Genomic DNA, 138,360 nt, shown 5'->3' on the forward strand with positions numbered 1-138,360 from the left:
AGCTGCCTCAGTTCACCTCTCTACTTAGCAGTTTTCCAGATGAGACCACCAGTTCCACCTGCCTACAGCAAACTCTCCCATACCACTCTGGGGACATGGTTTGGTTCTGCAAGAGTCTGTGCAACATGCTGAGAATATGGGGAAGGTAATGTTGATTTGTGTGATAGTGGGAGAAGGCTGTGTTCAGTGTTTTGTAAGAGAATTGTATACATGTAGACAACAACTCAGACCGATAGAGAGACACGAGGAGAGAGAAAATGTGTGAGATGTTTTGCTTCTCGTTTGAGAACAACCCCACATGCACGCATGGCAAGCACACACGCACACACTGTCAACTTAACACTCCCCACACTGTCAACTGAACACTCCCCTCACTGTCAGCTGAACACTCCCCACACTGTCAACTGAACACTCCCCACACTGTCAGCTGAACACTCCCCACACTGTCAACTGAACACTCCCCTCACTGTCAGCTGAACACTCCCCACACTGTCAGCTGAACACTCCCCTCACTGTCAGCTGAACACTCCCCACACTGTCAACTGAACACTCCCCTCACTGTCAGCTGAACACTCCCCACACTGTCAGCTGAACACTCCCCACACTGTCAACTGAACACTCCCCACACTGTCAACTGAACACTCCCCACACTGTCAGCTGAACACTCCCCACACTGTCAGCTGAACACTCCCCTCACTGTCAGCTGAACACTCCCCTCACTGTCAGCTGAACACTCCCCACACTGTCAACTGAACACTCCCCTCACTGTCAGCTGAACACTCCCCACACTGTCAACTGAACACTCCCCTCACTGTCAGCTGAACACTCCCCTCACTGTCAGCTGAACACTCCCCACACTGTCAGCTGAACACTCCCCACACTGTCAGCTGAACACTCCCCACACTGTCAACTGAACACTCCCCTCACTGTCAGCTGAACACTCCCCACACTGTCAACTGAACACTCCCCACACTGTCAACTGAACACTCCCCACACTGTCAACTGAACACTCCCCACACTGTCAACTGAACACTCCCCTCACTGTCAGCTGAACACTCCCCACACTGTCAGCTGAACACTCCCCTCACTGTCAGCTGAACACTCCCCACACTGTCAGCTGAACACTCCCCTCACTGTCAGCTGAACACTCCCCTCACTGTCAGCTGAACACTCCCCACACTGGCAGCTGAACACTCCCCTCACTGTCAGCTGAACACTCCCCTCACTGGCAGCTGAACACTTCCTCAGAGAGACCAAAAAAAAGAGAGAGAAAGCCGCTCCCTGTTCATCTCCAGAAGGAGAATGAGCTCTAGCTCCAAAACATCTCTCCTGATCCTGCATGTACAGTCTGGGATTCTAACTGAAGATTGCTTTGTTTTGCTAAAGAATCTTAGCCAATTTATTTATTTATGGCCAATTAAATAATTTGAACAAGGAAGGCATATTTCTACACACAGCTATACAAACCTGGTTCTTGAATCCTGGTTCTCATGTTGGCCATGTGTCTTCATGGTTTCCCTATATGTGGCTCTATCATACTAGTGTTCAGGGTTTTAGTCTATGGAGAGTTGCAAAGCACTGGGGAAAAAAATAATCAAAATTCTACAATCACACTGACAAATGGCAATATGAGATGCTAATTGGATGGCTGTTGTCCTGGTAACCATGGAACATGGAGTAAAGGCGTGCCTGCTCTGCCAGACTCAAAGGAGACATTAGATTGGTGTATGGCACGTGATGGAATGGTAGTGAAATGACAAAGGACAAGGAACTTCAGCCAAAGTAAAAGAGAACATGGCTGGTATTGACATGCAACAACAACAAAAAACATTTGGGAATAAAATCTGATCAATGTTCACTAGAGTTGGGGAGTAGCCTTCCAGCTCATCAAGGGAAATGTGCATCTGTGTGGTGCTGTTGGGTCACACGTGAATGTGAGCTTTAGAACGAGGGCCCACTTGAGGAGGGCCTCAGGTCACATCTAGTTATTGTAGCAGCAACGTCTTCTCAAGAAACACTCGCCGTCACTTCCATGTTCTTACCTTTACAAGTTCTGCACAGCTGGGACTAAAACACTCCATAACCGTGACCATATAGGGACAAGGTTTACTAACAGCAGACTCGAGACTATCGCAGGCTCTCCTCCCAAATGTAAAGCACCCAGTCGTATAACACTGAGTTGTTCTGTGGAGCTGCTGACTTGCCAGGGGCCAGGGTGGGAGTAAATAAGGCCGCTGGGAGCTCTGGGCAACAGATGTAGCCCTTCCCCCCCCCCTACCCCCCTTCCATGGGGACACTGAACAAACAGCAGTGGCCTCACTAAGGATAAACTCACGCACATAGGGAAATGAACGCCACTTAAGCAAGCCTATACAGAAGGGTGTGTGTTGAGGTGGGTGGGGTTCTTGAATTTAGGTCATCCCCCCCCACCACCACACACACACCAAAAAAGGGTTTGAAGTACCGAGATGTTACATGTTTTCTGTAGTCTTCATGTCTTTTATCTGGCGGACTCTTAACAGAAGTTTGCAGTCAAAAAGTGGTTTCAAGTGTGTGAAGTCAAATAAAATCATCTCATTTTACTTCTAATGTGCTGAACCTCATCAAGTCAACACTCAGCAGTGAGCTCGTCTCTCCCCCTCGTACCCCTTTCATCCTTGCCCAGCTCCGGCAGTGTTCCACCACACACACACACATATACACACACACACACATATACACACGCACACAGTTAGGGGAGATGGATCTGGACAGAAACTTCACAAGGCTTCGCTAATTCACATGTGGATGAATGTGGCCCACAGCCACGAGCTGAAGGTGACAGAGTTTGTCCCAAACTGCTGACACTACAGAAGGCTTACAGCTCCTTATAAGTGGTAACATACTTGCTGCTTTCTGGCTTATCATATATTGTACTGTATATTGTACATTTTTAGTCGTTCAGGAGGACTGTAACTGTGTTTTGAAAAGAAACAGAACAGGACAGGTTTGACCTTAAGGTGATAAGTCATGTTTTCGAGCAGTGGGGTTTGGGATACCTATTGAACAAAGCCAATGTGTAGGCCCAGATGGGTCTTCAAGCACAAAAGGGCATCTGAAAAGAATTTATATGGTTTATTCTCAAAATACACAATTTTTAAACAAACCCTTCCTGTATTCTTTTACTTCCTTACCACATTTACTCCGACAAAAAAGATTCACATTCACAGCAAGATAGGCATTTCTCGTATTTATGCAGAATCACAGAGATTCTGGACACAAGTAGAAAAATGTAGCTGCTATTGTCCAGTTATGCACATATAAATACATATCAATTCATATATTAGCCTTTAGTTTACATGATTGGTAAACTTGCAAACCCACACACCAAATTACACAAGCAAAATGAAACACCAATACATTTTCACCTAAAACACAAGGTGAAATTGCCTGCATGAAAATAATTATACACGATACAACACATATTACCATGTGTATATGCATTCATACATACACACACAATGTTTAACACGTCGGAAGTCTTCAATCACGGAATACTTTCATATGAACACTAATGTCCCAAATGTTCTGTCAAATGGTTGGTGTGAACAGTCCAAATGTTGCATTGCCGATGAACACCAGTCAAATTAACCTGAAATGTCTATTTTTTGTTTTTGTCCAAGAGGTAGCACATCCAAGGGCATTGTGTATGACAGGCAGCCGTCAAGAACATATAATTGTCTTTGAAGAGGTCCTGTACAGTTGTGTAAACAGATGACTAATCTTGTTCTGAGGGCCCTTGGAAAGACCCCTTGAGTTTAACCTCCATAGGGCCCATGCTGCCTAGATCCACAACCCCGGACTGAGGTCAAATCTCAGTCAGAGTCAGCAGAACCTGCCCCCCCACCTCCTCCATGTGGATCTGGAAGGCATCCTCATTGGAGTAATGCTTGATTATGTTGTCGTCCATGTGAACCAGGATCCTAGTTAGGAGATAGATAGATAGAAGGGGTCCAATCAGGGAAACGTCTAAGATTTCCATTATAATGGAGGCCCAGGAATGTTCTCTACTGTAAGAGTACAAAAGCCTTACCCTTTTTTGCACCTCTTGTATACCTTTCCCATTTTCTCAATAGGAAGCTCATATTTTTCTGTTACCTGAAGGTACAAGGACAACAATGGGGATTCTCTGGTTAGAATGATAGGTGCAGTACAACTGCAGGGTCAATACAACACATTCCACCCTGTATCACTATTGATGGCTGTGGTCATTGTGATGAATGACCACGTCCTGTCAGGCACAAACAGGAAACAACTCCTTTTCCTGTGACACAAGGTGGCACAGGATGCTGGACTGAACTGCCTGTCATTTTAAAAGGCCCAAGCAAAGTGAAGAAGACAAGCCTTCAAATGAACTCACTGCCTCCAGAAGTCCTGCTAGAGTGGGCGTCCGCAGCATCAGAGCATCAAACACCTCCTCTGCTTCCTTCCGGACGTAAAGAAGGACTGCAGAGACGGAGAGAGAGAACGATAGACAGTTACAGGGCTGTGGGCGGAAGAGAAAAGAGGAAATGAGATGTGAGATACTACATCTACACCCACAGTATGGGCTGGGTGCCATAATACAGACCATGCTGCTACTGGTCCAAATGGAGGAATACGCACAAAGTTGTTATTCAGGACAGTTACACTACAGTGGTCGTATTTGTATGGGTCTGACAGAAAGAATACAGAGAAGTCCCTGGTTGAATGTGAGGTGAGATTTGCTCCAATTCTCCTAAGAATGGCTTGAAGTGACACATTCACAGGTGCCCATGGTTATCTCCCACTTCTCACCCATAGGACAGAAATTCAGCAAACTTGCATTCTACAAAATGGAGTCCAAATCAGTGTGTTTATGTGCTCTGCTCCTGGCGTCTAGGGAGTTAGACAAGAGCCTGTCCAAAAATAGACTGAGCCTGAGAGAGAAAGTGGCAACAGAAAACAGCAAACAAGCTTGAATCACTACATATGAGTGAAAAGCAGTCCAGAGACACGGCCAGGCTAGGAAAATGATTATGTTTCCCTGGAAACCCCAGCCAGTGTGGGTGTGTATTGTGTATCAAAGTGGGCAGTGCTTTGCAAACACGTGGCCTCTGTTGACATGCACCCAGTCAGCTGGTGTTGGTGGGCGAATGCCAGAGCAGCAGCCACAGCTGCAGTCACACCACCGCCAGTCAGAAGCCTCAGTCTACGTCTCTCTCTAAACACAACGACAGTTCTTCAAACCCTCACAGTTACTAACACAACAAAGAGCAGGTGCAGAATTAGTTTTTATCTCCTCCTCTTTCTCTCTTGTTGTATTGCTCTGCCCCACCCCTAATTCATTCTTTTACTTTCTTTCACTTTACCTTTTTCTGGCTCATCTCTCCGGGTTCTTTTGTTCTGCAAATAGTCAAAGTCTTCTACTGTGTTGTAAAGCAGTCTCTTCTGTCCCAGGCTAAAACAACACAAACAAACATACTGGGTGAATGTCCTCGAGTGTTAACAGCTGTTTTCGAGTAAGTTATCAGCATTGTCCTGTCTTTATCAGTTAATTTGCTCTTGATTTTTTCCTGTGAAATTAAAAAAAGAGAAAGATGCACACACCTCTCTTCAGTGTCTTCTGATAGGCCTGTCTGTGAGGTGACAGTAAGAGAGATCAAGAGGAGGAGAGAGAGAAGAAGATCCAGATGAGAGACACGTCAATGAAAAGGATGATTTTAATCACAATTAACGGACACTCTAAAACAGCATCATCAACAGGGCCCCATAACTGGGTTTCGTGACTTTATTTGTGTCTATGTGTGAGTATATGTACACAAGCAGATAAACAAAACCCAAAGCCACCCATCAGCCGCAGCGTCAGAGGCTTACGTGGCGCTGGCTGCTGGCGTACTGGACGTCCGGGATGAAGAGGACAGGCTCAGTCTCCATGTCGCTCATGGGTTTGAACATGGTGAAGTCCTGTGGAGGCTTCCCATGCAGCGCACAATGCAGGGCTGAGGGGGGAGACAGAAAGGTATATCATTTGTGTGCAGTTCTGAACAGCTGCCTGTATGGAGGTTTAGTACAATGTGTTTCGACTGCAGGGATTTGCATTTTGCATCATGTGAAGACGCCTGCCTTGATGCATCATGCGTCTTCACATGATGCCTACAGTCGGCACTCAGTGAACAGTATGTAACAGACGGAGTTAGTATTTCCTACACAAGGTTTTTACTTCTATATAGGGAGTTATTTTGTGACAGCTGCTTTTCATTTCATTTCAAGTTTTTCATTTGAACTTAATGAACAAATTACATGTAATAAAATGTTAATATTTAGGAATAAAACATGCTAGTGATATTGGCATAGAAACCAATTGATTTCTGACTGAATCAGGTGTCCTTACATGCTAAAGTTGGGTCAAGGGGCTTGGTTTTCCTGCGACTCTGCTTCCTGTCCTCATCCCTGATTTTGCGTTCGGCACCTTTGTCGCAGAACACCTTGATCTGGCTGTAGGCCCGGTGTACCGGCTTGTTTCTGTTGCTACCGCAGACGTACGTGTCGATCTGGAGGTTAAGAGGCAGGCCCCGCACCCCTTTCTGAGGGGAGAAGTCTGTACTCAGACAGTTCACCGACACAAAGATCTGAGGGCCAGGCAAAAAAGAAATATTTAACCGTTTGTATGTAACATGGGCATGTTTTGAGGAAGGACACTATATAACATGAATCATGTTTATAGAAAGTTAAGGACATGTGGTTAGACGTTTCAGGTAAGATGCACTTCAGACAGTGTTCCTAACTAATTCCTCTGCATTACGTGTTTTTCATTGTGTTAGGCGCCCCCTCATGGGCAATTCATGCAGCTGCTTCCTTTGTTTGACGACGCACTGTAATGTGGAACAAAGCACACAACAGGGTAGTCCTATCTCACCCGTCCTTCTCCTTTAGTGTCCCATGTGAAGGAAATGGCATTGAAGGCAATCTCTTCAATGTTAGAAATTGTGTGGAAGCTTTCTTTGTAGTCCGCTGGTTAAAGCAAACAGTGCACATAAATGATTATTTACATTCTGCTGGACAGAAGAAGCATAAGTAAACAAGTCAGTGTCTCTGTTAATGTAAATGTCTTTGCCCAGTGTATGCATGCATGTGTGTGAGTCCTTACCGATATCAATGCAGCGCTGCTTGGCAGTATGCTGTCTGCTGTGCCAGTACCGCCAGTGTTTGAGCTGGTCTTCCGTGAACTTCTCATCTCCAAACACCAGCATCACAACACTCTGAAAACCCATATAGCAAATGCTCAGACAACCATTGCTCAATAAGACACATTTGAATTCAGTGCAGGGAAGACACCTCAAGCATTTTTCACCGTATTTGTAAAAAAATATATACATATAGTATGTTTTTTTCTGTCAGTAAATTACATTTTCAAATATGAATTTCATATATCATACCCTTGCTCTGGTACTTTGATGGGGAGGCACCTTTCCACCACCTAGATCCCTGAGAGTGATGGGATAGAACTGTCCCTTGTTTAGGTAGCTCATCTGCGTGGAACCGTGCTTAGGGCGAAGCGACTGGGGGGCCTCCAGCATGTACTCAAAGTGTTGACTGAGAGAGCAAGGGAGGGAGGGGGAGAGAGGGGGAGAGAGAGGAAGACACAAAGAGGCAGAATGTCTAAGAAGCTGCATCATGATGCTACTGGTTGTGTTGACAGGGCTGTACAGTTGGAGCTTATGTATGTTTGCTTGTGTTACCTTGAGGCTGTGCCGTAGGGAGAGTAGTGCTCGGGAGAGATGGGCGCCATCCTTAGCTGCAGCTCCTCAGACTGAGGAAACACCTGGAAAGACAATGGATGGCGATTGCATAAGTGACTGTACATTCGGTATAAGTGGTAAGTCCAGTATGAAGATTAAATAACATATAGCTTCAATGTATAGGGCTATCCATTTGAATGTATAACACTGCATGGGACTTTGGGCCTTTTGAAAGGTGGCTGTGGTGCTGTCTTATAGTGACCGGAGGAGAGCCCTACCTCAATCCTACTGTCCTTGTAGGAGTCAGCGTAGGTGGAGTCAGGGTCCTGGTTCCTGGAGCTATACTGCTGGTGGTTGAGGTGGCGGCTGTAGGTCACGATGTTGGAGTGGGACCCCTGGGTCTCATGGAGACTGAGAGAGGGGTAGGACTGCAGGGTGCTCTCAGGGCTGCCCGAGTAGGAGGGGATGGAGCCCATGGCGTCTGTTTCCAGGAACTGGGTCTTCTTCCTGCGGCTGCCAGAGATGCCCTGCACCACCGTGCTCAGAGGGACGTTCCTCAGCGTGGTCATGGCCAGAGGGGACTCCTGGACGGGTAGTGACAAGTTGCTGGAATAGGACAAAATGTTAGCGTTATAAACGTTTGACTTTGTCAGAATAGCAATAATTAATTTGGCTCTTGTACAATGCAGTGATGGTACCAAAACAGATACTATTACAGACACATTTGATGACTAAATGCCACGCAATGTCACAGTAATAGCTTTTTATGGCATGTGAAAGAAAAGGTTTACATTTTGTCTGATTCGGAATCCCCTAAGAGTACTTCTACTTTGGGATGTCCAGCAGTCCTCTTGTCCTTAGGCACATGTTGTAAAATAAAAAGCAATACATTGTAATTATACAGTTTCTGAAATGTCTGTATCCCTTACTGCTAAAACAACCATTGTATCACAGAGCATTTGTCATTCAGCCGTTTAGTATCCAGCATTGAGATTGAGATGGAATGATGTGGGGTCCTGGACCCTCCGTAAGAGAGAGAGGAGGGTCAAGGTACCTTGTAGTAATCATATAGGAGACCCAGAGCATTGGCACTGTCGTCATCCCCATTCATACTCATCATGGCCTTGGAGGCAACTGTCAAAGGGTTCTCCAGAAAGGCTCTCCAGGCATTGTCTTCCTCGATGAATCCCTGGGGTTGGCCATCATATGACGGGTCACTTTGCACCACCAAGCCACCCCTCTTTCTGCACAGACAATGAGACCAGGGACAGGCACTGGTGAGACAACATCTATCCAAGAGTAGACCCCAAAAAACTGAGCTGAATGTGTATCTTCTATATAACGAGGTCGGTTGGTGTGTAACTGCAACAATAATTGGCGTTCATGTGTTGGAGCGAAAGAGCAGAGGAAAGAGGAAACATGTAAGGTAAAGAGCACTTAAAACCAAATCCTGCTCATCCAGTGAGACAGGTCTGACACGTGCTAGGGCTCGGCAACAACCTGCCTCATGACGGTCTCCTCACTTTGAAACTATTATTCCGACGACAATTTGTTGGTCTTTTTTTTTTTTTACATAATTATTGGATTTAAAACTTGACCGTTCAACGCATACCAAAAAGAATAATAACAGACAAAAGTAGTATTACATTATCAAAATTGTAAACGCTGCTTTAAAAATAGACTTTGTCCTGGCTTGACAGAGAAACATTCAAAACAGTCAAAGAAAAAAAAAATAACGTCAAAACAGAAGTACAGTACAACTTCCCAACACTGACCAACAGGTAGTTCATATTCAAACATCAGTTACTACTGGACTATAGTATTACTCACTTGGCAGACTCCTGTGTCATTTTGATCCGTCGGACTGGACTTTCGAGTTGGAACGGTAAATCCGATCCGTCCACTATGAAAACTGGCGAGATCCTAGTGGCACGACTTATGTCAGTAGTGTCAGACAGAACAAGTTTAGTCACCTTTTTTCACCCTAGTTTTAGCTGGGATCCGGTATGATTATTTCTGTGACGTAGGCCTTCAGTTTGGGGCGGGGTTTGCAGGTAGATTTCTCAAAACAGTTCAGTTCCGCGCCACATAATGCATGGGGAAAGCGCACCTGAATCCAAGTCAATACACTTGCAGGCAGACATTCATCTTTGAAATAAATGTACCTGCCTCTCAAACCTCTCAAGCCAAAGGGAAAAGTGTTGCCCACGAAGTCTCATGATATGTCACACCCTTGGAGTCAATTGTATTCAAAAGTCTCAAGTCTTTCATGCAAATGAGGAACTAAATAATTAGTGAAACAATAGCCATCTCACTGTCACAAATGTCCAAACCTTTGTCCCCCCCCTCTGCCAACAAGCAAGTTTATGAAACCACAAACAACAAGCTGAAAGTTTTGGTATGGGAAATAAAAATAATAATTTTTTTATTCAAAGATCAATTTTACAAAAGGACAAAATATATACAACAGCAAATCACACACACAAAACATGTCTATCAATTCATCTGAACTACACAGTAATTAGGTCAATAAGTCTGTTCCCTCAGTCACCAGAACGTGTTTTTCTAGTTTGTTTCCAAGGTGTTTACCTAGTGTTTTTCTGGGCGTTGCTCCTACTTTAGTTTGGGACTTTTTGGGAGGAAACGTCTCTCTACTTTCAGGACTTCCTCAAACACACAGCTTGGTTGGACATTCAGGATGAAGGAGAACAGCTGCAGCAACCAAACAAACATTTTGGGTAGAGTGGCTTCCACTTCATCATAGTGACTCCTACATCCCCTGCGGTGGAACAGAGAAACATTATTGTAATAATTTTATACTTTCATTCTCATCACTTGTTTGGTAAGTTCTTCCACAATACCTATGATATGTGTCTGTTGGCACAGCATCTGGCCCATTACTACTATTATAGTTTTCCTTTAATTGGTGAGAAATGGACCATACCATCACCAGAAAGTGAAAGAATTCATGTGAAGCAAGTTAGGAGGGAGTGGTCACTGCATCTCAAAGACATAACAATGAGAGTAAAACTGACCATGCAGGAGTGAACACACAATACAAACCCCACATTAAACGAATGATTGTAGCAATGATCACAACATAAGGTCTACCACGACCGGTTGAATCCACACAACTAACAAATAGAAGCAGAAACTACCTGAGCTGAATTACATGATATGTATACTGGCAGTGCAACTATGTCAGCAGTAAACCCTGAGATGACAATACAGGTTATCCTTGCTTAACCCCTGTGTGGCCAGGGAGGGAGGCCTCACCTGTCCTGGCAGAGCCTCAAGGAGGGGTGCCAGTATGTCGGGTTGGAAGGCTGGAGTTCTCCATCTCGCAATACTACCAGGCTGCCCAGGTTCTGCTGGTTCAAGCTGGGCCCGTCCACAGCCCCGTCCTCCCCCCCCCAGCGGAAGCAGAAGCTGGAGGGAGAGGAGGGTGGGAGGTTGGTAGACAAGCCAGACAGCTTCTGGAAGGTCATCTGCAGCTGCTCCGCAACACCTGGACACACACATGGAGAACGTGTGGTGAGACATTTAATGGGAAATTGAGACTACTGTTAGAAAATGAACGAAGGAAGAGATAACGGGAGACACAGGGACAGAGTGTTAGTGCGGTCATTCCGGCTCATTTCACAGCCTGGTAACCATGTAAATAGCGGTGTCTAAGGTCACATGTAGGGTTGTTGAAGGGATTTGGAGCACCACCTACGTCTTCTCTTGAGAACAACAGCCTTGTACTTTTTCGACGTGTACAGAACTTTCTGGGACTTCCAATGTTTTCTGAAGAGAAACCATAACAGAAAAAAACATCAGTTTGAGTTGAAAAATAGTGTTGCTAGGTGTAGTATATCAAATAAGGGTTGATGTTGATTTATCTTTCTGCTACCTAGCAATGTTCTCCTCTTGTCTCTGTCTAGCTCTGGTCAGGGCAGACTCCACCATCTTGTACCATTTCCTTATGTTGAAGCAGTTCTCCCCTGTTGGACAAGTGAAAAGGGAGAAATCGTCGGATTAACACTTGATAGAATTGTGCACACCTGAGACTTGCATTTCTACATTTATGTTTAGCCAAAATCTCACCACCCTCACAACTTCTGAGCAAAAAACTTTTTTTTAATGACATTTTTGACTTTGAGAACAAACATGACTTAAACTTTTTCCAAATCTTTGTCTGAGAATGCAAGGGATGGAGAGGGTTCTAAATCATTCCCCGGGAGGATGGGGCAGTCAGAGCTGGGGAATGCAGTCAAACAGTGCATGCAACATTCCATCAAACCTTTCAAAGTGTCACACCCTCCGCTGGATGTCAGTTGAGAAAATATATGATATTTGACATGTTTTGTCAATAATCTAGATCCATTTTCATTCAGTGGTTTTTCAAATGTACACCGATGAGTCATGTTGAGGTTTGCAATGACGTGACCACATCCAGCAGAGTATTATCGTATATTATGCATCAGTAATCTAGGAACAAAATAAGACCAAATATTTACCTGGAGTTTCCTTATTCATGTCACTGGCAGTGTTTGCCAGGTCCCTAAAGATTAAGATGCAGGTGATTGAAAAGGGTCAGTTAAACAGTTACATTACATGCAGGAAAACCTCCCCTTTAGCAGATACACATACCACCATTCTCCACTTACCATTCTCTTCTGTCGTCCAATTTGAAGAGGAGTTTCATGGTGACGATGATCAGGGCCGCAGCCTGGACGTCGTAGAGAGGGAGAAGACATGTGGACTTCATGGGTCTGAAGCTGTGAAGGGCCTCGTCCTCCATCCCAGCCTGTTCCATCACCCGGCACACAAAGTCCTGTAGTTCATCTGAGGACCAAAAGAGCAGACATGTAGACGATAGTGACCAACGCGTCCGCGTGCACCTCGGAATGAGCCGGAAGTGTTGAGAAAGGAATGCCTGGCTGTGGAAGGAAGTGACCGTGCAGAACGAATACTTCGATGCAATGCCACAATTATTCAGCATCACAGCAGTGGTAACCCCAACCACAGGATGAGCCGAATGTGTTTTGTGGACAGACGTACCTGGCAGGTTGACTTCAATGAGGTAGCGGATGGTGAGGAGGGAGGGGTGCAACAGGCAGTCCTGGGTGATGGGGGGGAACGGGGGCAGGTCCAGGAACACAGCCAGGGTGTAGGCCTCCTTATGCAAGGCCCTGTGAGAGGGGATGGACTTCAGAACACAAACACGTCCCGTCAGCCATCCCCTACTACAATGACACTGTTACGCTGTGTTGGTACACTTTACATTTAACTGTTCTGTCACAGTTGTTCCAAATTAACTGCTATGTAACAACCCAGTGTTACTCATGGGATACTGTACATGTGATATGGAGATGAGGACCGGGCTGAGAGACATTTAAAACGTACAGGAGACTGAGCAGGTGAACGGGCGTGTGGCAACTTGTTCTAGTTTCGGTTGGCCCTGAGCCAAACACCTGTTTCGGTAAGCACATGGATTCAAATGACTGTGCTCGGATCAACAGTGCGCTGTAGCTCCGCGGCCGCTGAGTTTGAGTGGCGACGGGAGCTCACCTCCACTCTGAAGATGAGCGCATCTCGGCCATAGAGCCTCATCTCCTCTGGGAAGCCCTCGTGGGCGTTCACGTAGGGGATGCAGCCCTCGCTCACCAGCCTGCACAACACAGACAAGCAGGAATGTGGGAAAGAAGTTCACTCCTAAACTGGTGGAATAGTATTGGTATAACTGTTATTAAATCTGACCACCTACTAATCGTGCTGTGAAGTATGGTGAACTGGTGATTTTCTAGACACGATTCTGGTGACGTTATGATTATGAAGTGAAGTATAGGGATTCTGATGATGCTGTTAAGTAGGATGATTGTGATGGTGTTTAGTATGATGACGTGGGATTCCCAGTAGGGGTTTTGTGGTTGTGACCTGAGCAGGTCTGCCAGTGTGATAGCCTCCCGGGCCCACAGCAGGGCCAGGTAGCACAGAGCCAGGGTCTTGGGCATGCTCATCATCCTCTGACTCTTGCGCTGGCGTGGGGTGAGGTAGAAGGAGGCGTCCGCAGAGCCTGAGGTCACTGAGAGACCATCGTTTGAGTTCTCTGAGATATTCAAATCACAGGACATACAGACACAAAGTGCCCACAGGTCAAGTGGATGATGGACAAAAACACACACGCACACATGGACAAACATTTACATTTAGTCATTTAGCAGACGCTCTTATCCAGAGCGACTTACAGTAAGTACAGGGACATTCCCCCCGAGGCAAGTAGGGTGAAGTGCCTTGCCCAAGGACACAACGTCATTTGGCACGGCGGGGAATCGATCCGGCAAACCTTCAGATTACTAGCCCGATTCCCTCACTGTTCAGCCACCTGACTAACATATCAAACAGTACCTGCTGCAGAGCCTGCTCCGCTGGTCCAACCCTCCTCCTCTGTCTCACTGGCAGACCAGGCAGAGGATTCTGGAGCGCTGTCTGACTCTGAGTCCTGGGTGCGCTGGGGAGAGAGAACAGGGGTTTTCAAGACTAGTCTAGATCCTAGATGTCCTTGTGCTGGGTAGCTGAGATGTGGCTAGTAAATACAGACCATTCCTAGACACTGACCACTGAAATACTGTACAACTATGCACTTCAGATCCTTGACCTTCTCCTGTACTTTCTATATGCACTGTCTGTAAGTTGCTTTGGATAAAAGTGCCTAATAAATGAATAAAATGTCATAAGTAATGTCACTGTGTAAATATCACTTCTACCCTTACTTGCCAGGTTTGATTTTGTTGCTGACTCACTTACAACAGGCCAACTCTCATCAACACTGCTTCAGACAGCAATGCCACCAAATCAGCAAGCTCTTTCATTAAGCAACTGACTGTCAGTAAACTGCTGAGTTTTTTTTTTTAACCAATTCAACAGGATTATACCTATCAGATATGACCACAAGAGGGCAAAATAACCATTGGCACTCTATACTTTTGCCATTTCTTATCGCTACATTTTATTTTTCTCTCTCTGATATAGTTTTACTATTTGCTGCTGTTTTCCCACTAACTGGTCTCACTGCTTGTTATGACATTCTTTCTGCATTTGTTAACTTGTACTGTTTCTACTGCCATTATTGCATTTTAATAATTCTTTAATTAGCATTTATTTTATTGCCCCTTTGTAGCTGTTGCTTGTCATGTCACAATAATGTAATGATCCAGAATGACTTTGTGTAATACTGTGCACATGATCATACATCTCTGACTTTGGCTTGACCCTAACTCACCACTTTAAATTTGGAAGTATTGACAGGGTTGTTGGTGTAGGCTTGTCTGCTTTTCTGAAGGTACATCCTCCAAAACTTACACAGAACATCGTCCTACAAAACAGAACATGCATGACAGACATTTAGCCAAATCAAATGTACAATGTTTTCTATTGTTGGTTCATACTGGACGATGCTGTGTGAGTTCAAGTTAGCTGGCCGTCCTAACCCTGACAGGCGTGTGCATACCTTAAAGTAGGAACAGACTCCCAAGTCCAGGAGGGCTTCAGCCTGGTGTTTGAGGATGAACTGAAAACCCTCACAAACCATCCATTCCCACCCATGTTCTGAAACAGACATACCATAGATTGTTGCTTGTGCCTGACTAAACAGGAAAACTTGATTTGTTGAACAATAAAGTTCATACAACACACCTAGTTTTTTGGTTTTAGAGGACTTTGATATAGAGGATATCCTACTGGAACCCATCATTAACGTGTTGGTATCCACCACTTCTCTCGTCCTCTGTGTAAATGGAATATGAATGGTTATAGCAAATTTATATTAATCTTGCCATCCTTGACCACTAATATAGAACCAAGCTTGGCTTACCTCAATCACATTGTGGCACGATTTGCAATAGAACCTGCCCTCGTCGGATATGCCCCACTCCACGGCGGCACAAATGCTACAAGGCTCTCTGTATCCTCCCTGTGGAGACGTAACTAGCATAAGAAGCATAATACAGACATGCACACAGTGACTGACTGTCACAATGACTGGCTAGCTAGTTGTAAGCCATACTTGCGTACGTCTCGAGCATAGTTGGGATTTATATCGATATACTACATAGCTTAACGGTTTGCAAAATTATCTCACCGTTTGTTCTTCGTCCATTTCCGCAAGTGACAGTTAAATAAGATGTACCTAACTAGCTAACTCCCTCACATCGAACTATTAAAAGTTAAACCAACCAGCCACATGCTGAAATGAAACTTCCTGTGTGTTACACGTAAATAAATCCGATAAGACTTTCAGAATTTCCCCCAAGTTGCAACGGCAACATCTAACCATAGGGGGCAAAATTGACTAAATTATCCGTAGGTCTCTTCTACAGTGTGATAACAAAAAATTAAAATGGCATTATCATGGATCATTTCCATTGACCATTCTTTAGAACTCAATACATCACAGCCCTTTTGCTTTACTTGACGGTGGGACATTTTCTCGGTAGGATTTGACTCGGGTCTACGAAGCCTATGTGGGTGTGGGTGCGGATGATAGTGCGGGGGTGGTGACAGCATGAAAAAGCACCATGGAAACTACAACATGGGGGGAGAAGATGGCGTGGGTGGATTCAAAGAAAGTAAAGCATTTTTATGTTATACATTTGTCAAAGGTTTTAGGCTTAGTTCTATTTGATATATTGTACTGCTGCGGTCATTTTGTCAGACCCTGTTTACTTTCGCAGAACACTGTTACCATGACTCAGGGACACATATCCCAGCAATGGGAGGCTACGATAATGTGCCTGTACAGCAGTGCATATGACCTATACTTTCTGCCCTATATAAGATTCCCATTTTAAAAGCAAAATTGCCTCTGCCTTTCCAGTGAAGCTGCATAAAAAGAGACACCTTATCCTCTAAAGGACCAGTTTTTATACCTTGCTGCCTCCAAGGCTGCCTTTGAATTCTTTATGCAAAGTAAAGCCCTGTTGTCTATGGAAATCAGTAACAGTCAGTAACTGCCTTCTTCCCTGCCTACACACCACAAACACGGCACAGTCTGATATGCACAGTCGCTGCTCTCGCTGTGGACCAGCAGATTTTGTATTCCCTTTGTGTTTCACAGATGGTAAAGGAGGAGGAGGAGGAGGAGGAGGAGATGGGCGTAGGTTGTCAGGTGATGTGTGGGCTTGGTGGTACAATCTGTTGAAAAATCCACAGAAAAAAGGGGCACAGGGTCTGCCCGTGTTAGATGCCTCTATCATTAATATTTCAGTCATTTTTCATCCCCTTTCTATATCTCCCCCCCCCCCCCCCCTCTGTCTCTCTCTCTCTGTCTCTCACCACTCTTCCTCTTACACAATGAAAATGGCTCTATCATATGGGGGGATAAACACAGGGATTTCATATTTTTCTCCACGACCCAAGGCTCAACCCTAACTTTCTCAACCAAACATCTCTCATCTCCCGCAGCATTCTCGGCTGCTCTCACATATGTGAACCGTGAACAACAAATTCTTTCCAGTCCTATTTTTTTTTCTTCTCTTACATACTATTGTGGTGTGATTGGAGTCACATTCCAGGGCCCCAAGGTTGGAGCCTGGGCAGCATGTTTCCGGGGTGAGGTAATGTGGGAACGCGTATGCCTATCCCTGCCTGTACAGGAAGGAGACCCTCTCTGGGGAAACGGGTCTGTCTGAAAGACTAGCTTCACTGTACACCGAAATAGACTCTTCCAACACAACAGCCCCAAAGCAGGATTATCATTACTATCTATCATCACACTATAAATCATACTGGTCTGGCTCCAAAACCTACTAAAATACACTGGGTTCAAATCTGCACACAGTTCCAGATCTCTCGCTTCTGCTTGTGTTACGTTTTATGTTTTTTACAAAGTATGCAATACCAACAGAAGCGTGTAATGCGGAATAATCATGGAGCGACCATAGATAGGATAACCGTGCAGGAAGATGGAGTGATGAGAGAAGGCGAGGTGCATCTGTCCATCACTCCCCCCTCCTCCCTCCTCAGATCTGCACAGATGCTCCAACCCTGGGTTGCTGGCAGCTGCCCACCCCTCAGTTGTGATGGTTTCCATAGCAACAGCGGAGCTCAGCAGCCTCCTCAGTGGAGGATGTCTCATGCATAATCCAAACTGGTATTTCCAAACTGTTAATCCAAACTGCTTGCTGCCCATTGTTGTCAAGTGGCCAAACAAAGAATCACAATGATGAAGCCTTTTTTTTTTACATGCATTTTTTACAGTTTAAACTGTATACTGTGACATTCATGTTATTGGTTTATTACATTAAACAGTTAGGCAACATTATGGACAGTGTGTACTTGTACTTCTCCAGGAATTCACTTGGAGTTCTGGGAACAATATTCTTAAAGACATTTCCTAGAATCGTCCAGGTAATGCCATGTTATGTCTTAAGAGGGAGCATTCCCTCAGGACCTTTCACACAAATATTTTCCCCTTGCTTTCACCACCCAAATCTCTGTCTCAGCACCACCACCCCACCCCCTCGTCCCCATGCCAGACCTGCCAGAGAGAGACAGGAAGAGTTCCGGAACATTCCTGGGGTCAGGTCTGGACAAGATTAAGCTCCTCGATGTAGAGGCTCTGGCAGTAACAGTGTCGAAGCAGCACCTTGTGTGACCTCTCAGAGAGAACCTGGTTAAAACAGTATACAGTCTGTGCATGGGAAGAGACAACACTGACGGTTGGAGTAACCAAATGTGAAAGGAAAGCTATCATGTTCAGCACCCTCCCCCACCTGAATGGTTTTTCTCTGCCTGTATGTTTTCGCTCTTCACCACTCCTTCTCTCTTTCCATATCTTTTGCTTTATCTATCTTTACCTCTTTATGTTTCTCCCTGCCACCCTACAATCCCTGTTTGTCCACCCCACCCTCAGGCCCCCCAACCCCCTCCATTGTCTGGAGACATTCTTTGTGTTATGACGTTGTTGAGCTGAAACATTCAAACTCCCCCCTCTCTCCCCTCTCCCCTGCACCATGGTGCAATAGTCACTTTGAAGACTGGGGGAGTTTCCCCTCAGCTTCACTCCCACAGTGGAACACTACCTTATCCACAAGCACAGCCAGTCGGACTGACACACTGGAGAGCTTGTGGGATTGTGGTTATGTAGCATTAGAACAGAGTGTTTTCCTTGTGTGTGAGAATGGGGGGGGGGGGGGGGGGGCAAGGTCCAAGATCCTCTGATGAACAGTCCCCATCTTTTGTTTACTGCCCCCTCACCATGTACTGTGGGCTGTTTCAGACAGGAGAGCCTTCTCTTGTCATTCTGGAAAAGGTGACCTCACCATGGCAGTCACTGAAGCACCCCGTCAACACACCTTCTGTCTGGCCAAATGAAACTTGCTGTCTACACATAGGCTTCTGTCACCACCACCAGGAGAGCCATACATACTTCCCTGCTAACTAGCCAGACTGTAGATGGAACAGGATTAACTGCAGGAGATGCAGGTATGCAGTGTCAATCTGCAGCACCACAGAGCCCACCCAATATCCTTTCCGTGTGGGCATGTGAATAATGAAGGGCCAGCCCAAGCCTTCCTCTCTACCCAAGTGTTTGGCTTCCCATCTCTGGTAGTGAAAGCTTGAATCAGGTAGAGACCTGAATATCCCTTAGCAGCGTTTTCTTCCCTGAGGTGGCTACTGAGAGCAATGGGTAATTGAGTGATGATGGGACCTGCCAACACTATTACCATAAGCTTTAGTCAGCACAATGTGGGAAGACGAACCTTCGCTGTCCGTCCCTGGCCTACCTCGGGAGAGTGGCCAGTCACAGATGTGGAAAATACTCAGAGATGAAAACATGTTTTTGATTGTAGCAGAGGTTTTCATGCTCAGACTACCTTTTGTGTTCTTTCACATTCAGAATACCAGCAAAGACCTTTTAAGACACTCATATGCGGAACAGATCTCAATGACAAAGCCTTTTAGCTTGATTGCCTTTATGTAACAACCATGGAGTACCAGCTACACTCAACTAAGTACAATAAAATAGTCTGATCCATCATCCACAAGGTTATTGGTTAATATCACATATATATATTCCTATGCTCAGAAGATCTATGGAAGCCTGGCTCTCCTCCCCCGTACCTAATGAATCTTATTCCAGCATACCGTCAACAATAATTCACCCCTTTTCTAATGACTATTGACCCAGGGGCAGGCCTGAGAATGGGCCCACGTGATTCTGGTCTCCCTCTACCTGAGTAGAGTGGCCTGCTGTGATGATGGTGCAGGTGGAGAGAGAGGGCTGTCCACAGCTGGGTCAGCCCGCCTGCTTTCTGTGGAGGGGCATTGTCTCATTAGCCTCTCAAGAGCCAGTGCCAGCTCACCATACCCTGGGATCACTGGCCTGTTTATGCAGCACTTTATGACCCTGTTCACTGACTACTGGTGATACACTCATCAACCTTGTAACAGATAGAATGGTACGGAGCACAGAGAAGTCCATGTAAAGGTTTCCATTTGAAGTCTAAATTATCTCTCACAGCTCTGTGGCTATAGAAAACATTTTGTTTTTATATATATATTTCACGTAGCCAGGCAGAATGTTTCGGCTATCATGTTTGAAAATATTGTCACTATTGATATTTGTAGTTACATCTTTACATATGCTGACTGGTGTATTGTCATTATCTGTCTTAAGACTGATAGAAAGAAAGGAACATTGCTTTGAATTCCATATCATTACAAAGCTGTCGCCCTCGCGCACCCCCCACCATGGCTGACCCTGCAGTCCTTGCCTGGCTGGCACAACAAAGGGAGGCCTGGGGAAACAGATGGGGTCTCCATGGTAACACTGTCCAATGGCATGGCTGCAGACAGACAGAGAGGGTTGGGGGCAACATCCTCAAGGACCTGAGCAACAAAAAGAGAGATAGGTAAGAAGAGAGAGAAAGGAGGGAAAGCATTTTGTAGCATTTAGCTTCCATCATCCCCCCTGAGCACAGCATATAATCATGCTATACAGCATCAAACATCAAGTTTCACAGACTCTGTATACTTCTCTGTCATCGGGAAGCCATGGAGTGAACCGAGAGAGCTCTGAGTGACAAACGAAGGATGCATGTCAGACGAGGAGATAACGACACAAGTCAGAACCGGCTATTTCTGGAGCTCTTAATGAACAGCGTCCTCTTGGTTGTCATGCTCTCAGGAGAGATGACATGAGGGCCGTGGGGGGTGGAGGAGTGTTTATGGATGTCCCAGAGGACCAACCCCACTACGTTCTGACTGAGGGATGTCCCAAAGGACCAACCCCACTACGTTCTGACTGAGGGATGTCCCAGAAGACCAACCCCACTACGTTCTGACTGAGGGATGTCCCAAAGGACCAACCCCACTACGTTCTGACTGAGGGATGTCCCAGAAGACCAACCCCACTACGTTCTGACTGAGCGAAGCACAAGACACCCCTCCATCTCAACAACACTCCTCTGTAACAGGAAGTCTGCTTACAACCTCTCCACCGGGGCCATGATGACATCCAAAAACCCATAGTACTCCTGAAAGCAGGAGCCAGAAAGTTTTCATTTCCCCCCCACACAAACTATGCACATTGGTTTCTCCTTGTTAATACCTCTGCACACTCATAACAACCGTGTGTGGGTGGGACACTCACTAGTCACCAGCACTTTAGGCCAAATCAACAGCCATTCTGTGATCAGTTGAAAAACATACAAATTGTGGAGAGCCTGTACTGTCTAAAATGGGTTCCTTCATTCAGCTTATATGTACATTACAGAAAGGGTTTGTTTTCTGTGAGGGCCAACTTGGAAGAGAAGGCTGTTTTCGGTGGTGGCAGGAAAGCCCAGCTCCTCTGGCAAAGCCAAGGGTGCTCCTAAGCCTTACCATCTGGCTCCACACTCACACAAGATTTCTGTGAGGTTTCACAGTCACTCCATCATTTTTACATGACAAACATTGTGCTGCTTAAGGATTAAGGACAATCAGCAAACTCAAGAAGCAACTGTATTAATACTATTTATATTATGTTGTGCCGTTAGTCTTCTATAAACTCAATAACAGTACAGTATTTGCCTCTATCAGCAAACATTTACCTACAGGGTATTTTATCTTTATAGTTAGAATTCAGAAAGCGAGTTGAGGTAGATCTATTCGCCACTATGACTTCAGTCCACATGTTTACAGCTTAAATTGTATTCCATTCGCTGCAATAAGTAGCATCGTGGAGCACATGAGAATGGCAGAAGAGCAGAATAGAGAGGTAGCTGCAGTGGGTCTTTCCATTTGACAGTAATTCACTCTAATCTCAGTGGGTTTGTGTGGGACGCCACCCACCTGTTGTGTAATGGCTGCGTTCCTCTCCTCCTCCGTACGGGGACGGCGAGGGTTGTGGGTGGACGCCTTGCAGCTTGATGGTCTCACACTGCTACGTTCTCATCAAAGCTGCGTTTGAGTTTCTTTCTGGTCTCTTGGGTACTTCAGAAGCCTAACTGAGCATCTTCTTTGTCGATATTTCACTATCCGTCTTTAATCTTCAAGCAATTCAACATCTGACCGACCTGCTCAGTGCACTCATCAAATCATGTCATCCACTGATAAGTAATGTTTACATTTGATACTGGATTATTATTCAATCGTCCTTCTAAAATACACGTTCTCTGTTTCTATGCTACAAATTGGGCATTAATACTGTTGGTGTAATTAAGCACTGGTGGTTTAATTAAGATGGGTCTTCTTCCACTCTGTGCTCAATCAAACAAGTGATTAGTTTATCATCATGTGTTTGACTGTGTGTGTGTCTGTGAAGATCCAATATATTCACTTGAAGTGCTTCCTTTTCACTATTTCTATCAATCTTTCACTCTCCACCATTCCCTCTCTCCTCCTCATTCACTGAGAGGCAGTTTGAGAAAGTCCCAGAGTTCTCCAACTTAAACAGCTCTGAGGCTATTTAAAGTGGCAATGGGCATTTGCGATGGTGTGGGTGAAAAGCATGGCAGCAGGAACAGGGAAGAAGATAGAACACACAAGGCAAGTGTTTGATTGTGCAAGTCTATTCAGATACTGTGTCCCAGGCTAGACACACACACACACAACAGCTGTCTCTATCTCTTTGCCTGTCTTAAAATCTAAGGAATTTAAAATTATCCTTTTCAACTGTAAGCCTTAAAATCGGTCCAATATTTTACATTAGAATTTACAGATGAACTCTTCCCTTCCTGGGGATCCGCCCCTTCAAGTCACCCTGACCACCCAATGGCCCCCAGGCTGGTTCATCCTCACTGCTTGTTTAACTATTGTTACTATAGCAACTCACTGTTGTCTTCTCATCATGAAGCCCCGGTTACCTCCTTTGTTGCTGGGAACACATAATTAATTGACTGTTGAAGACCTAAGTGGGCAGAGTGTGCAACAAACACCGTTGTTACAACACAGGACTGGTGACATACCTTCATTTTAAACATAGTGATTCATAGTACACTCTTGCTGTTTCAGAATTTGATGAGCGATAGTCTGACACCGATTTATATTATCTCTGTCATAGTGTTTTTGTGGCTATTACATATCAATGAACCTTATTCGAATACATTACGTAACCTGTCTTTTATACTATTGAGATACCTCTAGAGGTATATCCTATTTCTGAGAATATGTGTTGCAGATACCTTAGGAACAGCAAAATATGGTTACAGTATGGTGAGCCTTTGTCTTGGGTGCAGACAGCAGGTACACTGTCCACCCAACAGTGAGAGATACCGAGCATCCATGAGAAGAGAGAACGCCTGGAAAAGAGAGAAGATAGCAGAAGGGTGGAGAGAGAAAGGGTGGGATGGGGACTGAGACAGAAGTGGAGCAGAGATGAGAAGTAGAGAGGAGGGAGAGATTAAGGGATGGTATTATTAGAAATAAAGACAGAGACAGAGAGAGAGAGAGAGAGAGAGAGAGAGAGAGAGAGAGAGAGAGAGAGAGAGAGACAGAGAGAGAGACAGAGAGAGAGACAGAGAGAGATGGATAGAGGGGGGGGGGGACCTTGGTGAAGGTCATCACACACACTCTCTGCCTGACACTCGGGGGGGGGGGGGCGTGGCTGCAGTGAATGACAAGTGAGAGCTCCTTCCAAAGTGTGAGCAAAACCTAACATGCTGTCCACTTGGAGAGCTCTGAATTATTCATGTGTTCTCCATACTACAAGCACACAGCAACAGCCTCATCTTCCAGTGTGGTCTCAGGGCAGCTCACCACACACCACCAGTACATACACACATACTACACGTGCATGCACAATGGCAAACGCTCTCACACACATGAAAATGTTGTCACTGCAGAAGAAAGAGTGAAAAGATGAACTAGAAAGATTTATGGTAATTGTTCTGGGCCGTGAAATATAAGCAGAGAATTGGAAGCCCTGTGTCAGCTCTGTGGGTGGTGCAGCCCCACAGACAAGCTAATTGGCTGTAATTAGGGCAGATGATGAGCTGAGAAGCCTAATTTCAACTTACCCATTTGATTAGGAACACTCACATTCACACATGGGTATAGTCAAGCACGACTGGAGTTAGCAGAGGAGCACAAACACACAGACACACAAACACTCACACATACATACATATATACATACATACATACATACGTACATACGTACATACATATGTACATACGTAAATACATACGTACATACATACATACATACATACATACAATAACAGGTATGGACATTTAAAATGTGTTTTCTTTGTACCTTCCGTTCCCTTTCTCCTCCTCAGATCTGTCTCGTCTTTACTGGCAGGGCAGTGTCATCGGATACTCCCCCACTCTCTTTATTTCTCTCTTTGCCTACCTCTGTCTCTCTCTTTCCCCCATATTACGCATTATGGCTTCTTCTCCTATTCCCCCCCTATTTCTATCTTTTCACATGTATTCTCCCTCTCCTCTAGCTCTTTCTCTACTCTCTCTCTCTCTCTCTCTCTCTCTCTCTCTCTCTCTCTCTCTCTCTCTCTCTCTCTCTCTCTCTTTGGGGGAGGAAACCTCCACTCAGCGTAATAGAGGAGGGCAGCTTAACCAGACATGGGAGTCAGGACATTGGATCGGAACACAGAGTATTGTATGGAGTACCGACTGAACTTGGGGTACACCGTTACAAACTGTTCAGTTGGGGGATCTCAAAGTACAGCCTTACACCCAAATGTGACATTCCTCATCATGGCCCTAGAATGGCTGCATGTTCCACAGTCTTTAATGGCTATGAAACCTTTATATTGGTGGAGAAGAAGGGACTGAATGTGTATTTTAAAAGTATGTGACTGTGGGATCTTTGTATTTGTTTCACAAGATTTGCGAGTGCTTCCGGGAAAGCCTAGTGAGGAACTCAGAGGTAAGGGAACACGGGTCACAGGTTGCTAGGTTGAAGTTTGGATTGGTCTCACAGAACAAGAGATCTGAGGAGGTAATGGTGATATAGATTCATGTAGACAGAGAGAGGGAGAGAGATGAAATCCCATTGTTTGATGGATTTCCCCCAAGCTAAAAGGAGGCCTCCTGAAGAAGACAGCTAATGATCTGCATTATTGATGTTCCTCCTTTGAGCCTCGCCTGTGGGAGCCAATCTTTAGAATCAATGTCACTCTTTCTGTGCTGAGAAAGAGGGGCTTGGACTCTCTGCATGTGACACACGAGGGATGGGAGGCCTTCTGTGAGTATCCTTTCTCACTCTCAACACTTACTCAGCCCATGTGACACACACACTCACACGAGAAGGACAACATTATGCTGTGTACATGTCAGAGTAGTTGTGTACCATCCCGTTATGGCTAGCTCCCATGCACTGAAGACAAGAAAACAAATTAGCCCATGTAACCGGTGTGAACTGGTGAAACTCACTCATCAGGTATGTAATGGGCCACCCGCGTCAATGAATAGCAAACTTTTCTTTGGCGTAGCTGGTAGTGGTGGCGCTTGGCAGTCCAGAGGTGGCAGGTTCGACTCCCGATGGCAGCGAACGACGGCCCTGGCGGAGCAAGACCACGTCCGTTGCATACCCATTACACCCACATGTAATTAGAGGAATATTAGAGAGATGGGGTGTGAGGGGGGTAGAGACAGAGGGGGGAGAGAGAGAGAGAGAGAGTGTAGGAGAGAAAAAACTGAGGTGGGAGCTTATTCCCTCTAATGGGCTTTTAATCCATGCACAGCAGATGCGTGAGAATGCAGCAGCAAAACTAATTACTGTGATGACTTTTAAAACAACAGCTCTTTCTCCAGTCACAACATGTCCGTCAAGAAGACAAAAGTCTCACTCTATCTTCGTTCTGGTTTACCGCAGGTTACTTTACTGCATGGTTCACATTTGTTAAATTCTTGTCCTGGACTTGATACTCCTAAGACAAACATAGAAAGTTACAGAGAGAAATTGTAGCAATTTACTAAGTTTTCTTTCTTAAAATGCATTTTTGTAAACAATCAAGATGACGCTTTGTTGCTTGGTCTGGTTGTGCATATTCATTTCTATCCAATTCCAGAGGCATTTTGGCCTGTGCCTGTAGATAACGGCCCTTGGAAATCGAAAATTGCCTGAGAGGTTCCACACGAATATGCATTTGTGAAGTGGTCTGGCGATACCAGACTAGAGCACAGGGTTTCTGTAATTTTCTCTTGATCAGTGCATTGTTTGGTCAAAAATGACCTTAAATATCTACAATTCTTTTTTTGGTCTCTTTTAGGTGACATCTGAGTTCCCTGGAGTGAGTTTTCATTTTCCAAAATCAAATCGAAAAGCTGTGAGACAGAGAGAGAGAGAGACAGAGAGAGAGAGGGAGAGAGAGACACAGAGAGAGAGATAGAGAGAGAGAGAGAGAGAGAGAGAGAGAGAGAGAGAGAGAGAGAGAGAGAGAGAGAGAGAGAGACACACACACACACACACACACACACACAGACAGACAGAGATGTCTATGAGATGTTTAGTTAATTTCCCATCTGCCCACTACTTCCTGTCCTATCTTCTTAAGTCCAGACTTGCAGACATAAAATGATGACACTGACATGCATAAACTACAACTTCAGGCTTTAAAACCACAGTTTCCCCAAGTGATGGTAAAAAAGCAGAGGTAAACAGAGGCCTGACTGACAAAGGGGGCCATTTTTACAGCTGGCCTCGGGGTGTCTGAAGTTCTATTTGTAACTGGTTGACAAGACCATCTCTGCACATCTATCAAACTTACCACTTGTTTCCCAGTAGGGCTTGTTTTATGAGCAGGGACACACCTGGTTCTTTTAAGTAGTTTTATGAGTTTTCTGAGGCGTTTGTAGAATTCTTACCTGAGGTTTGGTTAGTTGTGGTTATAATTTGACAGTGACATGAGTTCCATGGTGTGACTGCATAAAGGGTGTAAAATAAAACCAAGTTTATCTGCTAATGTCAGTTTTGAGGGATACGTTGTGGCCATCGCTAGTCATACGGCCCAACACTCACTCACTCACTCATTTGGCTTATCAAAGGAAGAAGAGAGTGAGGAGTTTAAAAGCTGCTGAGCATTGGTGATAAATAATTTACATGTTTGGTACAGGCCAGCCAAGTCTGTCTCAGAGCAGAAACCATGGTGTCAGTCGCTCTGCAAAGCACTCACTTGGTGTTTCATGCCATGTAAGCATTTGGCACTGCGAGAAATGGCTTTGATGCCCAGACAAATCACAATAATCTAATCTAGTACGGTGCTGAGGAAATACTCCGACAATAACTGGATGGTTTGATTTGTCTCTTTAGCAGATACCTGTTTTCAGTAACAGAAACGTATAGCTTTTGAAGAGTTTCTTTGAAACATTTCAGTATCAAAAGTAAGTGACAAAAGAACACTGGGCACCAACTGGCCGGATACAATCATTTATGATAAAGCATTGGCCTGTCAGTTTGGGATTTGATGTCATAGAAAAGAGCTCCTTGTTTTGGTTCGTGTTGACTGACATTGACAGTCAGAGGTAGAAAGACATACATTGTACCCAATTGTTCCATTTGCATGAAAACACACGCACACACACACATACACCTGGTGAGCCACAACAGGGAGACAGTATTACATGTTATGTATGTAACCTTTTAATGAGTATTATTTTAAGGTGTTGCAATGGTTAGTGGCCATGAGTAGTAATGTTTCCAGCTACTAGACAGCCCTCAGACTATGGATCGAATCACTTCAGTGTCCTCAGTTGTACATGAGCACCCACTCAATATCAGCTCAAAAAGCTCTCACCTCCCCACACTTTTATGCGGCCACACAATCTCAACACCAACCAATCACAGACTTAATAACCCACTATTTCTACAGTACATCACGCTCCTACTAACAGCTCAGCCGGAACATGCATTTATAGTGGCAAAAAAAAGAAGATAGTTATGGCATGTGGCTATTCCAGCATGCTTATCATGCCTGTTTACCATACTCTCCCTTTTTTTCCTTGGGCGCTCTTGGGTCTGCAGGGTGGGGCCTCCCAAACCCTGGGGCACCGTAAGGTAACAGCCACAGGCACGACTGGGGAGTTGGAACTGAAGTGTAGTTCGTATAAGCTGTGCTGTTGTCTAATATTTCCCGGCGTCGTGACTCAGTGTGTTCCCTTCCATTAGTCAGGCTCTTCTCATTGTTTATTCATGCTCAATCACAGGGAGGCGTTTAGGTGTGGCGCTGGGGAAAGTGTCTGCAGATCTTTGATCTCACCTCAGAGGGAATAGGGCAATATTTGACGGATAAAAGTTAAACAAATCAAGTTTCCAGGAACATAGTTCATTTTATCTGTTCATTTTGCGGTTGAGAAAGCACGAGTCTGTGGAACAAAACAGCTCATAGACCGAGATAATTTATAATCTCAATCTGTTTGCATGGTAACAGTTTTTGTTTTCTAGGAACACAAAGTCAAGATTATAAAAAATTAATATATCTAGCTATCTACAGTATCTGGATGGAGCTTCTCCACCTTGCCCTACCTCCACCCCTACTCCTCTCTATCTGTCTGCTTCCTGAGCTCCCTGCCTGCATTTCCTCTCTGTCATCTTATCTCCCTCACTCTCATTACTCTGCCTCAGTCTCATTCTGATTACAGAATTATTAGAGCCCCCTCATACATCCGTATGGCGACAGATCAATTTAATCGTGATTCTTTTCTCTTTTTTTCAAACTGTCCCCCAACTCAGTACTGTCTATCCTCACATACTCTCTACGGTTTCCTTTTCATTCTGCTCTCCAGACAATTTGAATTTTCCGTTGCTGATCCTAGAACAGTGTGACATCCATTAAGTTTTAAATACTATATTTGTAAGAATCCCAAAAGTAGAACAGAGAGTGCACATATTTATCATGTTTGCCTGTTCCCAAGCAAAGCTTTCATCAAATGTTAATGAGCCAGATGTCTCAATTGAAAAATCCATATCTAATTTTCATAAAATATTATGCCCATATTTGCACCAATAAGAACTCATTACTTGCCCGCACAACTCATTGCTGTATGGATTAAAACTTCTGGAATTTTCAAAGATTGATATGTAATAGTCACACATCTAAAATATAACATTGCAACTTTCTTTTTCTCTCTCTCTTGCTCTCTCAGTACTCTCAAGCAGGTCATCAGTTTGTACTGTGTGACACGTGAGATGAAAGATTTGAACACATGACTCTGGTTTCCTCATTCTCCTTTTTTCTCACAGTGAAACACATGAAGACAATAGACGACGGCATCTCTCATTGGGAATTAAAACATGTTCATTATCTAGCTGGGGATGGGGGTAGGGGTAGGGGCACAATGCAGTCTGCATGTTTAAAGCCTCCACATAAGTCAATACATGCCAACAATGATTGACATGGACCACCTCTCGCTGGTTTCATGTGGCCCTTCACATTATTATCTCTGTTCAACTTGACATAATTATGCCTTCAGCTGACCTGGAATCAGGTTAATCAACCCAGTAGCCTATAATCACTAGAATACATTATATTAGTATTTGGGATCCAAGCTGAAAGCCAGTTCCATGCCATTACCTCAGTGGCTGGTGAAGAGGTGGACTAGGATGCCTGACTAAGCCTGATACAGAGATGAGTGACGTGCGCCAGCAGGAAGAGGATGCGACGCATCAACGTGACTCAGCATTTTGAGCTCACAAATCAATGGTGTGAAATTGATTGAGCTATAATGACATCCAATCCCTTTAAGCTTGATTAGAATTTATTCTTTCACATGCTACTGAAAAAATAAATAAAACATTCCAATTGTTAGGAATTAGTTCCACCGCCAACAAGCTTAGCATACCAGAGAATTAAAAAGTCTAGTGTGAGGAATTGCTGTATCATTGCAAACCACAAATTGATTAGCTGTAAATGTTCTGCTGTACTGTACTGTCCAGGTACTGTTTTTAGATGTGTTGGAGAGCGAGGTGTGTGGATGTAATGGGATGCCTGTCTATAGTCTCACTCTTGTATTCAGAAGGTACCTTTTGGAGACGAACAGGAATCTGTGAGCCATGCCAGCTCCCTGGTATGGCTAACAATACAGCTCTGCTGGGTCTAACAGACACCAGACATGTCTGTGTGCATGTGCATGTGTGACTTTGTGTGTGTGTGTGCGTGTGGTAAGGTTTGGAAGGATTGGAGCACAGACTGAGACTGCCTTGTTACCAGGCAGGTTTCAGGAGGCGAGACAACGCCCAGAGGGTTTTTTTCAGTTCTTTTCAGAAAGAGTGCACATTACGTAATGCCGGCTGACAGCTCAGAGACTGTTATGCGCTTGCCAGCATGAGTGCCATATACTTTGGTGTGTGTGTGTGTTTGTGTATGGGGTGGGTGGGGTGGGGGGTTGGATGAGAGCGCAGGGTATGAGTTTGAGTTGGGGGGTCATCGTGGGGTCTGGCTGGGGGAGACACTCCCTGGCTGCCCACATGCCCACCTACAGTAGTCTGTGTCCCACATTCAGCTGGAATCCAGAGAGCAGGCTATGGCTGATGTTATCTCCTGTCTTAATACTTCATCTTTCCTCTGCTTCTAATGTTTCGACCCTCTCTTCACACTCTCAGAAGGCTATCTCTGCTCCCTTCCTCCCTTTTCCCTCCCTTCCCCCCCCTCTCTCTGTCTCCCGCTCTGCATCTCTCTCTCTCTTTCCGTCTCTCTCTCCCCTCCCCCATCTTAGACAGGCAGAGAAGGCACCGTAGATTTCGACAGACTCAGGAATAAAAACCCATCTTGACTGCAGCTGCGCTTGAGGGAGCCATGTCTCTGACAGATCTACCTGTCAGTCGTCAGAACACGTATCTGTCTAAGATTCTGTCATCAAATGGGCGAGGCTGTGACACACAATGATTCACTGATAATTAATAGAAAGGAGGGAATGGTTGCAAAGAACCACCTTGTCTTTGGTTCCCAAGCTGTCTGTTTGGCAAAAAAGCTATTGCTGAGCACATTGATGTGGGGACACTGGACCTCATCCCAACAGTCTCACTGCGTGATGATACAAATGATGAGGGAATGTATGATGAGGGAATCCATGGGCTGCCATCTGGAATGATGGTGTCCTGGCCACAGGGCAACACTCATTTAATTGGTGTGGTATATAAATGTACCACTGGCTCCCTTCAACGTTACAAACTAAATTACAATGTCTCTACTACTGTACATAGAACACCATGATGGACCTGTATTATTCCATTCATGTTTCACTACATAATCAGAACACTGAGGATATACAGTATAAACTTTTGGTGTGTGTGGGGGGAAGGGGAGGGGGGGCTTTCTGTGAGGCTCAGGGAGGAGACTCTGGATTGGTTGGACTGGAGTGGCTGCTCCTTACTGGGAGAGTCCTGACCTGACTCAGGCAGGGGAGGGTCTAGTCTGGGGTGTCTCCTTCCTGATCTTTATGCACTGCAGGGATTGTCTGTCTGCAGCTCTTGAATCAATAAAACAATGTAACAGCGATGGCCTCTCATTGTCTATCAAATCTATTACATTGATGGAAAACTGCCTTGGTTATATTTATGTATTACCATCTTAATAATAATAATATTTTACATATCAATATATATATATTATTTGGCAGAATATACTGAAATGAACATTATATTACTCACATTTATATTAGGCTATGGTCCTACACATTAGCAACATACACATTAATGATACTCCTGCACAAATCCTTCTGCCTGTCTTGTCTTCCAGCAAGCTGAGATCAATCCACATCCATGTGTTTGTTCCACCTGCTTTAAAAGTTTACAAAAAATAAATGAAATCCTACACTCACCACACCCATTACTGATTCAGGCTCCTTATGTGCACGCGCGCGCCTGTGTGTGTGTGTGTGCAAGGGTGAATATCCATGGCAATGATGACGTCATCTCCCTTGCTCTAATAAGAGGAGACCCCGTGGCTTCCAAAGTCTGCCTTCTTTCCCCGCGCTATAGCCCTACTGGTTATCATTTTGAGTGATAACGGTAGGTCCTTCACAATACCGAGGTATCATTGGGTAAACTTTCTCTTGGAAACGCCTTCTGGTCAGGGTTGGTTGAAGTCGTACGATTTTATTCCACCCAGAGCTGAGAGCTTACACGGAGGGGCGGCTCGGAAACATCTCAAGCTTGGGAGAGAAAATTCTTTATCTGGTAAAGATTAATTTGTTTGTGATTAACTTTTTATTTATTTATTTTGGAAAGAAACGTGAAGGGACGTTTGGTAATGTTAAATATCTGCGCGTTAAAGCCACGGTGTAGCTAGCTTACTAAAGTAGTCAATCCTTTGCTGACTGTCAGTGCAGCCAAATCCGTCAGGCCGGGGCGTCTCGTGGGATAGTAGCTAGCTAAGCTAGCTAGCAAACGTTGCAAGCTATTTTGTCTTAACTAGTGAAGTACTAGCGTTACTAGTCAAGTTATTTTGGTACTCCACAAGCTACCAGTACTACGTTATTAGCTAACATTGGCTTTGTAGCTTGCATTGCGTTCGTATTTGGTACAAACCAGTCAACATTATTTTCCTGAAGGCCAGTTAGTTAGCAGGGAAGGTAACTCTAAACTACTTTTACGTTAATTAACTGTATGTGATTTAGTCTGACAATGAGGGATAAGCAATGTAGTTAAACAAATGGAAGGCGCAGTAATACTGCAGGCCAGCATTATGGCTGTCAAGCATCAGCAGCAGTATCTGCAGCAGTTGGAAGTAGATTTTTGCTGGTTCGCCACATTTTTATGATTTTTCCACTACGACAGATTAGTAATAATGTGTTTGTCCCCATCTTTCCAGGTGCTCTGACAGGATTACTGATATTCTCACGATCTTCACCTTATTGCTCCAAACGGTTGTCCCTCTCCCTTCTCTTTGGACTGAACAGTTAATTGCGAGCGACAGTTTGAACACATTACATAGACATGGATAAAACGGAGCTGATTCAGAAAGCCAAGCTGGCCGAACAGGCCGAGCGTTACGACGACATGGCAGCATCTATGAAAAATGTAACGGAGCAGGGAGCGGACCTGACATGCGAGGAGAGAAACCTGCTGTCAGTTGCCTACAAGAACGTTGTCGGAGCTCGGAGGTCAGCATGGAGGGTCATCTCCGCTATCGAGCAGAAAACTGAGGGGAGCGACAAAAAGCTTCAGATGGTCAAGGAGTACCGGGAGAAGGTGGAGTCGGAGCTGCGAGAGATCTGCAACGATGTATTGGTAAGTATAGTCGAGCCGTGTAGCCATGTTTCACAATCACAAGGATTAGCATGTATCAATTGAGCCATTTTGTAATGCCTATTTGGAAAAAAGGAAAGGAACAGTGACGACGTTAGAAAGAAATCATCTGCAAGCCTGGGGGTTTAGCACAAGCAACAAATGGGGTCACTCGGGGTATAAAAAGTAGCATGGTTTAAGTGAAGTACTATTCCCTTGATGTTGACACAATTGGAATAAAAATAGCTGATTTGCTATGCTACAAATGACAATTAACTGTAATACTCACTGTCACGTTAGACAATGACAGCCATAATTGTTCATAAGGAGCTACTTTCATTCACGGACTTTGCTTTTGCAAGATAGTCATAGTGATGTTCATCTAAAACTGCTGGAAGGCTGCACCAATTTATTCTGTGTGAGCAGTGGTGCAGTGGAATGACCTACCTTCTCTACTCACTGCCCAGAATCAATATATCTGTTGCAGGCAGAAAGCTGCAACTCTCCCCCACCCCCAACCGTCTCTCTTGGAAATTGCAGCGAATACTCAATCAGGGTCTGTCTGACCTGAGTGAGAATTTACTGTCAAGATCATCTTAACACGAGTGGTCCTGGTTGGAAGGAGGACATTTAGCGTGAATCTCTTTTGCTGTCAGAAGTTGTTATGCTAAATGAAATGAGGCAGAACAGTGTGAAAATTGGGCCACCAGGAGGGTTCCACTGTACTGCAGAGAGACTAAATTAGGATTGCACCATCCTCGTCTTTATGAAGGGAGGGAGGGGGGGGGGGGGGCTAACTTGGCTTTGAACTTCCTATCTGAACTGTTTGCTGTTTCCGTCTTATCGGTTGTCTCCATGGCAAAAAGTTTATTGTTGCACCTGCGAGTGGGTGTGGTGGTCATGGTGACAAACGGCACTTGTCTTTTTGCTAAGATTACATATCGTGGCTCCCTAGCGTTGGTCCAAATATCCAGTGTCTGCCTTCTTGCGTACTATGTGGAAGTGTTGAAGGATACTGTCCCACTCTGTCATACTGTGCTTGACCTTACCATCAGCTTACTGTGTGACTCAGCCCATGTGTATGACTATCCTCTGTTGTCACCTTGTCCTGCAGCAAAGTAAACCTGAGCTGAGGAAGAGTGTGTGTTGTTGCAGTGCTAAAAATAGGGCGCAGATATTATCGCAGTTGGCGGATTAAGAAATGTTTGTGCGAAAGCTTAGCTGCATTGTTCAGCTTATCCCCCTCCGAACCATGGGGGTGTCCTGAGCATCAGGGCCCCATAGAAAAGGAGCCATTAGAACAAAACAGGCTATTGAAGCCTAATGCACTTCCTTCACACAAGTGCTGCTGGGTGAAATGGACTAACGTCATATTTTAAGCTCCGTTCTCTGCTGCTAACCTCTACGAACGTTGATGTTGGTTTGGTAGCATCACTGGTTTCCTGTCAAAAAGGGAAGTGACTCCTGTTCTCCCACACACTATAGCTAGAGGGTCCTAATGGTCTTTACAACTAGCAGTTTCTCAAGTAGCTTGTCACGTCTGCTGGGAAGACTGTTTAGAAAGGGCACAGTCATATGTAGATACAAAAATGGGGAAAGAAAATCTCAGTGGGGTATTGTATCTATGCCAGAGCATGCTGGGAGCTGGAGCACCCAATTTAAAGCCGATCCACAGTAATCCAGATTGCTCCGTTTTATATGCGCACCCTTTGATCCGGTCTGTGGCGGTACTAACTGTCCGCACCTCTGTGCAGGCTAGCAAGCAATGCAAATGGCACCTCTGTATTGCAGAGACCTTAAAGCCACCCATCTGTGGCCCCCCATCACATCCTGTCCCTACCTTCCTGCACTGACCCTGGCCCTTATCATCATCATCATCATCATCATCATCATCATCATCATCTTCTTCCACATCCAGGATGTAGTGCTGGTGGGACTCCTACCGAGCGAGCTCTGAGGACAGCTTCTGTGTGCTCCAGTTCTGCGCTGGCCATCTGGTAGACTTGCCCTTCCAGGCCCCCATCTGGGCCACGGCGTGCAGGCTCTTTTATTACATAATCCTAATACTGTTAGGCTACATTCTCCAGAGAGGTACAGGTACACGATTCAGGGGCTGAATGTGATTAGTGCTGCTGGACATTGTGGAACAACCCGGCGACTGATGTGATCTGTGTAGCCAAAATGAACTAACCTAGAAAAAGCCTGTAAGAAAAGACATGCCATGGGCTATGTCTCAACCTGATCAATAATATGGTATGCCTTGCCTTGATGTTGATGCCCAGTAAGGTGCCCTGCCCTGCCTTCTGCTCTCATCCATCTTCTCATCTCTGCATATGTCAGGTGTGCACATTCCTCCTGCTCCGTGAAGGCAGCTCCCTACAGCAAGCGCAAACGCTTGCCAGGGACAAGATGGAACAGGCAGATATGAGAATGCAGAGAAATAATCAAGTGTGTGCCAATACCATGAGCCAGAAAGCAAACTGTCTTGTGTGCGTGTATTCAGTGGGAGCTCTGTATGTCTGCATTCAGTGTAGGCTGTGTGAGGTGCCTCTCGTCAGGATGTCTGTGGTGAGGATGCCTCTGAGAGGAAACGCGGCTGGCCCTGCCCTGTTCCTGGGGCCGCCAGCTCTGCGGAAAGCTGATCGTGTGTTCGAGCAGGAGAGCATGTGTTATTCCAGGACATGCAGCTTACTCTAGTCTTGTGTTGACTCCCCCACGCTCCCAAATAGCTGACCTCGCCGGGATAGTTGTCGTAAATTAGATCTCTTTCTGGCGCTGCTAATCAGTCAGTCAGTCAGTCCAGTCTGTGTGATGGTGACTCCACCCAGGCTCCCCTTGGTGCAGGGTCACCTCGAGCTGGGTTTAACCCTCGACATGATGCTGGAACCATATTTACACCAATGATCTCATCTCTCCTACCAGTGCTGACCTAACGGGAGGCGAGGAAGCGGTTAACCATGGCAAAAGCCAAGCATGGGGTACAAGCATGTTACAGGCCTTTCCCCCGGGGGAAATTGTGAACTGTGATCACACAGGGAGACAGTAGTAGGCCTGTGCATGTCTTGCACCAGCATTCAGCAGAGCTTGTTTCTACCACAACCAGTGTGTGGCAAGTCTGAGGCCGGGGTTATGTTCCTGTGTACAGCAGCCATGACTACATAGTGGTTTCACTCAACATTTCTTAAGTCTTTTTAATTGATGTTTGACTTTTCATGCGGCTGCGACTTAAGTCTCAGTCTGTATAAATGTGCCACCAAAAGAAATATCCCACCACATCTATGGGTTGTGGGGATAACCTGACACATGCCCCTCCTCTCCCATTTTCCAAAAATGTATTTTCTGTCTTCTTGGTTTAAAGTGGTAATATCCGCTAACGACTTATTTCTAAGTCCTGCGTTTTCATCTTGGTTGTACCATTGTGGTAGATGCCTAAGCACAATGAATTGTAATAATTCTCTCCCCTCTCCATTTACAGGGACTTTTGAGCAAATACCTGATTGACAACGCCCCCAACTCAGAGAGCAAAGTCTTCTACTTGAAGATGAAGGGAGACTACTACAGATATCTGGCCGAAGTGGCTTCCGTGGATGACAAGAAGGGTAAGTCCAGCCCTCGTCTCACGCCAGGGGCCATAGTCTGCCCTGGACATACCCAGTATTTCAGTGAGAGTGAGGTGGTGCACATGGAACAGTTTAATCTGCATATGTTACTGTGGTCGAGTAAGACACACTTCATCTTATTCATTTAGCAGATGCTTTTTGGTGTTTTATATTGTTGCTGAGGACAGCTGCCAGATTGTCAATGAGGCCAGTGTAGTTAGGCAATCTGGTTTTGGACTGGAATTTTCTTTCTTTCACATGAAATGATTGTGGACCTCAAGGGTATTTACCATGTTCTTACTCAAGCATCCCTGACCCAGCAAGCTGCTGTTCTCTGGCTAGAAGGCTTGGAGTTCTGCTTAGATCTGTGTGTGTTGGAGCTGGATCCAGACGCTCGCTCAAGGGGACGACAAGCTTGTTTGTTTAGTTCAGGCTGGGTGGGTTTGGGCTCTAAACATGGGTGATGTGTTTCTGAACGTTCCCTAGCTTGCCCTCCCTCACCCGGCTGCCCCTCCCTCCCAGTGAGTCAGGCCTCTGCTGCCTTGCTGTCAGGCCCCTTTGCTCCCAAGTCCGCCCCCCACCCCCACACATCATACGAGTCAGGATTACTGCTGTCTGAGTTGCCAATCCTCTCCCCCCAACAACAGCATGACCCCTCACTTCACTCTAGAACGGAAGGAAATTCCTTGGCACTATACGACTGAGTTAGTGTTTCACTAACTTGCTTCTATGTGGGCGACATGTATCCTAGCTAATGCAGGAAGATTAGTTATGCACTAAAGATAAAAAGGTGAAGTTGCTTTATGGAAGGGATTGTTTAAAGCACAGTACTTCATGTATCACTCCCAGATATGGTTGGAGTGGTCAGTACTGACTCAGGACACTCGACAGCTAAGGAAATGACATTGGCCTAAATGGGCTCCATGTCTGTGACCCCACTCGTACCCTGAGGCGTCTTGACATTACGTTGTCTCTTTGCTACTAGTCACATTGTCTGAATTTTGGTTTCTCAACCTTTCCAAATGTCACTGTCCCTGCCATCAATCTAAATGTCGCCTTCCTTCCTGGTTTCCTCAGAGACGATATCCAACTCTCAAGACTCCTACCAGGAGGCGTTTGACATCAGCAAGAAGGACATGCAGCCCACACACCCCATCCGCCTGGGCCTGGCACTCAACTTCTCTGTCTTCTTCTATGAGATCCTCAACTCTCCAGAAAAGGCCTGTGCCCTGGCCAAGCAGGTAAGGTTCATCTGTAGACACAAACGCACACACTCATCTCCCTGTACATATGTATGTGAACAAGGGATGTTCATGATTTATCATGAATCGGTTATTTGCTGTTAAGAATTGAACCGGTTATCAACTGTATCAACTGATGACGTTTGTCTCCATTGTCAGTGTACAAATGGCAGTAATTGCACCCCAGTGTTTCCACTATATTCATCATTACCACCGCAAGCGCCGGCTTTTCCGTAAAATTGTTTGTGCATTTTGTTTTTTAGTCCTTAATGATTAATTGACGATTCATGATTAACATGTTCAACTACCGGTTAAGGAAAATGCATGAAATGTGCAACCCAAATGTGAACCACTGTACGTGCGTGTGCTTGCAGGCCTTTGATGATGCCATCGCAGAGCTCGACACCCTGAGTGAAGACTCGTACAAAGACAGCACGCTCATCATGCAGCTGCTCAGGGACAACCTCACAGTAAGATCCTCTGGCCTCCTCGCAGCACCCCCCCCCAGACACACACACACACACACACACGCACCACTGCACCTCCCTAGCATTTACACTATTGATCTGATGTATTTTCCAAACGAGGCAGTTCCTCAGTTTTTCTTAAGAACTTGCTCAGTCATGTGATAGTGATTCAGTGATATAAAGGGTGTTTTGTACACAGTAACAAAGTGCTTTATGCATGCTGTCCCCCCCCCCTACTTCCTGCAGCTATGGACGTCTGACAATGCAGCAGATGAGGCCGAGGCTGGAGAAGGAGGAGAGAACTAGAGCGCCCCCTGTCCTCGGCACAGAAAATTTAAAAAGACAAAAAAGAAACCTTTTTACACATCTTCATTCCTTGTTGTTCCACTTGAAATGATTATAGTATTGAAAGTTTGTTGTCGCCATGGAGCTGTGTATGTGTGGAAATTCAAATCATTTTAGTTTTCACCACTCTGCTTTTGGTATGAAGAGGCAAAATGAATAACGTGATATCTCCATTCTTGAGTTGGTGTTTGTCCTGGCCTCCCTGATGTACTGTTTCTGCTCTAGAAAAGGATTACTAGCTTCACCTAACGTTAACATCAACTGTCTGTTTGACATGAGACTGACAATGAAGGAGAGAGAAAAATATGTATCTAGACGGGCTTGTATTCCTAGAATGCATTTACAATACGGCTAGGTTGAGAAAGGGATGGCAACACTGTCACGCCATTCTCAAATTTGACAGGAATGTTGGGAGACCTCCATCTCCCAGTCATGGCCCTGTAAACACCTGCCTAGTGTCGTAGGTAAACTGTAACACTCCTCTGAGGCCGTTGTTCTCAAGCTAAGTAGCAAGACCACAAGCATCTCTGTAGAACAAATCCAACAGGCAACTGTCTCTTGTGATGGATGGTCTCTGGAAGGTCATGAAAATCCCCCCCTTTCCCTCTTGTTCATAATATTCACCTCAGTGTTACTTGGTAGCATGTCTGACAAGGAAAAGGTGGCACTTTAAGACCAAAAAAACACAAAAAAAAGGATTAAAAAACTAAAAGTACATGCATGCCCATTTTTGCAACGTACACTGGAATGGAAATTAATATTGCGCATACACAAGTCCCACTTGTTTAAAACCTTTTCATTGCAGGTTTGTGCACTTGTGAGAGGGTGTATGGTTTGTCCAGTGATTGTCATTAGAAATTCAGACCACTTGTGTTTTTGCTAATCATTGATTGTAGTCCCCAAAGCCTTGTGAAAATGTTTAATGCCCAATGTAACAGCTATGTAACATGAATAAAAAATTACATTTTATAAACCATACCTTTTTGAGTCTTTAAATTAGTTTCATTTGTGAGAAACATCTAACTCTGTGTCACGTACATTTACATTATGATAGGATGATCGCTGAATGTATGTGTATAGTAATTTTAAGTCAACAATGTAAAATGAGCTAAAGTGACAGTCACTTTAGCTACTTCAGGAGTACCACTTCGAAGTTCAGATACATACAAGCTCAGAAACATTATTAATAGACTGGCTGAGACTTCTGAGTATAGCAGGCTTACAGAAACCCACTTCACACCCTGCGCGAATATTTTCGTCTATCACAGTGACACTCATTACTCAGAACAGAGAGTATCTTAGACCATCTGAGAGGCTACGTTGTGTAAAAATTAGTTTTGGGGGTTTCTTACATGGTAGCCTACAGGTCTAAAAATGGGGCATTGCCTGGATACAAACACCGAATTAAATGGACATGCTGACGTTGAGATAACATATCCAAGCATTAAAAATAGATCTGCGCAGATGTCGCTCAGTTTGCAATCCCCCTGCTAAAGCTTTATTATTCTTATGTAAGAGCTGATGACTAACGCCACAATTTTTCGCATCTTTCTTCGAATTGCTTGTCTACATTTATTTGCTAGTTTCTAAAGATCCAAGTGGATGTAAACGACAGGTCGTTCATTGATGGAGAGAATGGAGTGATATCCGTCCCTTTTACAGTATATCCGTCTGTAATACCAGCATTTTTTTTAACCGAGTTTACAGTACTTCCGGGTGTACAGGCGCTCGCTCTTAACACGAAAAATTGTTACAATAGAGACACGCGAAACATATTAAGAATCGGATTCAGTTTGTTACAGTGACTGAAATTGGTTACATTTTCACCCGTTTGGTGCACAGAAAAGCAAGTTAAGAGGAGAACTCATAAGGAGCAAAGAAACTGTTCAGCCGAGTGATAGCAGCTTTTGACAATTAATTGTAATCACAAATGTCGACATGAGGCTAATATTTTTGTTTCTATTCACTCGATTTCTAACTAATTGTTGGACAAAACCGCCTGCGGATGTTGAAGACCGTGAACATGGTAATATACAAACTTGATTTTCCGTTAAACTACAGTGTATGAATGACTCATGACTTAACACAATAACACAACTGTTTTACATATACAGCTGCCGAGTTGCCTATAGATAATTTGCGAGTAGGAAAACATATTTTTGCAAAATATCGTGAAAAGTGTAATAACTTCGATCTGTTTGGATCAATACAAAATCCGTCTGGTTTATGAAACAGCTGTTTTGGATCAATAAACTAATTGAGTGTCACTCCCCGCCTTTCAGACACCCTCAGCGTAATGCTGACAGACTTTGAAGTCTTACCTATTGCTAATCTCCAGACCCACTCAGTCAGAAAGCGGGACATCCAGACACACACCCATGTTGAAAAACTGCTGAGTTTCACAGCCTTGCAGAGGTAATAATACCATCGGAAAGACCCTTCTACTGAGGCATGTTTGCATGTGGAAAGTTTGACCTGTTTCAATTACAAGTATATTAAATAGACTCTTCAAGCAACTGGTTATTGTAATCAATCATGTGTATTCTGTTCTGTTTGCCTCCTCTCTAATTGGAGTGTTGTAGTTGATCTTGGAATCAGTGTCTTTGTTGTCTTTTCAGACATTTCAAGCTGTACCTGAGGACAAACACAGAGCTGTTTACAGATGACTTCAGGGCAGTGTTTGTGAACGAGGATGGTAGAGAGGAGAGGTATGATGTCAACAGACAGAACTACTTTACCGGACACGTCATTGGTAAGACAATCAGGTCGGCCTGAATAGCAATTTCTAAAAAGCCCTAAAATGTATGAATTGGAGTGTCTGATTATATATGTCATAGTCCTACTTACCATCCTGTATCCATTTAAAGGAGAGGAGAACTCTCGAGTGCAGGCACACATTGATGATGGTGAATTCTCTGCACACATCCTCACTGACGAGACAGAGTACAACATAGAGGTACCCTCCTTCTCATCAAAGGAGAATTATAACACAAACTGTCTCCTAAGCCTAAGACTAAGAGAAGATGTTGGTGTCTCTCCCTCTCTCTCTCCCTCTCCCTCTCCCCCCTCCCCAGCCCCTGTGGCGCTTCACAGGGACGCCCCCCGATGGTCGTTTGCTGGTATACCGCTCTGAGGACATTAGGAACATCAGCCGCCTGGGCTCGCCCAACGTCTGTGGCTACGTAAACGCAAACTCCAACGACCTACTTCCTGAGAGCATTATCTCCAGCCTACCGTTGGAGGAGGAGAAAAGCCAGGGAAAGGGTGAGCTCCAGATTAGAATGGAGGGTGTGTGTGAGAGTGGGATGAAGGCACGTGGACAGGGGCGTGTACGTGTGCGTCTGTGTGTGGGTGTGTGCACCATGGTGAGATTTCTCCAGTCAGTGATTTAAGCTGATTGAATCTCCGGTTATACATCACAGCAACAGACACATGGCGTGAGTGTCCTATTGTTCTGCTTTTCCTCCAGCTTCAGTGGAGTGAGGGAAGCAGAGCTTCCTCAGTGAAAAAAAGGTTGTCACATCCTGTCCCTGTGCTGACCTGTGTACCACCTCAAAAATGTCTGTCTATATTTCTAATGGACGTTGATAATGGAGGTTTTCTTCAGGCAGTGTGTTCCAGCTCCCAGCTTACGTTCTGGCTCACACAGGCAACATATTCAACTAGAGTTAAATTAATCATCATACCCTCATTGCTCTCATTAATTATACATGGGAGGTTAATGATATGGGTGTGGTACCAGAGGGAGGTGACGATGACATAACTGTAGAGGCTGTAGGAGGGGCAGATTGAGGGAAGTTGATTGAAGTTGACAGAGTTCTACTCTGTTTCATCTCCTCTGTTCTCTGTTCTCTCCTGTCCTCAGAGTCTGCGGTCAGAGAGAAGCGCTATGTTCATGACCACAAGAAGAACACCTGCCCTTTGCTTCTGGTGGCGGACCACCGATTCTTCAAGCACATGGGCCGCAACGAGGAGAGCACTACCCTAAACTACCTGGTGGGGGCAGTGTTTAGAATGAACAGCATTAGGGACAATCTATGTTTAATACTAAAATGTGAATAGAATGCAAAAGCAAAATACAACATGTCGCCAGTGTTTGTTTCATTGATATTTTTTAATGAGTGTCAACAATTTCAGAAACGTCCTACACAAATGTTCCTATGGTCACTGAGTGTACCTGTTGCAGATTGAGCTGATCGATCGTGTGGACGACATCTACAGGAACACGTCATGGGATGACGAGTTCAAAGGTTATGGGGTCCAGATCCAACAGGTGAAGATCTATGTTATGACATCACTCAGAGATACAACCAATGCCAATCCTGTTTACTTACCCATAATATCCTCGCCAGATCATCATTGAGAAGAGCCCCACCTCTGTGCAACCTGGGGTTGCCCACTTCAATATGGTGGGCAGTCCAGTGGAGGGAGAGGATGTATGGGATGTGAAGACGCTCCTTGAGGTAGACTCAAAGTTCACCAACAAGGATGACTCTGCACAGCATGAGGACACAATGTCTTAACCTTACTCTCATTCTCATGATTTCTTTGTTCTCTCATTCCAGCAATTCAGCGTCGACATCGCTGAACATGCACCCAACGTGTGTCTGGCTCACCTGTTCACCTACCAGGACTTTGAGGGTGGGACCTTGGGCCTGGCCTACGTGGCCCCCTCCAGACCAGGCGTTCCTGGTGGGCTCTGCTCAGAGAGTAAGCCCTCTTGTCAGGTTACCCCTGGTTAACACTTTTTCTGCTGAATATCTGCTGAAATATATTGTATTTCTGGGGATCATTCAGGGTTCGTTTCTCCACCTCTAGAGTGTCCTTCATCGGCAACGGAGCCCAGATCGATCTACCTCAACACGGGGCTAACCAGCACTATGAATTATGGGAAGACGATTCTCACCAAGGTGTGTGAATGGAGCTGTACGGATGATCGTGTTTTTTTCTGAAAGAGCAGATAGCAATCAGCAGAGCTTGTACCATCTGGTCTTCTCAGGAGGCAGACCTGGTGACCACCCACGAGCTGGGTCATAACTTTGGGGCGGAGCACGACCCAGATAACATCCCCTACTGCGCCCCCAGGGAGGATCAGGGTGGCAAATATATCATGTACCCCATCGCTGTGAGTGGGGACCACTCGAACAACAAGGTAACCCTCCGTTCCATCCCAAAACAGCTTCTACAGGGCCAGATGTACACTACCTATGTGCTGTATGTGTTTAGTGTAGAATTGTAGTGTACACATGACAGTTGCATATAAGGTGACAATAACAGCTGGATGCTTCTAATATGAACTCACTGACTGACCACAAGTGGTGTCATCCCGGTGGTGTGTTTGGCGCCCCCAGCTGTTCTCTAACTGCAGTAAGAGCTCCATCGTGAAGCGTCTGAGGGCCAAGGCCCCCGTGTGTTTCCGGGAGAGGAACATTAACGTGTGTGGGAACTCTCGGGTGGAGGAGGGGGAGGAGTGTGACCCGGGGCTGCTGCACATCAGTAACGACCGCTGCTGCACATCCGAGTGTAAGCTCCTAGGCAACGCCACGTGCAGGTGGGTCAGCCGCTCCTCTGATCGCTGGCGGGGCTGAGGGGGCGGGGGCAGAGGAGTTGAGGGTGTGTGGGAGATGGATGTTCTAGAAATGTAGAGCTTCTTGGTTGCGATGCTGTCTCGGTTAACCATCTGGCTCCTCTCTCTCTCTTTTCTTTTGCCCCGCCCCCCATTGCAGTGATCGGAACGATGCGTGCTGTAAAGATTGCCAGTATGAAGTGAAGGGTAAGGTGTGCCAGCAGCCCATCAATGCCACTTGCAAGGGGAGGGCCTACTGCACAGGTGAGCCCTTTACCCACTGATGAGAGAGAAAGATGCTCATCAACACAGCACACTACTCACTATACCGCCAGATAATAAAATGATAAATTGATCACATGGAACACATGCCATTTTCTAACTAGCTCACACTCTTGTGACACAACAAACTGCCTTTAAGCAAAAACAATTGTTTACCTTTTTAAGATCAAAATGTTGGTCCCTGTGTTTTCTGAGGGAGTCAGGTGGCAGGGCGGTTAGGGAATCGGGCTAGTAATCAGAAGGTTGCTGGTTCAATTCCTGGCCGTGCAAAATGATGTTGAGTCCATGGGCAAGGCACTTCACCCTACTTGCCTCGGGGGAATGTCCCTGTACTTACTGTAAGGCGCTCTGGAAAAGAGCGTCTGCTAAATGTAAATGTCAGATGTTTTATGTTGGTTGCTTTTTGTCCCCAACAGGAAACAGTAGCGAGTGTCCGTCCCCTGAGAATGCTGCTGACAAGACAGTGTGTCTGGACAACGGCGAGTGTCTGGGCGGAGTGTGTATCCCCTTCTGTGAGGCAGTCCTGGATCTGCACTCCTGCGCCTGCAACGGTACCCAGCTCAAATGGCCCTTTAATGGCACCATAGTCACAGTGATGACCTCCCCCAAAAGTCTTGATCATAAGAGAGATGTTGCCTAAGTATTACACTTAAAATGCAGCCCAAAAATAGATGAGTCCTCTCCTCTCTCCTAGACACCAACTCCTGTAAAGTGTGTTGTCGCAGCGCCAAAGGAGTGTGCGCTCCCTACCAGGATGACAAAGAAAACTTTGTGTACCTCCGCAAGGGCAAACCCTGCTCTGTGGGGTTCTGCGACGGAGCGGTACGGCCTTTAAATACCCCTTTCAGCTCTCTGTTTTTCTTTCTCCAAGCCCTGATTTAGAAGTCCTGTTTTTCCTCTCAGGGAAAGTGTATGAAGGAGATCCAAGATGTCATCGAGAGGCTGTGGGATTTCATCGATAAGCTGGACATCAACACTTTCGGGAAGTTTCTGGCCGACAACATTGTGGGCTCAGTGGTGGTCTTCTCACTCGTCTTCTGGGTCCCCCTCAGTATCTTGGTCCACTATGTGGTAGGTGCCCAGGCTCTCCCAGTGCCGGCTCTTCCTACAGGCGACATAGGCAGCTGACTAGGGCGGCAGGAAGAGTGGGACGGCAATGTCCCCATGTACATGCAATTTTCAAACAAGTTTTTTCAAACAAGTTTCAAAAGCACTACCAGCAGAGGGTGCCAACCACAGCACATCAGCACACTGGGCTCTCCGTTTGAGTCAAATGGTTCACAGGCTGTGTTTGTCACTAACATCTTTTTTTCTGTGAATTTTAGGACAAGAAACTCGATGTGCGTTATGAACAGAACACCAAGTCCATGTTCTTCTCAAGCGTAAGTTCTGCTCGGGCAGGATCACAGAATGTGCTGTTGTCATGGAGATGCTCCTCCCCCTCCCCACTCACTGACGCCCTGTTTGTGTTTCCAGAATGCAGAGCTGTTGAGCAGCCTGGACTCATCCTCAGTGAGGATCTTCAAGCCCTCTGTTCTCTCAGCTGCCATGCGCTTCCAGGCCTCCGGCCCCCAGCAGACCAGCACACCCCCAATCTCACCCCCATTCACAGCCCCAGCCCTGGCCCCAGCCCTGGACCCAGCTGCAGGTCCTGCCACTGCCCCAGCCTCCATCCCCAGCCCAGGCTCCAACCAGCCTCCCCTGGACAGCCCCCGCATGGCCACCATCCAGGAGGACCCCAGCTTCGACTCCCACCTGGACACTGAGGTCCTGAGAGCCTTCCCCCTGCCTAAGGGCTCCACCTCACGCTCCTTTGAGGACCTGACTGCACGTCCGCTGGGACGCAGCAACAAGGCCATGTCCTTCAGACTGCAGAGGCAAGCACGCCTCAACAGCAAGGAGACCGAGTGCTGAATGAGAAGCCGAAAGAAAGCGATGGATGTGTGTGTGTGTGTGTATGCGTGTGTGCTTGTGTATGTATGTGGAGGAGGGAGTGGGTAGAGAGAGAAAAGAACTAGAGAGGAGGAAGAGAGGATGGGGAGCTGAAGAAGAGGCCCCTAACGAGAACAAGCTGGACTTGTGTATTATCTAATATGTGGGATGACAATTACGAAATGATTAATGTTGAGTTTGACATCATGCATTGTAAATTGAAAACATACCCATAGGGCTGGGTGTTCAGCTTTGGGTGTTACTTCCTTATTTGAGCGTAAACACCACCTGACCTCTGGAGACTTGGTTGAACCCAGTGGGACAAACAAGGTGTCTAACATGGTATGCTGTAACAAGTCACTAAAACCAGTATTGCTCAACATTTCCTGGTAAGTTTGGAAACCACAGCTGCAGTCAGAATGACGTTGAGTTCATGCCACATGCTTAATGTTACAAGGGTGGCCATTTTGTTTTGTAGGGACTGTTTTCAAGACAATTTACAGTGTTTGAGAATGACTTCTGACAATCAGAAACTTTGCAAATGTATCTCTACTGTTGTGACAGCCTCATGCGACTTACCACTCCTCACTGTTGATAGTGCCTTATGTTTTTGTTGTTCTATGAAATACTGATTTTTATGTACTTTTATTATGTAATTTGCCATACATTGGGATTTCCTATATGAATGCGTAGTCATTTACCACATTTTGTGATGGGTTCTCAATTGCCATACATTGTGATGTATGAGTGTTGTCATTTGCCATTGTTCATGTGTTTTCACATACCATACATGTTTATGTATACATCATTATATTTGTCTTACATTGTGATGTCATGTGACATACACTAAGCACTTCCTTGATCTGAGCTAGCTGTGTCGAGAGCAGACTAGCCCACTGATATGTCTCTGCACCTCTGCTCTGTCCTGAAGCACCTCTGCACTAAAGCACAGGGTCATTTTCAACTCCTGCCACTTCCTTACACTTGTGATGTCCTTTTTATAGTGTTAACTGTCTGTGTCAAAAATGTGTTTAATGAAACTGATGTCTTGTGACTGCACAGTTTTACCTCACTGAGAAAACTGAAATAAATAAGCACAAACATTTGGCCTCAGAAAGCTTTATTTAAAAAAAAAATACAAACATTGATCAATTATCAAAATAACTTGTAAAGATACAGCACAAATCTTGTTCAGAGTGAAAGATGAAGATTCCTTTGGAACCAACGAGTTCACAAACAAAGATTCCTTTTTTGTGAAATAAGAAAAATATAAGTACACAAGAACTACAATAAGAGATTTTTTTTCAAGCAATGGCATTCAATTCAAAATTGTAATGAGTTCATCAACAGACTACAAATGTTCATTTCATGGTACTCCTCTACCAGTGAGGGAAGTGACATGACATACATGATCTCAGCACAGCTCTGCAATCACGTAAACCCATGGGCTGACAGGATGTGATGACATGGCAGGAAGTGCTCATGAAGGCCCAGCAGAGGGTATGCAGTGGTCCATCTTCCTCCAGGGTTCCAAGCTGGCTGTGGGGAGTCATCCAGGATGGACGTGGGTGGCAGTGGGGGCAGTCCTCAGATGACGGGGTTGAGGGCGTCATAGAGGCGCTGGACGGCCAGCTCCACCATCTCTCTCAGCGTTTCGTCATCCGTGCTGCCCTCCTCATATTCCACCGTCTACACACGGGGGAGCAGGGTTGGACGCCATCACAGAAGACAGATGGATGAATGTGGACTGTGTGGTGACACGCTGAGGGGCCGTACTCACTCTGGTCTCTGGGTTGATGTAGGCGGTGTTCCCGTCCACGGTCAGGGTGGGGTTCTTGTTGTCCTTGAAGTCCACACAGTCCTCTCCAAACATGTCTCTGTGAAGGTTGTGGAAACCATGAACAAAGATCACCCATCATATTAGGAAAACTACACTCTGCCTGGGCTTAGGGACAGATGCATGGTGCCACTGGAGACTCTTGTTGTGCTACCGTCCAACATGGCAGTCTCTAGATTGGTGGCAAGCATTGGCAATGTAGTCCAATAAAACTATTTTTATCTGTTTGTGCTTACTGCAGCATGATCTCCAGTCTCTGGAGGAACAACTCCATGTCCACTCCCTCCTGCTTGGGCTCAATCACTACAGGAGAAGCAAGAAAAAAGAGATATCAATTAGGGACTAACTACTAGGAGGGGGTGTGAAGGTTCTGAAGGTTCTGCATACTGACTTTTCTGGGCCTTGGGGTTTGACTGGACCTCCAGAACCACGGTGGTGACAGCATCAGCGTACATGTCGTTCAGAGGGTTGGCAATCCACTGGAGGGACGTCGGGGGGGGATAAAACATTAGCGAACAGGCTTCCTGATATATTCTGGTACGGTTTAAAAAAGGCACACAGAAACATCCTCCTCACCTCCAACACCACCATGCCAGTCTCGTGCACCAGCGTGATGTTCTTGAAGATCTTGATGGTGATCTTGTCCGACCCCTCCATCTCCTCCACATCTCCTGCAGTCACATGACACAGCACCTCCATCACAACCTCCATCACAACCTCCCTCACCCACACACACAGCAGACCAAGGAGAACCCGGGTACATGGATCCATGCTTGGACTGTACAAGGCTGGCAATGAGGACTACATAGGGACTTTAGATGAACAGAGCGTAAATATGGAGTATAAATAGATCTTGAATATAGTAGTGTAAGAGGAAAATAAAGGTGTACATACTGTGTGTGTGTATGTATATATATATATATATATGGAGTATAGTAGTTAATTTTAATTTAATTGAGGATTTGAGGTGGGGGTGCATGAAGGTACCCACCGGCCAGGCTGCGTAGCTGGCTGACCAGCAGGGAGATGGGGCCTGAGAAGGGGATGGCCTGGGTCTGCTTCACCGTGCTCATAGCCAGTTCTGTGTAGTCTGGGGAGAGAGGTCTTATTCCAGATCAAATGATTCCAGTGAAGACACAGACAAAGCCATGGTCCTTGGCCCGGAACACTGAGGCACAACCTCAGAGACACAGACTGACTTGTATGTGTGTGTGAGGTGGTACTCACTGGACAGGTCCGATGGGGTGAGGATGTGGTAGCTGAAGTTCCTCTTCACCAGGATCCCAGAAACCCTCTGGCCTTGAGCACACCTCTTATCAGCCAGGGAGCCCATCACCTGCAGCATAGCACAACCATCACATCCTGTCCTTCATCCACAAGAGGGGAATGTGAGACTAGCTCTCCCCAGGTGTCCAGTCAGGGGGCAGGTTTTGGGGGGTCTCACCTTGGCCAGTTTCTCTCCCCTGAAGTTGAGGGTGACGGCCTCCGTGTTGCGGGGGTTGTGCACCTCGATGTGGACCTCGTCGTTGTCCTCGTACTCCCGGATCAGCGCCGCCTTCAGACGAGCCATCTCGTTCTGCTCGCCATGCACCAGGATCTGAGACGCACACACACACGTCTCACATTACACTCACACTCTGGCAATGTGTCTAACATACACAAGCAACATAACTGGAAAAACATAACAATAATAATCCCCTGAATAATAAGGATTTCTGTTTGACAGAATGTATCTGTGTTATTTCATACCACGTGAGGAGGCTTCAGAGCCCTGATGAACTCGCTGGTCTGCTGGTAGTCAGTGTGGGCGGAGAAGGAGATGTAGTCCACGGACATCTTCAGCTGCAGCTTCTGACCTGACATGGTCGTGATCTCCTCAGGCTCCGACATGATGTGCTGAGGACAAAACAAACAAAGACATGGTCAGAACTGGACCAAACCAGACCAGCTTCATGCTTGGCCCATGACACAAAAAAAGTATTTTCTTTTAAGTAAATTACTTTCCAAAGCACTTGCCAGGTTACTATAATACATAAGTATAAAATACCTCTATATACTATAAACTATACTACGCTATGTACTTAGAGGAACACTATATTACACCATCAGTCAGTAGGGAAACACCCGCCACCTTTGCAAGGGTTCCCTCCACGCAGTATCCAGCGATAATGACCCCATTCCTCTTGTCAGTACACCAGCTCTCAAACAGCTCCCGGGACAGACCGCTCTGCATCATACCCGGTGAGGCCATCACCACGCTCGGGCCGATGTCGTCAAAGTGGTCCATGCTCTGGAGGAATAGGAGCACTCTGGAATAAACGTTGACTGGACAAATCGTTCAATCCCCTGGCTGGGTGCATGTATTTATATGATACTAAACACATGGTAAGGTCTATATATGTTCTGATGAGTTCAGCTCGGTGCCCGGCGCCCACCTTGAGGTTGCTGATGTGCTTGAAGACAAAGGGGTTGTTGACGTTGATGGCCTTGCGAATCTTGTCGTTCATGGCGTTGACGTAAGTCTGGTACACCGCCATGCACTTCTTGGCCAGCGAGGAGGCGTAGTAGATGGGAATGTCATGGAGCTCCGGATGGTTCTGCCAGTACTCATCTGAAACACACGCACACACAGGATGAGTACATCTGCTGGGTGCCTACGGACACACAGGCCAGTGTTGGTGTGTGAGCAGAGGGGGGGAGCTGCGGCCCCGTCTCACCCAGGATGAGCAGCAGCTCCTGGGCTCGGCCCAGAGCAAACACAGGGATGAGGCAGCGGCCCTCCCGGTTGACAATGTCGTGGATGGTGTTGCAGAAGCGGGCCTCTCGCTCCTCCCTCTTCTCATGGATGTGGGTTCCATACGTGGACTCCTGGGAGAACACAGACAACCATGGCCAGCCAGACAAATTACCAAGACCAGATGACGTCCGGGCTTAGGGGCGATGCATGGTGCCATTGGAGCCTCTTTTGCTGTGGTTGGTCATCAGGTGTGATGTTAATGTTAATGTGTGCTTCAGCTAAAACTCACTGTGATGAGGATGTCTGGTTTGACGCTGGGGATCTCTGCTGCCATCAGATGCCGGTCCTCCTGGCGAGAGAAGTCTCCTGTGTACAAAATCTACAGAGAGACACAGATCCGCCACAGCAAACTGTCAGCACACGTTACTGCAAGTTTATTGTTTCAGTGTAAGACACAAAACTGCCACCTATTGGTCAGAATTAGGATGGAAATATGTTTTTCTTGGTCAACATACAGCTTTTATACATATAGGGGAAGTTCGTGTATTATTTTATCTTGTGTGACAGCTAACATGACATGAGCATGGAGAAGTCTTTACTGGGTAGAACTGTCAGATCTCACCTTGACGCCCGCTATCTCGATCATAAACATGGCGGCGCCGAGGACGTGGCCGGCGTGGTAGCACCAGAACTTGATCCCTGCCACCTCCTTCACCTCGTGAAAGTTGATGGTCTCGATCTTATCCATGCTCTCCTCCAGGTCCGTCTCTGTGTACAACATGTCATCTGCAGAGATGTTGCTAGAAAAGGAGACGTGACAATCAAGCTTTTTTTTGTAATTTTTTTTTTTCAGCTGCCATCTTGGAATTGCACTGTATTACACAGCCTTTGTGAAGCAAACGAAAACAAGGAAGGCAGTTAGAATGTAGTCTACCTGACTTTTACATAATCAGACAACAGCCAGCGATAGATAGCTTTGGTGGCATGGGTCATGAAGGTCCTTCCTTTGAAGCTGGTTTTCTGGAGAAACCAAGGCAAGGCTCCACAGTGGTCCAAGTGGAAACTAAGGAGATTTAGAAGAAAGGAGGAACATTTAGTAGAAAGAATATAATCGAGTCAGTTCAACAGACGTCATCAAACACTGATCGTCCAAGATCCTCATCACTTCGATGAGGTAAGGTCACTCACTGGCTGATGAGAAGCAAGTCGATCTCAGCTGGATCGATCAAATCAATGTAAGGAAGGGCGTCCATGCCCTCGAGGCCAGGATGGATTCCACAGTCCAGCTGAAAGTGTCAGTAGGTCACATGTATTTTATGCTTGTTCATTCAATCTACCTCAATAAAATGTTACATTGACAGCGTCAGCGGCAAGCGTCTCTGTCATTTTAATACCATGATTTTTCGGCCTTTGAACTCCAGAATGATGCAGGACCGTCCCACCTCCTGACCAGCTCCCCTGAGTAAGACAACAGCCACGCGAGAGTCAAACACCTTTCCAAGATAACAGTAACGTCAGCTAGCCTTGAGTGTTTACTGTACACCTGCAATGATGGTGGATAACCAACTAGCTAGCTAGTTACCTCGTTAACAATAACACAAGCTAGCTGTGTCGTATATTCCAACAGAGTTCAGGTTAACAGAATACCAAGATAGCTATCTAACCATGTACATTCTAATTACTGTTATTGTTTGTTGTCACAACTTTACATTATCGATTGTAAGCTTACGTTAGCTAGCTAGCTATGCTACTTATTGTTAGTTAACGTTGTTGAGAACTTACAGAGGCCTGATGAGGAGCTGGTCACTCTCCTCGGCTGGTACCGTTACATCAACTTTACGTTTTGTGGCCATATTTGCCGCAAAATAAAATAAAAAACAGAATAAATACGTTTAGTAGATCATCAACATTCCTCCCAAAAGTTGTGCAAATCAGCGGCGCACGTTAACAGAGGTACTTCCGGTCCAGTGACAAGTTATGTCCGTCTCATCAGTTGTTTCATTGGTTCCGCTTTCGTCTTCCTGCTTCTAATTTAGTTAAACAATTAGTACTCAAATTTAACGAAAGCGCCAAACGAATTACTCCATGGTTCAGTCCTCTTTGCAAGTTTGCACTGCTGAATATATACAATCAGTTTCTAATACACGATGATCAATTAATTAATGTATGATCACAAAATACAGTCAATCACTAAACAGAGTTCCTTAGGTTTTAATAGCTGATCATGCATCCAAAGTATACAGAATGAAAGTACACTACATTTTACGACTTCATTTCTGTAGTTGTTGCTAAATCAAACACCTATACACGAGTTACCTTGTAACCCTATTTTCAACATCATCAATACACAGAAATACTTTGCAAACATGATAATCACAGTAACTGTCAAACATGTGTCCTGGATTATTTTCCCTGAATCATGTCACTGCAGAAAGACTTGAGGTCTTTCTCTCATGTGTACACACCACCTTGTGTAATAAAGACTACACAGATTCACAACTAAGGCACTGTTTGATTTCACACACGTTCCTCTCTGTTCATTTTTATAGTCCCAGTAACAAACACAAAGAAGTAAAGTAAAGGTGTGTTTTTCTAGTATTTGGCTGACACGTCATCAATACTTCTCAAATATAACTCCTGTTTGATAAATCAGGATTGTTAAACAGCACACAATGTTCAACTCAACATTTGGGTTAGCTGGTCAACTTGCCATCTTATCTGACAAGGAATTCTTGCATATCACATACTACTCATTTTCCATATCACATTCAGTTTCAGGCACACAAACAGGATATGCAGCACAGTCCAGTACATTACAGTCCAGTGTCATGAACAAATGTGAAACTCGGGCCAAAAGATGGCAACTTTGGTTGCACTTTTTGATGAATCAATCTGTGAAGACATGTACAAACGTCACAGGAAACACTCCTTTTCTAGAGGGCTCTGCCTCAATGTGTCCCACCTACAACAAACACAAAGGACACATTAGAATAATACAATAAAAAAACTGTAAAAACCTTTTATCTTGTTTGAATTTTCCCATCATTTCCCCCCCCCTTCCACTTGAGGAAATCACATCTATGACATGATAAGACATGTCATAGATCAAAGCACACATGTCTTCTCAGATGTCACCAATCCAGCAATGTGAGATCAGTGATTGTCCAATAAGGGGTGGAAGGTAGGTTGTGTTTGTTTCCTGCAGTGACGTGTGTGTTGGAGGTGCAGTACCTACCCACCACTCCTGGTCCTCTTCTCCATCCACCACGATCACCTCCCCCTCTTTGAAGGTCAGCTCGTCTGGGTTGTCTGCTGAGCAGTTGTAGATGGCCTTCACCCTCTTGGGTCCATGTTTCTGAGATGTGAGTCACAGAAGAAAACGCACCAACAACCAACCAGACATTTACATGTATTTGTTAATGGAATTCTCAAGTCTCATTTGACTTAATTACTTTACGTAGACTGTAACGCTACATATTCCTTTCTGTAACTAGTAATTGGGAAGAAGCTGGAACCTACAGGGTGGTTTGTGCGGGGCCTTGGAGCAGGGGGACAGCCAGGGCTCTGAGCAGATCCAGTCTGTGGCAAAGTCTTGGCTGTTCACAAAACAAGAAAACATAGTACTGCATATGACTAAATAGCACCTCCCATATTGTGATGAATGACAGCCCTTTGAATGTGTGTGTGTTTACCTGGTCTATCTACAGATCCAGTCCGAAGTGGTGGCCTTTGAGGATGGTTTTTATTTGGCCTGAAATCAGAGAAGGATTCTCTTCACTTCACCTACCACACACACAGCTCTTATAAAGAAGACCACAATTACAAACACTTCTCTCTAGTGTTGATGGAGACATTTGAGGAGACAACATAAGGTTGCTTTTGAGTTAGTTTGTTCATTTGTTCAGTTTGCTACAAACCACCTCCCCAGAAGAGAAAAAAACGTAAACATTTTAAATGAATGTGGATAGTTGTGGATGGATGAGAATAACTTAATTTTATCTTCCTCTCCAATAGCCCGGCATTACCCTGTCGGTGATGTAGGCGATTTGGGTCCTTTGGGTCCTTTGGGTCTATTGGGGTTGTGCGGAGGTACGGGGGGTAGCATTGTGGGTTTAGACAGGGGTGCAGGGGGGGCCGTAGGAACCAAGGTGGGTGCAGCCGGCCCAGGCTGTGTTGGAGGTAGGGGTAGAGGGGGTAGAGGTAAGTTCTTGGCCTTGAATTCCATCATACTGATCCTCCTGTTTGCTGGGGGAGGGGGGGCGGCTGGGGGAAGCACTGTTGGAGGAACCGGGGGGAAGAAAAGGCACAGTACAGTTAGCATAGTGATGATATACAGGTTGGAAAGCCACACAACAGAAGTCATTTGCTGTCTTTTAATTATGTTTATTCATCCATTTTATTGGATTATTCCCGCCTGGTACAATCAACATTTAAACCCCGCCCACCGACACTCAAAGCAGACAGAGGGATAAAATCCTATCTCACCATACAAGGAGCTGTCAGTCTCAGACAGGGGGTTCGGAGGGTCAGAGGATGACCGCTGTCTGTCCACCACCTCCATCGGACCAGGCTTAAGCACAGAAGCTGTTTAAGAGTGCTAAAGGTCAGTCCTTCTGTCTATGCATAGAAAATTGCTTTACACAATTAGACATTCTGTACCTTTTCCAATATTTCTGGGAGGCAGGGATGGTACGGGAGGCAGGGATGGTAGGGGAGGCAGGCATGGCAGTGGGGGCAGAGATGGGAGGGTTGCCCCTGGCACCGCCGTACCCCCGGTCATCCCTTGTGGAGGGGGGCTGAACTCCATGACAGTGCCGTAGGTCTCGTTGCTGATCAGGCTGGATGCTTGGGCCTTCTGCTTGTCCCTGGCCAGGGAGGCGGCGTCCCGGGCGATGGAAGCCAGGTTGGGCTGCATTTGACCCGTGACTGGCACGAAGCAGCTGACTGGGCGGTCTTCTCGCTTGTAGGGGATGGGCTGGGGGCGGGGCCAGGGGGGAAAGAGTAAACACACACCGGGTCAACACAACCCCTTATAAGAACATTGTTAAAACTGTGTGTTGCTGTGCTGTTCTCAGCACCAGGGTTAAAAGCAGCTGCAATCTGAATAACTCGCTGCATTTGAGAGTCTTTGAGGTGCGTTTGATTTGAACCGTAGACCCTCGTTGGAATCATGCTTTGTCCCCCCCCCCCCCCAACCCTAACCCTAACCCCCCTAGTGCTCACCTTGTCTTCCATCTCGTCGTCGCTCTCGTCAAGGTCATCGTTGCGGAGACGCCACTCGTACTCCACATGCACATGGACGTTAAACTTCCCAGCCTGTGCCTGGTTCAGCTGGCAAATACACACACGCATACACACACACGCCATCAACCTCCTCTCGCAGACCCCAAAATGACAGGGATAGCCTCCAATCTGTGAAGTCTAAACACAGAGGACCACTCAAACACTCACCAGTTCCTCACACTGCTTGTGACGGAGGCGCTTGGCGATATCCAGTGGCGTTTCTCCCGCCTCATTGGCTGCAAATGCAAACCAACAATCAAAACATGTCTTTCAATAGGACTCATGGGCGCTCCTGGTCACTTGTTCCAGTGTTGTGGGTGACTCACCGATGCTGACGGAGGCCCGACCCCTCAACAGCAGCTTGAGACACTCACTGTTGTCCGTCAGACTGCAGTAATGAAGAGCTGTGCTCCCTTTGGCTGTCTGTTTCTCCAGACTGCCACTGTGGAGTGCGCACACACACACACACACACACACACACACACACACAGAGTCTGGTAAATAACGGTCACAACGTATTGAACTGGTAAATATGTGAAATGTTGTCTTCACATTCTAGATCTGTGATGCTCCTGGTGTGGTGACAGACAGTGCAGCAGCACATCTTTCTGTGTTGCCGAGGCCTCTGTACCTGTTTTGAGCCAGGAAGTCGACAATATGGAGGGATGTCCGGTCCACCATTCGGACAGCGAGGTGCAATGCTGTCTCTCCAGGTTCCTAAGAGCACAGAGAGGAGGATACTTACAGGCAACAGTACCCCCAAAAAACACTAGCTGACTCGCATTGATTGCTGGAAAAAAAGCACCAAAAAACTAAAGACAGATGAACTAAAAGAAAATGAAAGTTATTGGTTGAGAACAAAGGTCAGATGTGTATCTCACATGTTCATTGGCCATGGGGATGGTCTCCATCAGGTCCACTCCTTCAGCGTAGACCTGGAGGAGGGACAGGATGTCGCGAGTCCTCACCGCCTCGTACAGGACACGCAGGTCCACATGCCTCTTGTGTGCAAAGCGCTTCTCCGTGTACTTGGCTGTGATGTAATCTTTCCGTGTTTGCCTGAAGGCGAGAACACAACAAAGAAGAATATTCAGGACTGGTTTTGTTGTGATGTCACATGCTGAAGGGAAAGTGATGGTGGTTAAGGAGAATGGTGGGTGGGATCTTCCTTGTCACCCACATGTCGCTGGAAGGGTTGGGCTTAGTCACTCCCTGAGAAGACAGGTCTGCCTCCATGATCTCATTGAAGCTGGAGTTTCCAATATTCTTAGCAAGCTAAGGGAACACACAGAACACAACAGATGAAGTTTCCTGCTACCAAGCCTGCTGACATGAAACATCAGCCAGCAACCACAGCCTCCACAACACACCAAATTAGAGTTTGGAAATACAATTTCCTAGTACTTCAAAAGGAATCAAATAAAATGTTCCTAATAAAGTTTCCCTGGAGTGCCAGTTGGGTGAAGTTTGAATTTGGAGGGATTATTGTGTTGGTTTGCAATCAATCATGTACAGATAAGTATTTGAAAGGATTTCCAATAGTATTTCAAATCTGAGGAGGTACTTACCAGGAGCTCTGAGGTTCCCAGGACATCCAGAGTGAGAGACTGGATCCTGGAGTAATGGACGCCCATCTCCCTGTGGATCCCAGAACACTCAATGCAGATGAGCACACCCAGGTTAGTAGACAACCAAGTGGGCCCTGGAAACAGAGAACAGGGATGATTAATTGAGCAAAAAATAGGCTGTCTGTCAGAAACTCGTCTGACAAGCTTGTCAAACAGACAAAAATCCAGCACATTCATTACAGCACAGTGAGAAAAGCGAGTGTCAATAATCCTACAAAACATTCTTCCACAGGTGTGGATGCCATGTCGAGTTGTCACTCAAACTCAGACAATTCCGTCGTTTCCGCTTGACCGAGCAATCGGAAGCCCGGTGGAGGAAGCCAACTGCTAATTTCCCAGAGTGCTCTCTGTCTCTCACCGGGCGCTCCGCAGTCACAGCAGATGTCGTTGCCGCTCATCCTTTTCACTTCTCCCACGATGGCCTTGGTCAGCTCCTGGACAATGTTGTTCTCCCCATCGTTCTGTTCTCCCTGGAAGGCATTGTTCAGAGCCAACTCCTTGCTGTTCTGGAGGACTGAGATCCATCTGTGGACATCCACAGAAGAAGAAAAAGAATCCAAATCAGGGAGTCAGCGAGGAACAAAGACAACGTGAAGAGCACCCAGATGTCGACCGGTCTCATCGCTCTGCTAGACACTCACATCTGGCAATCTGCTTCGTCCTCAGCTTGGAAGTGATAGGTTCTGTCATCTGTTTAGGGAAACAGACAATGAGCGGCATGAGAAACATCAACTCAAAGATCAGAAGCAGTAAGATGAGAAAGATAGAGTCTGTAAACTGCACAGGGCACTCTGGCTGAAAACTAGCCAGCAGGCCAATATAGTCATGTTAAAGGATAAACACTCCCCCCAGTACAACAAAATAGTTTCAAGTGAATCATATGAGTTGACTGGTGTGAGTTACAGTATTCATGATTACTCTGGGAGCCAGACCAGTCGGCCCGCTCTGATGTTTCATTTACTCTGATGGGTCTGGCCAGTGGCCCCCCTCCCATCCAAACTGATTTCTTTATCAGAATCTGTTTGGGCCAATCACAGCCATTTATTGGATATGAGGTGGGTTCATTATGATGACTGTACAGGGGAGTGCTGTTGAGCCATTTCCGTAAACAACCAAGAGGATTTGTTGCTCTGATTGGTTGTATCTATCCAATTCTATCCAACTGCGTCTAGAGGCATTCTGGTCTGCCCCTTACACCCCTTGGAAATTGAAAATGATAAGTTCCAGACTCATTCCCATTTTGCTAACTGGACAGGGAAACAACCAACTCACGGGAGAAAAGGTCGAAGCTCTTCTTCTCGTCCGGGTTACACTTGACTTGACAGGTCAGAAGGTTGAGTTTAGCTGGGGGTGCATTGGCCTATGACACAGACAGAGAGGAGTGTGAGAAAAGAGAGGGAGGGGAGTGCCTAATAAATAACAATGTTATCCTTCTGACAGAGGGCATGGGTAAAACTGTAGGGTCTGTCAACCTATCGCATGAGCAAAGCCAGCTGACTGATGTAGTGGTGAGGGGAAATAGATATTTCTGAGGAATAAAAAGACCCTTTTGAGTATCGTAACCAAGGCATGAATTGTTCAAGGTTAAGACTCTCCTCAAGCATATAGGTATCAGGACGATCGTGTCCCACCTACTGCGACAGTGTCCAAACTATCCCTACAATTCTCTGGCCTTGGAGACATTCTCGTGCAGAGTGCTTCTTCCCACCCTGAACTCTGTCATCCTTTTCCTCATGCTCCTCCTCCTTTTTTTCTTCTTCTTCTGCTTGCTCTTTCTTGATATGCTCTTTGGCTCTACAGGTAAAAACTTCAAAATCACAAAAAAAAAAATATAAAAAAAGAATTGTGCTTCGGCCAGAGCTTTCTGTATGTTTCTTATTGATGGAGAAGAGAAAGTATCCCCCTAAGAACCCCGAGGGGGTGCTACCATGCAGAACACCCGAGCAGGGAGCAAAGCCTCAGTTTCACATGCAAGGCAAGTGAGGAGAACATGTCGAGGTTCATGTACCGTTCCATGGGAGATAGTGAGGAAGCCGTTTTTCACAGAACACCTCCTTTTCTGCCACACTTTCCTCAGGCTGAAGAAAGAATACAATAGAAACAAGCATTAGCAACACTATCCTACTGAACACTAACCCACTCTGTCCGCCCGTATTAAAGATGGAAGGAGCACTACATTGGAGCCATTAGTCCCTTTAGGAGATGCAGATACAACCCTTTTAGAGCAAATAGAAACATTTTAGGCCCAAATAACTGTTTCTAAAATAAACTACAAACCTTTTAAAAAGGTGCAATTTGGAACCAAATTGGATCATTCACAAACATAATATACTTGAAATTATTCTACAGAGAGCACTTTTTTCTAATAGTGTGGATCACAAACGACTGAACACAGGTGCAAATCCCATCTGTGAAGACATTAAATTGTATTTTGGCTCTACTTATTCCATGTCGACTCACCCCTCGCTTTTCTTGTACAGCATGCCATCATACTCTGTGCCGTAGGCTTTGTTGCCCTGGAGTTGGTGCAGACTGTATCCTGCATTCTGTTTAGCCTGGGAGTCCTGATACACACACACACATACACACACACACACAAACAAACACATGCACACACAGAAGAGAGACGAGTCTAAAAGACTTTTTCACCAATACTTACTTTGCCTTAATCATCCTACAGTAGTGATTCAGCATTATGTCTCTGGCTGTGGTTGGGTTTCGCTCTATTCAAATAATGGAGGGGTGACTGTGGAATCTGTGAGCCATGAAATTTACATGGAGGCCTTGGAGAGTGAATCATATATTCTCTAGAGACAATAATGCTCACTGAGAAGCCAGGCTGCTGTGGCAAGCGAGGGTGAATGTACTGTATCCTGCAGTCCTAAAGCTGTTTAACTCTTTAGAAATCCTTTCGTCTGGTTATGGACAACTCCAAATGGGAAATCGCATTGTAATTTTGTGTGTGTACCTAGCACCCTTTCCTAACAGTGTCAACATAAGCAGGTTAGCTGGTTAAAAAACACAGCTACAGTAGCTACAGAAGTAGCCCGGAGATTCCATGGCTTTACGCTAACATGCTGTCATTTACCTCCTTCTGCTCCGCCTGAAGGGAGGACTTGAGAGTATCCCTCAGCTGAGTCAGCTGTTTTCTCTCTCCATCGCTGGTCTGTTTGATCTGGGGACAGAAGCACCAGGGAGCCCACAGAGGAGAGGAAAACAGAAAGTTAACCGAAAGCATTGTTAAATATGCAAGGATAATTATTAACGTTTTTCACCATGATATAAAGAAGTAACCTATGAAAACAGCAACAACGTTATGTTCTGAGAATGCTCTACTTAGGACAGAAAGAGAGAAGAGCTCTCACAGAGGTCAAGTCTGTAGCCAGTTTCTCTATGGATGGTTTCATACTCTCCACTGCCTTCAGCCCATCCTGGAAGTAGCTGCAGAAGAGAGGAGAGAAGAGAGGATAGGAGAGCAGAGGGGAGGGGTGAGATACACTCATGGGTATTCAGAGTCAAAAAAGGCTAAGGTCACATCAGATGGTTGTCTGAACAACATACTTGCATTGGGCGTGGAAGTATTTGACGAGGTTCTGGAGAAAGTCCACTCCCTTCTTGACTTTGATTTCATTCACTTTCAGAAGATACTAGGAAAGGAAAGATTGGTATTAGGCATGGAAAATAAGACAACAGGAACATAAATATCTCTTTCCTCAACTTTTACATATGCTAAGATTCACATCGGAGATCATTGAGGAAGGAAGACATGACATTTCAAAAACCAGCAATCAAAGCTGAAGGTACAACATAAAATGGAGCACAAGCCCCAACCCTCATACCTAATGTCAAATCAAGGGCGTCAGATGGCTGAGCGGTTATGGAATCGGGCTATTAATCAGAAGGTAGCCGGTTCGATTTCGGCCGTGCAAATTGACGTTGCCAGGACACGTTGTGTCCTTGGGCAAGGCACTACACCCTACTTACCTCGGGGGAATGTCCCTGTACTCACTGTAAGTTGCTCTGGTCAAAAGCGTCTGCTAAATGACTAAATCTAAGTAAACACAGTGCCCTCCGGTGGTCTGGAGGCATAGGTGCACCTCCTCACCTCACACATCTGCAGCTGGAACATCTGCCTCTCCTTCTCCATCTCCTCGGCGATCTCTCCTCCCCGGAACTCCGTCCGGATCATCCCATGCTGCCGAGCATGCTCCTTCTTCTCCTTCTCTATCTTAGTCCTGTGGGGACAAGAAGGACAGGGACAGAAAGGACAAGCCACAAAGGTCAAAGGTCATAATGGAGCCCAGTCTGCACAAAGCCTGATGAACACACTTAAACTAGAACCTTCTTTCTCAGCAAAATGAACAAACCTCAAAGATTGACATTCATGACGTCTTAATGTAGCTTCCCTGCAATTGTTTTCTGTGTCAAGCATCACACAGTAAACTGGAATACCTGTTGTGTTAAGTAACTGATTAAATACGCTTCAAACACCAGAGTCTCTTGAGATGAATCCAAGTTTGGCTGTCCATTGTGTTCACATGGTCACTCTCAGACGTTACACTGTTGTAACCTTACTAACAATAGAGCATTCACAACTGAGGCTGCTGGATAGTCCTTTTTGCTATCATGTGGCCTGTCTTTGTCTGGCTTATCAGCTGTTTCATGAAACGTGCCAGCTGACCTGTAAAAGTCCTCCGTCTATTGGCTGTGAACAAACCAACACAATGAGATTGAGGTGTTGTTTTATCAGGTAAGCATTTCAGAAACACCCACATTGCAGACCTCGTGCTTTCCTTGTGTTTGTGCTTGTGCTGTAATCGCTAACTTGGGCTGAACCCACCCATCTGCTGCTCTAGTTTCCAATGAAAGTTTCATTCTAGTTTCGAATGAAAGGGCAAAGCAGGGGAAAGCTTGTCAATTGCCTCTTACACTTTTGTTTCGTAATCCTTCCAGGCTTTATCGAAAGGCTTTTTCAGGTCCTGCAGAATGCAAAACAATATGTATGTCAGGATTATGAACAGAATGTATACAGACATTCCAACAATCAGTACATATACATTGTTTGCTTGCAATGTACATTCTATCAGTCATAGGCAAATATTAGGCACAACAACTCCAACAGTAATCTTAAGTCTCCACAGAATTATAATACCATTTCGCAGGCACATTTCAAAACACATACCCCTTTCACACCTTTCAGATCTCCCTTTAGCAGCGTGTCTAATGGAAAGGTGATGATATTGTTCATGTTCTGCAGCTGCAAACATCAGAAAAGCCAGATAGTGAAATACTATCCCCCAAGAAAGGTGAACTGAGAGACAGATGGATGAGGTGAACAACATGGAAGGGTTAGGTGGCTGGTGCTCTGGGCACTCACCAGGTTCTTGAAGAGAGCTGTGAGTTCTCTGGTGAGGACTGCAAACTTGAGGAAGGCAGAGCCCACCTCATTGTCGTCCCTGCTGAATGAGTTGTCCCCAAACTTCTCCACGGACTGGATGTACTGCTCCTCATTGTCAACATGGACTAAGAGAAACACGGAGATCAGTCTCTGTTTCTGACAAAATACCACAATGTAGATGGAATTTCTGGGCTATTATGTAATAATATCCAATTCTATGCTATGCTACATTCTGCTATGTTATATTTTGCTGTGTCACATCACAAACAGGATATGCTGTCCTATGGGTAAGACTGCCCTCCTTAACTGTGTTAAACAGTATCACGAGGCAGTGAGTTATAACTCCTTCATACAATACCTGGCTAACACATGAAATGACTTCTGTACCAAGATTACTAAAAGACTGAAGGTTCAGTTTGGTATACATATCTAGTGGCTCACAAATTGTGTGCCATGGATTCAAAGTGTGACAGAATGTTAGACGTCTGGTATGATGCAACACCAACACAGAAGAGCTTACCCTGCAAGACAGGAAACATTCTTGGACATGTGTGAGTGTATTTTACAACACATTGTATTTATATTGCTCCTGTATTCTTTCACAACCCAGAACAATGTTTCAGCTCACTTCCTGTCTCTAAACTCTATACTTAAAAAGTAAAGGATTTTTCAGTAAACATAGAAATCATAATATGGTCATGACATGCTTGCATGTCTGTTCCGTGAGCAGAACAATGAACAGTGAATAGAGGAGTGCATGTTCTGGAGTTTACCCACCACACCAGACATAAGCCTGAGTGGCAATAAGGTATTTTCAGTGAGTCAATATTACACTCCAATAAAATGCCAAGGCCAGCTGGTATTTGTAGTTCTAGAGGGAAGCTAGGGAGGGGCAGTAATGCAGGATGAAAGCCTGAGTGACTGAGACTGTACGTATCAACAGAGAGGGAGTCCAGAGTCCCCCTCTGCTCCTCCCCAAGCCTGCTGAGACAGGTGTCTGGAATGGGAGGAATGCAGACAGGGTTGCTATCTCTGTGTCTTTCTTTCTCCTCATCAACGTTACACTCCACCATCCTCGACATAGAGCTCACGTACAAACCAACACTTTCCATTACAGACGCATAGTAATCCTGTATATGTTAGGGATTTCACACAGAGACTGAGCACTCACCTAAGCCAGAGTTGTTTATGGCCTTGACAGACTTCTTGATCTTGTGCAGGACCCCTCTGTCTAGATCCAGAGTCTGTTGAAGAAGGAGCCCACAGGGTCCAAGTCAGTAGGGAGGTAGGAGGGTGATAACACACACACACACACACACACACCAACAAAACAGCCCCTAACACACACACCAGCAAAATACACCCTTTCACATACACACACACACACACGCACACACACACACACACACACACACACAGGGCCCAGGCCTTAGTCAGTGAATGAATTCCCAGGGGATTATTTCAGTGGCTGAGCAAAGGACTGGCCCAGCCCTTCTCTAATGTTTACACAGAAACTCCATAGACAGGGCACTGAGCCCAGCTCACGCCTGCTAAATTGTGAGAGTGTACAGTGACAGCGACATCCCCTCTCTGATGCTGTGCAACTCTCCAACTACACAGGGCTGCAAAAAACAAGGAAATGTTTTCTGGCAAACCACATTTTGAGGCTGTGGAGCCATTGTACAGTAGTAAAATACTGTATACAAATAAGTTACATATACGTGATTCCTTTTAGTGTGAAATCTGGTGTTCAGTCCTTTGATCCTTAGCAGAAGTCTATTTTCCATCACTCTGTTCTGATCACAGACAGGAGAGCTCATAAACAATGAGTCATCACTCCAGGCCATGGGACCAGTGTGAGTCATGGTGTGGATGCAGGTGGGCGTCCCACACACAGACTTGATGAGTAGACGTGTTTGTTGTGGAACTCAGATTTAATGTATTCTCACCAGTCCTCCACCCCAAAAGACTTAGGCTTGATAGTTCTCTTCTTTGTCTTACTCTTTATTTATATTTTGGTTGCTAAACAGATTAGTGGAATGGAGACTGAAGACTGTGATAGTGGTTGACACAGACAGCCCTCCTGGAAGACTTCTGGTGTTCTCATACAGGAAGACAGACACCTATGCAGAGAGGAAAGGAAGCAGGCAGGCCAGGACAGGCTGGGCTCTCAGATAGGAAAGGATAGAGGAGGCTATGTGGTTCAGAGAGACAGACAAAGAGAGAGAGAGAGAGAGAGAGAGAGAGAGAGAGAGAGAGAGAGAGAGAGAGAGAGAGAGAGAGAGAGAGAGAGAGAGAGAGAGAGAGAGAGAGAGAGAGAGAGAGAGTGAGCGCATGCTAGGACAGGAGCAGACAAACACAGCCCCAGCCCAGCCCCCAGGGATTCTCCCAGAATTCAGCAGTACATCATGTAGGCAGCCTAGAGCTTTGTTCTTCTAAGGTAGACAGAGAAAATGGAGAGAGGGTGGAGAGAAAGATAAAGAGGGAGAGCGAGGGGGGTGAGGGTAGAGAGAAAGAGATAATAGAGGCAGTGACAGCCCAGTGGTGTTCCCCACAGCACGGGATGTGACACGGTGCAAGATAAACAGCTTCCCTCCAAATTGATACTTTATCAACAATCTCAGACAGACTTGTAAAACGGGAAAGTGGAGTGTTGCCTGAAGAGCTAGAGCATGTCTTGTGTTGTCGCTAACGTGCATGGATGTGTGACTGTGGGCCCGTTGAGTCCAGATTGAAAGTGTGAGAATGCTGTCCTCGTCCACACAAAGGGAGAGATTGTGTTGTCAAACTGTTTATTCTGGAGGAGTACAAAAGATAGACTGGTTCTCTGTTCTGTTTCAGCTAAGATATAGAGTGGTTGTTGTGTGAATATACTGCTTGTATAAACTTCCTTGTTTTCACGGAGCGCAGGAAATGTAATCCATGTGTCACAGTCACCAACTGTCCTCATGCTTCCTTGGCTAATGCAATACTGTAGTCTTAGGCCACTCTGAGAAATCCTATTTTCATCTTCAAGTACTGACTTCAACATCATTAAAGCTGTGACCACTTGGACAGGGTAAAGAACAACCGCCAAAGTCAAAGAAACTTCTGGTAAACCATGTAGGAAGCTTGGACATGTTTAGAATATGTTTCTGTATTAATGCTTCTTTCACCATCAATAACTGATTGGTGTGTTTTTCCAAGAAATAGACCCTTACTACTCAGATGATTGGCTTAAGACTCAGTGACCTTTAACGTTTGCACACTCCTGATGTCAGGCATCAACGTCCCAGGCAGTAGAAACCATGTAATAATGCCAAGAATAGGGTTGTCCGTTTTGCAGAAGTCCCCACATTCATCTATACACAATCTTCAAAGAATCAACCCTGGTAATAGAAGGGTGATTCTACAACTTCTGAGCACGTTTGGCTTTGAAAACTGTTTAGAAATTAAAAATACTGAAATGTAATTCTAACTTTGCAAATATTTGTCTGCAATTAAAACATAATAATGGATTCAGGAATGTACAGGCTACATTTTTATTCCTAGTTTCTGAAATCTTCCTTCTTTAATTGTTGCAATTGCAATTTCAGCTATTCATACAGGGTTTTTGACAGCCCTGAGTAGCCTACCCTGCTAGGCAAGGGCGAGGTTCGACACATATGAAATGTTCGGATTTCAAAAAGAGGAAGTACTGTTTCTTTCGTTAATTTTTTTACATAATGTCAAGAACTCGTGAAAAATCGTTATTTCGTCCAGTTTTGATGGCCATACTCGTCATCCTTTCTTTAACTTACCTCTTCCAGTGCTGCCACGGCATTCCGACAATGGGACATCCGTGTGGTGAAGTTTGAGGTTGTGGGCGCTTTGTAGTCTTCATTTGTCTCTTTTACAAATTCCGTGACTGTAATTATGTCCGGCATAATTCACGGTTGATGAGTTTTAAATAATTAGAGAATAAAATATGCTAATGTTTTTCGTGTTCTCTATGAAACAGCTAGTTGTTAAACAAATTAGCTTTCTGATCAAAAGAGGTAGCCTAATTATCGTTCCAACTTTGCCATTCCTGTATCAGTAGCTCCACTTTGCCTACGCATGAATGAGGGGCGATCGTTGGGTCCACTTCTGTGAGTAAATACACAGTTCCATTATTCCATGGTTAGTTACAGTCCAGAGACTCAAATCATTGAAAGGACCAGTGAAAACGGATACTGGTTTGCTACACCAAAGATTTCACAACAACCTGTAAGCGCTGCGTTGCAGAGCGTCAACCTGGGAGAAACAGGGCGGAACGTATGTAAATAGCCAGGTTACGACCAATAGGAATGTGCATGGATTTACCTTTGCCCAATTCTTTAGCATGCCTGCCGTATCAGTTTATGACTACGCTATGACACGACGTTACAAATGTGATTGGATTTGAAACTCCTAGGTTAACTTAAGTTAACTTGTATAAACACTATGGTAAAAACAGAGCGGGCGGTGTATTTGAGCAATGTGGTTAGCAAAAAACAGTCACTGTCAGCAGTATGACTTACTTTAATAAGGTGAGGATGCTTGAAAAGTATACTTTTCAATAGTAATATAGCATGGAGGAAAAACCCCACTTGACATGAAGACAAAAAAAAAATAGAGTACAAAAGTGCTGTCAAAAGATAAAAATGTTGGAAAAAAGCATAAACACTGTCCATCTCACAGCATGACAACCCATAACACAATTTTCCGTACATGAACATGTTACTTTTACATCTTAATGCTGTCTTATGGAAACAGGGTGGTTGCAACTACAAATGACTTACTTTAGTTAACTCAGAATAACGCATATAAAAATAAAGCTTGCAATTCTGTGAATTCTTGTCATGTCCGTTTTCACAATCAAGTTCGAATTTTGTGATCTCTTCCGCTGTAACCACTTCCATTTAGTCCTAGAAAAAATTGCCATAGACATCCATGATGTATTCCCAGTAAGAGACATCCAAACAGTTTGATGGAAATGTTCAAAGAGGACAGCGGCCCGTCACGCTGCTGTGCTGCTGACTACGCACTCTGGACAGCTGTCTGTGGACCCAGCACACCTACAGAAGAAAAAGACAGATCAACACAAGTCAACTAGAACGCCCACACCAAAGATACTGTCATTTCCACTCCTTATTTCTGAGATTAGATATCTTAGCAAGCTCCAAAAATGTCTGTGCAAATGAAACGGATTTCTAACAACTCATTCCATGCCTGCCCAGTGCCTGTCTTTTGGCCAATACTGCCCTCTGCTGCAAGCATTGGAAAATACACTTGGTATGTCCACTGGAATGGACAAGTGATTAAATCATTAGCCTGATGGACAACTTGGTTTTTACCTGTGCTGAGTGGCATGGTCTTGATCCTGCTCTCCTCCAGTGTTACGAAGCCCACCGCTGCCTCCCCCCTGCTGCCCTCTGTGTCCCCTGGCCTGTCCATCTCACTGGTCAGGACTTTCATTGGGCCTCTCCCTCCTTTCAGGTGGATCTGGATGCTGTCCTGATTTGGAAAACAAGCGGGTTAGTAGCCAATTGATTCATACATCCTGCCAAAAGACCAGTGGGCAGCCTGGTTTTGCACAGAACCAATATTGGTTTAGATGTCATGCCAGACATAATCTGTATTGCCACATTCTGAAATTGCGTAAAAATATAAATACAAATAAAAAGACAACTAAAGAAAAGAGTCTGCTAGATACCTTGACTGAGAGACGGGTTAGGTTTGGACACCCTCCTCCCACCTAAGAGCTTACCTCCTTGGGTGTGGGCACCTCCAGCTTGGTCTCCTCTGGTGCCTTGATAGCTATAACTGTCTGGTCCTGGAAAACCTTGAGATGACTGATGTCCTCGTGAGTGACGTAGGCTGATGTAGATTGGCAGTTAAAGAAGACTGTGCCTTGCTGATATACAATGTACGTGTCTTTCATGAATGCTGGAGGAGAATCATTACAACAAGTAGCTTTTTTTCTTCCACAAACAGCTTAATGTGTATGAGCTCATTCATATCAGGTATGGTCTGATATATATATATAAAGGATATTTGCTGTTTTCCATGTCGTCAGTCATGTCAAATAGCTGATGGGCACAGCTCTTGATCAGCTCATCAAGAGTCTCCTCCACAATCTTCAGGTTGCCCAGTTCATGCTGCAGTCTCTGCTTTAAAATGGCTGGACAATGCCCTCTGGGGGGAGGGAGAGAGAAAAAGAAAACCTTACTGGAAATCCCTGTTGTTATAGAAACTGTGTTGCACGCTTTGTAAAACGTTTCAACACATATGTACTTTACTGTACGATTTTATGGAAATATCACAGCGTCAGAAGGTTAATCCGTATGTAAACTGTACAAATGGAGGCTCTTAAGAGTGGAGAGTGAGGAAAGAGTTGAAATGGTATGAATTGTACTCACATCCACTTAATCTTGTTAGTGGACTGCTTCCTGATGAGGTGGATCCCTTCCAGCACGTTGGTGACGTCGTACACCCTCCGTTTGCGTACACGGAGGCGAGGAGCAACCTCGTTGAGGTCGACTACGCCATCAGGGGAAGAATGCAATACCTCGAGGAAGCGCTTGGTCAATGTACCCAGGGATAGATCTAGTTTGTACCATAACCACACAAAGCAAAGTTTAAAAAACTAACAAGCAAATTTGACATGCAGATATTATGAGGATAAAATGATCACATACCTTTTCTTTGACCAGGGTTATTACTTTGGGTAGTTCCTTCCTTTTTAAAGACACTAACAGTAAAAAAATAAATACAAGTTAGAAATCATAACCAGTGATTAAAACAAAGTAAACATGGTGGGCAATCTTACGAGGATTCTGTCTCCGTCCCTGATTGAAGCTCAAGGTCTTCCTTTTCAAGACTTTCATCCTGTCATTCAAAATATATAACGTTGACGTGGGTTATAAATAATTAAAACAATGCATACTTAAAACACTCAGCTATCTATTTACTAGTCAAAGCAATCGCACCCAATGGAGGCCCGCAGCATCAGCATCATCTGGGCACACCTCCTCCTCCCCATCGTCAGACGACTCCGCGCCCCAGGGGCTGATCAAACCTAACGGTCCGTCAAGATATGGTGGCATGATAGGAATAGCATCCTCGCTTATTCCTCGAGGTGTTATATGGTCCGTCAGAAAGTGATCTTCACAAATAATGTGTTGCTCTGTTAAATCCTGTTTCTCGCTTTCTCTGAGGGCTGCAAGCCACACTTTCACTCGAGCTTGATCCTTGGGAAAATTGAAGAACCTTTTGGAAGGTCGAAAACCTCCTTTATTGTCGATGCGATTAGGACATCCCGAGACCACGCATTTCACCATGGTCGAATCAATATATTACGTCTGCTTACAAATAAGCTACATTCGAACATTAGTTCGACAAAACTCACGCTTGTTTCATGTTTGTTTATTTGAGATTCACGTTCGCTAGACAGGAAACGATGATGTTTTGATCCGGAAGCTTGCCCGCGTGACTACTGCTCAGCCTATGAGCTTATCCCTGGATCTATGAAAGGCGGGCCCACTACTTTCTCTCGCAGATTCTTCAAATTACGTGTAGCTTAACTAGAGGTCAATATTTCTTTGCTGCCACCTACAGCACTGGAAACAAAAGTAGTGATTACTGAGCGCCTGTATCACTCAGTTTGGGCGATTGGATTGGAGCTCATGCGCAGGGACGCCTTGCGCTTGTTTTTTTATGTAACACCAACTCATATAGTTTCTGTTGTTCATTCTTTTTAGTAAGATGACCATGGAAGAACGACTTGACAAATATTTTTTTTCAAGGAATAACTGATTTCCTCTTGACATTTTATGGCAGTTGTAGTCTACCAACATGTTTTCATCTTAAATGTTATAGGCCTTGTTTACTACCTCAAAACCACTAACTGAAGCGGGGATGTGTCGCACTACTTGCCCAAATGAGGGTTGATCAGGATATTTTGCGCCTAGCTTGACGGTGCTGTAGCGCAACCGGCTGCCAGTAGTGGCCAGCAGCAAACAGCGGCTACAGCGGTGGATGTGGATAGATTCGGGGCGAATCGGGGACCCACTGTCAGAGGGGAAGGAGAGCACAGGACTCTCTCAACGCCGACAGAATCATGGCTACTGAAACAATATCCCCGGCATGTACAGGGTCCAGTTTGCTGCAACCCATTAGTGAAATCATCAATCTCCCTTTGGACCAGGTAATTATATATTGTATAACGATACACGGTTTTATTTGTAGCATTTCGTCGCATTTTCAAAAATTGCACCAGGAAGACCAGCATTGGTCTGATTCCTCACTGTTAAACAACGGAGATTGCAGGCTATGTGTATTTTTTTTTTTCGCCAAAGGAATAACTGAATTCATATAACATCAATTCAACCGGGTGTTCTTGTTTCTCACAAACAGCAACAACTGCTTTGTAAGAAATTTAAATGAAAGGAAATCAACGGAAGCGACTGACTGGCACATTTGAATGAAATATTACATCAGCATGGATTTTCGCCAGCCCCAATTATGTCGCTTATTTGAACAAAATGTGCTACAGCATTTCTACAAACCTCCTTGTTAACGGTTCAGTGTGGACAACTGCTCAGTCATTCAATGCAACGTTAACTAGTCACTAGGCTATAGCATGCGCGGAACAAAATATTTTACGTAGAATATCCTTTCCCTTTTTCTCAATGGTTTAGAAGAGAAACCTTAGGCTGTGTCTGAACATGCATCCACATAATTTATATTGTCCAACAAAGGGTCTGGCAGCACAAACTGGAGAACATGTATTGTGTTTATTGTCTATCAGAGGTGAGTAACATAATCAGACCATAGAACTTTACATGGGGTGCCCGTAAATTGATCTGTAGACGATGCCCTAAAGATTAAACATGGATTGTTCTGGGTTATTTTGGAACGTTCCTATAGCCAACTAAGGGCATTCCCTTGTTCGTTTTTTTTCTGTCACAAATGTTACGGTACTTCTAACACATAAACCCCCCAACAATCTTGACTGAAGTGCTGTGATTAACTAGGTGAGGAACTGGGGCTCTTTCGTTAAGTAGGCTATCTCTCATCAAATCTGGCCGGCATCTTCAGGTCTTGGAGCGCTCTTTTGTCATACATTTGCGCATGGAGGCTATTGTCTGACCAGTTTGTCTGCCTGGAAGTCTGTATTCCATAATCAAGTTGTTTATTTTTGATAGCCATCTGTAAACTCAGCAGACCTCCTTTTGGCTTGAATACAACATTTTCCGTTTCAAGAAGCGGATGTGATGTAACGTGCAATGTGTTTCTCAGTTTTTGTCGTGCGTGCTTGAGCGAGCGGAGCAGCCTATTTATCAACTACTAAACACTCTACTCACAGCACAGTTGATAATTAAGTCAGACCCACTTGTCTGTTATTTAAAGATGACTGCAAATGCTTAGGGAGATGAAAGTATATAGAGATTATGCATGTCCTCCATTTACCCCTTTCTCCCTCTCCCAACCTAGACCTTGCAGCTTTAGCTAGCATTAAATGCTCCCTTTACAACACATGCAGTATTAATGAAGAAAACATCAACACCCTGGTTACCTGAGAGGCTCTTTCACTTTACACCTACACATGTGGACAGGAATCGGGTGTATGTTTGTGGACATAAAGTTGTCAGCAGGACTCTTCGAATAGTTCAAGTGATGGTCTCTGCAGTAGCCTACCCTTTAAGTATCAGTTTTACATGCTTGCCTTCAAGCCTGCAATCCTCTTACAATAATTACTTCCCAAGTGACAAATTGTTTCTTGGCCTTTTTGTCTTCTGTTTGGTCAGTTACCTCCCTCAGCCATGGCTAGGCCCCATCTCTAGATTTCAACTAGTGGCCATGTTTCAAGCCAAATGTATTCTGAGTGGCTTGTCTCCCATAGAATACAAGCTCAGCTGGGCATGCTGACCTATAGCTCACTGGTTTAAGTGTAAATCAGAACAAGGAGGACAGGCTGATGTGTTCTCCCTATGGACCTGTCAAGCTTCTCTTCTTATTACTTCGTCCTCATCGACATAACTTTGTTATGTTACATAACCCAGGCATCCCTTTACGTAAGGTCTTTGTTCTTGTGTCTTTATCAAGGGTTGCAAGTTTGTCCGATTTCTCTCACAGGCCTTATCAATCCCCTCAGCCCCCTCGTGGCAAGTATGATGTCATTCAGTACAATCTCTGCTTTAGTGTGGTGTCGGTTGTACACTGTTAGTACCAGTCTTGACTTTCGATATCCCTGTTTTCCTAAACACCCACTGGGCCAGCATCGCTATGTTCCTTGTATGACATAGCTTCATATTTCAGTGGTGAGTGACTCAATGTGTCCCATCTTTGGTTGGAGAGAGGTGGGGCGTAGTGTGATATTTTCCAGAGAAATTCCACAGCAATGTGAGAAATGTGTTGTCATGTATGGGGATCCAGTGATAAACCGTGTGTTCCTATCCTACCTCTGTAACATGCTCCATTTATAAGGGATCATCAACATGCAGGAGGGATGTTAATGTGAAAACCAACCACCACAGGAAGAATAACAAATCAAACATGACTCTCTGTGTGAGGAATCTGTCCTGTCTGCAGCCGAGAGGTGGGCTAAGTTAGAATGAGTTCAGACTGCCTGTCTGCTTCCTTCAATTCAGCCAGGCCACACACTGTCACCTACGCTGATTTAATGTCTGAGGGAAGCAGGGTATCTGCAGCTTAAGTTGTAACTCTTACTGTGCAAACCTGGAGCTGGGGGAAGAGGAGTCCTGTAATGTTAAAGTCGTAATACCGTTTCTGCCTGCCAGTCGTAAAAACACACAGTTTTCTGTGTGTCTGTCTGTGTGTCTGTCTGTGTGTCTGTCTGTGTGTCTGTCTGTGTGTCTGTCTGTGTGTCTGTCTGTGTGTCTGTCTGTGTGTCTGTCTGTGTGTCTGTCTGTGTGTCTGTCTGTGTGTCTGTCTATGTCCTCTCAGACTCCCTGCCCTCCCTTACCCCCGCCGCAATCTCAGATGAGCCCCACTGGCCTCATGGTACTGTGTGCTCTCACCACACACTGATGTGTGATAATTGTTGACTGTGAGACTCCCACACACACAGGCTGTACTGGTGCCTGTCAGTGTTCCTGCAGTAATGGAATGAGGATACTGCAGGCATATCTCTTTTTGTTTCAGCTGGCCTTTGGCACACAGAGCTGTGGTTTGAAAGCTCTGTTTCCATGGAAAGAACTACGCTATTGGGCTGTCTCTTTTTCTACATCCTTCTATAGGTTTTAAGATGGTGGAATTGCTAGCTTTAGCTTTTGGCTTGCTATCCAGTACTTGTGAGACATCGACCCAACAGCTCTATAAGAAGGAATGTACACGTGAAGAATTTGGCTAGAGTCACCGGGCGCAGTGAGTGACCTTTACTTAACAACATAGTTGTAACCAACCAACCAAAGGCCCAAACACGTAGTTAATGACGCTGACAATGCATTTGTGGAAGACTGCTCTTACTTGCCCTCACATTCCAATCTCTCTCCCAATAGAACATCATTCTTTGTTGTATGCTGTATGACTTTCTCAATACCTCAGTCAGCTAATTTGTTCCTGATGTTTTGTGGAAGTTATGTGCTCATGAGAATTGTAGTTCTCTAACAGTATTGTAGACAGATGGTGTGTCCATTGGATTTTCTAGAATGGGGGGTTGGGCTTAGTTCCTCGGAGGGACATCTCCCCCAGAGAGAGCTGTGTCATGCATCCTTGGCTTAATGACTACAAAGACCATGATCCTTTTGGGGTATTATTAAACAGTTTGAGAGGGATTAAGAATACTAAGTGAGAAAACAGTTAAGTTGATGATTAGTCTACACAATCCAGAAGAAGGACCATGACTTACATGTAGGTTAATCTGAAATGGACATCTTCCTTTTACATTAGAACATCCTTGTACCAGGGAATCTTGAAACTATTAGAAAAAGGAAACTAAATCATGGGGTACTGGAGCACAGTATGCTTCTGCTATGAGAAGTCTTTTATGTGGTGGGGATAATTAATTTAACAAACCTCTAGGGGTTGAGAGTCTCTATGATGTAGAGAATGTTTTAGAGACAGCCATTGACCTCATTACTCAGCATTTTTCACCCAGCAGTAGAGAGAAAACGAGATCTTGCAGGCAACATCTTTCCCCGTGGCTAATGGTGATTTACAATACTCATAGTACCAGAATATAGACAGTGAATACGAACAGCAGGTGATTAAGTTGACTTTGCATTAAGTTTGGTTCAAGTCATCTCTCTTTCAGTGGTGTTTGAGTTGTATGCTGGTCTAGATTCAACTCGAGTGTTTTATCAGAAATGCTTCTGTCCTTCCGTATCTGGGCTGTTCTTTTCTGGAGGAAGGCCAGTAATAGTTTAGGAACATGATGGGTATTTCCCGTTAGTTCCTGTCTCTGAGTCATCTCAATGTCTTGGTCTTAGTCCTTTGGTAACCATATGTTGCAAAATTATAAAATTGTATTTGAGATTATGTTGCTGCACTGTGTATTGTAAAATTAAGACTTTCCATGCCCACTGTAGTTAGAACTGTGCACTTCTAGTCCCTGAGTATCTGATGAATTTACTATGCAATAATTGTACATTGACATAGCCTAGATAAGTGTCTGCTTGCTATATGAAAACAATTTAATGACTAACAACACACAACTAAATACAGTATCCTCTTCACTTTTTCAAATATATCGATTGCTGATCTTTCATGCATTTTAGGGTCAACGTGATGTGTATAATATTGAGTCTCACTACAGAGAAACATCCAGAATGTTCTTCAGTTTTATGGTTGGATTGATGGTAGTGGGATCATCCCTTGCATGTCTTCTCAGCGCAGCCTCCTGAAGAGGCCATGGCCATGTGACCCCACCTTCAGGGTTTATGAACAGAGAACGTCCTTCAGAAATGATTCATTCTTGTTGTCATCCAGTCTCTGTCACCTCATCCACTGGGTGGGTCCCTAATAGCATGGCTGTCTGGAGAAAGTTTCCACAAACGAATGTCTCCCCTTCTCCTGACAACCCTCTTGTCAACCCTCATGCCAGTCTTATTGTTTGGAATAATCATTTGATATACGTATTGGTTAAAGAAAGTTTTACATAAACAGGTGGTTGACTTGAAGTTAGACAAATGCCTAACCAGTATCTATGTCAAACGCTATGCCAGTTTTGAGGATGGGGTCAAGAGACTTGCACAGCGGAGGTACCAATATCTGTCAATCTTGATGACCCAACTCTAATGTCACCCTCTCATCCGAATTGCTCCTAACCATCTGCCACAGCTTTAACATGCTATTACTCTAGGTAAGTGGGTAACTGTCTGCAGCTACAGGATGATGCTATATGATGAGTGTCTACGTGCCCAGGATGGCCCTTACCCCACCCAGATAAATAATGGAGTGTCTAATGTATTTCACTAAGAGAGCACTTAGTGTTCATGAGCAGATTTAATCATTTGAGTGCAACTGTTGTGCTGCTGCTGGGTAATTCTGTTGGCACAAGGAGGGCAGATGTTTTCCCAGGCAAGCTGGGGATTAATGGGTTAAGAATAGCTAGCTGGATCCACCCTGGCTGGTCAACTAACATTCAGTCTGCATTAGTCTGATGTGAACTGGGCTGTCTCTGCCCCCTTCAGTTGACCCTCCTGCAGACCTGGGCACAGACAGGCTCTTTCTAATGAAGGACTCTGGCTGCCCGGGGGAGCAGCAGGAGGAGGAGGAGGGGGAGGAGGGGAGGGGGGGCGGGTCTTGGAAATGAAGTCCGTAAAAACAGGAAATGGGAAGAATGCGGGAAGAATGCGGTGTAATCAGTTGCCGAACTGAAACTGTGACCTTACGTGTTGGGGTGTAGAATGGCAAAGGTGTGTGTGTGTGTGTGCCAACACTTGGGTGTGTATTTGTATTTGTGTGTCAGTGTGTGTTTTCACATCAGGGCTCCTGGATAGGGAGGTTGTTAGGGATGGAACAGAGGCAAAGACAGCTAAGCCCCTTTTTGATTTGATGTGGGCTTTTGAGGCTCACCGTTTTCTCTGTTGCTCTCCCTCCGCTCTTCTCATATTGTACCTGTGAACATTTATAGTCTGTGCCATTGGTGCCTATCTGAATTCAATCAGATTCACCATCTGTATTGTATTACCTTTACGTTGTTGAATGACAAATACACTACTACAAGTACCACTACTTCAAACAGGTTTTTACTTTCATTCAGCCATTTATTTTATTGTGAGATGACTAGGGTTTTTGTTGGAGTAAAGAGTAGTTATTGTAGATAATCTGCAGTTGAAGGCCACACATGTCTATAGTTGGTGGAGAAATGGAGTTGCCATCAGTTGAATAGACTACTAGTGTTAGCACGCTGCAGCTACAGTGATGAGTAACGATTGTTAAAACATGGCTGCCGTTCAACCCTCAACCTCTGATTTGAGAAGGCAGGCTGTCTCCTAGCAACAAGCTTCTCAAGGTTCCCTAGCAGTATGGGGGCCAGTGAGCCTTGAGCTACTTCCTCACTTGAGGAGAATCTGTGTTTTGGCCTTCTTTCCTCTCATTCCATCCCTTTGCTTTCTGGTCACACTTCAGTCTAGGGTCAGCGTTCTCTCCCCAGTGACCATGGAGAACTACTCAATGAAGTTCTCTGACATGCAAATACATGGGGATTGATGTGAATGTCATAGGACAATCACGTCAATGTACTAGTCACCCCCCACCCACACCCCCACCATGACCATTTCCTGGTTGGAACCCCTGTAAGAGGACACCAGAGAGAGGGGGTGTGCTGAGGAGGAACTCAGGGTGGGGGTAGGGTGGGGGAGGAAGTGAGGCAGTAGGGTGGTGATGTATGGCTCTCCCCATTCTGTCATCTCCCAGTGCTGCCTCATCCTTTCCCCACCATCTGTAACATATTGTGTATGTACCTTTTTGCACATTTGGTGCTGACATGTAGGAAGGCTCACGTATGGGCATCTATCATAAGCCCTTTACTTTACACCCATGCTATAGTGTATTGCAAACAATTCAAATAAGTATTTCACACTCCTCACGTTGGTACAGGAAACAGGAAGTCAAAACGGCTTCGTTTTGGTTCCCAACCATGTCGTTGTTTTCTCAGGTTGACCATTCCAAACACAGAATGTCCTTGTCGCTGGCTGTAAGGTACGTGTTTAACATCCATCAATAAGATTCCAGTCCAGTACCTCTCTTTCTCTCTCCTGCCCTCTCTTTCCCAGTCTCTTCAAAGACAGCTGCCCCCTTGGTCTCTCAAGCAGAAAATCTGATTAATCTGTTCCCTCTCAGTGGCTACAGGCTGGCACATTCCCCCACACATCCAGTGCGTCCTCAGATGGACTTAGGCTCAACCCAGTGTTGCACGTATTGTATATCCGAACCAGCAGAGTTCAGCTGGCACTGGAAAAAAACACCCCCATCTCTGGTTCCTTTCACATGACACTGCCGGCATTCGCAGTGTTGTTAGCCTAGCCAACCTAGCTCTTCCACTCGTCAGGAACAAGCAAGATCACAGTGCATGAATTAAAGAGGACTTTGAGCTTGAGTGTCTGGACGTGATGCACAGGAGAGGGGCATGAGGAGGCAGGGTGCTCCTCAGCAGTGGACAAGATGAGATAGTAATGAGGGGTCAGTTCATTCAGGGTTAGGGTTAGGGTTAGGTTAGAGTAGGCCTGTTCATCCCTCATAACTTTCAGTCAGACAATGTCCTCTGACTGTGCATCCGAGAATGTGCAAACGGTCGAGAGTTGGCCCGGCTCTGAAGTCAGAAACACAGCGAGAAAGGCTGCTTGAATATTCTCCTAAAATGAATGAAAAGGGAAATGTATTTCTCCCCTCGACCTCCTGCTTGTATCATCTCTCAGACCTGAGGGCTGAAAAGCCTCAGAGGAGTCATGATTGATGTCCTAGTACACACAACCGACCACAGAACGAGAGAAGAGAGAGAATTCAACAAAGAGGGGAGAGCAATCAGGCTAGTCAAACAATACCGCTGTCAACTGTCCTTCCAGCAGCTTAGCCAAGGCCCAGTATTTAGAGCTGCAAACCTCCAAAGGCTTCTAGGGATCAACCAGGCAGCCAGGATGGGCCTGGCCAGGACAGGCTAGGACAGCCCCACAGCTCTGCAGAGACCAGGCCAAGGCCTTCCCGGAGGAGAGGCCCCTAAGGAGTCAGAGCCTCCATGATCCACTTGGTATTCAGGCCGAGCTGTGTTCAGTGGTCAGGGAACAACAATTGATCACTTTGATTAGAATTTTGAAAGCTGAAGCATTTAATTGCAAAAACAAATGAATGGGGCATAAAACATCCGTGCCCTTGCCGGCGTTGTCTGCAGTTCAATGGCTGTTTGGCATCTGGATAAATATATGGAATTAGAAAGTCTGTATGCCTTTTATCTAACTTTTTATTTGTGCTGCCTCCTGATTTGCTTATGCAATAGACTGTGAATTATCAGCTGCAAGGTCATTCTGCCTTCACACCCTACATTAATTTCCCGGTTTGAGCCAAATGACCACTGTTTAACCTAGAGTGGGAGGGGAACAGCATCGCTAACATCAAACAAATGGCAATTTGTTGAAAAAATGGCAGAGTTCAACTTACATGGCCGGAATGTGAATAGGCTGGTCCTTAATGCCCATTTCAAATAAATGAAATCCTTTTTTATAGTTCTTTTCTAGAAGGTGTGTGAAGCCAGTGTTTGTTAAGTAGTGTTGTAGAACAGGGCTTCATCTAATATGGTCTGAGAGATGCTCTTAAGCCGCAAAGCGTCGTGACACTATGATAATGAATGTGAAATGTATGGTTGAGTGAAGGATTAGTTGTGTTGTTGTTTATTTGTGTGAACAAACTGTTCTTAGTGGTTGTCAAATGCTTGGCTTGTCATGCCTCCTTGTAGCTTTTAAGAACCTATCCGGGTAAGTCCACAACTGCTACCCCCACACAGCAGGTCTAGCAAAGGACAGGAGATTTGTGTTTACTGAATCGCAGGTGTTCCCACAGTAAAGTGCACAGCATGCTATTGTCCCTGCCCCGCCCCTTCATCACAAGGTAGCTTTTAGCTTGGTCATGTTGAATGTCTGTGCTGTCCTAAACACAAGCTGTCCAAACAGAATCTAGAAGATAAGGCTTCAAAAGCTTTCTCTCTCCCTGCTGTCAGAGGGCCTAGCAGGGCTTCAGAAAATGGACGCCATTTGAATCCTCCTTGCAAGCTATGCAAGAGGATGACGTATAAAGGGGAATGTTGTTTATGGTTCCTTATTCACTCTCGACGTCTGGCTAAACACTGCCTTCACTCTGCGCTTGACTGTAACAAGTTCAAGATGGCCACCAAGGAAAGGAACACAGTTCATTGTTTATTGATAAAACAGTTAAGAATGGAAGAGAAGAAACCCACGAACAGGAACATCAACATACTGTGTGCACGTGTGCGTCTCTGTCCTCAGTCATCAGTTCCACCTGCCTTGTGTGTCTAGTGTGGTAGGCTGTCCGTCCTGCAGCCTTAGTGTGCTGCTCCATCTCAGTGCACAGCTTGCCAGCAGATGGCTGCTTACATCAAAAACGCCTGGAGAATCAACGGGTCGATTGAATAAGGTGACTTCTTACCCGGACAATCACCTGACCCTGTTTGTAGGTGTCTGTGTGACACACCTCTTCCCTTCCCAACATGGCGGTGGAAAGACAATTAGGTGTACATCGGAGAGCGTCATTAAAAACGTCCTGTCAGGATATTGACGGCCAGTTTTCCCAGTCCTACGTTAATTACTTTGTGTTTCGTTCAATTTCATTCGTGCTAGCTGGCTAGCGACTAGCATGCTCTTCAGGGGGAGTGCGCTCTGGTCTGAGGTCCTAACTGCAGGCCAGTCTGGGCATGTTTTGGGAAGAATGTTATCTGTTGTAGTGAGATGTAGGGAGTTGTGCATGTGTGAGTGGTTATGTAAAGCTCCCCTGAGCCTGGTGTTAGACAGCGTGCCTCAGCGGGGGGCTTGGGTTACACACTGTACAGACAGCAGAGGGCCCAGACATGGTTTTGAGTGTCACCTGTCCCTCTGGGATGCCTCGTCTGTGGTGTCGCCCACTTGGCACCTTTTCAGAAAAACAGCAAGAAAGAAACAGGCTTGCACTGTGACTGGGTTCAGTCATGCCTGTGATTGTACTGAGAACTGTTTGGACATAATGAGGTATTCTGTTACTTTTGTAGATGTCCGTATTGATTAGGCACTAACTCCAGACAGCTGGACAGGAAGGTGTTTCTGTCTTGACTGCGTAGTGCCAGAAGAACATCTGGTGCACCTTTCCTGGCCGGGTGTGTGGAAGAGGGATCAGTGTGAGGACTAGGTGTATCTAGATCAAGGTTGGAATTCGGAGAAGTGAGACGTAAATGGAGAGTCTGATTGTCAGTGTTTCTCCATGTTGTAGTGAAGCATGGTGACATTGTGTGGGGAGTAGTGGTGTTGCGATACCGGTATTGACGATAACCAATATAAAGAAATGTAATATTCATTTGTTAATATGTGTACTCTGTAATGTAATGTGTGCTCTACAACGTCTGGACATGACACACAAGCTTCAGTATACCGACTGCCTCTGAATGTGACCTTAACATGGAGCTAGTTTTACACAATTGTTGGCACAATGCATGTTAGCTTTGTCAACATACAGACATATCTAGTGTAAAGCTCTGTAAAGCAGCTAAGTAATTAAGAAAATACCAATTCACATCACAACGAGTAAGAGATCACATGAAGACTTTAAAGTAAACGAAGTAATTTGAGTAAGTAAGCTGAGCGAGGGGACTTGTCAGACATGCTCTGAAATGGATTATGCATAGATGCTGTGTCTCTCTCCCTTTTGTACAGTCTCTCTCTCTCTGTCTCTCTCTCTGACTGTCTTTCTCTGAGGAGGCTGAGTTTAACGTCACTCAGTGGCCCTCTCCTCTGGAGTAATCTGTCTAATGGAGGGTGGCCTGTAAAAGTGCCACTCTCTCGGTCTCTGTCTTAGTTATAAATAGTTGTTTGTGTTTTTATTTTAGCTCCAAACCTTGTCTGTTGCTTGGCACTGGGTGTGTTTTTAAGTAGAACCAAACTAGTTTACTGTAGCCCTATTCAAAAATAGAAAGTTAATAGAAACTTGTTGAAGCGTATTTGTGCTGGAAATTTCGATTTTTTTAAATGCCATGGATAGTAAGTTTGTCTTTTTGGCTGTGATTTATGTACTTTTAGAATAATGTTCTCATAAGGTCTGTATAGAGACACTGTGCAAATAAATGATTAATACTGCATGTTTTGGACAGTAGTACTTAAAGTATTTAGAACAGTAGATTTCAAGACACGTCTTCCTCTTACATCTCAGTGGAGGTGAGGGGGATTTGTGAAGGCATTCTGTGAAAGCACAGTGAGTGTGCTTGAGGGATGGTTTTGTGGTATTGCCATGGCCCAGATCCTCTCACGTCAACCCAGTGCCATGGCCTAGATCCTCTCACGTCAGCCTGGTGAGGCGTATCTCCCTATCCGCCTGAATGGCACCTCCACACCCTCCGATCACACAGCTACTGTTGAAACAAACAACTGAGGTGGAGAGGACTGTGGGTGAGGCGGCGAGGACTGTAAAGACAGAGAGAGGCAGCAACAGACTCGGAGGCTGGAACAGAACTAGACCAATGCCCTGATTTGTGAAGCCAAGCATGAGCCTTGCTCTTTTTTTCTTTAAATCATTTTTGTGTTCCGTGATGGAATATATAGTGTGTGACAATGATTTCAACCCGAGGACCTGTCCATCTGCTGCTGGGCTCTCCAGACAAGTATCCGAGCTCTGATTTGGGCTCTGCGTCTCTGGTGTTGGGAAATAAATAACAGCTGGCCAACTGTAGGTCTTAAGGAGTAATGACTTGTGGGAGATACCAGGGCCAGTCTACATTCAGCAGGGATACCAGGGCCAGTCTACATTCAGCAGGGATACCAGGGCCAGTCCACATTCAGCAGGGATACCAGGGCCAGTCTACATTCAGCAGGGATACCAGGGCCAGTCCACATTCAGCAGGGATACCAGGGCCAGTCTACATTCAGCAGGGATACCAGGGCCAGTCTACATTCAGCAGGGATACCAGGGACAGTCCACATTCAGCGAGGCAGTTGACCCATCCACCTGGCAACAGACTGCCAACAATCTCCAATAATGCCTTCCTAGCTTAAGCCATTTAGGAGAAGTGCAGTTTGACAGATGCATTTGGTGTCCTTTCAGAACCTCCAGCTCCTTTTGTGTGGCATTCCCCAGGGCTTGGTGGGTGGACAAGCTGCCCATGAGGGATACTGGACGTCAGGGGGGTGGGGGGGGGGCATGATGACCCTTGACAGGAGGTGGGGCTTCTGACCTCATGTTGGACCTCTTCCCAGAACGATTGATCTTTGACCAGAGAGAGGGAGAGAAAGGAGGGTGGGGGGGTGGGGTGGTTGGGGGGGGGGGGGGGCTGTATTAGTCATCATTGTTCAAAACAAGTCATACACACAGACTGTACAAGTCTGTATGTTTGCCTGTACGTGTTTGTGTTTGAAAGTGTGTCTGTGCCTGTACTGTGGATCTGTGTGTGTGTGTGTGTGTGTGTGTCTAAAAGAGGCCCCTCAGCCCGGTCTCAAGATGTGCGTTACCGTGGCCTTCAGGGCCCCTGATTTGCCCCAGTGTTTTGGCATACGCTGGAGGCCTGCTGGTCTATCTGGGTCATGGGGGATTCTGGGTATTAAAGCGCTGTCTGGTCCCTCGCCGTTGAATCCCATCTCGTCCTGCTTCCTGTCCTTTAGCTCCCCTCATTGCTCCTCACAAGGAGTGCATGGAGATATCGTGCTGCGTGACTGACAGCAACAAGTCTGTCACTCTCTTTCTGTCTCGATATCTATACTTTGTATGGGAGCTGCTGAGCAGCTTGTCGTTCCTCAGTCATCGTGTCCTCTTCCCTTTTACATCATGTGATCTCGCGCGTGGCATCAAAGAAAATCCTAAACGTTGATGAAGAAAGTGTTTTGTCCGTCTCTTCATAAACGGAGTGACTAAGTTCAGTTGAGTTCTGGATTTTAATAAGTATTTATCAATCTGCAGATTGGGAGAGAAAACCAGACCTCTGACAATAAATGACAACACAACACCAGGCTTAGGTCTCAATCAAGTCTCTCTCCGCTCTGAAGGACAGAGGACCATCTTTTATAGGGCACAAGAATGTAAACATAGATAGTGACAGTCAGGCAGAAATGACGTTACAACAGTCTCAGAGAAAGAGATTCACAGCTCCCAACACATGACCACTCAGACTAGAGAGTTCATAGTTGGAGCTCTCCTTGTTGTCATGACAAGGAACATTTAGCCAGTACTCTCTCCTGATCTCGAACATCTATTAACCCTGACACAGACACAATTTACTCTTATTAATAGCAAGCTTACATGAGAACATACTAACTAGTATCCAATGACTAGTTCTCTTGATTAGTGAATTATGTAAGCACACAGGAAATCTAAATTTCTTCCACAACGCTAAGCTTGAGCACTCATGATGCAGAGGAGACTGTCCCACTAGGCTAAAATGGGGATGTCTGGAGTTTCAGTTTCCTTACTACTGCGTTGAATAACAGCATTTTGTTTTTGTTCTTTCCTGTTGCTCTTCATCCTCTTTTTTTCGTTCTCCCTTCTGTGCCTTTTCCCTCCCCCTCTCCCCCTACCCCTCTCTTCCTCCACCTCTCTTCCTCCCCCTCTCTTCCTCCCCCTTTTCTCTCTCATTGTCTCTTCCCAGGTGAACTTCGTGGTGTGCCAGCTCTTTGCCCTGCTCACAGCCTTCTGGTTCCGCCTCTATCTCCACCCCAGCAAGAGCAGCCCGTTGGTCCGGCATGTGGTGGCCACGTTACTTGGCTTCTACTTTGCCCTGTTCTGCTTTGGCTGGTGAGTCCCGTCCCAGCGCCACGGCGGAGCTCAGGGCCCAGCGGGTCGATCAGCAGGAAACTGATACCACCGGGGCCTTCCTCTGAAACGGGGGACTGTGTCATTTTCTGTCCCGACGGTTGTTTCGGAGCATTAGAGATTTGTAGTTGTGTGAAACCTTAGACCTGGAGGTTGTTACAACAGCTACGACCACACAGCTGCTTTGCTTTGTTTTAGTTGTGTGTGTGTGTGTGTGAGAGAGTGTGTGCTTTGATACCATCTTTGGCCTGGTGACAAAGGCCATTCAGTAGTTGTGTATTTGGGACTCCCTGCTGCTGTGTTGAACGGCCCTGTTGATGAAGGCAGGGCAGCCTGAGGTCTGCTCTGTGCTCTGCTGTTTAGACGGCCTCCCTTGTATCAACATACTCCACCTTATATGTCCCCCTCTGAAAGAGGCTTGGAAGGACAAACGCACGTGCACACACACACACACGCAGGCAGGCAAGCCCGCTGGAACGTTTTTGACATTATTTTGGAATAAATTTAATAATCGGAAAATTCAAAGTGATCCCCCCAACTAGATTCAGTGGTATCAAGGGAGCACATGCCAATATTTGTGATATTTGTAAGCTGATAGATGTATTGTATCATGGGGCTGGTATAGCAGTCTGTCTTCTCCCAAGGCTAAATCAATGTTTATCAGCACTAAAAAGATTTAGCTCATTAACAGATTTACTTTAAAAAGACAAACAGTTCGATGGCTAGAGCCCGTTCTAATGACAGAGACCACAGCCGTTAGCTGCCTCTGTAACTTTAGACCCAATGAAACCCCAGCAGGCACATCAACAGACTGGTTGGTTGTTGTCTGCCAAGGTATGGTGTGTGTTTGCATGGTCTTATCAATCAAGATGCGTTTGTGTTCAATTTATATGAAAGCCGAACTGTGCACACGAGCCACAAATTCAGCACACACACACACACGTACTGTAAAGACCAGGAGCATTAACAGTGAAGAAATGACAACAAAGGAGATCTGTGAGTCAGTACAGAGAGGGAAACCTCTGTCCATCTCTGCTCAAGGTTGATCTTTGAAGGTCAAATGCAGATTTCTGGTACTGATTATACCCAACTGCCGTCTCTCCTGTCTTGCAGGTATGCCCTGCATTTCCTGGTCCAGAGTGGACTCACTTACGGTATTATGATCCTGACTGGAGTGGAACATATGCACAAGTAAGTGTGTGTGTGTGGGGTGCATAGGTGATCGTGGATGAGGGAGTATGAGGAGGTGGATGCAGGTTTGCCTGGTCTGAGTGATGTGGAGACCTGCTGCTGATGCTGTCATGCTGGACCACCTCCAGCCACTGCTGCCCGACCAATACTGTTAAAACTCCCCAGAGGGAAGCTATAACTCAGCGCAGGCATAAAGAGCAGCCCAATCGCCCTCAGGCCCCCAGCCTCTGGCCCCCAGCCTCCAGCCTCTGGCCTGCCTCCATGAGTTCCCTCAAGGCTGCTGGAAGAGAGTCAAGGGGGAAGAGGAGAAGGAGGGGTGGAGAGAGGTAGAGGAATGGGGAGAGCTGGGAAACCATCACACTTCCCTGTTTCCTTTCTTATACCGGCAATCCCAGAACTCCATTTCCCCTCCACCTCCTCTCAGAAATCACTCCTGGAGACCCCCAGGCAGCAGCATGCTTTACTTTTCATATTTATATCCCCTCCGCAAGCTGCGAGGTCATCCGAACAAATCGCCTTTTTCCTCCGGAATGTAATAAAGTAATTGGACCACTAAAAGTGTGATTAATCATGAGTTTCTCTTTGCGTGGAAGGCTGCAGGAGGGTGGGCCGACTGGGCCGTACTTTGTCATTATCTGTGCGGAGTGGCGCCATGCTAACTGCGGGCAGCTTACAGCAAGACCTGGAATACAAAACAGAGACATTCCTGACTGTGCTGGCTCAGAGCTAAATGAAGTGATAAGCTCTGTTTTGGTCTATCCCAACGAACAGGCATCTAGCCTGGGCTGTACGCCTGCTAGTGCGGCCTTGGGAGCTGGACCCGGTGATAATGATGATGGGGCGAGGAGGGAGGGCTGCATCCTGTTGCCTGCTGGCAGCCATCTTTGTTCTGCCTCATGATCATTATCTCCATTGTAACGAAATCTTCCAATTATTGCTTTCCTTTTTGGGGGGGTCTCATGTGTCTCCCTGGGTCAACCTCCAGGTTGCATTTGGGCTTGATGGCCTCCAGCTCCAGCCCCAGATGGGTCCCTCGTCATCTAAGCCCAGATGGTGTCACCCCTGCGGGGGTTAGCACACTACTTGAGGCTGAGGCTCCACCTGGAGGCCAAGCAGTGACTCATTTAACTCTTAATGTATTTCATTTGCTTAATTGATGTTACCGTTTCCTTTGTCCTGAGCGTGGCCACATGCGTTCATCAGCAGTGTGCTCCAATGCGAAAGGCCTTCTCTGACCGCTCACGCGCAGTGCTGAGTTATACAGCTGCATGAGTTAGGATTGTCTTCTTTGTAGGCCGCAGAATGCAGCTCTCCCTCCACTTTGTGACGCAACCTATCAGTTAGACGCAAGGCCACTGGTGTGGCTACTGTGAGGTCACATTCCTGTTAAAGGAAAACGGAAAGAGAAGGAGACGTATACCAGGGCCGTGCCAAAAGCTAAGCTAGCGACCACGCAGCCCCCGCACTGCTCAATAATGAGACAGCAGGTGTTTGCTGGCAGAGGCTCCAGCTGATCTGCATCCCTCTGTGATGGAACCTCTCAATAGCCCTGTCTCCATGGAGACCTTGCTCTGTCTCTCTATTTGTTTTTCTTTCGTCAAGAGAAATATGGCATCAAAGACTCACTGACTTGATGATGTGTTGTTGAACTCGACACAGATATCTGGACCAGAGAGTCTTTTGGATTAACTCAGTTGACCAAGTCCGGGGAAACCTAAAAAAAAGAGTTATCAAGAGGCTAGTCTCGGTGTGTGTGTGTGTTTCATATCTCATGTGTATAATGTGTGTGTGTGTGTGTATTTCATATCTCATGTGTATAATGTGTGTGTGTACATAAGGTGTGTGTGACATTGTTTTTTGCTGTTGTTGTTGTTTATCACCCCTCACGTTAATGACCATGATTGGTCAGCAGTAGTGCTCCGTAAATATCTCCTGCTCAGATGGTCATGGAGAAGATCCCTGCTACCTCCTTCCCTCTGTGGATCACAGCACAAGCATTGTTGCCTAGTGGTCACACCAATGCTCTTTCCTTCATACTAAACTACGACACAGTAAAGCCATCATCCTGGCGTTCTGGTCGCGAGCGCTGTACCATGACCTGTATTTGTTTATGCTGTGGCGTTTTGACATTCACTGAAGGTGTGAATTCAGATGCTGCGGTGGCACTGATAGAGCGAGTAACTGATGCATAGAGAGAGTAATGATGTGCCTCTCTCCCACTCTAGATACTGCCTCGTGGTGGCTCTGGGGTATCTGAGTTTCTGCCAGATCACGCGTGTGTATGTGTTTGACTACGGCATGTACTCAGCTGACTTCACAGGGTAAGACTGCCTGTCTCTCTTCCTCTCTCCTTCACTCATCTTTCTCGTGTGTCTTCTTCTTTAACATTCCTCTCTCTCTTTCTGTCGTTTGCTCACTCGCACATCCCTCCCTTTCTGTCTCATCGCTCTCCCATATCCCTCACTCTTTGTCCACTTTTTGACTTTTCCATTTCTAGATTTGTTGGTCTCTCCTTCTTTCTCCCTCTCTTTTTGAGCGATTGAACGTTAAGAGTTTCAGACAGATTTTTTTGTTGTTGCTATTACCTGATGAAATAGACATTCACTTTGTCCTCACTTTCCTCTTTCTTTTCCATTCAATTCCTTTCTCTCTCTTCTAGGCCTATGATGGTCATAACACAGAAAATCACCAGTCTGGCATTTGAAATCCACGATGGTAAGTATTGTGTGTACATTTGTTGTGGAATAATACAGGTTCTGAGTTGAGAGTAGAGCCAGGAGCACAGTCAGAAGTAGAAGTACAATCTGGAAGAACAATTTCAGAGGAGAGATTGTAATTTAATCATTTTATTCTCACAAATCTGAAAATATGGAAAACAAGTGAAAAGCAAATTATTTAGTAGAATCTTTTTTTCATTAGACCTCGAGGAATGGAAAAGGGTTACCTTGTAGTCTTCATCCTCTCAGAATGGGGAGCACAGGTGTGTATAGTGATTTAACTGGCAAAAGGCCACTGAAACTAATTAAAGAAATGGAAGATTGATGATAAGAGGAATGAAATAAGAGTGGCCGACTGGCTCTGGAGAGTGAGGGATGACCCCTGTCATACGTGGCTCCTGGCTACAGGTCTTCATCTCTCTTTGTCCCCTGTGCCTCCTGTCTCTCTCGCACTCGCACTCTTTCTCTCTTCAACTCTCGCCCTCTTTCTCTCTTAGACTTTCTCTCTTATCTTCTTAAACTGGTACATTAGCCCAGAACTCACTACTCAACTCCCTAATGCACATCCTGATAGTTGACAGTCTGTACTATAACTAGCACACAGACAACTATGCTGTCCTTCTATCTCCATATGTGAGTGTGCAACTTGGGTAGTGTATGTCTTCGTGGCTGCCCTACGGTTCCAGACTCAGCAAGGGAACACTCATTTACATCAGAACAATTTCCCACCCTTGAATGAATTAAGAGTGTTAGTAAAGAATGTCGACTTTTTCATTGGTTTATATCTATGTAAAGGCCTACAGTGCTATATCATTCCATTGTTTACTATGGCTTTGTAGGGTAGTGATTGTCTGTGAGATGTACGGCGTCCTGTTGTACAAGTTACTCAGTCGTTAGAGTCAGTTGGAGGCAAGAGAGTGTTGCTGCTGGCTGTCTCCCCACCAGGCATTAACTGTAATGTGAGCTGATTAGCCGGCTAATCTTGTTATCAGCATAATGGCTGCAATAAACAACACAGAATTATTCGGGCCGTTTCCTCCGTCCACTCCTCTGCAGCAAGAGTGCACAAGACGGACCGTCACGACGGGAGTAAGTGTTTGTGAGACAACGGGCAGAACTTTCCGGAAGTCAATTTGCAGCATCTTAATGAGCCCATAAATCAGTGTGGCCCTGCAGAGTGCCCTTGTCTAATGGAAGTGGCACTGGGAGGACTCTCCCACTAAAGCTGTGGACTGGAAGTGGTGTCCTCAACTGAGCTTGATGTCATAAAATGACGTTTTCTTTGAAAGCCCTGGAGAATTGTGCATTGTTTCTTTAATGGCTATAGGGGGTACTGTATTGTTTAATTTGTACCTTTGACAACAAAAATTACAAAATGTTATTAAATACCATATGGCAATTTTATAAGCACGCACAGCAAAGCGCCTCAGTGCCTTAGGATGAAGTTCAAACATTGAACTTTTTGTTCCTTGTGAGGAAAACCTGTTTGCAATGTTCTCTTACCTTCTCCACAAGGCATGGCTCGTAAAGAAGAACAGCTGACTCCAGGCCAGAAGTTTTTGGCTATAAGGTATGTTTTAAAGGCATGTTGTCAGTTACAAATTTAGTTTAGTTTGTTTCCAAAACTAACTTTTTTACATTACATACATGGTGTCATGGTGCTGAATGTGTTTCTGCAACTCTGTCCCCCAGGCGGATGCCCAGTTTGTTGGAGTACTTCAGCTACAACTGTAACTTCATGGGCATCCTGGCAGGCCCCACCTGCTCCTACAATGACTACATCGCCTTCATCGAGGGCACTCCCTGTCGCCATAGGGACAAGGAGACTAATGGGAAGGCCAATGGGACGCACAGACAGAGCGACCCATCTCCCAACGTAAGGGACGCCCCCGTGTGGCACCGCCGCCCCCTCAGGGTTATTCATGGACAGCCATTCAACAGCCTTTAACGGAGGGATCCTTTTTGTCTCCCCAGACGGAAGTTGTCCGCAAGCTGGCCACCTGCCTTCTCTCCCTCATGGTGTTCCTCTCTGTCTGTAAAGTGTTCCCCGTGGAACGGAACATTGACGACGACTTCATCGCCAACACACCCTTCTACGCTCAAGTGGTCTATCTGTATCTGTCCATGCTGACCACCAGACCCAAGTACTACTTTGTATGGACACTGGGTGGGTGCTCTCTCTCTCTATTTCCCTCTCTCTCTCTCTTCTACAGACTGTTAACCCTCAGAAGGGCATGCCGAAGCAATGTTAGCATAATCTCTGTGTTGAATTACCATCGATAAAAAACTATTTTTCAGGCGCTGCGTGAAAGAAGCGTTCTTGTTTTGCGAGGATTCCCATAAGATATTTATTTTGACCTCGAGCAGCGTGTGTTGCTTCATTGAGGCAGTGCGGTATCAAACGGAGGAAGCAAGCCAGGCTCTTCATAGAGAAAACCGTATTTTGTTTTTCTGGCCCTTTACCCAGAGTACCCAGTATACAATAGACCACAGAACCCATGAATTAATCAATGTATACCTGCAGCTCTGTGTGCGTCAGTGTTTGTGTGGTGATAAGAAAAGGCTGGAGGTGCGACTCTGCTTTTACTGTCCCAAACACAGTGTAGTCGGCCTCATTGTCCTGTATCAACACCACCTTCTGCAGGTTCCCAGAGGAAGAATGGCAAAGGGCCGGTTGCTATGGGAGTGATTAACGTGCTTCCACTCCTAGTGTCCTTGACTAATACAACGACTCCATAGTCAGCGTAATCACCTTTTAATGATTATGCTATTAATGTCACCATCATTCATTCAATTCATTAGTGCTGTTGAGAGCAGTGTCGCCGTTGGTAGCGGATTGATTTGACAGGAAGTGAGATGACGCCGACACACAGGCCCGCCAGTGGTTCACCCGTGTTTTGCTTTTCTCACAGCGGACGCCATCAACAATGCAGCAGGGTTCGGCTTCAACGGCTACAACAGAGATGGCTCTGCTCGCTGGGACCTCATCTCCAACCTCAGGATCACCGACATAGAGGTTCTGTTCTCTCATCGTTTGGATGGATTTCCCCTCTCAATGCTTCCTCGATCGATGACGGGCACAATATTGAGGTTGTTTGTTGTCTTTGTATTTCAGTTTGCCACCAGCTTCAAGGTGTTTCTTGACAATTGGAATATACAGACAGCTCACTGGCTTAAAAGGTGAGCAGGCGAAAGGAAGCTTTACGGTATCACAGTTTTTGTTTTTATTTGAATCACCTGCCATTTGCTGGATCAACAATAACATACAGCCAAGCCGCTCTCAGTCACTATTGAAATCCATTTTTAATTACATTTTAGACGCCATTGTTATTTAATGCACGGCCTGTCCTATATACTTGTGGACACGCCCCAACTAATGAACCAGTGGGAGATGTGTCCTGCCACTTTGTGAAAGTGGTGCCATCTAGTGGTCTTATCTGGACCACCAGTCAGTGGTCACCTCAAACCTCACAGCACTGAAATACATTATGAAACAAGACTGTCGTCAGGGTGTTGGTATTTCTCAGAGAAGTTCCCGCCATTGATTGGATGTACTGGGAGAGGTTTGACTGGACTGTTGTGGGTGACTGTGTTTTTCCTCGTCAGGGTTTGCTATGAGCGCTGCCCGTACAATCCCACGGCGGCCACCTTCATCCTGTCGGCCATGTGGCACGGGGCCTACCCAGGATACTACCTCACCTTCCTCACTGGAATTGTGGTCACACTGGCCGCACGTGCGGTGAGCCGAGCCTCGTCAACGCTCACACGCATGCATGAGCTTCATCTCCTTTGGACAAAGTGTTTGTCTCTGACCTTGCCTGTCTAATGTCCTGTGGATGCATTAAACATGGGAACAGTTTAAACATGATGCACTGCACCACTCAGCTAAATGACTTCCTTTTAAGTTAGCGACTGGGGTAATCTATAGTTAGTGTCATAGCAAGAGAATCCTCTCCCATCCTTTCCCATTAGAATCGAGACAAAGCATCTGTGGGTTATGTGTCTTTGGGGACGTTATTTTGCCTCTGTCAGTTTCAGGGAATCCATCATAGTTAAGACTCTCTGTCTCAGACACTGTGAGTGAGCCCAGGCTGAATGAAGCCTGTTTATTAGTGGCTGGTAGTCAAGCCAGATAACAAGCCAGACAGATGGATGGATCCCGGGCCGGGCGGAGCCTAATGGACCATCACCTCAGTTACTCTGTAGCTTACTGTGGGACATGGCGGCACTATGGATGAGCAACCCGAAAAGGCAGGAAGGACTGTGATCTCAGAGAGTTCTGAGAGTTTAAGGCAGCGGCGACTCCTGTGGTGGTTCTGTCACTGACCTGTTTCCAATTTCGATTTGTCTGGTTGGTTTGTAGGTGAGACACAACGTGAGGCCATACTTCCTGGGGTCCCCATCACACAAGCTGGTGTATGATGTCATCACGTGGGCAGCTACACAGATAGCCATATGCTACACAGTGGTGCCTTTTGTGCTGCTCTCCGTGGGGACATCCATTAAGTTCTACAAGTGAGTGATGACATGGAGACCACATTTGCACACTTGTCTCTCAGTTGTTTACTGTTCGTGTTATAGTTACTGTTCTAGATGGATCCTGCTGTGAGTTAAATAAGACTTTGAAACCAAGTCTCTTGATTAACAAGATATAAAATAATTCCATGGTATTTAAATGTTTTGATTTTTTTGTTTAAGTACAGTTAAAAAGAAAAAGAATTACTTAAAGAAATACATTGTAAAAAAACAAAAATTGTAAAAAAAAAAAAACAACGAAACAAATATGTACTTATCCCACCTGTGTAAAAGAGCAAAGCAAGAACAATGCCAACAATTTGCTATGTGGTCCAAGACTCTAAATGTCCCTCCCCCCCCCCCCCTTCCTTCCCCAGGTCCTGGTACTTCAGCATGCACATCGGGTGTGTGCTGCTGGCTGTGGCCCTTCCAGTCAAGCCCAGGCACCTGCGTCTGAAAGAGCAGCAGAAGAGCCTGCATCAGGTCCCCGTCCTCAGTCACATGGCTCCCACAGACAGCAACCACATCCAGAAGACCAAGACCACATGAGCTAGACCGGCCTGCGCACCACAAAGACTGGCGCAGGGCAGGGAGGCCAACACTGTATTACATCCACTTATAAAGAACGAGAGAGAGAGAGAGAGAGAGAGGGGGCAAAGGAGAAGAACCAAATGATGGCAAAGGAACTGTCCTTTGTCAGTGTTTTAGCAGTGGGACTCTCATTCAGTCTAATGGCACTGACACTGAGCAGCATGGACCGTGGAAGGAGGTACACAACCCTACTGTGTCATGGCCTGCCCAGCTAGGATGTGTCTGTTTGAAATGCCAGTATTGTACTGTATATGGAAGTATGCAAATTGCCTTATACCCTTTTGTTCTACCAGTTTTTCAGCTTCTGTGTATTGTCATGTCACAGGGAAACTGTTCCGGGCGGTTTTCTCACTGCAGCTGAGTGAGCTTCACTTTAGGATCAGGAGAGAGATGACGAGAGTATTAAGCTTGTGGCGTAAGAAATGAAAGTATTATTGTGTTTTTAGTCTTTCTCTTCAACCAGGCACACATGGTTGGATGAATGGATGAATGAATGGATGGATGGAAAAGTAAAGAACCAGATGCCAGTGTCCTCAAATAAGGTTTTCTTTTAGCTCTTATCAAGTAGGACTGTCATTTTCCACAGGGACTTATTACAGACTGTTTTTTTCTTTCTATGTGTGATGTAATAGAATCACTTCAATGCCACTTATGTATTCTTTGATTGCCATTGTGTTGTTATCATATAATGGGTTTGACACAATCACATTCTAAAAAAATAATGATCAAAAAAGATTTACGAAAGTTCGAAAGTAAAGTGCCAATGACAATTTAACTCATCACCTGAACTCATTTTGCAGGCATTTTCTGGCTGCTTTACAAGACTAACTCCTACTCTTTTTGAAAAGTGTGTGAGCTGTCATGGGAAGTGTTATTGTAGGCCTATTCCCGTACGTAGAGGTCAATTTGTCATTTCATGTTCTTGTTATTTATGTAATTCCAATGGACTTGTGGTGTGGTGGTCGACAAGTGTGGAAAAGGTTGGTCTGTTATCTGGTTGAGCAACAAAGAGGCACGATATCATACGAACAGCTTCTTCATGGTCCGATGACATTTTAATTTAGGGCGCTGAAAGTATTCACATTCCATGTGTCAGCAGTCCTCAAGAAAAGATAAGGAATGATCATCGACCTCTGCCAATCCTGTTACTTGTTCATGTGGATGATGTGGATGGTTTGTTTTTGTATATTATGTGATTAAAAGATGTGATTAAAAGATGGATCTTTTGCAACTTTACATAGTCAGTGTGTTTCCATACAGCTCTTCTACTGTGAGGGAGAATATAGGTGGAGGCTACGCCATATTCTACTTTGTGTTGATGTGTAGGTTACTGGAAATCTGGGATAGTCCAAGCTCCTATACCTCATATACAGTTTACCCAGGTATGTGTCCTGAGGCAAAGACGATTATTCAGATGAATGATAGGCCTACCGTGTGTACAGTCCAACCCTATTGTAGAAAAACAACTCGGCACCTGCCCTCTACTCTCCTCATAAACGGTTGGACTTTGAACCGGCCTAATGTAGTTAATAAGCCTTAACTCAAAACGCTTCTTTTTTTTTTTTCTCTCAACAGCATTTATCTAAACAATGGTAACCTATTAATAGGTTTACGACATGTTTTAGAATGGGAAATTAGTTGCCTTTTTAAACTATAAATGTCATGAACAACAATGAATTCATTCTCATTGTTTATCGTCAATTGAATATGCATCGGGAAACTAAACTACTACCCTATACTAACATCGCAGGACTATATAAATATAATAATATATATTAACTCGAGATGATCACGTCACGGATTGTGGGCGGGGAGGAGGAGCTTGACTGACAGGGAGGAAGCTGCCGCTTTATTTTTTTCTGGTCCACTAAAATGGCTGTTGTCGAGGATGGGGAATAGGCTTTCATTCGGCGGTTGATAAAAACATATACCGACGTATTACACATCCGAAGAGCAACTCATTTCTATCCATTTGTCATTGGAAAGGTAAGACAGTAATTAAATGTTCATACATAGGCATTTATGATTGTCCACCGATGAGATCGATGCTTGACTGACAGCTCGCGATATCTGTTTCGCTTACATTCCGAAATATTGTAGCAAGGCCACAATTAAGCACAGTTGAAGGGCATCTTTGTTATATCAAACTTTTTTGTAGACCTATGATCTTTTACTATGTACTGTTACTATGAACTATTCGCCAATAGCGTTTTGGATTTCCTACAGCTTTGCGTGTTTAAAGTGGAATAAAATCACACCGTTACACACTTGCTGGTAACGGGTTGTATGGCTTGAATACATTCCACAGTAATTAGCCAATTACCAACAGACGAAATAGCCTTATAAGGGGTAAACCAGAAGAAAAATAATAATAATTCAATGCAATATTAATAACGGCAAAATCATAAATGCATACGACATTAACGTTCTTCGGATTTAATTCCATTTGTGATGCAATATCTACAGGGCTGGGAGAACAAAAAACAATATATGTTGATAAAATTATTATAAACATATATATTGACTTAGTTCAGGTGTTCAGTAATGTTAGCCTCATCTGAACATGAGGTAGAGAAGATGAGTGGTACCTGCTTCATGCATAGTTCATGACGAGCAGAGATGAGAAACAAGATTACTGTGGAGATATGTAGGCCTAATAGCCTGACGTACGGTATCTAGAGCAAATAATATCCTAACAAACAAAACCACCATATTACCATTCTTGATGATATTGTGTCCAAATGTCAAATGAGCCGTTGTGTGTGTTACTAAGCGGCGCACGGCGATGTGTTTTGATGTCTACCTACTTGCCACCATTTTCTCTTTGTGGCTGTCAGCTGTTAAGATTGCAGCAGGCGGTGTAATGGAATTCTGTACGGTTTGTCCTCCAGGGATGGAATGCTCGTCTGTGTGTGTTGACGTCTGACTGGACCGGTCTATTTATTGCCCTTCAGTGTCTGAAGCCAGGGGCTCTTGTTTTTGTAGCGCATTGGCTTGAATTATTGGTCCAGTACCCATCTTGGTGACTGAAACAATAGTGTGAATACTCATCATACCATGTGCTTTGGGTGGATTTAGTTTTTTATAGGTAAATATACTGGTGGGAAACTGTAGCTCATTATGACATATAGACTTATGAACGATGAAGACTGCATGTGTTGTTGTACAAGGAATAACTTGCATGAGCTACTGTACACAATAAAGTCCATATAATGTTTGTATGTGATGAAATACAGTGGTGTTTACCAAAACAATTCACAATTCACTTTATTTTCATGTAACCAACACTGCAACACAGTAGCTGTCCACACTACCCCTGTTTGCTCCTCCCTTACATGGTGAACTTCAATTTGACATCCGGACATTCAGATAAAAATAAGATGAAATGTTTTAGATGACAACGGAACAAAGTTATCTAACTATGGCAGACTGCTAGTCGGTCACCTTGCTGTTGGCCTGTCCGTCTGCGTTACCATAGGCCTAGCCTGTACCAATCTGTTCTGACATTTGGAGAACACAGGAACTCTGGAAGTCCCAGAAGGGGTGGGGTTGGGGGTATTTCAGCGGTTGCTCAGACTTAAGTCATGAGATTCATGCCTTGGCGAAAGGAAAGCCTTGGTTCGAGGCTTGGTTTATTAACGATGTACAGTCCTGCTGGCTGGCATCAGGGCTGGCAGGCTCATTACACACTCTTACTGCCATTTCACTGGCGGTTTCACATCTAATTTAGTCTCGGAAGTTTGTTTGATGTAGCAGATGCTATTACTGTATGTCAGTGGCATGCAAGACGCCGTACCGTCAGTGGAACCTAGTAGCCTGCTAAGCAAACACTGGACACTGAAGGGACTGTACCAGAGGGATTTACTGAAACTAAAGTCTTAACCCCCCCCCCCCCCCCCTCTCTGTCAGTCTCTGTCCGCAGCACTTTTCAGTTAAGGCGTCCGCCTAACCAACACACGCCTGCTGCCTTAACTATGTTGTCGTCAACAACGTTTTTTACATTTTCATAGCGATACCCCCCCCCCCCCAAGTCTGACAGCAAACCCCACCTCAACTAACACATTTTCTGCGGGGAAACCTGCCGTCTGTCCATCCATCCCTAGGTTCGGTGGTGTTAAAGAGCAGCTGCAGCCATGGACACCACCACCTCCATCAAGATGACCACCCTGGCCATCCAGAACCTCTTCAGCTACGTGGAGGACGAGAACCTGACCGCCCTCAAGATCCACCTGGACAAGTTCAGGGAGGTTGATGGCAGGAGCGACGTGAGTGTTCTCCATGTGGATTACACAGGTTTGGCCTGTATGCGTTTCACTGTGTTGGGTTTGTAGAAGCTGGTGTTAATATATGTACTTCTTTCCCCATCTACCAGAATGGCCAGACTCCCCTGATGCTGGCCTCAGAGCAAGGCAGTCTGGAGATAGTACAGGAGCTCATTCGTAGAGGGGCCAACGTCAATCTGGATGATGTGGTGAGAACAGCTTAACCTCTGTAAACTCTCTCTCTCTTTTCTCTCTATCTCTGTTTCTCTCTCTTCCTCTTTCTCAATCTTTCTTCGCGTTTCTCTCTCCCTGTTCTTCTCTCTTTCTCCCTTTGCATCTCTCTAACAGTATGCCTAAAGGCCTTGTGAGTGCCCTTAGTACATAATGGAGGTTTTGTGGAAGAATTTCCCTGGAGACCGCCAAGTTTACTGTGATAATGGTGGTGGCCTTTCAATGGATCTCCATGGTGATGGTGCATTCCTCTCTCTACCCCCCCCTACCCCCACCCCCACCCTCAGGACTGCTGGTCGGCTCTGATCTCTGCTGCCAAGGAGGGCCATGTGGAGGTGGTGCAGGAGTTGTTGGACAACAGTGCCTACATAGAGCACAGGGACATGGTGAGACTGAGCACTGTTCTAGTCCCTACAACCACCATAAGAATGTTGCTTAGTAAGAACTGATTAGTAACTGATCATATGAAGCATATCATATTTTGTCTTGGCATGTGGTATTTTTTCTGTATCATATTTAGCATAGATAACAATTGTTTTTTATGCCGGTACATTAGAAGTATAGTTGTCAGAAAACCATCATAAGCTTTCTGTGAAAGATGTGTCACATTGTGTGCGTTCTAGTGTATGTACTTGGTTTCCTGCAGGGAGGATGGACTGCTCTCATGTGGGCTGCCTACAAGGGCCAAAAAGAGGTGACCCAAGTTCTCCTTGACAACGGAGCCAACCCCAACACTACTGGGCAGGTGGGTGACACAGACCGAAAATCTAGAAGTTCTAGTTCCTTCATGCATGTAGAGTGAAGGATGGAAATATACCAAGTTCCTGTTTAATGCATCCACTGGACATCTTTTCATGATCTCCTCAGCAATACAGTGTCTACCCCATCATCTGGGCAGCGGGCAGGGGGCACGCGGAGATCGTCAAGCTACTCCTGGAGAACGGTGCCAAGGTTAACTGCTCTGACAAGGTGAGCCAGGGGTCTGGGGGAGGAGGCAGCTGGCAGGGCCTGCTGCTGCCAGTTTGGCCTTAACCTGGTCGTTGTCATGCCGAGCCAGTGTGGATAACGCTGTGTGTGTGTTTCTCTCTCAGTATGGCACCACTCCACTGATCTGGGCTGCCAGGAAGGGCCACTTTGAGTGTGTGATGCACCTGCTGGAGAATGGAGCGGATGTCGACCAGGAGGGGGCGGTATGTCATCACCATATAGACTTTCAGCAACTCAAACTCACTCTGGAAATTTAAGTACGGTTTCTTTTCTGTACTTACTGTATATCTCTTTCCCTCCCTTTCTCGTGTTCTTGACCATCCCCCTCCTTTGTGTCTGCTATTCCTTTCCCCCCTCCCCCTCCTCGGTTCCCCCTGTAGAACTCCATGACGGCTCTGATCGTGGCGGTGAAGGGGGGCTTCACCGAGGTGGTGAAGGAGCTTCTGAAGAGGAACCCCAACGTCAACATGACCGACAAGGACGGCAACACGGCCCTGATGATCGCTGCTAAAGAGGGCTACACGGAGATCGTGCAGGACCTGCTGGACGCAGGCACCTACGTCAACATCCCGGACAGGGTGGGCACGCGCACACACACAGGCACATGTACACACACACACACACACACACACACAGGCCCATGTACACACACAGGCACAACACACACACACACACACAGAGGCACAACACACACTCATCACAAGCTCACTTAAACACACACACATGCGCATGCTAAAACACACACACACACAAATATGTGGGTTTCATCGCGTGTGCTTTTGTTGCCATTCCTCGTGTGTGTCTAGAGTGGAGACACAGTGCTGATCGGAGCAGTGAGAGGAGGCCATGTAGAGATAGTGAGAGCCCTGCTCCACAAATACGCTGACATTGACATCAGAGGACAGGTAAGGGCGCGACGTCACCCTCGGAAACCTCCGTCCAGATAAGCACTGCTAAATGCATCCTATCGTGCGGCACTGCGCACACCCCTGCCTAAAACCAAGCGCTCCCTCCCACAGGAGAGCAAGACAGCCCTGTACTGGGCGGTGGAGAAGGGCAACGCCACCATGGTGAGGGATATCCTGCAGTGTAACCCAGACACAGAGACCTGCACCAAGGTAACGCAAGACACCAGTCCAGGCACACAAGCTGTCACAACACCAGTCTAACATCGGCCTCTGCTACACCCTGTCCTTATACCAGACTGAACGGTATGTGTTCCTCTTAGGATGCAGAGACTCCTCTGATTAAAGCCACCAAGATGAGAAATATCGACATAGTGGAGCTGCTGCTGGACAAGGGGGCTAAGGTGTCAGCAGTTGATAAGGTACGTATCGATGTCCATATATTTATAGAGATGACGCGACCGTGAATGAATAGGTGGGAATTAAGTAGGGAAATGATTCACCTGATTGATTGTTTGATTTATCTGTTTTCCAGCGAGGAGACACGCCTCTCCACATCGCCATCCGTGGGCGGAGCCGGAGGCTGGCGGAGCTCCTCCTTCGTAACCCTAAAGATGGCCGCCTGCTGTACCGGCCCAACAAGGCCGGCGAGACGCCGTACAACATCGACTGCAGCCACCAGAAGAGCATCCTCACCCAGATCTTTGGAGCACGTAAGTGGTCCTTGGTTCTCCTGGAGCTCATGGACTCTAAACAGGAACCTTTAACCATTTAACCAGGAAGTATCTCTGGCTTCATCCCCTCGACGTGTTCCCTAACCTCTCCCCATGTGTGTGTGTGTGTGTGTGTCTCAGGCCACCTGTCCCCTACAGAGTCTGATGGGGACATGCTGGGGTACGACCTGTACAGCAGCGCCCTGGCAGACATCTTGAGTGAGCCCACCATGCAGCCTCCCATCTGCGTGGGCCTGTACGCCCAGTGGGGCAGCGGCAAGTCCTTCCTGCTCAAGAAGCTGGAGGGTGAGGCAGACAACCTGTCACATGTCCTCCTTTGACTGACAGTTGAAGGACACGATTATATATCTACATACATATGTGCTGACCTATGTGGACCCGTTTGGGGCGGTTTTTATTGATTCGATGATCCCTCTTGTGTCCTCTCAGATGAGATGAAGACCTTTGCTGGCCAGCAGGTGGAGCCACTGTTCCAGTTCTCCTGGCTGGTGGTGTTCCTGTCTCTGCTGCTGTGTGGCAGTGTTGCTCTGGCCCTGGGCTTCAGTGTAGACCCCAAGCTGGCCATGGCTGTGTCCCTCAGCCTCCTGGCTTTGCTCTACGTCTTCTTTGGTGAGACTAGCCCTATGCGCTCTATGACTGGGTTGAGAGCATGTTCCACAACTGTACTGTAGAGGGCGATATAACACCAAAAAATATTCTTTGCACTAGAAAGAAAAAAGCGGGATTATAATCAAGCATCACGACTGACTAATACAACTATACACTATTTGTAAAGACATACTGTTGTAGCACTGACAGAAGTACAATTCCTTCATCTGTGACACTGACTCTAACCAGAAGACGTTTATGTGCAGTGGTGGTCTACTTCGGAGGGCGTCGCGAGGGCGAGAACTGGAACTGGGTGTGGGTGATCAGCACCCGGCTGGCACGCCACATCGGCTATCTTGAGTTGCTTCTCAAGCTGATGTTCGTCAACCCTCCGGACCTGCCCGAGCAGACCACTCGCGCCCTGCCCGTCAGGTAAAACCACCTGCCACTCCCAAATAACCCTTGACCTACGTAGCAAATCCCCAACCAAAACAGACAAGGATATACCAACGATCCATCAGCTGGTATACACTTTTCTATTGAAGTACGACTCCTCCGACACACCCACAGGTTCCTGTTTACAGACTACAACCGTCTGTCCAGCGTGGGAGGGGAGACGTCCATGGCGGAGATGATAGCCACGCTCTCGGACGCCTGTGAGAGGGAGTTTGGCTTCATGGCCACCAGGCTCTTCAGGGTCTTCAAGACTGAGGAGACGCAAGGTAACTGCAGTACAGGGACGCACCACACGGAAAGCATGTCGTCTCTACTGTCTCACATACGACACCGTCTCAGACCACTGTATATGTGAAGCTTTCGCTATTTGTCTTATTCCATCACGCACAAGCTTGCTGAAGTGGAAAACATACATTTGTGTACGGAAAATGCTAATTATGCTGAAAGGAAAATGCTAATATGAAACCTTAAGGCTAACCAAGGACGGTGCAATTGGGAATCTCAATCTAGCGAGAGCTACAAGCTAATGAGGGGTTAGGTGAACGGTGTGAATGAAGGAGGCTGGCGAAAACATGCTCTTCCTCTCCTCCGCAGGGAAGAAGAAGTGGAAGAAGACGTGCTGCATCCCGTCCTTCATCATCTTCCTCTTCATCCTGTCCTGCCTGATCACCGGCATGGCCCTACTGGCCGTGTTCAAGGTGGACGGCGCCAACCAGACGGTGAACGCCGTGCTCATCGCCATGGCGAGCGTGGTGGGGCTGGCGCTGCTGCTCAACTGCCGCACCTGGTGGCAGGTGACCGACTCGGTGCTCAACTCCCAGAGGAAGAGGCTGCACAGCGCCGCCAACAAGATGCACAAGCTGAAGAGCGAAGGTTTCATGAAGGTGAGGAGATCCGATACACAACAAACTGCAGGAGATGCAACATGATACAGACCTGACAGGAGATGCTGCATGACAGGAGATGCGACCTGATGTCATTGACGAGTCGTATCGGATCGCCCCTTTTTCGCCGCCCAGGTGCTGAAGAACGAGGTGGAGCTGATGGCGAGGATGGCCAAGTCCATCGACGGCTTCACCCAGAACCAGACGCGCCTGGCGGTCATCATCGACGGCCTGGACTCCTGTGAGCAGGACAAGGTCCTCCAGATGCTGGATACGGTGAGACGCGATGCACACACATTCACATACACACACACACACAGGCACCAACTGTCATCTTTCTCCCGAACACTTTACCAAAACACATTATATAAAGGACAAGGATATCACTTTCAAAGACTCTAGGGGGTTTCGTGATATGTCCACAGAAGTGATTGAAAGTGATTGATTTTAAATTAATTAAGTTATAAGAAATGGGCTGCTGCTTGCTCACAAATGCAATCTTTAGTCTCGAGGAGAGAACAGCCTGACAGCCTGCCCTTGTCAGGGGCTCAATGACGTCTCTTGGAACATTAAGAACAGTAAACATTAAATCACTTATCTTTGGTCTCCAGAAAAGTAGATCTTTTGTACGTTGAGATGTTCAGCTTCAGACAGTTGGATAGTTACTGCAACAACATGCAAGTTATCAGAGGGGGAAAAAAGGATCACATCTGAATCACATGGTTCATGTCAGGTCTAAATATGTACAAGGCTGCGTCCTAGCTTCTGCTCCGTCCTCATGCCTGCGTTTTACCCCGCCACACACACACCTACACACACGGCCACATAACACACACACACACACATACACACACACACAGGTGAGGGTCCTCTTCTCCAAGGGCCCCTTCATCTCCATCTTTGCCAGCGACCCCCACATCATCATCAAGGCCATCAACCAGAACCTGAACAGTGTGCTGCGAGACTCCAACATCAACGGCCACGACTACATGAGGAACATCGTCCACCTGCCCGTCTTCCTCAACAGCAGGGGCCTCAGCAGCGCCAGGAAGATGTGCTCCGCCGCCCCCGCCAACGGAGACACCAACACAGCCGACGGTAACAGCGGAGAGGACGACAGACGGACAGACAGACTGACTGACTGACCATGTTACTGACAGAATGACTGACGGACAAATACACAGGCAGACAGTTAGCCTGTCTGACGGGATGAGTGACACAGACATGTTAGTGGAAGCCGGCCGTAGGGTGATGAGGTTTATAGCGTGTCCTGGCCTGGGTCCTCATCCTTGGTCTTGTCTCCGTTCATCTGCAGGCTGGCATGAGGAGTTGGACAGGAAGCTGTCCCAGCATAGTCTGGGAGAAATGACCAAGTTCGGCAGCAAGACCGCTCTGAATCGCAGGGTAAGAGTACAGGAATGTGTGTGTTTGTGTGTGTGTGTGTGCGTGTGTGTGCATGGCATGTGTATGTGTATGTGTCTGACTGTGTCCTCAGAATTAATTGACCATTAGGTGGTAACTTGGATCCAAAAAAAAGCCACTGCCCTTATTTTGACTTTAATCCAATGAGACATAATCCAATTTCAAGTCTATCTCTCCCCCTTGATAAAATAGACCCCATGACCTGCAGTTTGGTTTCCAGCTATGTGTCACACACATGTACGATTTATAGCATTAATACCCCAACCTTAACCCTAACCCCCAAGCTGTGAGAACACAGTGCCGCCATACAACATGGGACATTTTCACAACTGTGTTTCGACAGAGTGATGTTCAGTTCTGCTGTAGTGTCATTCACCCACACACACACGCACAGACTCACTCATGCTTTCTTGTCACGTGTGTGTAGGACACCTACAGACGCAGGCAGATGCAGAGGACAGTGACTCGACAGATGTCGTTTGACCTGACCAAACTGCTGGTGACGGAGGACTGGTTCAGTGACATCAGCCCCCAGACAATGAGAAGGCTGCTGAACATCGTCTCCGTCACAGGTGACCAAGTGTCACACACACATGACATTGTAAACTGACAGCTACTGAAGAAATAGGATTGCCCAGACTCACACAGCACGTCATTGGTCAAATTCCAACAGGTCGTCTACTGAGGGCCAATCAGATCAACTTTAACTGGGACCGGCTGGCGTCATGGATCAACCTGACAGAGCAGTGGCCATACAGGACTTCCTGGATCATCCTCCTATTGGAGGAGACCGACGGCATCCCAGACCAGGCCACGCTCAAGACCATATATGAGAGGTAGGACTTCTTCAAACTAGACCCCGCTCCAGAGATAACACTCTCTCAAACTATGACGAAACCCATGTCACGCTCCAGCACTCCAGCTGGTACAAGTGTGAGACCCCTGTGATGGAAAAGTCATTATTAAAGAATGAATGGACTGTAATTGGCTTCCAGACCACTTTTCTTGAACAAATCCACTGAGAGGGGATTCTCGTTTGAATTGTGTTCCACTAATGAGGTTGGAAAAGTGTAATGGTCGAAAGTTATTTGAAGAGATTTACGAGTGTCTGAAGAGATGAAGGTGGGAGATTTCTCGCTGGGCTGTAAGGATTACTTTAATACGTTGAAACATCAGAATCCTGTTGAATTGGTTGTATTATTGTAATTTCATTGCAATTACTTTTCAGACAAAGAGCTTTGTTCCCTCAAAGGCCGTTTGGAATTTTTTTGCATGTAAAGAATGTTTTCAAAAGCAGTTATTTTAATTTAATCATGTCTGTGCCCTTGGACAATGGACAATGGACAATCAGTAGGCTCTCATCCATGACAGTTAAGCACATTGAAAAGTATTTCTCCCTTTTGTTGAACTACCTTTCTCAAAAAATCTCTGAAATAGTTTTGTGGGTGATAACATTCATTAAACCTAATAACCTTTTACATTTTGCCGTGAGCCTGAAGTCTTCTTCAAACACATCAGTGAAGTGAAGTTAGTGCATGGCCCTGTGTTCTGCTCCTTCAGGATCTCTAAGAACATCCCCACCACCAAAGACGTGGAGCCCCTCCTGGAGATCGACGGCGACGTCCGCAGCTTCGAGGTCTTCATCTCATCCCGTACTCCGGTTCTGGCCGCCCGCGACATCAAGACCTTCCTCCCCTGCACCGTCAACCTGGACCCCAAACTCCGGGAGATCATCGCAGGTCCGAACGCTGGATCAAACGCACCTCGGCTTGCAGCCGTGACCTTGACAATGCTCCCAACCCATAAGCTCCTCCCCCTACGTGGATCGCTCTGCTGTACAGGTACTTCACACAGTATGTAACCGGCTGTGGCTTGTGTTTGCGTCCTTCTCTCTGGCAGATGTGCGAGCCGCCAGGGAGCAGATCAACATGGGAGCGGTGACTTACCCCACGCTGCCCCTGCAGGAGGCCGCCCCCCGCCCCGCCTCCGTCTACAGCCAGCAGTCCTCCGCCATCTCGCCCTCAGCCTCCTTCAACCCCTCAGGGATCATGTCCCCCCAGCCCCACAGCAGCTACTACAGCGGCATGGCGGGGCCCCAGCACCCCTTCTACAACCGGGTGAGTCCTTATGACGACCTATAGTACCACAAACAGTAGGCTACCTAGCAACCCTAACCCTACAGTACTACATGCATAGCACCTGAGTTTAAGTAAGCCCTGGTTCCTGGACTAACAAACCAACCTAGGTCTTCTGAGAGAATTTGCATTTGGACGGCCTCCGTTCAGTGAGAGATGCTGTATGACCTCTGGAAGCCACCCAGAGACCTCCTGATTCATTTGGCCCACATTTGCCCTCCCATTACTTAGAATAATTTGTATGTTTTCACCTCCCTTCCCTAAATCATTTTTACTCATTGCAAGTTGCTTTTGGTTTATTATGCTTTCCGTTGTGTGATTTCATGTTTTGTTAATGTCTTTGTTGAAATATGATGTGGTATTTGATTTGCAAATGGCTATTGTATGTGGAATCTTGTGTGTGTATACAACATGCCACAGTCCCGTAAATTGGTAGTGTTCTCGATATGATAGTGATGACAGTGTCTGGGACTGTTTGCACGTTTCCTCATCTACCGCCTCGTAGTGTCACACCATGTTCATATTCAAGCGGTTGCCATGTCTTTTTTCATTTTTTTTCATCCCCCTAAATGTTCTTTTTTCCCGGATTCCCTCCATCCCCAGCCATATTTCCCCCAACATGTTTACCAGCTGCCACGCCAGTACGTGGGCAGCTCCTACCCACCTCATGCACCTCCTCGCCCACTCATTAAAAGCGGGTACCCCAAGGATCCAAGCGGTGGACTCGTGAGTACAAGAACTGTCAGCGGCAGACATAGCGCATTTACATGGCAGATTGTCATGACGCTGGCTTTGATTTGATTGAAGTGGTCTTCTGTGATATCTTAAGGAACAGCGTTATTCTGCTATTTGAGCTGTTATATTGATCCCGAGAGCTCCTCTCAGTTACCGCCTGAACAAAACCTGCTTCTCCACCTGCTCTCTATTTCCTTGACACTTGTCCACACACACACACACACACACACACACATACACACACACAGAAACATTGAACCAATTTTTTTTCTTCCTCAAAGTAATTGCCTGCTTCGTCTCTTTCTCTGTCCACCATTGGTGCTGTCCAGTATGTCTGTCCTCCATGAAAGGTCACCTGTGGGTTTCCCTAATGTTCTTTTTCCTCCTCGGACCTTTAGCCTCGATGCTGACCTGGGTACCTCTCCCTCACATATCTTTCTGTCTCTCTCCACCTCTCCTTCTCTCTCTTTCTCTGTCTCTCCAAGCAGTTTAAGGTACCATCTTTGAAAAAGAAGCAGGTACTGAACCCTTTGGGCTCCTAACACCGGCTTACCTCCTTGGCCCTCATGCTGCCCCGCTTTATCAAACTAACAACCTCCTTCCTCTTTCCTGAAGTTTTCTGACTGATCCCAGCATGCACCTTGGGACATCTAGCGCTCTTTCTAGCATCTAGCCCTCTGAGAAGTGAAACGCTTTGATTTGCTCGTGGCAAGACTTTCTAGAGATTCGCTAGTCTCTTTGAGCATTTCAAAGGTTTTGTTTTGTCTCTGGATGTTTTCATCATGCTCCTCTTCTCCTGCCTAACCCACACTCACTCCAACCTTATCAGAGATCTTGACAGTAATTACACAGGGTTGTTGAACTCACTCACAATGCACTTGGTAAACAAAAGCCTTTGGATTGGAGCTAAATATAATAAAACAAATATAATAAAAATCAAGCTTTTGCTCCCACTGGTATTATGACAATCCAGTAATGGTTTATTGGTTAACGTGGGTTACTAGGTGGTAACTCCAAGAGTAGAATCAGATTACAATAATAGAGATACCATGTGACACAGATTTCCCCCAGATAATGGCTGTAACCTCATTGGCTCATCCTCTGACAGTGTTTTCTTGGGCCCTGAGGCCATGTCAACCCCCATTAACTCCCTGACTGCTTCTCTCAGTGCCACCCTCACCCTAGAGTAGAGCTACGCCCTTCATCATGCCAGCCTCAACGCCAGCTCTAATGACATTGATACGAACAGCATTAGCCTAGATGATACGTTTGTCATACATACTGATGGTTGATGTATGTTGTTTTCCCCCCTCCCCCTCTGCTGTGTCTTACTACGTTTGCAGGTTGGAAGGGTGTTTCGGCATGAGATTCTTCCCTGTAGCAATAGAATTTCAACTCGAAACCAAACCACAAAGAAGTAGATGATATCGTAATTTACATACCCGGATCTTGTCCGTGACCGTGTTTTTTGCGCGTGTGTGTTGTGTGTGTCTCAGGGATCTGCCTCTGTGGTGTCTGGCACCCCGGCAATCCTCCTCAGCTCCATGAACACAGACGCCGTGTGTGAGCGCGTCAAACACACCGAGGGCATGGACCAGAGCATGATGGCACAATACACAGCCACCATCAAGAAGGTGAGCTCAGTTCTTTTGTTTGTGTGTGTCTTGTCACGTCCTTGTGCACACAAGCATTCCTCTGTGGTCTAACTGTGGTGCTGTGTGTTTCTCAGGCTAATGTTAATGGCAGAGTTCTGACCCAGTGCAACATCGATGAGCTCAAGAAGGAGATGAACATGAACTTTGGTGACTGGCAGCTCTTCAGAGCCACAGTGAGTTTGGCCAGGTCTTGCATGACCCATGTATTTCAGGGTATTTGGGTCAATGCCCCTGGTCTGGGCTACTTCCTCATGATGTGCTGCCTCCCCATCTCTGTATTCCAGGTTCTGGAGATGCGTCACGTGGAGAACCAGATGCTGCACGAGGAGGCGCACAGCGAGCAGGGCAGCAGCGTTGGGGAAAACGTGCGGCGTGCCTCAGCCCCGCCCCACGCCGGAGCGGCCAATCCGGATGGCTCGCCAATGTACAGCTTCAACCTGAGCTTCGAGGAGCTGAGCAACGTGGGCTTGGATGAGCAGCCCAGGATCCCCAGCAACCCCCCCTGGATGGTGAGTGGCGTCCTGGGCCTCAAGAGACCTGGGTCCCGGGTCCGAGTGAATGCTTTTCTCACATGGAGACTGTGGTGGGAGTTGTCTTTTGATGCTGAATGAAGCTATCTTGCCTGGAGGTGAAAGCTCCAAGCTCCCCTCCTCTCTTCTTATCTCTAGGTTCCCATGACCATATGATGTGATGGAATATGACATCAATGTTCTCTCCTCCTTCCCAGGGCACCACCCACCGCACCCCCAGCATGTCCAGCCTCAACTCCCAGGAGTCGTCCAACGACATCTGCAAGCTGACGGACAAGCAGCAGTCGGAGTACCGCAACGCCTACCAGGAGTACATCGCCCAGATGGCCACACTGGAGGTGGGCGTAGAGAAGCCTGTCCAGCCTCACCCCGGGCAGTTCATGCACTCCGGTTCGGAGGACAAGGCTAAGGACGGCGCTGAGCAGGACAGCCGCAAACCCTACACCAAGAGAGGGGCCGGCAAGCCGGCGGCGGACGCCACCGACTTCGCCTCCAACGTGGAAGCTCTGGACCCCATCACGGAAGAGGATGAGAAGCTGGACCACGGATCCTCCAAGTCCCTCCTGGGGCGCAAGACCTCCGCTGAGAGGGGTCTCTTCCAGGGGGCGGCCGACCTGAAAATGAAGGCGGCGGGTGGGCTGCGCTACCAGAAGCTGACCAGCGATGATGAAGAGTCTGAGGAGTCTGACAACACCCCTCTGATGAAGGACGGGAAGAAGGCGGAGCCCAAAGCTCTGGGCGGGGCCCTGAAGGGGAAGGACTACCTGTCTGATGCCATGCTAGACAAGAAGGACTCCTCTGACTCAGGGGTGAGGTCCAACGAGAGCTCGCCCAATCACTCGCTGCAGGACGAGGAGGCGGACCTGTCCCAGCTGGATAGGGCCAATCTGATCGAGCTGGAAGAGGAGAGCGTGGCCAGGAAGAGGGGCCTTCCCAGCAGCCTCAGCGGCCTCCAAGACCCGGCAGTCACCCGCATGTCCATCTGCTCTGAGGACCAGTGCAGCCTTCTGGCCAGCAGCCCAGAAGAGAGCTGGCCCTCCTCTTCCAAGAGCTACAACCTGAACCGCACGCCCAGCAACACCACCCTCAACAACAACACTAACACCCAGCAGCAGAACCGGCCCCGCCCAGCCACCGAGGGCTCCAACACCACCACCTCCACCCCCACCTCCTCCTCCACCAGCGAGGTCATCGTCTCCCCGGGCTCCAGCACCGCCGCCATCACCACCTCCACCACCACCAACACCAAGCCTGGCCCGCACAACGAGAATGTGCGCGTGGTGCACCTGAAGAGGGGGCTGAACCCCGGTGACCCCCCGGAGATCTGCACCGTGTCCTCCGACACTGTCACCTTTGGGGAGGAGCGTGAGAGCATCCTGTGATCCCCTTACAGGGCCTTGGAGCCCTGACTCCTGACCCGGAACGAGAGCACTCCGTCACTAGGTGTTGTGGTCGTCTGCACTAGTGTGACCCTGCATGCTCAGGTAGAATTTAGGTTAATAGATAGAGCTAAAGTTTGGTGTGCACCAAGTAGGGGCAGCTCGCTGACACATTACACAGTAGTTTAGTTTTGTGATTCGTTAAACCTTAAAAATGAGGTTGTCTTGTCTCGTCTAATCAGATATTGTATTCAGACGTTCTGCCATGAAGTAAAAAATAAGTAGCTTGTACTGTAACTAATAATTTAATTGCCTTGCTTATAGAAGAAAAAAAACCTGTGTCTAAACAGTGTTCATATTAGCAAATGGTCGCGTAATTACAGTGGTGCAGTGAGCTTGTGAGTTGGTGCAATGGAGTCACGATTGAAATACAGTATAAGTACACACCTCGGTGCAATGAAGTCATTGTTATCGTTCCGTGTTCGAACAAGTGAGCCAAACGAACAAAACCGTGTTGTAGGATCCGTGTTGTCTGTGTTGCTGTATACGTTGTTTAGGAAGAGCCAGCTTACCTGCACTGCCATTGTGACAGCTCGCCATGGGGCTTCTCTGAAGGAAGAGGAGGGCCTTCATACTGAGCATGGGGCTTCTCTGAAGGAAGAGGAGGGCTTTCAAACTGAGTACACGTTGAATGTCTGTGCTGTAATACCGTGTCTTACCGTAGATCTGGAGGGCATCCCAAGAGAAGCTTGGCTAGATTCTGTCCAGTTAGGAAGTAACATGTACTGTATTGTGTAGTGGTTGTTAATGACAACTGTACTAGATCAAGTCTTCAGTATTTATTGTTGCCTGCAACTGCCTAACCACTTGTGGCCAGTCAGATTTGGTGTTGCATGAATATGTGTGTAGGATGCATGCATAAATTCAGAATCTGTGCAATCTGTCCTAAGAGTGCTCTCAACTGTATTGCATGCACTGTGGTGTTAGTACCGTTAAAGACTTGGAAATAGTTGTGGAAGAAAAAGAAAGAAGATAACCAAAGTCTAACAACTTTGTCTATAACGTGACTGAAAAATAAACTTCAAATGTTTATGACAGTCTGCAAGTCTTCGTCTTTTCTGTGTCCACAGCTTTATATTGGTTATTGAACCTAAAAGGTCCTGTACCTAAGATGAGACATAGGCTACTCAAGACTGTAAAAGCGTTGACTGCATTGCACTGTAGGTGGCGCACTCTCCCAGCGGAAGGCCAACAGTAAAATCCATCTACTGTTCAAAATTGATAATACAATATCTTGTTAATTAGATCAGAAAGTTAATTTATCAAGGCATGTAGTCCATATAAGATGAGATCAAATTAATTGGTATTTCTCTCCATCAGGATTTGCTGGGACAACACGGTGGTCAAGAATTAAGAGACAACTGCCTTGTCATAATCATATTAGTAATTTAATTTATTATTGTATAAAAGTGCAATTTACAACATCTTTCAAAAACGCAACACAATAAACTGCAAGATTATATACTCTCTGCCACAAATATGCTACTATACAGGCATGATTTCTGTCTACTTAAATGTTACAGCATCCACAGTCCGCCAGAACAGGGGATATACAGCTTTCCTGTTTTCTTTTCCTCACTTTCACGAAGAAAAGATTAAGTCCTCTTGTCAAAATATCTCGTTTCCGTACTGTCCTTTCAGTCACTTTCTGTGTTCCCAGTGTCAACCCAGTGGAATAAAATCGACTTTAAAAAGATACCACATATCTCCTTTTAGGGGTGGGGGGGGGGGTGGGGGGGGAACTATGTGAAGAAAAATTCCTACAGCCAGTGAAGGGAACATGAGGTCTTGTTTTGAACACCTGCAAGAGATTGAGAGGAGAAGGGCATATTTAGAGAGGACAAGGATCTGGACAGACTGGCGCCTAAGCGGAAGCCGCAGCTCCTTTTTTCGACTACAACCAAACACTGAAATACCGAACAATCCCATACTGTAGCACCAGACGGAGACGTCGGGCGGACGAGCGAGCAACATCCTCACAACCTCTAACTACCATGTTGTAAAGGACCCACTGCCATAACTAGTGCATTCTCTCCAATTCTTGCAGACAAAATAGGAAAACTTCCCATCTTACTGACAGTGTGGTCAACTGGGACTATCCTTGGCGTCAACAGTCGTAGATTTTCCCTTGTAACTCGCTAAATTAACAGCTAGCGATTAGTTGACATGAGGGTTTCATGGTGTTATTGTGAGTGATTAAATGAATGATCTAGCCGCTGTATGTTGGAGACACTTACTGAGTCAGCGCAGGAGCGTGCTGCTGTCCACATCTGCGTCTGTTTCCCTGGGCAGGTCATTTGACTGCACACACATACACACAATTATTAATAGGAATTATTATGCTTTCTGTGCTGTTCCATATGCATTGTTGTGCGCAAAGATAAATTATAGTAGGCAAAAGGTTACGTTGTCTCATACAAGAATAATTTGTCAAGGAAGCAAATTGAACAGGGAACATGTGTTTTAATAATTTAATAGTGTTAAGAGTGCGTTTGGAAGCACAAAGGACACAGCCCGTGCTTCTAACTTACCTCGCAGGTAAGGATGCTGATATCTGAGGTGACAGCGGTGGACAGAGGATTCCTGGACGCCGTCTGTCCCAGCCGTTGCTGATATTGACAGGTTACAAAGGATGCGCTGGAGTCAAGTGCAATTTGAAGGTCCAAAATATAGTCAATCACATGCTGCAGAATCTCCATTTTACTGACGTTCTTGTTCTGTGGGAGGCTGGGGACGAGTTCCTTCAGCATGGTGTAGCAGTCGTTCATGTTGTACAGCAGGCTCAGTGGATCATCCATCGGGCTCTTGCTCCGAGATATCCCGAGGATGTGTTCCGACGAATTCGACATGTTGTTTCTCATGGACCGCACCGGGCTTATAGATTTCATGTTGACTGCTGAGAACTATGAAAAACGTATCAAATGCTGTATATGGTGGGATACCTGACCTCGCTGAAGAGAATTGATGCGCACGCTGTTAATTCTTCTTTATAGCGCTGGTGGACGGGGCACGCTACATAAGAGGCGAAACTGTATGGCGATTGGTCTTTGTGCACTGCCAATCACGTCTCAAAGCAATCGCTGTGGTGTGTCACGAAAAATTTACAAATCCCGCCCCCTATCTTCCGCATTCTTGGAGACGTTCTTTAGCAAGTAATGAGAAAGTGAGCGCTCACTTTCTCTCTTTCTCACCTGAGGGACACTTGAGTGCCTCTGTTGCCTACAAAGCCTTTTTTAAATAAGTGCCTAACCTTGTTAGCTTCCATAATCAGTGGGAAACTGCGGCTCGCATCTGAGACACTCCACTGTCCAAAACAGTTAATTTACAGGTAAGCAACTTCAGGTAAGAATGGTAGCCTTATGTGACCATCAATAGGTTTACCAGTTGCCCGGTCTCCCTCACTCTACCAAGCTAAACCCAACCGGTTGATGGCTTGGCACCACTGGGCACACACTGCAGTAAAGAGTTTGTTCGCCGCAAGCTCCCACTTCCACCGACTCCCTGGCGCCAGTCCTGTGACGACATCCATTCACAGCAGAGCTTGAAGCCAGTCGGTTCGGCGCCGCTCAGGCGGCTGCTATGACTACCGTAGCTGTCAGTCAACGCGCGTTCTCAGCTGACTTCACCAATGAGAGTGAACTCCTTGCGGTGCCTCACTCACTGCCCCAAGCCACACACCTGCACTGGTTTGCATTTCTGCACACAAACACGCACACACACTCAGGAATGCCTGTCTCATATTTGTGCACTGTATTTCAGCTTACAAATGCAAATTTTAAGGGGAAATTATGCCACATTCATAAGCCTAGGCACAATAGCTATAAAGGACTTGTCATGATCACCTCATTTAGTATGCATTAAGTTTAACATTTTCTTTAAGTATTTATCGGTCATCTGAAGGAAAACCTATTCATTTGAGGGTGGCTCATTCTATTCTTGTCTCATGCAGGCAGATCACCCTGGAATCACTCAGAGTGCTTTGTGTAAACCACTAACTCAGCAAACCCTTATTTGTGTTCAACTATACACTAAACATTCAATAAACCTTGGCTCAGCAAGCCCACAAACAGTTATGTCATGATATTATAGTTAGGAAAGATACTTCTCGCAGTTGCTAAAATGTTGTGTTTTCTAACTTACTCTACAGACAGTGTGTTCATTCGCCCCTTTCACAGTCAGAAATGGGCACCTGTGGCGGAGATAGGTCTTTATTTACCCTCCTGTGGACAGAGCATCACAGAGCTGTCACATCCTCTGAAGGTCTAGTCCCCAATGGCCCACATTACCCAACAGGGCTCTACAGAACCGAGCTAGACTTGATCATGAGGTCGTTGTTCAGAAGCATGTGAGATATCAATTCTGAACTCTGATTACTTGTTAGTCATACGTAACTGGCACCACTTAGGGGCTACAGCCCAATGGTTTCAATCTCCAGTTCATTCTCACATCAGTAGCCAGCACCTATTGAATTTGCATGTCCTGCTCCAGGACATCGACTGTACTTGCTCTGCGGGATGAATAACAGCATCCGTTCGAACCCATAAAGGACTTGTTTGACTTGTTTCCCCTGGAGTCCCCTTCCGCTCCAGTCGACTGAATGACTCCCGTGGCGATGGACACTGGCAAGCCCTCGTGCTGGCGCTGTCTCAATGTTAAAGGCTTTTGGCTGCGGCCGTATGCTCGTGATGGGACTGCGAGATCGCCGCCTCGGCCCCTAAGCGCCTGCTCTCGGACGTCATGCTCCCCCAGCAGGCAGGTCTCACCAGGACAGGTTGTTGGGAGGAAAGGATGACTCTAACCCTAACACGAACCCAGCCACTGGATGGACTGGCCATGTGGTGCGACCCTCCCTGGAGAATGGGATTCCTCATCAGGAACACTCGTTGCCTGAGTCCGCGTCCACATTCTTGGCTCTTTTAGTGCCTCTCGTTCACATTGTTGCTTTGTCCCTGGGAGTCAATGATTGTCTAGTTCTATTCAGGTTGCAGGGGCATGGGTAGGGGCCTGAATCCTCCTCTAGAACCAAATCCAAAAAGTCATTTTCTTAAATGATAATTTTTTTACATTTCAGAGTTCAGTGTAGACACACATCCCTGCTTGTCTTTGTAACACTGGTCCGTACAGTGAAGCAGTCGAGTCATGGCTGGCAGTCAATTGGGCTTATTCTGTTCTGTGCATCTGGGGGGGAAGCACGTGTTCCTATAGTTTTCGTAGGGTACAGGGGGAGGAGGAGGGTGGAGGATCTCAGTGCATCATGACATGAGGATGCTCTATTGTTTCATCCAATTCTTATTCTGCTGATGGTGCTGCCTTAGGGTCTCCCTCTGTACCTTTCTCTGTCTCTCTCCCGCTCAGCGTTGAGGAGATGCCTCGGGCATGACTTCATAGGACAGGTGCTATTTGCACTGCTGTCTCAAGGCCTCACTGGAACTTCAAAGAAGGAGATGGGAAAGATTACCGACATAAAAGGTTAGACTTGGCGTCTCTGTTTGGCCTAGACCCCGGCCCACATTCTGGTGAACAAATGACGTCTGTGTGATGTGATGGAGGCCCCGTTTGCTCAAGTGGTCCTTGTGGAAATGCACACCCATATGTCAGAGATGGGTCACACACCTCCATGTGTACAGTGGGGATAATCTTACGGAGCTGGTCCTACCTCTTAGCCCCTTGACCGCTATGTCATTCAGGAAAAGAAGTGCCCCTTTGTTACAAAGGGGAACTCCGGAACTCTTGCTGATATCAAACACAATGTGTGCCGGTCATGCTTAATACACGCAAACACGTTGCACACACAGAGGCATACATGCACAGAACATTTGCATTTTAGGAAGTTGTGGTCACTTGAGGACTCTGCAGGTGTGTTTGGTTGTTCCTGCTAGCTAGCCTAGGGCTACAGGGGCTCTTCCCCAACAGATCAATATGACACAGCCGACCCTAGTTATTCACAACACTCAGAGAAAAAACGACTCGGTGAAAGAGATATGGTGGAGAACCCTGTCAGATGACTTACCCTTCCTATTCCTAGAATATACCTCTCGTCCCCCCCCCCCCCCCCCGTTTCTTTTAATCTCACACCTCGTTTTTCTCGGTCTCAGCTGCAAGTGAGTTTTCTGGTCGTACCTCCTCGCAGTATCTCTCTCTGCTGTGTGTGAATACAGGTCAGTGGAGCACGTGGCATGCGTGTGCGTGTGTATGTCTGTGTGTGTGCTGGGCTTGTGCTGGCGGGGCCAGGCAGGCAGGCAGGCCAGGTGAGGAGCGGCTAAGTGCGGGTCAGTGAGCGGCGTGCCGGGGAGAGAGACCCAGAGGGAGAACACCTGCCCGGCCCCGCTCCCCTCCTGCTCCACCTGCCTCAGCTGCTCCTCTGCCAGGCGCCAGGGCGGACATCTGCCCACCTCTGGGTAATGGAGCTGTCACTAATGCGGGCCGTTTACGCCCAGCACTGTGCTCGTTTAGCCCCCCCTTCCGCAGCCCCTCCCCCCCCCTTGCTCCCCCCTCCTGAGAGCTCTCATAAGAACCAGGGGGCCGCAGTAACACTCAAGGTGTTACCGCCCTCCTCACAGCACTGCTGTGTATTTCCTCTCACTTCTGCTACAGGTAAGAGGCTCTTCTCATCAAGACACGGACCAAACGCTCCCCCACGGTGAACAAACACCAGTCAAGTTCTGTAAGTCCAAGATGGAGGAGACAATGTTTCACAGCGAAGGAGGAGAATTTGTAGGCTCCTGTGTGGATTAGTACATTGGACTTCCCTCTTGTTCCTATTCGTTTCCAGTTAATAGTCCGCACAATGGCTGCTTTGATGCAGGCAGAGTCCGGGCTGTGGCGCCGTGTTTGCGGATCCCATGTGGAGGTCACCCCAGCCTGGCCACTGTCCACACAGCCGGGGATAACGGCGGCTTTCAGGGTCACTGGCAGGCCAGAGACAGAGCAGCTCCACCGGGGCAGAGGGGAGAGAATACCCCCCTCCCTCCACCCCATCCACCCCCACTGCCTCCCCAGGTCTTCTCTCCAAAACTGTCTGTTGTGACCTCAGGGCCATGTCCTCATCTCTCAGGAGTCCCTTCTTTCTTTCTTTTTCTGTCTGTCTGTCTTCCTTTCTTTATCTCTATTACACTTCCTGTGCCCTCTCTTTACCTAACCCCTCCTCCCCTTTCTCTCTCTCTGCCATCTCTCCTTCATCATCACTCAAACACAGGATCTCTTTGTTCCGTCTGCCCCTGGCATTTGCAGTGGAGGTGAGGGCACGGGTGGGCATCAACCTTGAATTGCTGAACCCGTGTCCTGTGCACAGCAGGTCTCCACTATACAGCAGAATGACTATTTCAGTGTCAACGAACTGGTGCAGGGGAAGGAGATTATTTCTACAAATCAGCATTGGCTCGATATACTGTCCTTTACTCTTCATAATGCCGTATGTCGATGAACGAGAGGTTGCTCAGTTTATGAATGTAAAGTCAGAGAGGGGAGAGACAGAATGAAAGAGCGTAGGAGGGGGAGAGAGCTGCCCTGACATAGTAGCAGTATTTGGAATGCTAAGAGTGTTTTCATGGTGAGGTTGTGTTAAGGAAGTGGGCTTCAGCCAGACTGGTGAGAGACGCTCAGTGGGAGCTTCTGGTGGGCTGTGCTCAGAAAGGATTAAGGGGCGGAGCTGTAATTAGTGTCAAGCTCCACAGGAAGTGTAGCATCGCTCTGACATCCAGTCATCGTCCCAGCAGCTGGAAACAATAAAAACTAATATTGAGCTGTTCAGCCACTGGTTTGGCCGGCTGTGTGTCATAATCCAGAACACTCAACACAGAACACTCCACCCTGCGCTCATATCGAGCCACTGTTGAAGAAATTAAAAACAAAATAAAAACAATGCAGCCGATAAACAATGTGGTTTATTATGTCAAAGCACTGAGAGAGACAGTTTGATGGTGCTTCGTGGCTTGCAGCGTGCCACAGCAGAGTCGCATCCTACATCATCTCGGCTTGATTACAGTTTTTTTTTTCTTCTCATTCTAAATCTGGCGTCTAGCCACTGCGCTGCAGCAATTACCATATTATACTGCACTCTATGAAACATGCAATTTACTCATTACCTTTGCAGTCACATTTTTATGACTGGCTGCATCTTTTACCAGCTCCCCATCTTCTACTGTACAGTATGCCCCTACTGTCTTGCTGCCTCTGTGGAACGGCTCATAAAACACTGACACCATCCTGTGTTTCACCGCCTGTTTCTTATTGGATTTTAATCAACTCTAATCAGCCTCCAAAATATGAAGATTTACAACAGCAACTAGAAACTTGTCATTGAGCGTAAACACATTCCTAACCCTACGTATTTACAGGATGCACAGCAATGTTCAAAATAATCCCTCATCATGTAGGCAGTTGTGCTGGCAAAGGTCAACACCAACATACACAGAGACTCCCTGGCACGGTTTCTCTCAAACATATACACACGTTGGTTTTCACAGGCTCTCCAATAAAAGACACATAGACTAAGATTTGTCACTGCCTCAAACAAACATACACATAGGGTCTTTGTTACAGTGACTCTGAACCAAACGCATACATTTTACCTCCAGTCTCTGTCAAATAAACACACGTACAGTACAGTACAGAGTCCCTGGTACAGTAACTGTATACACAAACAATACATACGGCAGCATGGGAGGCAGCCATGTTGCTGTGTTTAGCAGTGGTGGGCGAGGATTCTCAGGGAGCAGAAGCAGACACTGTCCCGAGTGTGATTTACGAGCTGGTCACACCGCCATTCATCAATGCTGCTTTTAGCGTGTGGATGAGTCCAGCTCTGAGCTGTCTCACTGGTGAGTGGGATAAAGGTTAGAAGGGATGCCTCAGGGCTGTCTGGGGTTTGTTTGATGAACAGCATCCTTATCTGGTACTGTATGAAAATGTTCGGTGGGGGGAGAGAGTGTGACTGAAGTTCTTTGGGCTGGAATTTATGGTTAACTCACGAACTGGGGAGACTTATCTAACAAACCGATATGATACAAACACGCTTGACAACACTTACCCCTAAAAAGTCCCAATTGGTTATTATTGCACGGAATTATCTCAAGAACTCTCCAGTTCCTATTACAATATGAATGTACGGCTGAGCAAAATAGTGTCCATCATTTGAAAAAGAGGTCGACCTTTTGTTGTGAGAGAGACAGAGAGAGAAAGAGAGACAGAGAAACAGCTAATAGAGGGTTGACAACGGTTCAGTTTCTTTCAGGCATTTTGTTGACAATGAACAGTGTGAGGCTGTGACAATGGCAGCTATGGCCCGGGGTGTGGAGAGGCTGCCTAGCCTCTGGAGAGCTCTCAGCTCCCACGAAAACCACTCAGGTTTTTACTAATTAGTATTCAAAGAGGGCAACTTTCATATTTGCAAATTAATACCCCCCCCCCCAGAGTGTGACAGGTGTTCAAAAAAACGCAGACGTCTGACAAAATTACTTGTGAGATTTGGCACTGTGATACATGTCACCAGTAAAGAGGAGAGGGAAAGATTCAGGGGTGCCCTGGTTGGATGGAAATATATAGTTGGGATAGGGCCCACTGTACATGACATGACGGATCGATAAACTGTCAATTACAACCAAATGTTGAAAATAAAAACCTCTTTTCCTAACAATGAATTCTGCCAACGCCCATGTGTGGTACAGCGCCAGCCTTCCGAGGCATTTACCCGTCTTTTTTTACAGGAACAGCAATGGAAGCTCTATGATAAGAGGCAGTTCCTCTTTTGTTTTTATTTCCTAAAGGAGAGATATTCAGAGCATTGTGTATCCGGGTCTCAGTGGAAATCCATGTCCGTGCCACCTCACTGGATCTGTGGCTGAACCTAATCTCTGGCCAGCATCAGGATAGCCCAGACCGATCTGATGAGGATGGGTTTGAACTAAGTCTGGTGGCTCAGAGCAGCTAAACAGCTTTCAGTTTGTATCAAAGGGTTACGGTTAGGGTCAGTGAGCTACTGAGCATTATATCTCCTTATTGCTCTGGAGTTTAAAGCAAAATCCTAAACCATGTCTTTTCAGGCTGTCCTTCAGTTCCACACCAGGAAAAAAAGACATTATCCTCTTTCCTCCCAGCCACTTTGTGTGACACTGTTCAGACGGTTCCCTTTCCGCTGCCAAACCTTATCATGGCCAACCCTCTCTTTGTCTCCTCTATCTCAGATAGATAGCTTCTCACATGCTGCCGTGTCTGTGCTCTGACTGACAAGACTGACTACAATATGCTGTATCTCTGCACGGCTGGGTCTTCTCTCCGAATGTGTCGAATGTGCATCCTATCGCTTGTGTTTCTTTGGGGCGTTACAAAGCTAGGAAGTGAAAAAGGATAGGGTGAGGATGTTCCTGTTGTTCTTTAACATGATTCGTGGTCCCTGTTTCTTTAAGAGCTTGATTCTCTCTCTCTCTCTCTCTCTCTCTCTCTCTCTCTCTCTCTCTCTCTCTCTCTCTCTCTCTCTCTCTCTCTCTCTCTCTCTCTCTCTCTCTCTCTCTCTCTCTCTCTCTCTCTCTCTCTCTCTCTCTCAGGTAGAGTGGTAGCTATGGTTGGGCCAGGCTGCTGCATAATCATCATGAATGCTTGGGCACCGCTGTCTGTAATAGGCCCCTATATTAGAGGACTGAATGGTGTCTGTCTAGACGGTTTAATTAAGGATGGGTCTAAAACGACCCGTCATTAGAGCCCTCCTGGAGGAGAAGGAACAGTCACGGCATTGTCAGATCAGGTGATCGTATCTCTGCTCTTATCAGTTGCTCATTGGACTGTCTCCCCAAGCAAGTAAAAATTGTACATTTGTGTATTACCTTACCGTCTTGATGACATTTCTGGAAAGGTTACTGACGGAGTACATTTAGAATGTACTGAATGTACTATATTCTGTTGTTTTTGTTCTGATCTTAGATTTGACGTGTTTATATGTTCGGTGCTTTTGAGATATAGACAAAATACTTCACGGTATACTGTCCTGAGGCAAAGTAAAATTACTCAAATTGCTTCATTCAAAATGTTATTCTATTTTTTCACTTTTGAAAAAGCACAAAAATCTAACTGACTTGAACATCCGCAGGCTGAGAGTAGACAGCTCTGGCTCAGTCATTCCATCCTCCTGGGTAATGGCCGACCACTTTCCTGCCTCACTACCGTCAGCCCCTTCCATTAAAACGAAGCACAGGTGAACATTTGCAGACGGAGCAATTTTCACTCTCCAATTTTTGCTTTAGGTTCCGTACGCTCCCTTAGTGGCCATGGAGAGAGAAGCCACTTCAATTATACACATCCCACTACTGTCTTTTACAGTAGCACAGGCTTTTGATAGACACGGGCTGAGATGCTGGGAGAGATGAGAGCTTTGTGATGACTGGGGGAGTGGGGAGCTGTGAGCGAGGGGGACGGGGGGGGGGGGGTGGGGGGGACGGGGGGGGGGGGACGGCGCTGAGATGGAGTGCTCCTGTGCTGGAGATGTGATTAGGTGAGATGGGGGTGTCTCAGGGACTGTGGGTCGAAGTGTCTCCAGGGAAATAGGGAAGAGAAGAAAGAAGGTAAATGAATTCCAACTCAGTAGGTAGGAGATATGGAGGGGGGGAGGGAGCTGGCAAACTGAACAGCAATGCTGAGAGACTATGCAGTGTAGTCGATGTTTAATAAGACTAGCCAACATTATAAACATCTGCATGCATGCGGGCACACACACACCCACAGACTGCTTCCTTTAGATACCATTCATACTGTACATAACCATTACACTGGCCTTACAACTACCTTCTCATCTACAGAACTGTGGTTATCAGGTTATCAGCATTTTTTATCAACCACAGTCTGGAAGGAAAGGAGAAAGTGAAGCCTGGCCGTGGAGTGCTGGCAGGAGACTATCTGTACAGACCTGGAGAGTGCCTAGGGCAGTGGAGACCCATTAATTATCCAATGCATCGACGTTTTGACGAATGGCCTTGTACCACTGTAGCCCTCACAGCATTGACTTGACCCTGCAGCACAAGGGCCCCTCTGACTCCCAGCACCTCCAAGTAAATAGGTCTGCTGTCTGACAATCCCCCCCCATTAGATGAACATGAAATATGGATCTGCCAAGATGATGCCATCGTCTTTATGATGTGTGCTCCGCTGTTTCATGAGAAATAGTCAGAGAGAAAGCATTGGAGTCAAGTTCAACTGGTTGTGGACGGTAGCAATGGCTTCCTAAATAAAACAACAGTCTGTTCATTGCAACGGATGTTTTCATTCAAATGGAATAAAAATCTGTATTTCTTTCATATGCAAATGGTCAGTTTTGCATCGTGTTTCCCCACTGTCAGCTTGGCAGGCGATTTGAGTGTGAGGGTAGCTCTCCCAGAAAGATAGCTGAAGCACTTACTGTAGGCCCCTGCAGGGCAATACCCCTGACAGCCCCAGCTATGGCCGCAGTGAAATATGACAACATTAAGAAGACCCGGGTAGAAAATGTGATGAGTCAGTCCTGTGTGAGAATGGGCTCTTCTGGAACTTCTGCAGTCGTTATATTTCAGCCTGTAGAAGTAGTGTCTGGATAGTACTAGCATCCATGTCTAATCTGGTATTTAATCAGTTTTTACACTACCGGTAAATGGAGTGCAAGAACTTTTTGCCACCAAAGCAGATTCTAACTTTCTTTTCTTCAGAGGTTTCTAGAATAAGTTAATCTTATATATTGTGTCTTTGAGGCCACAAAGCAGGGTTCTTTGACTCTAGCAGTCACTTCAATACATGAAATCTTCAAACCCATGAATACCTCTGTATTGGCAAAGGTGGACTTTAATAGTGACAGGCAGTTCAAAGAAATATAATTGACATCGATTAAAAGAGGCCAAGGGAAAATAGGGCAAAATTGCTTGAGTTAAATGAAGGACAAATGAATAATGAATAAGGACAAATTCTATTCCACTCAAATCCCATTTCAGGGATGCAATTACAGCGAGACCCTGAGTGCTGATCGAGGTCAATCAGTGAGGAGGGGTCTGACGAGGTTTGCTCCATAGCTCCATTGATCCATAGAGAGGAAGTAGGAACAATGGACTTATGAGATGGGACTCTGTCTGAACAACCAAGGCCAAACACTGACACTATCTTATACATTTATGCATTTACCCTCAATTCTTTAGATAACTATTTATGCTATGCCAGCTATATATACCTGATTTAAATTATTCCTTAACCTTGATTTAAAATGTAGCCTTTTACAATCATTCATTTATGAAATATACTATAGGTCCTAAAGGACTAAACTGATTACAGTGAATGTTCTTTTAGAAGATGATAACGCTGAGTTTTACCAAATGCATGGCTAATTGCTTAAAACAGAAACATTAGACACAGAAAGCTTTTTAACTCCTAAATCAAGTCTGATGTTTTCAGTTTCAATACAATTCAGTAATATAATGTATTTAGAGTGACTGGTTGAATTAGTGCTTGATTCCCATTAATCCTGGGTGTAGCGGGTTCTTCATTTGCTCACTGTAGGGGAACACGTTGTGCATGTAAAAAGCATTTCTACAATGTCATTATGATAACAGATGAGTTTCCAACACTCAGCCACACAAGATGCTTTTAATGTTGTTTGCCTCAGCTTGAGCAAGACCTCAGACTACAGGAGCGAGCGTTCACATGCGCAATTAGTTTTAATTATAAAAATACACTCTTTCACCAAATGAAAGACCCAGACTAGTAACGACATGATCACAACCTGAAAACAAAAGGCTTCAAGCTCAGCAACTTGATAGATAGCAGAATGGAGGGAGACGTTGGAGTGCTGTATTAGCGGCCCGGGGGAAGATGCCATCAGTCATCCTGCTGTGTGGTAGCAGCTCCGAGACCCAGAGGAGCTCTTCTGCCCGTCAGCTTCAGAATGTGACATGACAAGTGACTCACTCCTTTGGGTGTGTGCACATTTCCATGCGAAGGGGGGTGTCAACTGGTAGAGGATGTGTGTGTGTGTGTGTGTGTGTGGGGGGGGGGGGGGTCGGTTTGTTGAAATAATTGGGATGAGAGTGTGGGCAAAAAAGGAAGATAAACATCCTCAGGAATTTGGAAAGAGAAGGTTTTGCGATGAAGAGATCAAACTGGCTGAGAGCCAGGGAGATAGACAAATAAGACCTAACACACGGGGCTCATTCCAGACACACAACACTAACTAAAGCAGTGAGCCACCACAAATCCTGCACTACGAGGGGCAAACAGCAAATGTCTCCAGGTAAATAGGCTTTCTTGGGCACCAAAGGTTTTCCTTCTGAGTCTGATGCCAAGCAAGACGTTACCATGATGCGCTGTTGTAATGTGTGCTTGTAGCCTGACCGTAAGTCCATAAACTGAAACTATTTGCAAGACAAAGTAACAAAACCGTTTGGCAGCCAGAGTGTGGTCTCTGTTACGGCCGCACACATAAGAACATGTATCCCTTTGTGACGGACAGCACTGACCAGGATTTGAATACACGGTATAGAGTGTTGAAATGCAATGGGGACTGGATTAAGAGCTGCATGCCATGTTTTGCATTAATGGTTACTGGGAAACAATAGCGGTGCCTGCTAACTGGATGGACTCACAGATCGTGTGCAGATAAGATGCAAAGTCTTTGTGGGGCCTTTGTTGTGCTCCAAGTCAACATTAGAGGCTCTTTGCCTAGAGCCACAAGGGCAGGGACACCTGAGGCGAGGTGAAGCACAGCACTGACCTTCAGGACACACACACACACACAAAATACAAAGTGTGTATATATACTGCATATATATGTTTGAGTGTGTATAAACATATACACATCAATATACACACAATCAACCAATATAACATGCAACATTCAATCAATATACACATACCGTGTTCTGTTTAAACACACACAAATCCATGACTATGGAACCCACTATAGCTTGTGTTGTATGTCAGTGACAGTGGCTACACTGTCAGTGAAAATGTCCTTTTTCTTATCACCATTCCCCCCCCAAAAAAACACTGGAAAAACCCTTTCCAGAACTTTGGTCCAACAGAACATTCTGGTGTTCTTAGTGGATAGGAGGGTTCTCCCCGCAGGGCTGATGAGATGTTGAGACATTGATGGGAGGGTTTAATGTGTTAAACTCAGGATGAGAAATATCAGCAATTACACAGTACACAAGGTTCATGGGTTATATGTGCTTGTGTAAGATATATTTGCTGTGTGCCATCCTTTTCAATGATTTAGCTTCATAGAGATGATGGTTACCCTTGTGCTGCAAAATCAGCCAAGGCCTCTTTCTAGGCATAATAGGCCGTTGATGGAATGACAAATGATAGACTCTGACTTTGAAGGTCTGAAAGGTTGTCTTGATTGTTTTTTTTTGTTTATATGGATATCGATTAAAGGCCATCTGTTGTGATATTCTGTTCTTTGTCCTCTGTGATAATTGTAATTTTCTCTCTTTGAAATTAGTTATTGTTAAGATGTGGCAGACTTAATGAAGAATTAAAAAAAGACAGGGAATTAAAAAAAACACACCAAGACGCTTTAGCGATGACCCATTGATGAATAAGGGGGACTGCACAAATTGGAGATCAGTGCTGTCACATCCAAATATCTACCTAGCCTTCTCATGGAGTCATTCCCTACCCGTTCTCTACCCATTTCCTTCCTGTTTGCTGCCTGCCTGTCAGCCAGCCAGCCAGCTAGTCAATCTGCCTGCCTGCCTGTCATCCTGCCTGCCTGCCTGCCTGTCAATCTGCCTGCCTGCCTGCTTGCCTGCCTGCCTGCTTGCCTGTCAATCTGCCTGCCTGCGTGCCTTTCTGCCTATCTGTCTTCCTCTGCCTATCTGTCCTGAGCCATTAGCCTGTGTTGTGTTAAGGCTGGCTCCTCTGGGACCGTCCTCTGTTGCTCCTCTAATTATGCCACATGTTAATAGGCAGGGACCCATGACGAGGACCACAGCAGCAGACCTTATTAGTTTGGCTCCTACAGAAGAAGAAAATTCAATCAGATGCCGCCGATTGCACTGAAGAACAGGGTCACTCGAGTTCTGCGTCCCGACGTCCTCTGGGATTTAAGCAGGGTTTTACTGGAAGGGAGAGAGCGCAGTGTTTCACTGCTTCTCAGCCTGAGAGTCAGAGAGGAGGGGGGGCGGGGGTCAGTGGGAGAAATGTAGCTTTTCTGATAAACGATCAGAGTTTAGAGGTCTCCCTAACCTTGGTGCCAGTTTAGTTTTCTTAGCGATGATTTCACTTAGGGAGGGGAGAGAGAGAGAGAGAGAGGGTAAGAGAAATGGGAGGGGAGTCGTGCACCTCTGTGGCCCCGTCTCCTCTCCTCCAGATGCTGGCTAGACTGACTGGAGCCTCTCCTCTGGTCCAGGGAGCTCCAGGTGTGAAGCCTCTCTCTGATCCCCCCGCCCCCCTCACACACACGGAGGCTCCTACCACAGTCTTATCCAAACACCCTGGGCCCCCTGGGCGACAGACATGCCCTGCTCTCCGACCCCCTCCCCCCCCTTTCCCGTCCTGGACCATGTGTGGCCCACCCACACCATCCAACCGTGAGCTTGGTCAGGGGCGAACTGGCTAACACAGTCCAGGCAGCAACACCTCCTTCCAGCCTACTTGTCCTGCAGTGCTGGCCCCCACCCCCACCCTCCCTGCCTGCCTGCCTGCCCCTCCACCAAGATTGCCCTGGGTCCTCTCCTACCCCCCTGGCAGCTCTACTGCCAAACACTGCTAGATTGTGTCTGATTGGGTTATATGGCGTGTCAGCCCAGTTGTTATTCATGTAATGTAATCTCTGGCAGCAACGGTCATAAAGCATTTCACACTTGTCATGTTTCGACTCCGAGGGTGGTTTTGGGTCAGTGCATCATCAGGGAAAGGGTGCTTAGAAACGGGAGCCCTAATTTGCTAAAGTGCCATTTCCTGCAGCTAGCCGTTGAGTCGCTTTCCATTAGTGTAACTACAACATAAATATGCCTCTTCTTTTTCCTCATAAAAACACTTTGGCACAAAACCTCCTTTACACAGTTGTCGAGACTTGACATGACTGCGTTATTCCATGGGTCATCTTCAGAAGTTCTTCCTTGGGTTGACAGAGGCCTGTTATTTCGGGAAGCTTCATCTACAACAAAGAGGAAACAGAAGAGAGGAACCCTGTTGACACTTATAATTAAAGTTTCGTGCCACAAAAGGAATTAAGGCCACATTGTAGTTAATAAGCAGCAGACAGAACTGTCTTTTACTCTCCTGGTATAAAAAAAAAAAAGACGACATCACAATATTTAATGCCAGGTCCATTCCATACTTATGAAAACACCACAATATACACAGGACTGTAACTGCTGATCCCTTGTGAAGCATCTTAGATGGTACTTTGCTGTCCCTCTCTGGATTGAAAGTGAGGTGTCCTGTTGTTCCTCTCATACTGATGGCTCAGTGTTCTCCTCTTTACCTGGACAGCACAGACAGCCTGTGTGTCACGGTGCATTGAAAATGGCATCTGTCCCTGTAAAAACCTTTGTATTTAACCTTGCCATTCTGGACAGTCTTGCAGTAAGGGACTTAACTGTGTGGAATCATGTGGGAGCTCTTACGAAGCCTCAACTCTGTGTGTTTATACAGCACTTATAGAGAGGCAGAGTAATGATTGGGATATTCCACTATTTCCCCAAGCCAGGATCTAAATGGTTTCCAGCAGTGACCGCAACAAGCCTGGCCTGCACAGCCAGTGGGATGCAGTTTAGTGAGGCCACCATTGGCTTGTGGCCTGAAACTGGTCCGGTTCTCAGCCAGTTTACACTAAGTATGGCGATGCGATAGGAGAAGGAAAAAACCCTGCATGGAATACAGTACCCGGGAGAAACTATGAGCAATTGTTTGAATTTGTTCAAATCTATGAGCCCTTTTTGTATGTCGCTTCAGATGAAAAGCATCTTCTGAATTAACATGTGTAAATATAAATGGTGATGATTCGATTTGAATCATTGGCTACATTTGATTAATCTTCATCCCATGTCATGGAGAGGACAAAATCCTTTAGCTGCTAAAATCTTGAAATAAAACGAGAGGACTGCTTATTATTGAGTGTGAACATGAGCGCAGTGAGCTGGAAGCAGATCGTGTCTCACTACAGGTGTCCAGAAGGTGGATCAAGGCCAGGGTGTGCCGTGGTCGAGCGTCTGCTTGTTTGTGTGTCAGCAAGCTGGCACCATGGCAGAGAGATGCAGGTGGTGCTGGGGGTTTAGTGATGTAGGCAGGCAGAAAGGCAGGTGGGACAGGCAGAGAGGCTGAGGCAGAGAGGCATAGAGGCGGGCAAACAGGCAAGCAGGGGAGCAGGCTGGCTGGCAGAAAAGCAAAGTCAGTGAGGAAGGCAGACAGGCAGGCAAGTACTGTAGGCGGGCAGGCAAAAAGGCAGACTGACAGAGAGGCAGACAGTCAGGCAGGCAGACCGGTGGCTCCAGATCAAACAGGACCGGGAGAGAGGGCAGATGTTGCAGCTGGATGACAGTGCGGCAGGCCCCGGGCGAGAGTAGCCCCAGCTGGGGGAGCAGCGGACCTGGCTGGCTGCAGAGCTCCAGTCCTCCGGCTGCCTGTGTCTCCAGGGCTCCTGCCCTCGTGCAGGTACCCAGCCACCTCGCCCGGGGATGCGGGGGGGATGAAAGGCAGCCACACAGATGTCCCCCCTGCTGTGGTTCACTGGCCCAGCCAGGAAATGTCATGTTTGGCATCTGGTGGGAAGCCTTGCAAACCTCTACTCGTCTCTCCACTCACCCCCACACCACCACTTCTCTGTGCCCTCCCAAAAACACAGTTAAGCTCAGGGCCACTTAGAAACACACATGCTGTTTATACACTAGAACACAACATCACAGTACACAAATCAGGAAAGTAAAAGACTGTGTCCTCTTGCAAGAGGTGTTAGGTGTCCCCCAACTGCTAATGGGTTAGCATGGCTGACCGTGGCACACAGGAAATGCAATTTGGAAGTGCATTTTATCACACAAGCTCACTTTAGACATGGGATGTTATACTCCTGCAGAACCAAATCTGTGTCCCACCACAAACTCAAAAGTGTTTACAAACTCAAACCTGTCAGTGGACACGTGTAGGGGTGCGCGGGGATGCGCGGGGGTGCGCGTAAGTGTAGGGAGTTGGAAGTCGGAGTGGAGTTTGCTGTGTAGGTCGAAGAGGAGAAGCGGAGCTCATCATTAGGGCGGCAGCTGCTCAAGCCAGACTCTCCACTGTCTCACCCACAGGGAGAGAGAGACGGCATCTGTCTGCTTCTCCCCCTACGGACACAACCCTCCCTGCGTACCAGCCCGGCCAATTCAGCCTGAAATGGTAACAAGGTCACCTCTACCAACATCGCTATCACCACCCCGCCACCCTTATTCCACCCACCCCCAGCCCCAGCCCCCTTTACCCATGTACCACCCTACCATCCCTCTCTCGCCATCTCCACTTCTTTGCCTTAATTTGATCTCAAACTCATATATTTTGCTACAAACATTAGTTTTTGTATACAAGGCCTGTTTTCTCGTGGCACAGCACTAAAAATACATATTGTTTTTCTATGAGTCGATGATTACTTCTGAGTATGTGTGTGTGTGTGGAGGGTGAGGAAGGTGGCAGAATCCTATCTTCTTTTGTATTCATGTTTCTTCGAAACCTGTCTCTGCTGCGCCTCCTCTCTCCAGCCCAGACGTTGTAGTTTGGGCGTTACTTTCTTTGATATGTTTCTCTATTAACTATGTCGGCACGCTGGTATGCCACTCTCGAGCAGACAGCTTCCGAGATGAGGAGCCTGTAGCTCTCTGTCTCTCTCTCTCTCTCTCTCTCTCTCTCTCTCTCTCTCTCTCTCTCTCTCTCTCTCTCTCTCTCTCTCTCTCTCTCTCTCCGAGTCTCCCCTGAGTGCCCATCTGTTAGTGCTGCTGTAGCACCAGCCTGCATTCAGAAGAGAGACAGCTGGACGCTGGAACAAAACTCTTTCATGTTCGTTCACGTTCACGAGAGGTAGAATTGTAAACATCGCAAATATATCCGACCGGAAAAAACAAAGCATCGCTTTGTGAATAATGTATTTGATGTTTCTTCAGGGAAAATGTGGGATGGTTCCAATTTGACATCCCACACACTTTTAATGGCATTCAAGACAGCCCTTGTGAGTGAGCGTTGTGCAGGGGACGTGTCCGCCTGGTCTGTGGACACAGAGATGACCCGGAGAGGCTCTGGCACCATGGAAGTGGCGGGCATCTCGGAGTGGGACCAATGGGATGGCAGATGAAGAGACCAGCGAGGCTGCATGGCTCCATCTGGAGCCGGCCTTGGTAATTATGGGTAAGAGAAGCGCCCTCAGCGTGGCGCCATCTGCCGAGGGGGGGCCGGCTGGGGGTGGGGGGGCTCAGAGGGCTTGAGCTTGCCTGTGACAGGAGGACCAGCACCTGCCTCAGGGCCGCTGGGCCGGGCCGAGCCGGGTCCTCTGAACAGCGCCTCGGACCCAGAGCCAGCCAACCAGAAACACCGGTCAGCAGCCGTCTGGTGGCCACACACACAGTGTGGGGCTGGTGGAGGGCCTGTCTGTACTCTGGTCCTCTTCAGCACACACTGCTCAACTATTTGATGGCGTGTGTGTACACTGTTTACTGTGATCTGCAGTCCACCAGTATTAGTCCACCAGCACCAATAACTGAACATGTTTAGTAATGTTTTATGAAAGTAATTAAAGAAGTAGTCTTGGTTTGAGTAGGTAAGTCTTGAGGGTTGGGGGGGGATGGGAGGGATTGTGATGTGGTAGTCTTCTCTGTATACAATATCAGACGTGCTTTTGTTTTATTGCATCTACAGTTTAAGTTAATTTACAGTTATGTTTCACAATTCACTTTATGACTATGAGGAATCAGTATGGAGTTAGGAAGCAGAAGTCCCATAACTAATTCCCAATCCCACCTGTGCTGCATTCCAAAACTCTTTCATATGCATGTCATGGAAGTCTTGACTTTTGTGAAAGGTGTTGTTGCTGTGTTGTCCTTCTGTTACTGCTATTTGTTCCCTCCCTCCCTCCCTCCCTCCCTCCCTCCCTCCCTCCCTCCCTCCCTCCCTCCCTCCCTCCCTCCCTCCCTCCCTCCCTCCCTCCCTCCCTCCCTCCCTCCCTCCCTCCCTCCCTCCCTCCCTCCCTCCCTCCCTCCCTCCCTCCCTCCCTCCCTCCCTCCCTCTTAGTGTAGTCAGACAGTTTCAACAGATTGGTAGAATTCAAAATGTGGTGAGGGGAGCTCTGTAGTGGAGATAAAATGCCCTGCTTTGATCCCCGCTCACTTTGTTGCCCCCCCCTCCCCCCCCCCCCCCCCCCCACACACATGTGCTTGTCAGAGTGCATGACAGTCAAGCACCAGGTTGTGCCTCTGCTGCTTGAACTCCAGCCAGCTCTGAAGATCACCGCTGTCCAGTGGACCCCACTCACTTGCACTTTCAGCTCCCCAAAGACCTGCTTTCTCCTGCTGCGTGCCGCCGGTTCATCTCATAGGTGACTCTGCTTCTGCAGTGGTCAGACAAAAAGGGGAAAGGCCTCAGATATAAAAGTGGACCACATTGGTTGCAAACCGTATCATGACAACAAAGGGAAAGACGGACGGCAGTGCTGCGCGAAAGCCAATGTTAGGTTGCCCCCTTGTGGTTGCATCAGGGTACCTCGCCTCACGGAAGCGAGAGAGCGAGAGAGTTCAGAGGAAGAACTTCACTCACTGGAAAACGTGGATGAAGTCAGTCGGGTGGCGGAGTCCCGTCCCATGGAAAGCTTCTCCAGTTGGAGCCAACATGTGATGCAGGTTCCGTGCGTCCTGGCTGCAGCTGAGCGGGGCTGTGCTTCCGTGTTCTGTCTGGCCCGGCCCAGGACAGATGGCTGAGGGGGAGAGACACATGAATTGATTAGGTTTGGTGGTGAACTGTTGCAGTGAGCAGGCAGCTGCCCACCTGGCCCTGCGGGTCCCTGTGCCAGGCCATGCGTGGTCCTGCGATCTCCGCCAGATGCTGCCCCCCCCCCCCCCCCCGTGCCTGTGCCCCCTTTAGACCACACACACACCAGATGTTGCCCTCCACCCTCGCCCCCCCCCCCCCCCCCCCCCCCCGTCTTGGATGAGCCCGTTTGAATCAAGGGGTTGCTGCTGTGTTGGGTCTCTTCCTCCACTGACTGCCTACCAGAGGGGGAGAGTCCTGCGCATGTTTAGCTGTTTTACACAAGGTCTGTTTCCATGTCAACTGTTCAGTATGGGGTGGATGAGACATTGTTTTATTGAACATTATCACGATTCAGACAAGGAACTCAACTTATATATAGTATGTCTCTTCAGTAAAGCTTCAAAACAGACACTGGTAAACAAAAAATTATTTACTAAGTATTTGCATGTGTCTGGACACAAGAAAAGGCAGGTCAAAAATGATCAAATACAGATCGTGTCACCCATGCAGGAACTCCCTCTGTCATAGTCTCTCTCTATAATGTTGAAGCTATGGTGTTGAGGCTAGTGATGATCACCACGCTGAGGCCTACAGCTCAGCTCAGACAGCTCAACCTGACACAGACCCTCCTGTTCACTGGGATACATGCTGTGCGTCTCAATACAAGTGTCTTAGCAAGTTAGCAGGGGGATTGGTACAAGCTATTGAGCGGTATTCTGAGAAAAGCCATTTTTCACTTAGTCACTAATGAAGACGTGATCCTCGAGGACTCCCTCAACAACGCTAATTATCTTGTGTGGAGAGGGAGCCTCTCCACTCACTGTCAGTTAGTGATGTCATGGAGCCTCTCCACTCCCTGTCAGTTAGTGATGTCATGGAGCCTCTCCACTCACTGTCAGTTAGTGATGTCATGGAGCCTCTCCACTCACTGTCAGTTAGTGATGTCATGGAGCCTTTAGATTTAAAATAAAGAAATAAATCAAAGTAACCAGAACAACCAAAATGTGTTTCTTTATTCACAATATATGTGGATTTACAAACACAAGTACAATATGTAAACATCTGAATAGGAACCAAACTACAAACGCTACAATAGCATATATGTTCTTACAGTTAGAATACAATTATTTTATAATTGTGCAATAGAAATATATATAAAAAAACTTATGTCAACTCATACATTAGATGTTTTTTCATAAAAGGTTCATTTTGGCTACATTTGGCTTCAAATAAATGTACAACAATTAGTGTAATGACTGTAATTACTGTAATGCTAGTACCCCCCCCCCCCCTCTAATGTCTGTACACCATTGCCATGGTGACACATCTTCACCCAAATAAAGCTACTGTTGATATTGGTAAGTAAATAAATACCAAAATAGAAAACAATAGCTAAGATTGAAATGCATTGTAAAAACCTACAGTGAGAAAATAGAATGCTACCGTACACTGCCTTTGAACTTGTGATGTCACACTAAGTGCAACACTATGCGTTTAGATTTGGAATTGCAGTACATCAAATAACATCATTTTGGTAAAAACTAAAACATGAGTGCAAGACTCATATCAAAGTTGATTTAAAAAAGGCATTTTATGGCAACTTGGCTGTTTCAAATCCAAAGCGATATTAAAGGGGAGGATATGCTAAACTCAGTGTGGGTAAAGGGATTCAGAAAACCAGAGGACAGACTGAATTTGAGGCTGTTAGGTAGGTGCTAGAGTTTGCTACATCCTGACTGCTGAAACTTAGCTGGGGACCCAGACACACGTGCAAGCTCATGTTTTATTTGCTCTGGTAGATGGGTGTGACCAACCTCCCGCTCAAACAGATTTCCCTTCGACCAGAATCTGTCTGGGCCAATCACACGTTGATCTGATATGGGGCAGGTTGACATTGTCAGTACAGAAGAGCCTGGTGACATTTCACTGCTCTGACTGGTCGTATCTGTCCAATTCTATCCAATTTCATCCAGGGACATGTTGGTCTTCCGCTGGGATATCGTCCCTTGATAATGAACTGAGAAGTTCCAGACTAATACGCCTTTGTAGATTAGTCTGAAGATGCCAAGCTAGCTAAATGTCAGCATTAAGGTATCTTTCAAAGACTGATTCTTAAATGACCAAAAGGATTTTTGTGAGAAGTTTTACATAAATTATAGCTTCTGTTCAGTACAGTATGTCCTTTACCACTACGTATAGAGTTGACTACACAGCATCATTTGATATGAAGACCTTTTACAAAACATTTTAATTTGACTGAATTTACAAATAAATCCAGGGATTTGAATCCTCATCTAAATTTAAATGGAATATTTCCAGGAGGTTCCTCTGCACTGAGCCTCAGTGAGGTGTTCTGTAAGCTCATAGATACTGATCTCCAAGTGATGTGATCATAGGTTCATCCATATGTACCTGACTCTTCAACAGACCTCAGCTGGTCGGCTGTAGCCGTTAATAATAAATATAAGCACGTTCAACATGCAGTCAGACGAGTTAGTGTCGAGACATCTGTACAAGACCAAATCACACAACAACTCTTGAAGCTCCACATGAAGACAGGCCGGCTGGCCTCCTCCTTCAGTCCAGCGCCTTCTCAGTCTGGGACAGGTGGCTGGACCTGAACCCACTGTCCAGTTCAGAGTCCAGGTCAGACCAGCCGTGGTCAGTCCAGTCCCAGTAATCAGCACTGCTCAACCCTGGCTGCGGTCCCACAGACCCGTCTGACCCCACAACCCATGGGGGACCAGCTGACCCGGTCCACTTTCCACAACCGGACCTTGCCGACTGTTGCCGGGGCGATGGTGAAGGTTAGGTGGGCAGAGGGTCGTCGTCGCCCTTGCTGCATTTGCACTTGCAGCAAAGGACAAAGGGTGTGGCCAGAAGGAGAAAGGGAGAGGCCACCAAGAGGAGCAGGCCGAAGCCGGCAAATATACCTACCACCTGGAGGGAGGACGAAGAGGGGCGGGAGAGAGGGAGAGAGAGAGGTAGAGAGACAGGGAGAGCAGAGGAGAGGGAGGGAGAGAGGGGAGAGAGAGAGGTAGAGAGACAGGGAGAGCAGAGGAGAGGGAGGGAGACAGCGAGAGTGTGAAGAGAAGGAGGGGAGAAGCATATCCTTAGCATCCATCCAGTCCTGTATTTCACAGTTTATTAAAAGACAAAAACCAAGATCTTCTTTTCACAATGTCACTCAAGCAGCATACTGCTAAGTCACTAGGCAGTACGACCACCAAGCACACACCACAATAGTGACTTCAGTGTGGTGCACTTATCCCTTTGACAGGCTCTGCTGCATGCATGATCCACTAGGGGGCAGTAGATGCCTGTTCATCCATCTCAGGTCATGCTGTTGGGCTGACAGTGGGTGCAGCTGACTGGTCTAGCAGGGCTATGGTCTGTGAAAGATTGGTTACCCTTCACTGCCCTTTAGTGGTACTAGGCATGCATGACTAAAGCACAGCAGCCCAACAGAAGGGATGAAGCCAGCTATGCTGTGTTGAGGTAAACAGGCCTGTGCTTCTCTATGCCAACCACTCAGACACACGGGGGGGGATGAGGGTGAGACTGCAGCCTCTAGGAAACATCTCTTTCAGAACTTAATCAAAGGCTCTGTTCTCAAAAGAGCCACAATTCTGAATATTGTTTTGGACGTGGTTTTGGTGGGATGGTTTCTGACCTCCTTCCCTAAGTGGCTGGTGTGACATGTACCTGCGCCCGGTGCCAGATGACAGAGGCTCTGGAGTGGCCCAGCTTGTTCCTGCATGGGCCTTTGTCATAATGGATGAGCAGGAAGTCATCCTGGGGTAGAGGGTGTGGAGGAAAGGGAAGAGAGAGGGGAAGGGGTGGGTGAGGGGTGAGGGAGATGTAGAAAGGCGGATGGGGTGGAAGGGACAACACACACACAGATTGGACGGTGAAAACCAGCTCAAACCAAAGAATAAAGAGACAAAGAAACATATACATTGTGTACTAACCATCAACTGGGTGGGGTATTACAACATGTATGAGGTGGCGTGTGTGTGTGTGTGTTGGGCTAGCAGCAGAAGGTGCCGACTCACATCCAGAGACTCCAGGCAGTACCAGCAGAAGGCGTGCTTGCAGTTCTTACACATCATCTGGGCACAGCCCTCGTCTCTCTCGATGTACACATGGCACTTGGGACAGCGCTTGATGGGGGCGTCGTCCCCCTCCTCGCTCTTGTAGATGGAGCTGCAGGGGGAGGAGACAGTGAGGAGGGGGCGGGGCTCAGGGTGGAACTACTCAGACCAGGGTTCTCCAATCCTGGTCCTCAAGGGGCCGCTGTTTCAAATGAATGGGGTTGTTATCAAGCACTGTGGAAGCCAGGTAATGACCGTTCATTGGAATCAAGTGTGCAGGAGCAGGGAATTGCATGTTTGTGTCCAAGTGTCAAATGTCCGATTGGAGCGCCTGTGTGTGCAGCGTGTCCAGTCCTGTCCCAGGTGTGTGCTACCTGGTCTCCCCTGGCAGGAAGCTGCTGATGGCCATGTTCTCCTGGCAGGCCTGGCCCCGGTGCCAGATGGCCCGGCAGGCCCGGCAGAACTCCAGGCTGCAGGCGGGGCACTGGACCAGCTGGGGCAGAGGCAGCCCCGCCTCCGAGAGCTGGCACACTGCCTGGCAGGACGAGGACGGGCACCAGGTCCGGCACGGGTCCAGCAACACCTCTGAGGGAACCCACAGGAAGCAGAGTTAACTAGCTGATACAGCCACACCTGTCCCAGTGGCAGTGCGGGTCTCGCGTGCGATGGAAGAGCAACGCCGTGTTTCCGTCACATTCAAGTCAATGGATCT

General features: G+C 46.3%; 11 protein-coding genes across 15 annotated transcripts in view; 4 read left to right on the forward strand and 7 right to left on the reverse strand.

The window, feature by feature from the left end:
* Positions 1-3,095: 3,095 nt before the first annotated feature.
* LOC146287161 (grainyhead-like protein 1 homolog) lies at positions 3,096-9,687 on the reverse strand. The gene is made up of 15 exons (XM_084700387.1): positions 9,570-9,687; positions 8,794-8,983; positions 8,531-8,595; positions 8,018-8,345; positions 7,740-7,822; positions 7,437-7,593; positions 7,148-7,259; positions 6,917-7,011; positions 6,392-6,629; positions 5,875-5,999; positions 5,608-5,636; positions 5,370-5,458; positions 4,400-4,485; positions 4,073-4,137; positions 3,096-3,962 (listed from the first exon to the last, which is right to left on the reverse strand). Exons 1-15 carry the CDS (start codon positions 9,587-9,589, stop codon positions 3,848-3,850), a joined length of 1,797 nt encoding a protein of 598 aa, XP_084556513.1. The 5' UTR covers positions 9,590-9,687; the 3' UTR covers positions 3,096-3,847.
* Positions 9,688-10,132: 445 nt separating this feature from the next.
* On the reverse strand, positions 10,133-16,023 carry taf1b (TATA box binding protein (Tbp)-associated factor, RNA polymerase I, B). The gene is made up of 15 exons (XM_084700388.1): positions 15,865-16,023; positions 15,598-15,696; positions 15,420-15,510; positions 15,235-15,332; positions 15,007-15,099; positions 14,133-14,235; positions 13,662-13,833; positions 13,296-13,395; positions 12,786-12,933; positions 12,392-12,569; positions 12,242-12,285; positions 11,635-11,725; positions 11,458-11,528; positions 11,016-11,247; positions 10,133-10,518 (listed from the first exon to the last, which is right to left on the reverse strand). The coding sequence occupies exons 1-15, from the start codon at positions 15,880-15,882 to the stop codon at positions 10,353-10,355; spliced, it is 1,704 nt and encodes a 567-aa protein (XP_084556514.1). The 5' UTR covers positions 15,883-16,023; the 3' UTR covers positions 10,133-10,352.
* A 16,181-nt stretch (positions 16,024-32,204) lies between these two features.
* Positions 32,205-40,023, forward strand: ywhaqa (tyrosine 3-monooxygenase/tryptophan 5-monooxygenase activation protein, theta polypeptide a). Its single transcript, XM_084699523.1, has 6 exons — positions 32,205-32,343; positions 32,978-33,396; positions 36,869-36,992; positions 38,070-38,233; positions 38,608-38,703; positions 38,947-40,023. Exons 2-6 carry the CDS (start codon positions 33,103-33,105, stop codon positions 39,004-39,006), a joined length of 738 nt encoding a protein of 245 aa, XP_084555649.1. The 5' UTR covers positions 32,205-32,343; positions 32,978-33,102; the 3' UTR covers positions 39,007-40,023.
* A 518-nt stretch (positions 40,024-40,541) lies between these two features.
* On the forward strand, positions 40,542-47,928 carry adam17b (ADAM metallopeptidase domain 17b). Its single transcript, XM_084700185.1, has 18 exons — positions 40,542-41,071; positions 41,328-41,460; positions 41,664-41,797; positions 41,913-42,001; positions 42,120-42,309; positions 42,911-43,041; positions 43,232-43,318; positions 43,398-43,508; positions 43,611-43,755; positions 43,864-43,955; positions 44,045-44,197; positions 44,397-44,596; positions 44,772-44,875; positions 45,310-45,444; positions 45,588-45,715; positions 45,797-45,964; positions 46,219-46,275; positions 46,370-47,928. The coding sequence occupies exons 1-18, from the start codon at positions 40,984-40,986 to the stop codon at positions 46,805-46,807; spliced, it is 2,583 nt and encodes an 860-aa protein (XP_084556311.1). The 5' UTR covers positions 40,542-40,983; the 3' UTR covers positions 46,808-47,928.
* On the reverse strand, positions 47,929-53,366 carry cpsf3 (cleavage and polyadenylation specific factor 3). Its single transcript, XM_084700186.1, has 18 exons — positions 53,182-53,366; positions 52,794-52,857; positions 52,588-52,685; positions 52,334-52,462; positions 52,022-52,199; positions 51,689-51,778; positions 51,380-51,530; positions 51,098-51,273; positions 50,794-50,952; positions 50,412-50,558; positions 50,107-50,259; positions 49,890-49,998; positions 49,654-49,752; positions 49,239-49,333; positions 49,054-49,141; positions 48,899-48,965; positions 48,606-48,702; positions 47,929-48,514 (listed from the first exon to the last, which is right to left on the reverse strand). The coding sequence occupies exons 1-18, from the start codon at positions 53,250-53,252 to the stop codon at positions 48,413-48,415; spliced, it is 2,073 nt and encodes a 690-aa protein (XP_084556312.1). The 5' UTR covers positions 53,253-53,366; the 3' UTR covers positions 47,929-48,412.
* Positions 53,367-53,594: 228 nt separating this feature from the next.
* On the reverse strand, positions 53,595-67,921 carry asap2b (ArfGAP with SH3 domain, ankyrin repeat and PH domain 2b). Of its 2 annotated transcripts, XM_084700233.1 has the most exons (28): positions 67,488-67,921; positions 64,880-64,952; positions 63,688-63,833; positions 63,493-63,567; positions 63,240-63,289; positions 62,416-62,545; positions 61,872-61,957; positions 61,676-61,751; positions 61,399-61,485; positions 60,771-60,874; positions 60,319-60,388; positions 59,583-59,670; positions 58,952-59,000; positions 58,669-58,835; positions 58,251-58,384; positions 57,863-57,957; positions 57,564-57,741; positions 57,314-57,399; positions 57,009-57,124; positions 56,851-56,918; positions 56,623-56,730; positions 56,059-56,374; positions 55,885-55,983; positions 55,425-55,674; positions 55,092-55,150; positions 54,919-54,995; positions 54,635-54,754; positions 53,595-54,361 (listed from the first exon to the last, which is right to left on the reverse strand). In XM_084700233.1, exons 1-28 carry the CDS (start codon positions 67,611-67,613, stop codon positions 54,287-54,289), a joined length of 3,108 nt encoding a protein of 1,035 aa, XP_084556359.1. In that variant the 5' UTR covers positions 67,614-67,921; the 3' UTR covers positions 53,595-54,286. The 2 variants fall into 2 exon arrangements, with proteins under 2 accessions (XP_084556359.1, XP_084556360.1); XM_084700234.1 differs by lacking the exons at positions 63,688-63,833; positions 64,880-64,952; positions 67,488-67,921 and having other exon boundaries at positions 63,504-63,567.
* A 292-nt stretch (positions 67,922-68,213) lies between these two features.
* e2f6 (E2F transcription factor 6) lies at positions 68,214-71,171 on the reverse strand. Its single transcript, XM_084700130.1, has 8 exons — positions 70,680-71,171; positions 70,520-70,578; positions 70,389-70,441; positions 70,110-70,296; positions 69,743-69,885; positions 69,458-69,570; positions 69,045-69,204; positions 68,214-68,765 (listed from the first exon to the last, which is right to left on the reverse strand). The coding sequence occupies exons 1-8, from the start codon at positions 71,028-71,030 to the stop codon at positions 68,728-68,730; spliced, it is 1,104 nt and encodes a 367-aa protein (XP_084556256.1). The 5' UTR covers positions 71,031-71,171; the 3' UTR covers positions 68,214-68,727.
* Positions 71,172-71,403: 232 nt separating this feature from the next.
* On the forward strand, positions 71,404-95,889 carry mboat2b (membrane bound O-acyltransferase domain containing 2b). Of its 3 annotated transcripts, none has more exons than XR_014758526.1 (13): positions 71,404-71,896; positions 85,481-85,626; positions 86,758-86,835; positions 89,061-89,156; positions 89,495-89,550; positions 91,068-91,122; positions 91,245-91,428; positions 91,527-91,719; positions 92,465-92,732; positions 93,159-93,291; positions 93,916-94,067; positions 94,445-94,836; positions 94,952-95,889. XR_014758526.1 is itself a non-coding variant. In XM_084700676.1 (13 exons), the coding sequence occupies exons 1-13, from the start codon at positions 71,810-71,812 to the stop codon at positions 94,614-94,616; spliced, it is 1,521 nt and encodes a 506-aa protein (XP_084556802.1). In that variant the 5' UTR covers positions 71,405-71,809; the 3' UTR covers positions 94,617-95,889. The 3 variants fall into 3 exon arrangements, 2 of the variants coding, with proteins under 2 accessions (XP_084556801.1, XP_084556802.1); XM_084700676.1 differs by having other exon boundaries at positions 71,405-71,896; positions 92,465-92,568; positions 92,668-92,732; positions 94,445-95,889; XM_084700675.1 differs by having other exon boundaries at positions 94,445-95,889.
* A 632-nt stretch (positions 95,890-96,521) lies between these two features.
* On the forward strand, positions 96,522-112,661 carry kidins220b (kinase D-interacting substrate 220b). Its single transcript, XM_084700364.1, has 30 exons — positions 96,522-96,644; positions 98,762-98,923; positions 99,031-99,129; positions 99,439-99,537; positions 99,798-99,896; positions 100,019-100,120; positions 100,243-100,341; positions 100,519-100,716; positions 100,945-101,043; positions 101,158-101,256; positions 101,367-101,465; positions 101,579-101,756; positions 101,898-102,062; positions 102,207-102,386; positions 102,632-102,797; positions 102,936-103,087; positions 103,416-103,705; positions 103,841-103,981; positions 104,566-104,803; positions 105,021-105,109; positions 105,555-105,699; positions 105,801-105,963; positions 106,688-106,866; positions 107,027-107,244; positions 107,866-107,988; positions 108,486-108,515; positions 109,494-109,631; positions 109,727-109,825; positions 109,937-110,161; positions 110,380-112,661. Exons 2-30 carry the CDS (start codon positions 98,792-98,794, stop codon positions 111,562-111,564), a joined length of 5,229 nt encoding a protein of 1,742 aa, XP_084556490.1. The 5' UTR covers positions 96,522-96,644; positions 98,762-98,791; the 3' UTR covers positions 111,565-112,661.
* Positions 112,662-112,987: 326 nt separating this feature from the next.
* Positions 112,988-115,090, reverse strand: id2b (inhibitor of DNA binding 2b). The gene is made up of 3 exons (XM_084700089.1): positions 114,153-115,090; positions 113,859-113,922; positions 112,988-113,422 (listed from the first exon to the last, which is right to left on the reverse strand). Exons 1-2 carry the CDS (start codon positions 114,507-114,509, stop codon positions 113,863-113,865), a joined length of 417 nt encoding a protein of 138 aa, XP_084556215.1. The 5' UTR covers positions 114,510-115,090; the 3' UTR covers positions 112,988-113,422; positions 113,859-113,862.
* A 19,458-nt stretch (positions 115,091-134,548) lies between these two features.
* The window catches only part of rnf144ab (ring finger protein 144ab), a 15,216-nt gene continuing 11,404 nt past the window's right edge, over positions 134,549-138,360 (reverse strand). For both annotated transcript variants that reach the window (XM_084700619.1, XM_084700620.1), the window contains exons 5-8: positions 138,023-138,233; positions 137,610-137,760; positions 137,260-137,349; positions 134,549-136,494 (exon numbers count right to left, since the gene is read on the reverse strand). In XM_084700619.1, the coding sequence (XP_084556745.1) occupies positions 136,363-136,494; positions 137,260-137,349; positions 137,610-137,760; positions 138,023-138,233 (584 nt within the window). In that variant the 3' untranslated portion in view covers positions 134,549-136,362. The remainder of the gene's footprint in view (positions 136,495-137,259; positions 137,350-137,609; positions 137,761-138,022; positions 138,234-138,360) is intronic.

The sequence above is a fragment of the Hypomesus nipponensis genome, chromosome 6 (assembly GCF_054491055.1).
Source record: "Hypomesus nipponensis isolate SF chromosome 6, ASM5449105v1, whole genome shotgun sequence".
Taxonomy (NCBI): Eukaryota; Metazoa; Chordata; class Actinopteri; order Osmeriformes; family Osmeridae; genus Hypomesus; species Hypomesus nipponensis.

Excerpts from the sequence above, each read along its gene's own strand:
- LOC146287161 (XM_084700387.1), bottom strand. The coding sequence starts at position 9,589 with ATGACACAGGAGTCTGCCAA. Across the intron at positions 8,984-9,569 it reads ATGACACAGGAGTCTGCCAA|AAAGAGGGGTGGCTTGGTGG; the intron begins GTGAGTAATACT and ends TTGTCTGTGCAG. Across the intron at positions 6,000-6,391 it reads CCTTGACCCAACTTTAGCAT|CCCTGCATTGTGCGCTGCAT; the intron begins GTAAGGACACCT and ends CTCCCCCCTCAG.
- taf1b (XM_084700388.1), bottom strand. Across the intron at positions 13,834-14,132 it reads CGGAGCAGGCTCTGCAGCAG|AGAACTCAAACGATGGTCTC; the intron begins GTACTGTTTGAT and ends TGAATATCTCAG. Across the intron at positions 11,726-12,241 it reads CATGAATAAGGAAACTCCAG|GGGAGAACTGCTTCAACATA; the intron begins GTAAATATTTGG and ends CTTGTCCAACAG.
- ywhaqa (XM_084699523.1), top strand. The coding sequence starts at position 33,103 with ATGGATAAAACGGAGCTGATTCAGAAAGCCAAGCTGGCCGAACAGGCC. Across the intron at positions 36,993-38,069 it reads TTCCGTGGATGACAAGAAGG|AGACGATATCCAACTCTCAA; the intron begins GTAAGTCCAGCC and ends TGGTTTCCTCAG. Across the intron at positions 38,704-38,946 it reads TGCTCAGGGACAACCTCACA|CTATGGACGTCTGACAATGC; the intron begins GTAAGATCCTCT and ends TACTTCCTGCAG.
- adam17b (XM_084700185.1), top strand. The coding sequence starts at position 40,984 with ATGAGGCTAATATTTTTGTTTCTATTCACTCGATTTCTAACTAATTGT. Across the intron at positions 43,042-43,231 it reads GCACTACCCTAAACTACCTG|ATTGAGCTGATCGATCGTGT; the intron begins GTGGGGGCAGTG and ends TACCTGTTGCAG. Across the intron at positions 44,597-44,771 it reads CTAGGCAACGCCACGTGCAG|TGATCGGAACGATGCGTGCT; the intron begins GTGGGTCAGCCG and ends CCCCCATTGCAG.
- cpsf3 (XM_084700186.1), bottom strand. The coding sequence starts at position 53,252 with ATGGCCACAAAACGTAAAGTTGATGTAACGGTACCAGCCGAGGAGAGT. Across the intron at positions 48,966-49,053 it reads AAACCCCAAGGCCCAGAAAA|TGATTGAGCCCAAGCAGGAG; the intron begins GTCAGTATGCAG and ends CTTCTCCTGTAG. Across the intron at positions 48,703-48,898 it reads AGACTGGAGATCATGCTGCA|AGACATGTTTGGAGAGGACT; the intron begins GTAAGCACAAAC and ends CAACCTTCACAG.
- asap2b (XM_084700233.1), bottom strand. The coding sequence starts at position 67,613 with ATGCCGGACATAATTACAGTCACGGAATTTGTAAAAGAGACAAATGAA. Across the intron at positions 61,752-61,871 it reads TACTTCCACGCCCAATGCAA|CTACTTCCAGGATGGGCTGA; the intron begins GTATGTTGTTCA and ends TCTCTTCTGCAG. Across the intron at positions 60,389-60,770 it reads CTGTACAAGAAAAGCGAGGG|CCTGAGGAAAGTGTGGCAGA; the intron begins GTGAGTCGACAT and ends TTCTTTCTTCAG.
- e2f6 (XM_084700130.1), bottom strand. The coding sequence starts at position 71,030 with ATGGTGAAATGCGTGGTCTCGGGATGTCCTAATCGCATCGACAATAAA. Across the intron at positions 69,886-70,109 it reads ACTAACAAGATTAAGTGGAT|AGGGCATTGTCCAGCCATTT; the intron begins GTGAGTACAATT and ends CCCTCCCCCCAG. Across the intron at positions 69,571-69,742 it reads CGACATGGAAAACAGCAAAT|CAGCCTACGTCACTCACGAG; the intron begins ATCCTTTATATA and ends GCCAATCTACAT.
- mboat2b (XM_084700675.1), top strand. The coding sequence starts at position 71,810 with ATGGCTACTGAAACAATATCCCCGGCATGTACAGGGTCCAGTTTGCTG. Across the intron at positions 93,292-93,915 it reads TCACACTGGCCGCACGTGCG|GTGAGACACAACGTGAGGCC; the intron begins GTGAGCCGAGCC and ends GTTGGTTTGTAG. Across the intron at positions 94,068-94,444 it reads ACATCCATTAAGTTCTACAA|GTCCTGGTACTTCAGCATGC; the intron begins GTGAGTGATGAC and ends TTCCTTCCCCAG.
- kidins220b (XM_084700364.1), top strand. The coding sequence starts at position 98,792 with ATGGACACCACCACCTCCATCAAGATGACCACCCTGGCCATCCAGAAC. Across the intron at positions 99,538-99,797 it reads ACATAGAGCACAGGGACATG|GGAGGATGGACTGCTCTCAT; the intron begins GTGAGACTGAGC and ends GGTTTCCTGCAG. Across the intron at positions 104,804-105,020 it reads AGACACCAACACAGCCGACG|GCTGGCATGAGGAGTTGGAC; the intron begins GTAACAGCGGAG and ends GTTCATCTGCAG.
- id2b (XM_084700089.1), bottom strand. The coding sequence starts at position 114,509 with ATGAAATCTATAAGCCCGGTGCGGTCCATGAGAAACAACATGTCGAAT. Across the intron at positions 113,923-114,152 it reads TCAGCATCCTTACCTGCGAG|TCAAATGACCTGCCCAGGGA; the intron begins GTAAGTTAGAAG and ends ATGTGTGTGCAG.